Genomic DNA, 121,463 nt, shown 5'->3' on the forward strand with positions numbered 1-121,463 from the left:
TGAGGTTCATTTTATTCTCAGACACTTTTATAAGAAAGTGATTTACATGATGTATGGATTAAACTGAACAGTGATATACACAACAGTAAAATGATTATTATTATTATTATTAGTAGTAGTAGTAGTAGTAGTAGTAGTAATAGTAGCTTTAGTTGTATGCACATCTTATCATTTTTTGGTTATTGTTGCTGTTTATTGCTTGTAAGCCCATATGTTCTGGGCACCAGAAAAGGTGCAGAACACTCCAATCAATCAATCACTCAATCAGTAATCAATGTAATAGTAATACTAGGAATAAATGTACATTTATTCCTAGTATTGGTGGTAGTAGTGGTGGTAGTAGCAGTAAACAGTCAAATTGCATAATTTAAATCTTTGTATTACTCCTGTATTTAAGTATAATTTTGACACCTCAGGGCCTGTATTAATCAAGCAAACGGCTGCTCCCCCATTACTTCTGTTTTTGCTAAACTGATCTTTAGGGCATTAGATAGTCCATTTGCACCATCTAGTGGAGATAGTAGAACTACGTCATCTGATGTGTGATGATTTCTGTGACACTGACTGGTTAGACTGGTTTTCATGTCACACTGATGTTTTTTAGACTTGAACTGTGAGTGATGTGACGGTGTCCTTGGATCAAATGCACACAGACAACAGGACTGACGAGAGAGAATGAGCAGCTTCTTCTCTTTCAATGTGTCCTCTATGCATGAAGGTGGCAAGTGTCTGTAAGTTGACTTGAAGTGAGTTCAGCAGGTGAGAATCCTACCAGAGAAATCTGTAAATGTCTGATGAACGTGATCACTTTGATCACATTGTGTTGTATCACTGTTTAACTGTACATCTCGAATGTTTCTTGATGCTGATTGGCTGTTTCAAAAATATCTATTTAATATGTGCATTGACAGATATTCTTCAGTTTTCTGTCTAAGTTGAAGTACAATTATTTCAGAGTGATTTACATGTATCACTGTTAGTGATTAGTAGGTAAAACCAACATCAGTTTCATTTTAATCTCCCATCAGTAGTGAAAAATGCAGGGAGTGTCAGAACTGGTCAGACAACTTTGATCAACTTGACTGAGGCTCATTTTATTCTCAGACACTTTTATAAGAAAGTGATTTACATGATGTATGGATTAAACTGAACAGTGATATACACAACAGTAAAAGGTGCTATTATTATTATTATTATTACTACTACTAGTAGTAGTAGTAGTAGTAGGAGTAGTAGTAGTAGTAGTCCTGTACGACACCTCAGGGCCTGTATTAATCAAGTAAACAGCTGCTCCTCCATTACTTCTGTTTCTGCTGAACTGATCTTTAGATTATTAGATGGTCAGTTTGCACCACTTAGTGGAGATAGTAGACATCAGTTTGATTTTAATCTCCCATCAGTAGTGAAAAATGCAGGGAGTGTCAGAACTGGTCAGACAACTTTGATCAACTTGACTGAGGTTCATTTTATTCTCAGACACTTTTATAAGAAAGTGATTTACATGATGTATGGATTAAACTGAACAGTGATATACACAACAGTAAAATGATTATTATTATTATTATTATTAGTAGTAGTAGTAGTAGTAGTAGTAGTAGCTTTAGTTGTATGCACATCTTATCATTTTTTGGTTATTGTTGCTGTTTATTGCTTGTAAGCCCATATGTTCTGGGCACCAGAAAAGGTGCAGAACACTCCAATCAATCAATCACTCAATCAGTAATCAATGTAATAGTAATACTAGGAATAAATGTACATTTATTCCTAGTATTGGTGGTAGTAGTAGTGGTAGTAGCAGTAAACAGTCAAATTGCATAATTCAAATCTTTGTATTACTCCTGTATTTAAGTATAATTTTGACACCTCAGGGCCTGTATTAATCAAGCAAACGGCTGCTCCTCCATTACTTCTGTTTCTGCTGAACTGATCTTTAGGTTATTAGATAGTCCATTTGCACCATCTAGTGGAGATAGTAGAACTACGTCATCTGATGTGTGATGATTTCTGTGACACTGACTGGTTAGACTGGTTTTCATGTCACACTGATGTTTTTTAGACTTGAACTGTGAGTGATGTGACGGTGTCCTTGGATCAAATGCACACAGACAACAGGACTGACGAGAGAGAATGAGCAGCTTCTTCTCTTTCAATGTTTCCTCTATGCATGAAGGTGGCAAGTGTCTATAAGTTGACTTGAAGTGAGTTCAGCAGGTGAAAATCCTACCAGAGAAATCTGTAAATGTCTGATGAACATGATCACTTTGATCACATTGTGTTGTATCACTGTTTGACTGTACAGCTCAAATGTTTCTTGATGCTGATTGGCTGTTTCAAAAATATCTATTTAATATGTGCATTTACAGATATTCTTCAGTTTTCTGTTTAAGTTAAAGTACAATTATTTCAGAGTGATTTACATGTATCACTGTTAGTGATTAGTAGGTAAAACCAACATCAGTTTCATTTTAATCTCCCATCAGTAGTGAAAAATGCAGGGAGTGTCAGAACTGGTCACACAACTTTGACCAACTTGACTGAGGCTCATTTTATTCTCAGACACTTTTATAAGAAAGTGACTTACATAATGTATGGATTAAACTGAACAGTGATATACACAACAGTAAACGGTGCCATTATTATTATTATTATTATTATTATTATTAGTAGTAGTAGTAGTAGTAGTAGTAGTAGTAGTAGTACTAGTAGTAGTAGTGGTAGTAGTAGTAGTAGTAGTGGTAGCTTTAGATGTATGTACATCTTATCATTTTTTGGTTATTGTTGCTGTTTATTGCTTGTAAGCCCATATGTTCTGGGCACCAGAAAAGGTGCAGAACACTCCAATCAATCAATCACTCAATCAGTAATCAAAGTACAAGTAATATTAGTAATAAATGTGCAGTTACTACTAGTATTGGTGGTAGTAGTAGTGGTAGTAGCAGTAAACAGTCAAATTGCATAATTTAAATCTTTGTATTACTCCTGTAATCAAGCAAATGGCTGCTCCTCCATTACTTCTGCTGAACTGATCTTTAGGTTATTAGATAGTCAATTTGCACCATAGTGGAGATAGTAGAACTACACCATCTGATGTGTGATGATTTCTGTAACACTGGTTTCTGGTTTTCACGTCCCGTTGACGTTTTTTTAGACTTGGACTCTGAAGTTATGAAGGTATGACGGCGTCCTCAGATTAAATGCACACAGACACCAGACCTGACAGAGAATGAGCAGCTTCTTCTCTCCCAATGTTCCCTGTATGCATGAAGGTGGAAAGTGTCTGTAAGTTGACTTGAAGTGAGTTCAACAGGTGAGAATCCTACCAGAGAAATCTACAAAAGTCTGATGAACACGATCACTTTGATCACATTGTGTTGTATCACTGTTTGTGTGTACAGCTCAAATGTTTCTTCATGCTGATTGGGTGTTTCAGAAATATGTATTTAATTCTTGCAGGTATAAATATTGAGGTTTTTTTAATCTAAGTAAAACAACACTTATTTTAGAATAATTTACATGTATCACTGTTGTGGATGATTACCAGGTAAAATCAGCAGCAGTTGTATTTTAATCTCCCATCATCAGTGTGAAAATGCAGGAAGTATCAGAACTGGTCGGAAAGCTTTGATCAACTTGACTGATGCTCATTTTTGAACTGTTAATACTCCAATTGTTCAAACAGTTATCTTACAACACTGCAACTGACTCAGTTGAACTGAGACCCATTTTGCACAGTCCATGTCTCTAATGTCCCAAAGGCTGCAGAATTCTTTCTCGATGGACCAGAGCCAGCCCAGGCTGTATGGAACCTTAGAGACTGCTTAGGGCCCCTCAGCCATGAGGGGCATACTGCCAACATTTAAGTTAAAAAAAAACAGGAGGGTTGGTGAAGAAGTTAAAGATAATATTTTACTTGAGTTGACGACAATTGCAATCATTACAACAAGCATAAACATGTAGAAAAGTGATATTTTCAATTACTTTGCCTACAGTGTCCCATTGAACTATCTATGGGTGACAAAATAAATGTAAGGTTGCATTAACAAATGTTAGGATTATGAATAACATATTTTTCATCTAAAAATATTTAGTTTATGAATTTGGGTCAGGCTATGCCCAATTCTGACATAGAAAACGTATTTTCGGGTGTTACATCAAATTTAGGGATCGTAAGAAATACATTTTGAATGTTTAAATTCCAGCTCTGGGAAATATAACTGACATTTTTGGGCATACTCTGACAAGTTTTAATATCATAAATGAGGTAATTTTGTACTATGAGGCTCTGTAACAAACTCTCTTGTCATTACTGCCTCAACAAGGCTCAGACTGAATATTTGTGACAAGTTGAGTCAGTTTTGAGTTTTGAGAGGAATGAGAACTAATGTGTGGAGTGATGTGCAACTTATTGCACAATAAATGAGCATGTTGTGTTTGTGTGAAGGTGCTTCTCTGCTATGAATCAATGTGAGGACAGAGAGGAGGGAGCCCCTCCCTCTAAAACCTCTCTGTGTGGGGAACATGACAGCCAGACCAAAGCTCAGAGGTGAGATGAGGATCTCTAACTGTCTATAGCTGTTCTCTGTTCACATTACTCCACCATCATTATTCACACTCAAAGCTCTGTGTGTGCTATATTGAAGCCCAGAGCAGCAATCTGATGATCACAGGTAAGCTTTTTGAACTGAAAGTTATCTATATCATGAAAAGTATTTCATTGTCATGTTTAAAACATTCAACATATTTCTCAGCAGTATTTTATCTTGGAGGATTTTTACTGAACATGTGGATTTATGATGTTTTATGATGTGTTATGATGTTTTGTTTCCATCAGGATCCATCAGAAAAGTCGAAGTTACTCTGAACTCAGCAGTATGTCCATGAAGAGTGATCGGTCTATGGGTCGATTTATTGACTTCAAACATGGACAGCAGTCTGCTGATCAGAGGTAAGACTGTAAAATGTTTGTGTCTGTTACTATCCAACTCTCCTAAGAAGAAGTTTGATTGATTGTGGGGATTAATTCTGGACATTGGTGACATACAGTATATCTATGGCAAATATTTTATACACATGGACCACAAATTTAGCCAATCCCAGAACTTTCTATCGTAACCCATGGCCTTCCTCAGTGAATAGAACCTGCTCAGGTGTCATCATGTAAATAAAGTATAACACTTCAGTCACATGATAACAGCTGGTTGTATTTTGGGGACGATAGTTACCCATGTCTCTGTTCAAGGATGATCTCTGGAGTCAGATGTGAATATCCTCCTTGACCTTTCTCAAGCACTCCACTGACTCCTGGTCAATGACCTTTGACCCCTTCCCAGTGAATACTGTGTAACTAGTTTTGTTCTGTTGTTCAAAGACTAGTACCACTATTACTTGACAGAAGCCCTTCCCCTCAAGGATAATTCTGGCAGTTTTCTATATTTTTCTTCTCATCAACAAGTGAGCCACACTGATGCACTGGGTGACATGTTCCTTCATGATGAAGAGTTTGGTCATGTTAGTTTGTTTAGAAACGGCTCCAAAGACTAATAACAGCGATAAGAAAGTAACCCTCAAGAGAGAACTTCCAAGTACTGTTTACAGCTTCACTAGCTTGTTGTGGCTCTGCACATGAGATTTGTGGACTATGAGTAAAGAAAACTGCCAGCCAAATCCTTTAATTGATCAAACCTGAGCAATTCCTTTCTCTGATGAAGGCCATGGGATACAGTCAAGAGCTGCGGGAATAACTACAGATGTTGTATCTAGAATATTTCCCACAGAAGAGGTATGATGTCTTTGTTATGAATGTACTGAGCATGTCACATTCTTTGTCTGTCTCATGTCTGAACAAGTGCATTTATGAGTGTTCTGTTTCCATCAGGATCCATCAGAAAAGACAAAACTACTCTGAACTCAGCAGTATGTCCATGAAGAGTGACCGGTCTATGGGTCGATTTATTGACTTCAAACATGGACAGCAGTCTGCTGATCAGAGGTAAGACTGTAAAATGTTTGTGTCTGTTACAATCCAACTCTCCTAAGAAGTTTGATTGATTGTGGGGATTAATTCTGGACATTGGTGACACACAGTATATCTATGGCAAATATTTTATACACATGGACCACAAATTTAGCCAATCCCAGAACTTTCTATCGTAACCCATGGCCTTCCTCAGGGAATAGAACCTGCTCAGGTGTCATCATGTAAATAAAGTATAACACTTCAGTCACATGATAACAGCTGGTTGTATTTTGGGGACGATAGTTACCCATGTCTCTGTTCAAGGATGATCTCTGGAGTCAGATGTGAATGTCTTCCTTGACCTTTCTCAAGCACTCCACTGACTCCTGGTCAATGACCTTTGACCCCTTCCCAGTGAATACTGTGTAACTAGTTTTGTTCTGTTGTTCAAAGACTAGTACCACTATTACTTGACAGAAGCCCTTCCCCTCAAGGATAATTCTGGCAGTTTTCTATATTTTTCTTCTCATCAACAAGTGAGCCACACCGATGCACTGGGTGACATGTTCCTTCATGATGAAGAGTTTGGTCATGTTAGTTTGTTTAGAAACGGCTCCAAAGACTAATAACAGCGATAATAAAGTAACCCTCAAGAGAGAACTTCCAAGTACTGTTTACAGCTTCACTAGCTTGTTGTGGCTCTGCACATGAGATTTGTGGACTATGAGTAAAGAAAACCGCCAGCCAAATCCTTTAATTGATCAAACCTGAGCAATTCCTTTCTCTGATGAAGGCCATGGGATACAGTCAAGAGCTGCGGGAATAACTACAGATGTTGTATCTAGAATATTTCCCACAGAAGAGGTATGATGTCTTTGTTATGAATGTACTGAGCATGTCACATTCTTTGTCTGTCTCATGTCTGAACAAGTGCATTTATGAGTGTTCTGTTTCCATCAGGATCCATCAGAAAAGACAAAACTACTCTGAACTCAGCAGTATGTCCATGAAGAGTGACCGGTCTATGGGTCGATTTATTGACTTCAAACATGGACAGCAGTCTGCTGATCAGAGGTAAGACTGTAAAATGTTTGTGTCTGTTACAATCCAACTCTCCTAAGAAGTTTGATTGATTGTGGGGATTAATTCTGGACATTGGTGACATACAGTATATCTATGGCAAATATTTTATACACATGGACCACAAATTTAGCCAATCCCAGAACTTTCTATCGTAACCCATGGCCTTCCTCAGGGAATAGAACCTGCTCAGGTGTCATCATGTAAATAAAGTATAACACTTCAGTCACATGATAACAGCTGGTTGTATTTTGGGGACGATAGTTACCCATGTCTCTGTTCAAGGATGATCTCTGGAGTCAGATGTGAATATCCTCCTTGACCTTTCTCAAGCACTCCACTGACTCCTGGTCAATGACCTTTGACCCCTTCCCAGTGAATACTGTGTAACTAGTTTTGTTCTGTTGTTCAAAGACTAGTACCACTATTACTTGACAGAAGCCCTTCCCCTCAAGGATAATTCTGGCAGTTTTCTATATTTTTCTTCTCATCAACAAGTGAGCCACACCGATGCACTGGGTGACATGTTCCTTCATGATGAAGAGTTTGGTCATGTTAGTTTGTTTAGAAACGGCTCCAAAGACTAATAACAGCGATAAGAAAGTAACCCTCAAGAGAGAACTTCCAAGTACTGTTTACAGCTTCACTAGCTTGTTGTGGCTCTGCACATGAGATTTGTGGACTATGAGTAAAGAAAACCGCCAGCCGAATCCTTTAATTGATCAAACCTGAGCAATTCCTTTCTCTGATGAAGGCCATGGGATACAGTCAAGAGCTGCGGGAATAACTACAGATGTTGTATCTAGAATATTTCCCACAGAAGAGGTATGATGTCTTTGTTATGAATGTACTGAGCATGTCACATTCTTTGTCTGTCTCATGTCTGAACAAGTGCATTTATGAGTGTTCTGTTTCCATCAGGATCCATCAGAAAAGACAAAACTACTCTGAACTCAGCAGTATGTCCATGAAGAGTGACCGGTCTATGGGTCGATTTATTGACTTCAAACATGGACAGCAGTCTGCTGATCAGAGGTAAGACTGTAAAATGTTTGTGTCTGTTACAATCCAACTCTCCTAAGAAGTTTGATTGATTGTGGGGATTAATTCTGGACATTGGTGACATACAGTATATCTATGGCAAATATTTTATACACATGGACCACAAATTTAGCCAATCCCAGAACTTTCTATCGTAACCCATGGCCTTCCTCAGGGAATAGAACCTGCTCAGGTGTCATCATGTAAATAAAGTATAACACTTCAGTCACATGATAACAGCTGGTTGTATTTTGGGGACGATAGTTACCCATGTCTCTGTTCAAGGATGATCTCTGGAGTCAGATGTGAATATCCTCCTTGACCTTTCTCAAGCACTCCACTGACTCCTGGTCAATGACCTTTGACCCCTTCCCAGTGAATACTGTGTAACTAGTTTTGTTCTGTTGTTCAAAGACTAGTACCACTATTACTTGACAGAAGCCCTTCCCCTCAAGGATAATTCTGGCAGTTTTCTATATTTTTCTTCTCATCAACAAGTGAGCCACACCGATGCACTGGGTGACATGTTCCTTCATGATGAAGAGTTTGGTCATGTTAGTTTGTTTAGAAACGGCTCCAAAGACTAATAACAGCGATAAGAAAGTAACCCTCAAGAGAGAACTTCCAAGTACTGTTTACAGCTTCACTAGCTTGTTGTGGCTCTGCACATGAGATTTGTGGACTATGAGTAAAGAAAACCGCCAGCCGAATCCTTTAATTGATCAAACCTGAGCAATTCCTTTCTCTGATGAAGGCCATGGGATACAGTCAAGAGCTGCGGGAATAACTACAGATGTTGTATCTAGAATATTTCCCACAGAAGAGGTATGATGTCTTTGTTATGAATGTACTGAGCATGTCACATTCTTTGTCTGTCTCATGTCTGAACAAGTGCATTTATGAGTGTTCTGTTTCCATCAGGATCCATCAGAAAAGACAAAACTACTCTGAACTCAGCAGTATGTCCATGAAGAGTGATCGGTCTATGGGTCGATTTATTGACTTCAAACATGGACAGCAGTCTGCTGATCAGAGGTAAGACTGTAAAATGTTTGTGTCTGTTACAATCCAACTCTCCTAAGAAGTTTGATTGATTGTGGGGATTAATTCTGGACATTGGTGACATACAGTATATCTATGGCAAATATTTTATACACATGGACCACAAATTTAGCCAATCCCAGAACTTTCTATCGTAACCCATGGCCTTCCTCAGGGAATAGAACCTGCTCAGGTGTCATCATGTAAATAAAGTATAACACTTCAGTCACATGATAACAGCTGGTTGTATTTTGGGGACGATAGTTACCCATGTCTCTGTTCAAGGATGATCTCTGGAGTCAGATGTGAATATCCTCCTTGACCTTTCTCAAGCACTCCACTGACTCCTGGTCAATGACCTTTGACCCCTTCCCAGTGAATACTGTGTAACTAGTTTTGTTCTGTTGTTCAAAGACTAGTACCACTATTACTTGACAGAAGCCCTTCCCCTCAAGGATAATTCTGGCAGTTTTCTATATTTTTCTTCTCATCAACAAGTGAGCCACACCGATGCACTGGGTGACATGTTCCTTCATGATGAAGAGTTTGGTCATGTTAGTTTGTTTAGAAACGGCTCCAAAGACTAATAACAGCGATAATAAAGTAACCCTCAAGAGAGAACTTCCAAGTACTGTTTACAGCTTCACTAGCTTGTTGTGGCTCTGCACATGAGATTTGTGGACTATGAGTAAAGAAAACCGCCAGCCAAATCCTTTAATTGATCAAACCTGAGCAATTCCTTTCTCTGATGAAGGCCATGGGATACAGTCAAGAGCTGCGGGAATAACTACAGATGTTGTATCTAGAATATTTCCCACAGAAGAGGTATGATGTCTTTGTTATGAATGTACTGAGCATGTCACATTCTTTGTCTGTCTCATGTCTGAACAAGTGCATTTATGAGTGTTCTGTTTCCATCAGGATCCATCAGAAAAGACAAAACTACTCTGAACTCAGCAGTATGTCCATGAAGAGTGACCGGTCTATGGGTCGATTTATTGACTTCAAACATGGACAGCAGTCTGCTGATCAGAGGTAAGACTGTAAAATGTTTGTGTCTTTTAGAGAGTAAGTAAATAATAAGACAGAACAGCCAAGTGTTTTACCTGGATCCACTGTGATAAAACAGAACACCTTTAACACGGAGTGTTATTATTTATTCTAAGACTTAATCTTTTCTTCACAGAGTTCATCAGCAGAGCTCAGAGGTTCTCAGTTGTCAATCTGTCCAGCAGCATCAAACACACCTGGACTCCATATTTATGGTGTGTAAATGTAAAGCACAGCCCCTACTACTAACTACAACAGCCACATTCTAAATACTAAACCACAATTCTGGTTCTAACAGTCTCCATGCTGCACTCTGTAGACCAGTAGGTTTTCAGTCTGTCACAGATGAAATGAAAGTTGACTTCTGCCAGTTAAATTTTCATTTTATCCTGTTCCAGCTGCTGGAGGAGAATATCATTAGTTTTGTGAAGAGCGAGCTGAAGAAGATCCAGAGGGTTCTTAGTCCAGATTACCCAGAATGCTCAGAGAGTCAGAGTGAGGGTGAGGAGGTGTTGGACGGAAAGGAGGAAGAGCAGAGGAGAAGCAGCAGAGAGGCATTTCTGAACATCACATTGCATTTCTTGAGGAGAATGAAGCAGGAGGAGCTGGCTGACTGTCTGCAGAGCAGTAAGAGGACTTTAACTTTAAATATTTAACATGGAGAGGAAATGGAGGCTTCTATTTCAAACTCTGCTGTTAGTATGATGCACACATCTGCATCAGATCTATGAATTCTTCTAAGCTGAAAAAAGTAAGAAACTGTTTGTCCACAACTGATGAGCTGAATAGATTTCATAGTGGAGGAAAACATAGACATCTGCAGTTTAATGTTTACATTTTACCAATTTATTGTAGAATCATCTGATTGATTTCATTTGTTGTTTGATAATTTAGGAACTGGTGCTGCAGAGTGTCAATATAAACTCAAGTCTAACCTGAAGAAGAAGTTCGAGTGTGTGTTTGAGGGGATTGCTAAAGCAGGGAACCCAACCCTTCTGAATCAGATCTACACCGAGCTCTACATCACAGAGGGAGGGACTGCAGAGGTCAATGGTGAACATGAGGTCAGGCAGATTGAAACAGCATCCAGGAAACCAGACAAACCAGAAACAATCAGACGAGAAGACATCTTTAAAGCCCCAGCTGGAAGAGATGAACTAATGAGAACAGTGATGACAAAGGGAGTGGCTGGCATTGGGAAAACAGTCTTAACACAGAAGTTCACTCTGGACTGGGCTGAAGACAAAGCCAACCAGGACATACAGTTCACATTTCCATTCACTTTCAGAGAGCTGAATGTGCTGAAAGAGAAAAAGTACAGCTTGGTGGAACTTGTTCATCACTTCTTTACTGAAACCAAAAAAGCAGGTATCTGCAGATTTGAAGAGTTCCAGGTTGTGTTCATCTTTGATGGTCTGGATGAGTGCCGACTTCCTCTGGACTTTCACAACAATAAGATCCTAACTGATGTTACAGAGTCTACCTCTGTGGATGTGCTGCTGACAAACCTCATCAGGGGGAAACTGCTTCCCTCTGCTCGCCTCTGGATAACCACACGACCTGCAGCAGCCAATCAGATCCCTCCTTGGTGTATTGACATGGTGACAGAGGTCAGAGGGTTCACTGACCCACAGAAGGAGAAGTACTTCAGGAAGAGATTCACACATAAGGAACAGGCCAGCACAATCATCTCCCACATCAAGAGATCACGAAGCCTCTACATCATGTGTCACATCCCAGTCTTCTGCTGGATCACTGCTACAGTTCTGGAGAATGTGTTGAGAAGAAGAGAAAGAGGAGAGCTGCCGAAGACCCTGACTGAGATGTACATCCACTTCCTGGTGGTTCAGTCCAAAGTGAAGAATGTCAAGTATCATGAAGGAGCTGAGACAGATCCACACTGGAATCCAGAGAGCAAGAACATGATTGAGTTTCTGGGAAAACTGGCTTTTGAACAGCTGCAGAAAGGCAACCTGATCTTCTATGAATCAGACCTGATAGAGTGTGGCATCGATATCAGAGCAGCCTCAGTGTACTCAGGAGTGTTTACAGAGATCTTCAAAGAGGAGAGAGGGCTGTACCAGGACAAGGTGTTCTGCTTCATCCATCTGAGTGTTCAGGAGTTTCTGGCTGCTCTTCATGTCCATCTGAAGATCATCAACTCTGGAGTCAATCTGCTGGCAGAAGAACAAACTTCATCCTGGTTGTCTAAAATCTTTAAAGACACACGTAAACCAAAACATCTTTACCAGCATGCTGTGGACGAGGCCTTAAAGAGTCCAAATGGACACCTGGACTTGTTCCTCCGCTTTCTTCTGGGTCTTTCACTGCAGACCAATCAGGCTCTCCTACGAGGTCTGCTGACACAGACAGGAAGTAGCTCACAGACCAATCAGAAAACAGTAGAGTACATCAAGAAGAAAATCGGTGAGGATCTGTCTGCAGAGAGAAACATCAATCTGCTCCACTGTCTGAATGAACTGAACGATCGTTCTCTCGTGGTGGGGATCCAACAGCACCTGAGTTCAGGAAGTCTCTCTACAGATAAACTGTCTCCTGCTCAGTGGTCAGCTCTGGTCTTCATCTTACTGTCATCGGAAAAAGATCTGGATGTGTTTGACCTGAAGAAATACTCTGCTTCAGAGGAGGCTCTTCTGAGACTGCTGCCAGTGGTCAAAGCTTCAAAAAAAGCTCTGTAGGTGGATGAAATGCTGAATATATGAACAATTTCAAATATATTTAATTTTATACATGATAAATAAAACATTTTGTGTGTGTTCATCACTAATTCTTCAGGCTGAGCGGCTGTAACCTCTCAGAGAGAAGCTGTGCAGCTCTCTCCTCAGTTCTCAGCTCCCAGTCCTCTAGTCTAAGAGAGCTAGATCTGAGTAACAACAACCTGCAGGATTCAGGAGTGAAGCTGCTGTCTGCTGGACTGGAGAGTCCACACTGTACACTGGAAACTCTCAGGTCAGGATTCATATGTTTGTTAAACAGTTCATCCTGCTTTAGGTTTATGTTAGTGAAGATGGTTAACATCTGTAGAATCTTCTTGCTAATATGATTTTCTAAAAACACAGAGTTAACTTTATTTTCTGAATTTCAGCCTTTCAGGATGTCTGGTCACAGAGGAAGGCTGTGCTTCTTTGGTTTCAGCTCTTAGCTCCAACCCCTCCCATCTGAGAGAGCTGGATCTGAGCTACAATCATCCAGGAGCCTCAGGAGAGAAACTGCTGTCTGCTGGACTGAAGGATCCACACTGGAGACTGGGCACTCTCAGGTATGCAGAGATGAGTTGCAGCCTGTTTCTGTGTCACTGACAAACTGAGGAACACTGCTTCATATTGAACAGCAGTTAGGAATCATGTTGGATACAAAATCATTCAGACTGTTTCTTCCTCCAGGGTGGACCATGATGGAGAGCACAGGTTAAAACCTGATGTAAGGAAGTGTAAGTGTGGAATTAATTTGATTCATGGCAACTAAACAGCACAGTCAGTTTCTCTTTAAATACAAAGTTGGTCTTTGTGGCATTTATTCATTAAAACATTATGAAAAAAATGTATCATCAAACTTTATAGAAATTAACAGATCAGAATTTAAGAAAATAAATACATCAGGTGTGTCAGATGATAAACTGCTGCTGTGATGTTTCTTCTTCTCACCAGATTTCTGTGAACTCACACTGGACATAAACACAGCACACAAAAAACTCAAACTGTCTGACAACAACAGGAAGGTGGAACGTGTGGAGGAGTATCAGTCATATCGTTATCATCCAGACAGATTTGACTCCTGGGTTCAGCTGCTGTGTAGAAATGGTCTGACTGGCCGATGTTACTGGGAGGTCAAGTGGAGTGGAAGAGTTCATATATCAGTGACTTACACAGGAATCAGCAGGAAAATAGACAGTGATGACTGTAGGTTTGGAAGGAACAATCAGTCGTGGAGTCTGTTCTGCACTGATGGCGGTTACTCTGTCAGTCACAATAAGAGAGAAACATCCATCCCCTCCTCCGCTGTCTCTCACAGAGCAGCAGTGTATGTGGACTATCCTGCTAGCACTCTGTCCTTCTACAGAGTCTCCTCTGACACACTGATCCACCTCTACACCTTCAACACCACATTCACTCAGCCTCTGTATGCTGGGTTTGCAGTCGGGTATGGTTCCTCAGTCTCCCTTTGTCCTCTGTCTGAGGGAGAGTCTCCTCCTGTGTAGACAAACACTCACACTGCTGACTGAAGACAGCTGCTGAAATCACTGTTCACTCTGTTCACCAGTGAACAATAGAAACTGGAAGTGACAGCAGCTTCCTGTGTATAAATGTTGATGATGGACGAGGTTTCACTCTGGTTTCAAAGTTTTCTTGGAGCAGAATCTAGTGGCTGTTAGTTATTCCACTTTATCTGGATCTTAAAGTGAAGTTTTTCCTGAAAATGTCCAGACATCCCAGTCTTTTTGATGACAGCTCAAATTGTGTTAAATCGTTAACATCAATGTGTGTTAATATCTGATGTAATCTGCCTAACATGTATGTATATAATAACGTATATAATTGCTTTCCTTTAGTTTTCCTTGCCCCCGTAGGTGATGTAAATATTGTCTTGTAAGCCCATGTTTGCTAGGAAGCTTTGGGTATATAACATTTTCCCCCTCTTCACTGTGATTCAAGACGCTTTCGCTTCACGTCAGGGTCCTGTATCACCCTGTTGGGCTTCATTTCACCATAATGACCTGCTCGCTGTACATTATCCTTTACCTGTATTTTAATCTCAACGCCTTTTCAAGTACAAATCACCAAACACATTATTATGTTTTTTTATGGCAAAAAAGGTGTCAAAAATCTTTCTGGCTCATACATGGATACATTTATTTTAAAGAATTTTTGAGAGCTAAAGATTAGAAAAAACAAAAATTCTAAATTATATTTCCATTTGATTATCAGGGACATTCAGTGGTGCACCTGCAGGTATAGAAAAGTATGTGCAACCCACCAACCTGTTTATGCACATGTACATATTTATCTATTTCTATTGAGCAGTTTGTTACAGATGACAATGAGTCAGTTGTTGCTCAGTTTAACAATTATAATACCACAGGATGTGTTATACTGGTATCCACGTGATATTCAATCAGTACATTGTAAAAGAAAATGACTAAATAAAACATTTTAAAAAAGAAAAGAAAAATTGAACATTAATAACAACAAAATAAACTGAGGAAATAAATTGGGGAAAAAAAGCAACAAATAGACTGGGTGATCCCACCCCATCACCCTAACCCACCAAAGTTCCCTGTGCATTTTCACTCATTCACATTCTTTCATATTTGTGTGATACTGTGAAATGTTATAGATGAAAACTATGGTTCATCTTCAAATTTTAAGCTGCAAGATACTTAACGAGGGGTTCCCAAATTCTATCAAATTGAGAGAGTGTGTTCTAACCCTAAGTAAATCAAATCTTCTTAAGGTGTTAATTAAGTCATCCAGCAACATATTAACATTCGGGACTGATTAAGACACTAGTTTTATTTCATTGTGTAAGGATTTTTTTGGGCCGTAATGAGGGCATAAGAAAAAATGTCTGACAGTTACTTTCATTTCTGATCAAATGGTGAAAGACTTTTCACACACACAGACACACATATTACTACAGTTGTTAGGACAGTGTTTTCACTTTTTCCTATACAGGCTTAGCCTGACCTTGACTCAAACACAATTTCAACTTAAAATTATAGGTTCACAATTTTTCAAGTCTTAAAACAGCAGTCAGGTGAAGCTTCATTTTAGCTTCAGATACACTTTGACATACATTTTTGCACAGGAGGACGACTGTTGATTTTGTCCCCTATCACTTACATTGTAAGTGCGTTATGAAGGTGATCTTTTAATAGCCACTATGAGAAGGAGGAATTATTATGGCAAGAAAAACCTATTTCATTGTTTATTTGAATACCAGACTGATGTTTTAAGATAGACTTGAAGGAAAGTATTATATTTTTATTTAGAGACTCATTCTTAGTTAGACAACTGAACACATGATAGTGTGTTCCAATTCCTGCCTATATCAATCGACTTCACACAGCCATTTAAGAGGAGTGGACCAACATTTCGCAGGCCACAATCAACAACCTGATCAATTCTATGAGAAGGAGATGTATCTCACTGCATGAGGCAAATGGTGGTCACATCAGATACTTACTAGTTTTCTGCCCCCCACCCAAAAAATGCATATCTGTATCCCTAGTCAAGTGAAATCCTCAGTTCAGTGCCTAAAAAAATAAATCAACCAACACAAGGAATAAACAAGAACAATGGCCTGTTTCACCAAATTCTCAACATGAAAGCTACAACTTGAAACTTGAAAGATAATTTCCTCTTCATACTTGAACCTTTACATGAGCATGCAAGAGGACTCTAGGGCTCACAAATCCATCTGCACTTCACAAGCAACTGCAGCTTCAAGGACAGACTACACCTTGATTCCATATGGTCACTTTTCTGCTGTATCCTGTTGGAGATTATATCTTTTAACTTTAACCTTAAAGAGGACAGTCCAGACCTGCTCTATATGAAAAGTGCCCTGAGATGACATCTGTTGTGATTTGGTTCTATATGAATAAAACTGACTTGACTTCATGCCTTATTTAATGACTTCGGTAATTCCAATGAAAAATCATCCCCCTTTTGGCTATCTAAGCATGTCAGCCCTTTCTATGGGTGTAGTTTAGTTCCTGAGAAATTCAAGCTGTACTTCCTACAATTTCTAAAGGTCAGCAAAAGGTCTGATGGTTACTTTAATTTCTGGAGAGATGGTGAAGACTTTTCACACACACAGACACACATATTACTACACTTGTGAAGACAGTGTTTTCACTTTTTCCTATAAAGGCTTAACCTGACCTTAAATCAATCACACTTTCAACTTAAAAGGACAGGTTCACAATTTTTCAAGTGTGCCTTAAACAGTCAGGTGTCCATATGAACACTGAAAGAGGTTTTCCTCGCTGTAGTCATTCCTCCTGTTCATATTGACTATTAAACGATCCCCTTCAAATGAGCTTTCAATGTGAGGCTTCAGCAGTCTGAGTCATTTCAAGTGGATATCTGCCACATTTACAGACTACAGACTTTTTAGCATCAAATTCCCTCTTTGTGTTTCCTCGGACAGTGTTTCCCTGTTGAGCTGCAGTGGAAGTATAGTAACAAAAAGAGGTACTTTGGCACTAAAAAGACTGTAACGTTGAAAGATATCTACTTGAAGCTTCATATTAGCTTCAGATAAACTTTTAAATACATTTTTGCACAGAAGGAAAACTGTGGATTTTGTCCCCCATCACTTACATTGTAAGTGCGTTATGAAGGGATCTCCTAATGGTCAGTATGAACAGGAGGAATTATTACAGCAAGAAAAACCTGTTTCAATGTTCATTTTGGCATCTGACTGTTGTTTAAAGATGGATTTGAAACATTGTGCCAAGTCTTAACCTGGCTTGTTACAGTTTTTTTAGTATGAAATTCATTATTTGTGTTACAATCCCTCTACACAAGAACACTGTCTAAGGAAACACACATTGTTAGTAGTAAATAACCTGTAATTGCAATAATAGTAATATGCACAGTTTGGGTGGTATAGTTCTGTGTTTGTCACCTGCTGTGTCAGCCAGAACACCACTTAAGGCCAAATCTTCCACAGTATGAAATAAAGAGCTGAGAGATTATTGATATGCTGTTTACTTCTTCCCTTTTCAGTAACACATATACAGGTTTTTCAGTAGTCATGCAATCACAGCTGGCTGTTTAAGTCTGGTTGTGGTTTCTATAAAGAGAAAGAATAACAAAATACCATTGAATGATGGATAACATATTAATTTCACCCATATGCAGTAATATGCATAATATTCCCAAAACCTAATGTAAAGAATAATCAGGAGTGATATGAATACGACTACATGTCACTTAAACTGCAATAATTGTAAAATGAGGAAGTAATCAAATGGCTACAATTACATTTCTCTCCCTTTCGCAATGTCACAGCATTCCAGAAAACTCATTACATGGGATTCATAGCCATATTAACACTGTGTTGAGTTACAACTTATGTAGACATAATTTCTCATGTTGTTTCTGATTTATGTTAAATCCTTCCACTGGTGAACCGACAGGATGGTTTTATTGGGAAAACCTGTGTCCTGTCATTGAGTTAGCAAAGCCTCAATAGCAGCAAAGGTAACACACAGGTAACACTTGACAATAGCCACTTCATTTTTTTGGTTAACCATATTACACTCTTAACAATACCAATGACAAGTAATAAATGTATGAACATGTTTTGAACTCGAAACGAACTGACACGACATATCAGCATCACAAATGAATACATCCATGAACTTCTAAAAAATGACAGGAATGGCCAGGAGTTATATAGTATGTCTATGCCCCTGGGCTCACCGATAATATTTCAAACACTGTCTTTCTTTTTGTTATTTTTATATTTAGTTACGTTGTGGTTAGCAAAAACTTAGTGAAAAACAGGATGGAAGTGCCTAAAGGGAAGGGGTGGAACCGACAGACAACCAAGGTTAAAAAAGGGAGTGCCTGGTTTCCCTGGAAGAAGGAGCAGCTGCGTGGGGGCAGACATTCCTTCCACAGATGGTACACAGTGTGGCATCTCAAGGTTTAAAATGTTCACAAATCTTCCCTTAGCAACATTATACATTTTTCTCCATCATTAGGGGATGATCATAGTTACCGTGTTTAAAAAACTGTCCCAACTCGTGGCTGGAAATAGGAAACAAACAGCGGTCTCCTGTGTCAAAGGCCAACTGGGTTACACCATCCACAAAACTCACCAAATCCAAATGGGGAAAATTTTCAACTTATAGATCTCAACTGTGCCTCTGCTCTGGGTCATAATTACTATGGCCACTATATGGCCATAGTAATTATGACCTATTGTGCCACTATATGGCCATAGTAATTATGGGCACCTGACATTATGACCTATTGTGTTGTTTTTTGGGAGAAGACAGTGCTGAGCACTGAGGGTGAACCAGAACGGTAAAGTGAAACTCACTATAAAGCTCCGTAAAGCCATTACACACTGACAGTTCATACACTGTTATAAAAATATCAATTGCTTTAAGTTTAATTGTCTAAGTTTAATTGCGCTTTAAGTGGTTTGCAGTCAAACAGGAGGTGAATGTCAAAAGCCAAAAAGGTTGGAAAGTTGTTTCATCTTTAACAATGTGTTGTATTTTAAAAGCATGTTATATTATCCATTGTGTCAAATTGTCATCTGAAAAATAACTAAAGCTGTCAAATAAATGTAGTGGAGTAGAAAGTTCGCTCTGAAATGTAGTGGAGTGGATGTATAAACTAGCATCTAATGGAAATACTCAAGTAAAGTACAAGTACCTCAAAACTGTACTTAAGTACAATACTTCAGTAAATGTATTTAGTTACTTTCCACCACTGAGCATAATATAATGTCTGTAAATATTAACCCACCTTCTTTTTGTTGGTATGGAGAGATGCTGATACCAAATTCATTTGAATTTATTTGTAGTATTATTGTAGTATTATTAGTGTGGCTTCTTTTAAAAATGGAACAGATGTGGAGGAAAATTAGATATAGTTTGTTTATTTTCATGTATTCAGCTGTAATATTAATTTTCCATATTTATCATTACATGCAAACATCATATAAATTCATTACTTTTGACAACATTAGTGAATGTTTTGCACAGTTTACCAAATTACATAGTTTACACTACAAAGACAACACATCCTCTGGCTTTTGAAAACAAATCTCAGGCAACAAACAAGTGGTCAATTTTTTTTTTATCTTGTGACCTTCCTTGCTCTCTTAGACCTCTTTTATCAGAAGACCATAAGGACAGATCACCCTTTCAACCATCTGCTGCTTGTCTGTAGGTGATGTTCCCTCCAGGATGCAAACCAGCCAGTATTTGTCATTGTTGTGTTTCTCTCTGTATTCAGGGTTAATTCAATTCTGCAGAACCACTTGGTATGTCTTATCTGTCTTGTTGGAAGTGAATTTTTTGGTGTATTTGACCGCCTCAGACATGTACGGGGTCGAGTAAATCCCCCTGCCATACCTCTGACCCGGGCCTGGCTGTTAAATACAAGAATGAGAATTTATCAACTTTGAACAAACTAATATTATCTTTAACACTTCAATTATAGCACTAGTGTTTGCAGCAATACAGTAATTCTAATATATTACAAACATATTTCTATGCGGCAGAAAATAGTAACCACGTCATGATCTAGCAGCTTTAGACTTTTTTTGAGACTTTTTCAAATCATTTTTAGTTTCACTGCCTAAAGTTACTTGAATCAAAAACAGGGGGTCATTTTATGTTTCTATTTTACAGTATTAATTTGAAACCATCATCAGTTGGAGGTTTTAGGAAAACAGCAAGTATATTTTTTCATAAATATGGAAAAAGAGCAGTTCAGACACTGAAAACTGACCTGGAGCCAGTCAGGACAAGTGGGAGGAGTTTCCTGAAGTAAAATCTAAAAGTCTAAATTACATTGTTTCTAGGAAGAAATACTTCTGTTGAGTTTTTTAAATGTGAAATTTCAATGGTAAGAAATGGCCTCATACAATTTATGGCGTTACATAGACTGCACTGGTCTAAACAAAAGCTTAACAAAATATTGATCCCTCATGTGAGCGTTGTGGGCTTGTGCCATCGTCACTGACACACATGTTCTAGAGCTGTGCTAGTTTGTTGAATTATTGCGGTATTTTTCAAACTTTGTCTAAGGATATAATGTTGATTTAGACCCTTTAAGACCAGTGTTGTTATAGATCCTAATGTGGTGAAAACTAGTTCAGAGTGCAGTGTCAGTCTGCTGCAGAGATTAATATTACTCCACTGGAAGTAGGCAATAGGGGTGTGTCCAAATACAAATACATTATTCAGCAAAGCACAAATAGTTGGTTTTATACGAATATTTGTTTCATACAAATATTTAAAAAATTATTTGTTGGGGGTGTTCCCCAGAGATAAAGTTGAGCTACTAACACAAGCAAAGTGCTTTTAAAGACTCTCCATAACCTGTTGTTCCCCTTCTCCTTTCCACAAAGTTAGGTTGTAAAAAAATAGGCAATAAATGAAAAGTGCAAAGCAATAATTGCCTTTGAAGTTCCTCCCTACACGTTACACAGTGTGCTGTCTCTGTGTTATGGGTGTACAAATAGATAGGTCTGGCTACAATGAGGCGTTGAGTAAAGTTTTAGCTCAGTAATTTTCTAAAATTAAAAGTGTAATAAAAGCAAAAACAGGATTTTTAAGCCTCTTTCCACTTTTATTCGAATACAAATACAGATACAAATACTAGGATCTCTGCACATCCCTAGTAGGCAACAGCCCCTACCCATGCTAATTAGATGAGACAAGTGATGATGCATTTAAATTTAGAGAAATCACTGTAATCAGACTAGAAACTGAAATATTAATGAATATTATTACAACCATCTTTACTACTAATTACCGATTTACTCTTAATACTCTCAATTCGTCTTGATTACAAACAGAACAGAATACGATCAGACCCTCTATAATAATATTACATGTTTAAATGTATTATTTGACATATATTGTCTATTATGAATTCATTATTATGATTAATAGTTTTATATTTTGTATGGCCTATTGTGTAGGTAGTTGTGTTTTTTCCAAGTTCCAATTGTTAAAAACAGTGTTTAAAAAACAATTTAAAAAATAACAGAAACATGATTTTGATTTCAGAGTCAAAAAAACAGTTATATTAGAGGTATAACTGCCTTCTCCACCTGCCACCATGATAAATGTTTATTTCCCAACATGCTTCTGTAACCATGTAACAATGTGCAGGTTAGGGAGGGCTCCCCCTGGTGGTTACTGTCGGTATATTGTGGTAATGACAGTAATAAACAGTAATGAAACAACACAAAGAAGAAAAAAAAAAATCTAATTTCAGAGGTGGCTATCTGAAAACCCAGGCACATAAATCCAAAATAACATCTGAGTCAGTGTGTTACATTCTATCACATAAACACTGATAATGATGGATATGTAAACAAACTTTGTGTCCTAGTGTCCTTCGATGATCTTTGATGTCCCATGGTAGGACACAGGCCACTCCCCTGGTACTGACTGGGTAGTGCGGTATCGGGTTCCCAGCCAGGTATTTCCATCATACTTATTCAGCACATGTGAGAAGATATTTACACCATTCTTCAAAAAAATATTCCCTCATTTGGTGTTTTGATGATGGTGGTGGAGAACGCTGTCTAACACGTCAGTCCAAAATCTCCCATAGGTGTTGAATTGGGTTCAGATCTGCTGACTGTGAAGGCCATAGCATAAGATTCACATCATTTTCATACTCATCAAACTATTCAGTGACCCCTTGTGCCCTATGAATGGGGGCACTGTCATCCTGGAAGAGACCATTCCCATCAGGATAGAAATGTTTCATCATAGAATAAAGATGATCACTCAGAACAACTTTGTATTGATTTGCAGTGACCCTTCCCTCTAAGGGGACCCAAACCATGCCAGCAAAATGCCCCCCAAAGCATAACAGAGCCACCAGATCCCCTCACTGTGGGGGTCAAGCACTCAGACCTGAACCGTTTTTTCCTTTAATTTGTCACCCGTCTGTATATCAGGCTTTGGATACACACATGATACTTATTAGTAGATTTGATCAATGGATTTTATCAATTGGGACAGTGTGCAGTTTTTAAATGTTAAAGATGCACTGCACCGGAGTTAGCTCAGAGCTAATTTGCATCCACAGCCCGCCACAATCAAAACATACAACAGCACAACAACAAACAGTACAAAGCAAAAGACACACAGAACACACTATACAAAATACAAAGCTACACACAACGACACATCACATAAACCCACAATGTCAATTAGAAATTAAAAATGTAAACTTGTAAAATTAAAAACAAGAGTATCTGTGCTAATGAGAGGACAATAGATGGAGTTTAGACTAGTGGTCACACAGCTGATTGGTCTTTAGTTAATTTTTAATTTGGCCTTGAATGTATTGATTGAACTACAGTTCTTCATATCATCAGGTAGGGCATTCCACTAAGTTGTGGCTTTCACTGAGAAAGCTGACCGCCCAAATGCAGTGCGACAAAATGGTATGGTACAATCTTGTATAGAGCATATTCTGGAGGATCTAATAGAACTTACTGAGTGAATGTACACAAAGTCACATAGAGGAGGAAGGGCCAAACCATTTAAAATTTTATAAACTAAGCATAAATGTGAGAATAATCTAAAATTCTCAAAGCTCAGTAAATTGTATTTCTCCAGTACCCTACAGTGATGGAAATGCATTGGCTTTTTGTCCAGAGTTTTTGATTTTGTTTGTATAAGAACTCAAGAGGTTTTATGGCTGTTTCTCCCACCTGCCCGCAACATGTGATGCAATAAGACATATGGGAAAGAATCATAGCATGCATAAATATCTTGGCTGCGTCCAAAGAGAGACAGTTTCTAATATGTCTAAAGTTGCTAAGTTGTACTTTACGGTTTTAACTGTTTTTTAACATGTTTCTTAAAGTTCAAATTTCGATCCAGTGTCACACCAAGATATTTAAAATCAGTAACTATGTCAATTTTTTCACCTTTGATGAAAATATCAGCGTTAGGAGGTTGCACCATGGTTTTTAGAGAAAAACATACATACATACATTTTGTCTTGTTTACATTTAGACTTGGACATGATTGATCAAGCCAATGTGTGATCCTTTCCAATGCAATTGTTTGCATAGCAGCAGCTAACTCAGCTGTTTTTGCATGTGTGTACACAACGGTGTGATCTGCATACATTTGCAGTTCTACATCATGAAACTGTTGAGGAAGATCATTAATATACAGGCTAAATAATAGGGGACCTCACACTGACCCTTGTAGAACACCCATTGTGCACTTCACGTTACTGGACAGTGTGTCACCAACTTTAACACATTGTATCCTATTAGATAAATATGAAGACATCCATGCCAGTGCTCTAGATGAGAAGTAAAATTTAGAGAGTTTCGATATTAAAACATCATGATTGACTGTGTCGAATGCTTTACGCAGATCAAAAAATACAGCACTAACTACTCCTCCTTTATCAAGTCTTGATTTAATTTGCTCCATTAAGAGCAAGATAGCAGTTTCGGTGGAATGATTTGCTCTAAAGCCAAATTGCATACAATGTAGACCAAAATTGCTTGTATTAAGAAATGTTGTCAGTTGTTAAATGACAACTTTCTCAGCAACCTTTGAGAGTACTGGCAGCATACTTATTAGTCTGTAGTTACTGGCTTCAGTATAAGCACAAGTGTAAATAATAAAATTAGTGATGACTGAATTCCATTTAACTGCTTTAATTTCATTGTTCTGATATTTATTGCTCATGCTGGATGACTGTCACATGGCCATGGCTTACTAGAACACTTTAATAGAAACGGAGACATCATTAAGTGATTAGTCACACCTGTGCTTCTCTTGCTACAGTATGAAAAGTCAAAATGTTTGCTACTAAAAAGGTCAGTTGCCTTGAAGCTGGGGACAAACCTGAAGACCGGCTGAAACCAAAGACCAAACAGACCACATGAAGATTGTTTCCACCAACTGCCACCCATTAACCTTAACCCCCACCCTGTCACTCCCTATGCGAACAACCATGTGAATGGTTGAATTTGAATACTAATTTGTTAAAGTACCCCTCAAAAAATGTTTTCAGACATAAGGGCAAAAGTTCCCATTCCCTTGAATAAGAATGTGTGTCCAAACTTTTGACTGGTGCTGTATAAAAATAGCTGGCTTTATAGAATATTTTGTGTCTGATACGGTCCACAAAAAGTTAAATTACATTAAAAATCTACTACAAGATGTCTCCTACTTCACTGAAAAGTCCATTCCCAGAGTTTATGCACTGGAGGCTTCAAGTTTCCACATCACACTTGTGTAAGTTACATACTGGACCATGATTGGCACCAAACTAGATTTGATGTCACAAATAATGCCCAAAGGTACATGTGTTGAACTCAGATTTGAAGTGAGCACAGAGAAACTTTCCCTCTGCAGCAGAGGAATGTGAAAAAGCTCACAATTTAACCCATATCTGACTTAAAATGGCATTAATTTGTCTTTAGCCACTAGGGGGCAGACATACTCCAAAGCAAGCACAGACACACAGCCCAAAGCTGTTATGCTAATGTATTAGCTAATATAATATCTCCTTTCCAGGAGCTGCCATCTTGCTTGTGTGACATCATTTGGAGCCAGAGTCTTTGCAGTAGGGTCAGGCAGCAGGATGAATGTCTGCGGGACACACTCTCTCAGCTATACTGCTGCCTGACGAAGGTTTGAGAGCGGCTGTCACAGCTGTCACTCATGACATCACACCCCCTTTTTATATCGTCAAATAACTAATTTAAAAACTTATCAAAAATGAGCACTTGGACACACACCAGCGTGATAAGAATTACCTAAAATGATAGAAACCATCTTTGGGAAAATTTTACTTGGCGTGTACTTTGATTTTTTTAGTTTGTCCATCTGCTAACATAGAGGTGGCTGGACTTATGACCTATAATGCAGCCAGCCACCAGGGGGCGATCGAGATGTTTTGGCTTCACTCATGGGGAGCTGTCATGATGTCAATATTTATATACAGGCAATGGCACAGACTGGACCAAAGCTATGGTTTAAAAGAGGTTAAAACATTCTGTATAGCTGCAGAGTTAATAGTGATGAGATGTGGTTTAAAGTGACACCTTTCATATTACAAGTAGGCATTTGATTTAGTGTTAATATAAGGAAATAATGCAGCTTTGCATACACATCTTGGCTGCATAAACATTTGGTAATGTACAGATACTAGTGCACAAAGAACAAGACAAGAAAAACTTCAATTCACATGTACATAAATGTTAATTTGGTACCACTTTTTTATTCAATTGTATTAAAGAATGAAGAAACATTTTCAGAATTTCAAAAAAGATGGTATGATGTCTGCACTGGCACTGTGTTGTCAGGGCTGCTTTCATGACCAGGTGGAAAACAGAAACAGAAACATGTTAAATGCAACAAACACAGCTTTACATTTTCTCATGAGTCACTGCAAGTTAAATTTATACAGAGAACAATAACAACTACAGAAGTACAGCATCTGTCCAAAACTTGGGTGTGTACTCTTACTGTTTAACACTTGTACAGCCTGTTCAGTCTGAGGATGTCGTTCTTGCTCATCTGGGTGCCAGTGCCAAATTCAACATTTGCATTGGGGATGGGCTGCATAGTGGGCTTACTGTTTGCAGAGAAGGCATACCTGAAATTATTAAAACACAGAGGTTACTTTTTTTTTAGTTTATATTAAGAATTATTGTTATTCAAATATTGTTGAAAGGGTTCACCCAAAGAAAATCCATTTTCTCTCTCACCTCTAGCCATGCTAATACTGTAGCTTTATGTACTGAGATTTTGATACACCTGTCTCAGAGATTTCTCTTATCGCATGTTACTGTGGATAATCCACATACTCTGTGTTAACAGTTTACACTGAAACTACTTTCTGACCCAGGAAATAGTTAGTATTAAAAACTGTTGATACTGAGGTCTGTGGATTATTCAGATAGAGTAACAAGATGTTGCTGATGAATTCTTAAAATGTAATATAAACAAGAAAGTGAAAGTGAAAGTAGTTAAGTATTATAAAATCAGTAATTTGTTGCAATAAACAGATGTTAGATGAAGCAGATCGTAGCATCCCCAACCTGTGGTACTGCATGACAGAGTTGTAGTCGTAGGGAGTGTTCTGGTTCAGAGTGTTGATCTTGTCAAAGGCGTACGCCAAACCTGAGAAAATGAAAAGCACATGGTTAACTGTCTTTGTGTTTGTGTTTAGAGATTTGAACTTGACCAATCATCACTTTTAGGATTAGGATTTGGGTTTAAGATTAAGGCTAGATTTAGGCTGCTGTTTTGGTTGGTAAGTACAGTGAAGTAGATTTGGGAGTTAAGGCAGGATTCTCTCAAAGCTTTTGTGGCTAAATGACCACAGCTTTAAGTCCCTAGGTTCTCATGACTTCAGCAATTCAATGTTGTTATTTTTTTTTTGAATTCTTCCTTTATTTGACAGTTTAGTGGAGAGACAGTGAATACAGAAAGATATAGCCAGGGGTATGACATGCAGCAAAGGTCTCACAACTGGGAGTCAAACTGGGGACTCTGCTGCCACGTGGTATGTTCCCTAACCACTAGGCCACTAGGGGCACCCCAAATGTTGCCAATTTTAATATTCTATTTTCAGGTGCATGGGGAAACTCCAGTGTGGCAGAAATGATGATAGACAGTACTGTGCAAAAAAATTAGAAACTTTAGAAATTTAGATTCATATCCGACATGAAATATCACAGAAAGGCGTCTGATTAGTCCCAAATTTATTCTGCAGCATGCCAATGACCCCAAACATACAGTCAAAGTCATAAAGACCTTCAGTGACAAGAAAAATTAAAGCTGCAAGCAGTGTTGAACAGGCCCTCGCGCCTCCACGCACTTCGGGCTGCAGTGGAATCGAAGGGCTTCTGTCATTTTCAGACAGTGCAAGAAGGAGATAAACATCACTTCCTTTGTCCACTATTTTGCCTGCTGCTGGGGCTGCGTCACTGAAATTTCGTAGTCGGTGCTATTCAGCCAGTTTGCATCACTGATGGAACATTGTCATGTAGACGTGTTCAGGAGTCTGATCAAACATATAAAGTTTGGTGCAGACTGGAGCGTTCACAATAAAGTTATAGCAACTTCCTCTTCAAATATCAAATCTCAACGGTGTGAGGATGAGAATTTTCTGCAGGGTAAGACATGTCTGTCTTGCTCACACCTGTGTCATCAAAATCATGCAAGTTTTGGGCCCATTCACTTGAATTTCAATTAGTAAATTGAAAACTTTTGATGAGTTTGTGTGTAAAACAAATTAATTTCCTAATTTTCATCAAGTCTGTTTTTAGAAAAGTAAAGACTTTTAACCTACATGACCTGGTCAAAGTTTGATTGAAATGTGTACTGTCAGGTGTGTAGAGACAATAAGTAACTGTAGCTGGACACAGAAAAATACTTATACATTTGAATGGAGAGTGTGAGCGAACCACTAGGTGCTCGGGCCCTAATAAAGGAAAAACTGCAGTATAGAGCTACAAATTTTAGTTTTGATGGTATTTTTCTACAGAACTTTATCACTAAACTGTCACCCTCACTCCATTTTCCCCTTCCTCTCATAGGTCATCCCCACTACTGAATTATAAATATAAGACCTATAATTATTGTAAATTAAATCATAATGACACCAAACTTCATACAAAGTTTGTATATAATGTACTGTATGTATATAGGTCTTTCTGCTGTATCCTACAAAAATGAGCTGCATTCAACTCTCACACCAGTGGCGGCTGGTGACTCAAAAAATTGGGGAGGACGGGAGTAAAACCAACATGGAATCTTACAACAAACCGCATCAAACTATGTCATTGTCCCCCACCTGATGAAATCGGAGGGGTGCGGGCAATTTTATATGCCAATAAAACAATTTGCTTTTAAAAATCAAAACCCCTGAGTGGTGTAAAGGCTGCTTCTTTAAAGACATTTAGCATATACATATTGTTTCTAAACAAAGAAGAGCTCATTTTAGCCATGGAGTGGTTCAGATGTGTGATTTTATCAACAAAGTGAAATTCAAATTTATACTATTGTTATATTGTGACAACAGATTTATGTTCTCAGCAAAAACAGACAAGATATCACATGATTTACATGTGTTTCCTATGTATTTTCTTAGTATACAGAAATATATAAAGTACCACAAAGCTTATAATGTGATACAGGGACAGATCTGATCATTTTTAGGATCAGCAAAAAAAAGGGGGAGACAAATAAAACTTTACAGAACTTTGTGGCTGCTGCTTAACCAGACTGATCATTAGCAACAATGACAAACAAGCTAACTCTCCTGGTTGTTTCTCTGATTGCTTCTCTCTCCAGCCTCCCCGGCAGCGTCCTGCTGCTGCTGCGCTGCACGGTCCAGATAATTTCTCCCATTAGCTTAACAACAGTCCTTAACAGTCCTTCCATGGATGTATAAAGAGTCCTTCAGGCTGCTACAACAAGCCAGCTGTTGCATTGGCTAACACGAGGGGCTATCTACTGCTGCTACTCTGCCTTACAGTGGAGAGAATTGAAGATGAATTCTGGAAACTATCATTGGACCAACTCGATGTCAGTATTGCGTTCTGGTTGTCAATTGGTTAGGGAGGACGTCCACCCTTGGAGCATCATTTTACTTGTCTCTTCCAAAGAAGAGAGAAAAAATATGTTGTAAATAATACTGAGATTAGGAAATGGTTTATTTCAACCAAATATTCTTTTTTTATGTTTTGATCTCCCTCTTGCCTCTCAAGAAATAGAGCAGAATCAACCTCTTCTGCCTCTATGGACCAGCCTCCACTGCCCCCCCCCACCCCTCTCTTTCTTCCCTCTTATTATCTCTCTCTCCCTCTCAGGTTGTTGTCTTCTGGTTGTTGATTGGTTAGGGAGGATGTCCTCCCTTGGAGCATCATTTTACATGTCTCTTCCAAAGAAGAGAGAAGCTGCTTGGGGTTTTGGCACTAGAGAGCACATTTTGGCACTTTGGGGGTTAATTTTTACATTTTATCAATTTTTTCACCAGACCTGATGTGCATGCCAAATTTGGTGAGTTTTTGAGCATGTTTAGGGGGTCAAATATAGGTCTGAAGTGGCGGAATAATAAGAAAGAAACAAACAAACACAAAATACAATAGTGCCTTCGCACCTTCTGTGCTCAGGCCCTAACAAGGGGGACTGTTTTGAAGGCAATGTGTGCTCACACCAAATATTGATTTGATTTATGTTTCTTCTGTTTACTGAACTTTGTATGAAGTTATTAGGGACCAAGCCCAAAAGACTTCCTGTTGGAATTAGGTCAGGGGTGTCAGCATATGATTTGTAGGTCTTGATGACATGAATAATTGAGTTTTTGTTTGTCCCTATTGTTTTTTATGTGTTTGTTTGTTTCTTTCTTTATTATTACACCACTTAAACCCTTAATTTGACCCCCTAAACATGCTCAAAAACGCACTAAATTTGGCACGCACATCAGGTGTGGTGAAATATTTGATAAAATGTAAAAATTAACCCCCAAGTGCAAAAATGTGCTCTCTAGCGCCACCTATGTAACTAAATGGCTGCCACAGACCGTAGGAATGTCGTAGAGAGATCAAACCAAAACTCAATTATTCGTCTCATCAAGACCTACAAATCCTATGCTGACGCCTCTGACCTAAATCCAACAGGAAGTCCACAATCAGCCTTTCAAAATAAGACTTTGCTGCTGAGGGCATAAATGGTTCAAACTTTGATACATGACTTATGACACTGTGCTGAAAAAAAGTTGTTAAAAACTTTGTAATAACTCGAATGGTTTGGATTTTATAGGCCCTGAAAGTTGCAGTGCCACATCACACCTTACAATGTAAAACAATGGGGAGGCAATCAATGGGCATGAACTTTGTGTCAAACAGAGGCTTCTGAAGTCTAAACTATAAGTCTGACCACTTTCCAAACCTGTATCAATGGATTTGCCACGAAATTTCCTACAAAAAATTATTTTTAATGTAAGATTTGGCCAAAGTCATGGGATTTATGAAGAGATTTCACAAGAAATGTTCTCTAAAATCCTCCTCTCCAACTGCTCCTGGTGATGTCACTCCCTCAGTGCTGTGAAACATTCCTCAATACACACTCATTATAAAATCACAGGAAGAGCAAGAAAAGTCTTTAAAACTCACACTCTAATATCTCAAAAACAATAAAAGATAGAAAAAACATGTAAATTCAAGATTTGTAGGTCAAAGTCTTGTGACCCATTTAAAGTTCAAATGAAGTCTGTATCTTAAACTATGTGGAAGCAGTGAATGTTCAAAAAGGTGTGGGTTTGCTCACACTCTCCATTCAAATCAAACTTTGACCAGGTTATGTGGGTTGAAAGTCTTTACTTTTCTAAAATTAGACTTGATGAAAATTAGGAAAATAATATGTTTTACACACAAACTCATCAAGAGTTTTCAATTTACTAATTGAAATTCAAGTGAATGGGCCCAAAACTTGCATGATTTTGATGACACAGGTGTGAGCAAGACAGACATGTCTCACCCTGCAGAAAATTCTCATCCTGCCAATCAATCATTCAAAATAAAAGCACACCACACTTGTAATAAATATCCCTCATTTTTAAAAAGCAAAATGATCCGATCCCGATGGGCCAGAGTGCGAGGTCCTGACCAACGCTGCTTGCAGCTTTAAATTGATAAATATTTTTGAAAGCATCCTCACTTAACTTTTAGTGTCTCAAACCTTTACACAGTACTAAATATCAAACTTTTTTTTTCTTTTTAAATTGAATGAAATACATGAAGTCAAGTAAATTTTATTTATATAGCCCAATGTCACAAAAGTGCCTCAAGGGGCTTTACAATCTGTACAGAATAGATCCCCTTTAAATATGCTTTCAATTTAAGTGATGAGGGCAAAAATCCACAGTTTGTCATTTTATGCAAGAATGCATTTAAAAGTTGATGTGAAGCTTGTATGAGGCTTCAGCAGTATGATTTAGTCATATCAAGTGGATATCTGCCACATTTACAGTCTTTTTAGCATCAAATTCCCTCTTTGTGTTTCCTCAGACAATGTTTGCTGTTGAGCTGCAGTGGAAGTATAGTAACAAAAAGAGGGACTTTGGCACTAAAAAGACTGTAATGTTGAAAGATATCTACTTGATTTGACTCATTTGGATGCTGAAGCTTCATATTAGTTTCAGGTAAACTTTTAAATACATTTTTGCACAGAAGCAGGACTGTGGATTTTGTCCCCCATCACTTACATTGTAAGTGCATTATGAAGGGATCTTCTAATGGTCAGTATGAACATGAGGAATGATTACAGCAAGAAAAACCTGTTTCAATGTTCATTTTGGCATCTGACTGTTGTTTTAAGACAGACTCCTTTCACTCAGGATCAGGATTTAGATTTAAGGTTAGGGGTAAATTTAGGTTGCGTCTAAGATTAAGGTTTAGGTCTAATAGAAAAATCTGGATTACTGTTACATCATGGTATATCTCTATATGTGTGTGTTTTTATGTGAAGACTCAGGTACTGACCGGGCATGATGTTCTCCCACAGGACTCGGATGTGCTGGTCCCTGTCAGAGCGGCACTGTTCGTGGTTGAAGCCGAGGGCGTGGAGCAGCTCATGCTGGACAGTGTTGTGGTAGAGGCAGCCACTACGGTCCAGAGACACTGTCTGAGCGTAACCACGGCGGCCAACATAGGAGTAACAGCTGAATTTGTGTATGAAAATAGAAGGAAGTTAATGATCACAGCAGGCCAGAGGAGTTGCAGTTGAAAATGGTATTCATTGTTCAGTCTGTAAAAGCGTGATTTTTTAGCAACAGTAATATTTGTCCTCTTGGCTTGATTTGGTTGTTACTTGATTCATCTCACTGCAACAAAAGTCTCCACCAAAACATTTTGTTATATCATGCATTACATTAACATTACAATGAGATGAATTATAAAACCAGGGCTGCACCTAATGATTACTGTCATTATCAATTAATCTGTCAATATTTTCTTGATTAAAGCGATTTATGTTCTATAAAATGTCATAAAAATGGTCACCAGAAAATTTAAGAAATTTACATTTAAGAAGCTGAAACCTGAGAATCTTCTTAATGTCATGATAATTATCACATTATTACATTTTAACACAAATTGAAAAAATATATAAATTAGTTATGGACAGGCCCACCATTGGTTTTTTCATTGTGTTTCACTCAATTCAGGCAAATCAGATGCTTTTACCTAATATATAAAAAGAGTCCCTCCTCGAAATGGTACAACCTTCAAAGCCCTTGTCTGTTCGCTTCGGAGTTTGCGTTGGTTCGCTTGTAACCTACTACCTGCCTCTAGCCTGAAGTTTGCTATCCCTATATCATATCATACCTATCATGAACACGAAAGGTTTATTGCTCAAGCTATTAGCGTGTGTGGATGATGACAGCAAGTGTTTGAGAGAGCTAATATCGATCGATATTAATTTTATTGCATTTTATAATGCAATATAAACCTACCATACTTAGAAACACACACAATCACAGAAAACACACAGATGTTACCCGTTGTCGGACTGGATGCTCAGGTAGTCTCTCTGGGCGTCGCGTTCAACGAAGCGAATGCAAGAGACACTGGAGAAGGACTCCAGGCCACGCTCGATGATGGCGCGTTCACGAGGTGCTGAGAAGACACAAAGAAGTAAGACAGTATCTTCAATTTTGTCTTTTTTTAAATCCCTTTAGATAGAGTAAGATAAAATACTTTTTTAATCCCAAAATTGTACTGATAAAGAAAGAAAGAAAGAAAAGGTCAAAGGTTTTGATTCCTCTGAGAAAATCCTTAGATAAAAAATGAATTAAAACATTTTAGAAGCTGTCTTCTCAGTTGTTTTATCTGCAGGTATAAAACAAAACAAAACATTAGAGAATATGAGGTATAAAAAGGGTAGATTAATTAAAAAAAGAAAATGAAAAAGAATCCAAGCTGTGGCAAAACATTTTGTAAAAAGACAAGCTACGCTAGCCACTCTGTGACACTTTATTTAGCCAGAATGATGCTTAGAAGTAAATGCTAATATCAGCATGCTAACGTGCTAACAATGACAATGTTAACATGTTGGTGTTTAGCAGGTATAATGTTTACCATTTTCACCATCTTAGTTTAGCATGTTAGCATGCAAACTTTTGCTAATTAGGACTAAACAAAAAGAACAGCTGAGGCTGATGGGAATGTTATTAGTTTTAAAGGGAGAAATTTATGTTTTAATCTCATGGTGGAGCTAGAGGGAAAGTCAGATTATCAATGTCAGTAGGATTTATCCTCTGGAGATCATGACTGTGCAGATTTCATAGCAATCCATCCAATAGTTGTTGAGATGTTTCAGTTTGGACCAAAGTTGTGACTGACTGACAGAGACTGATGTGGGTAAAAACCATGTGGGTGAAGGAGTCATAACAAGAAATATAAATAATCCTCCTTAATTTTAGATGACATGTTTTTATAAATTGTTTATATCTCCTTTCTGAATGAGAAGTTTCAAATTTAAATTTCCATTAGCTAAATGGTTGGTAGAATATATTCACATCTGATATTGATGATCGATTTTAAGTGAAAAAGTAAGCATAAAGTTACCATTGCTCCACTGTTCCAAATAGTCAGTCACTTACAGTAATGTCCAGCGATCACATAGGGCACATAGATATTTCCGTCAGCAGATTTGCTCCACATGCAGCCCTCGGAGGTGCAGGGATCAGCATTTCTCTCATTTTCATTGTCATAAGCAATGTCATCCACGACAAAGGGCCCTTTCTCCGTACGCACTGTTGAAGGATGACATTAAAGGCTCAATCAGTAATTTAAATAATAAATAATAAGTACATCGATGTACTACTGGAAATTTTGACTCAGATTGTATCTGTTTCTCATCTGATCATAATTGTAAAGTTGAAATGCAGGCATTGTTGCAGACAACCAGGACTGAAAGTTTAAAGCTTATATAGCTATATATGTATATATATATCACCAGATGACCCTGCTGTTAATGGGGCAAAAAATACTGAAATTTGAGGATTTGAACATGCATGGTGACTTACCAACATCCTTGTTGGCCCTCCACAGCAGCTCAGACACAGATAGTTGCTAGATCACGGAGATGACATCAGTCATTAGTAAGGACTCACCTGAAAAGTTTATTCATGTAGCCTACCGTCTATTAGTACTCTGTTACTTTATTAAATAAAACAGTAATTGCACTATAATATATCCTGTTCTCTGCTCTGCGTGTGTGTAGCTCAGCCCCGCCCTCGGTCAAGCAGACACATAGACCTGAAGCTCTTTATGCATTCATGACACAGAGACAGAGAGTCGAGTAGAGAAGAGGAGAGAGATGGAGACAGCGATGTAACCTGGTCATTACTCTATGAGTCCCAACCTCACACCCTGTGCGCTGGGGGCTACACCCCCACAAATATCCCGAACACAGCAAGATAATAAGGAAGTACAGACAGAAGACAGAGTCCTTGCAGATAAATACACCGCCACACACTTCTAGTAGGTCATAAATGATAATTGAGGGGGATTACATTTGTATGAGTCTATACATTGTTTTTTAGGAAAATCCTGCATAGTGCACCTTTAATTCCAGCAGCTCTTAATTCAAAATGTCCTTATCGCAAAGTTTGTTTTTATTTTATAACACCATTTTTGCCAATGATCACTTTATTTCCTAATATTACCTTTAATCTTCCTGGAGTCCAATATTGTTATATATTCTACTATACTAACACTTTTAATTACGTATTTGTTTATTATTATCTAAATGTGCTTTGTGGATCATTTTACAGAATACACATGTTGTTTAGTATCCGTGGAAACCATGGGATCAGCAGCAGGATTTAACAACAGATTTAAAAATATCAGCCCATGGATAACACATCCAGCCTGTATTCTTATTTATTCTCTTAGTGATTTTTTCCTCTAAACTTCTCACATGGTTTCATTTCAGTAAATGTTCAAACAATCCAATATTTCACCAAAAATCAAAGATTAGTCCAAAAGCAAAAAGTATTGATAATCTAATGATGTCATGTATAATAATATATCAGTCAGAGGGACCAAACCACTACTTAAATACTTGAAGTACATTTTGCTGCTAATACTTATGTACCTTTACTTACGTAGGATTTTTCATGCATGCAGGACTTCTTCTTGTAATGCAGTATTTATACATTGCTGTATTGGTACTTTTACATAAGTAAAAGATCTGAGTAGTTGTTCCACCACTGACAACATGTTATTCATTTCATCTTTATGTTGAATCTTACTATTCATAAAAATCTTCACACAGAGATATTACACATAACCTCACCTTCTCTTCAGCCCAGGAGCAGTCGGAGACCACAAGGAGGATCAGGAAACTGAGCGTGTACTTCAAGAAAGCCATGTTACCAGCCTGCAGGTGTATGTGTTAAACTGTACCTGGACCCTGCTGCAGTCCCTGTTTATATGTAGTGTATATAGTGTGCCTGTTAACTCCTGAAGATAAACACCACTTTGCTCAGTGATAAGAGACACGTTACCTTGAGAACATGCTGCTGATTCCCACTATAACTCAACTACATAAAATCTAAAAACTTCACACTACCTTGTGAGAGTGTTGGCCTTGAGGACACCTGCCTGTTTATGGATCCTGGGCTGCCTGTTGCACAATGAATGAACCTCAATAGTCTATTTTAGCTTATTTTTTATAATCAACTCTTTTTAATTGCATTTAAATGTCTTTTTTATAACGTATGAACTGTTCATACTGGCTATTAAAAGATCTCCTTCAAATGTGCTTTCAATGTGAAACTTCAGCAGTCTGAGTTAGTCATATCAAGTGGATATCTGACACATTTACAGTCTTTTTAGAATCAAATTCCCTCTTTGTGTTTCCCTGTTGAGCTGTGGTGGAAGTATAGTAACAAAAAGAGGGACTTTGGTACTTAAAGGACTGTAACATTGAAAGATATCTACTTGATTTGAAGGTTCACTTCAGATAAACTTTTAAATACATTTTTTCACAGGAGAACGACTGTGGATTTTGTCCCCCGTCACTTGCAAATAAGTGCATTATGAAGGTGATCTTTTAATAGCCACTATGAGGAGGAGGAATGATTATGGCAAGAAAAACCTATTTCATTGTTTGTTTGCGTTTTAAGAGACTTGAAGGCAAGTATTATATTTTTATAAAGATACTCATTCTTAGTTAGACAACTGAACAATTAACCCAGGGACACAGGATTAAAACTGGGAAAATATATTTTTTATTTCACAGTATCTTTAAAACATAATACTAACATTTCATTGATAAAAATGTATTATTATTATTATTAGAGTTTCTCAAGACAGAAACAAGTTTACTGCAGAGACAATAAGATTCTGGTCTTTAGAAGGATCTGGATCAGAAGGACAGGTTGATGAGTGGAGCGTTGTTCTCCTTCTTGTCTTCTGGACTCCACTTGATGAGCGGAGAGCTCAGGTCGATCAGCTGCTGAAGAAAAATTAAACAAAACAGGGTGAAAACACCAAAAAACTGTTTCTTAAAAAAGATTTTATTTCAAAACTAATTCAGTCAAAACAGTGAGTAAATAAGTAAAGTTTATTAAAGACCAAGAAGAGTGAAATGATTAAAAATAAGACCGTAACAAGTGGTAAAGAAAGACAATAATATAAAATAAGCAACAGAAAGACATTAAAACACACAAAAATAGAGCCACAAGCGGCAATGATGGGGGTCAAGCAAACTGCAAGCTTTTGGATGCTTATTTGACTTAATATGAGATCAATAAACACTTGAAAACATAACACATACAAGAATTGCTACATTGGCCAACTGGGGATTTGAACTCTGAACCTTTGTTTTCTCAGATAAGGTGACTTACTGAGTGTGCCACTGGGGAGACATGGTGTTACACACCTTCTCACAACTTGAGGCGATGACATAACGTGTAAAATTTGGGTATTTCAATCTATTTAAACTTTAAAATTTCACAACAATTTAACTGTTGAATGTGTATAAGTTACTCTTTGGTAAACGCAATTGTAGCGGACAAACAATGCTGAAGCATGCATCTCGTGCACTATACTCTTTGGTAGAGGAGGTATGACGCCATTGACGGGCGACCAAATGAAACGGTCCGTTACCTTGATTAAAATTACAGATTTCTATGGGTTTGAAAATTGTTGGGAACATTTGGGATAATGTAAGTACACAACTCCACAAAATATATAACATAGGTTTAGTTGTTTTTAGACATATTAATGCAGAATAATTACATATTATAGCTTTAACACAATTTAGGTAAATTAGCTCATGTTAGTTCAAGTGTGCAGTGCTCGGTTTTTCCCAATTAACTAGCGTTAGCTTCAGCCTGAGGTAGTGGGGCAAGTTTCCAGAGCATGAAAAGCAACACCCCACACTCCTTATTTGGAAGGTCCTGGCTGCAAACGGAAAAGATGGCACCAACTGTAAGCTGCAGCTCTGGGCTTCAAACCAGCTCCACTGCAAACCAACTGGTGATGTCCCACCGCGCTATGTTTATCTTTATATAACGTCTGCGTTTGTGGATATAACCAGGTGAGGTGTCTGTTACCTGGGTTGTGGTGCAGGTCTTGTTGCTGGTTCGGATGAGGTTGGGGGTGCTGGTCAGGTCAATGAGCAGTTTCTCTTGAGGTTGCAGTGTCGGAGCTGGAAGATCGAACAGGAGAACCTGAAGAAGAAAACGGCGAGAACGTCAGACTGATGAAGATCTGTGAGATTGTCCTGAAGGAAGCAGCTGATCAGACTGAGCCGAGGATGAAGCTGCTGTGGACTCTGGACTCGGTACATGAACCTGTAATTTCAGCCTGTGGCGGCAGAATCAGTTCTGAGGTTGATGAAGAGCTTTGTTTCATCAAGTTTCTTTGCAATAAGACACTTTAATTATGAAGAGCCTCACCAGCAAAGATTTTACACATCAAACTGACCTGAACACATGAAGGTCCATCAAATTACTTCATTGTGACAAGACCACAGAGTGACAAGAACAAAACCTGCGACTAGACCGGAAACTGTAACAAGCCCAAACCCTCCCAGACCAAGAACCTACGAGAACAGCATGTTAGATACAGGACTCTGGTTGGAGGTTCATCCCCAAAATATTTTACACATCAAAATTGAACTGAACACTTGAAGCATTCATCAGTCAATCCGACAAAACCAAAACTCAAACGAAAAGAAAACCTACTGGTATAATAAATTTCTTGAAATTTAATTGAGAAACTGTTAATGTCTGAAATAAACCAGACAAGATTGATTTTAAATAATTAACTGGATTAGAAAGGTATCCTGCAGATTTTCTGACCTCTAGTAGACTATGGAGCTGTTATTTTTTTTTTTAAAAAGTGGGTTCCCATTTGAACAGCTGAGCAATGCACCAACAAAGGCAGGGAGGATTTTATATTCATAAACTAAAAATAAAATTTGAAATACTTAAAAATATTTTATGAGAAAGGAAATGCATTCAACACTTCTGTTAGAACAAGAACATACACTATGTGTTTTGTTGTGAAAACACAACTTTTGTTGGCACCTTTAAAGGATTGGACAATTTTTCAATTTTTCTACAAATATTACTACAAATCTCTTTGCAGACAAGAGCAGGTGATAAAAACTGATGTCTCAAAAACTCTCAAACTCAACACTGTTATGTGCGCTCGTGTGTGACCTCTGACCTCCTGTGTCTTGCTGTTGCTCTCGCTCTCCTCAGTAGTCTTCAATTCAATCAGATTTCTGCCTGGCTCTGATTCGCCCTGACTCAGTACTCCAGTATCCATGCTCTCTGAATGGTCGGGCTGTGGAGAAGTGGAGGGCGGGGCAGCCGGGGGCTCCTCCTCCTCCAGACAGAAGGGCTGGATGTCCAGGGCATCAACAGGCTCTGCCCCCTGTGTATCTGGTGGGGTGGGGCTACACAGAAACAACCACGTACTAACAAAAAGGCAAAAACAGCAAAACAAAAAACAAAGTGAGAACAGCTGTCATTGACAAGGAAACACTCTGCAGTAGGACCGCCCCCCCCCAAGAGGTCACAGCAGCTTTTCTATTGGTTGATAGTAGTTTAAAAACATCTCACCTGCAGCTGCTCGCTCTCCTGGCCGAAGTGGAGTCAGAGTGATCAGGGTCAGAGGTGGTTGGAAGCCTTGCGGGTTGGGTCTGGTTGTTGGGCGTGGTGGTGGGGATGGCAGACATCTTGCTTCTCAGCGGGGTGGGGAGGGCAGAGGGACGACAAGCTTTCACCTGCAGCGACCTGCAGCCGCCAGCAGAGGGTTTCTGAGGAACACTACAGAAGAGGAAGGTAAAATTTAACCCCCAAAAAATTAACTTCAGGCTCAAGACAGAGTTACAGAGTTGTGGCTAAAGTACATCAGGCACCGATGGGACATGTCACATAAACAGGGAGGAGCAGGGTTGGGTTTTTTTTTTTTTTTTTTTTTTTTTTAAACCTCCTACGCCAACTGCATCTTTGTTGCGTGCCAGCTGTGTTTTCTGAGGAGATTTCAAGTAGGATACTTTGGAAAATAAAGCATTTGCCACTTAAACTATTACAAAAATAAGACCTGTCTGCATGTGTACTGTAAATATAATTTCATATGTGCTTTCAGCTGTGTTTGATCCTTTCCTTATTGCCTATTAACATAATGTAAACAAGTTGAACGAGCATTGCCAAATTTGAAATGCAAAAGACAAAGTTATGATTATGAAGGGTATGGAAGCGTAGGCTATATTAACTGGTACTAGATTAATTAACTAGATCATTTTAATTACAGGATCATGGATCATAGACCGGCCGTGTAAAAATAGAGATGAGCGTGCGATGCTCATGCGGGTGGGCGCAGCTCCCGTGATGAGTGTGGCAGCTTCAGTTATAATGGACGTGTTCTGCTGTGGTAGACGTGTCGTGCCGCGTCCCTGCTTGATGGCAGTTAAGAGTGGAAGGGAACGACTGAAACAGCTTTTTACCTTAAGTATTGTAATATAGAGGCATTTGCGGGGACAACAATACAGCTGACTACTATGTCACTCACCTGTCCACGCTGCTCGCTGACATCAGCCTCTTTGGCATCAACATCTTTGAGACATCTGGGGATGAAATACCTTAACACACAAAGACAGGAAGTCAGACAGACAGACAGATGTACCAGAGACTCACACACACACACACTTTTAGTCATTTAGTGTGATCCACAAGATTTAAATTAAAACTGTATTGTTAAGTTCTGACAGATAAGACACACTGGGGCTTTTGAAGGCGCTGAACTCTCAAATTGTGTTTGAAAGTTTTGTAGCAGGGTTTAATAAGTTTTCCCCACAGATTGGTTTGTCACAGCGCCGCTGTGTAGAGCAGCTGATGATTGGCTGCTGTGGCTGAGTTTAGCCTTCAAATCATGATTGTGTCTTTGGAGTTTGGTCTGATGTTTTTAAGTCCAGGTGAAGTTTCAGGACTTGTTCCTGTCCTGTGATTGGTTGAAAGAATACAAACTGTGGTGTCTTGACCGAGTTTTCTGAATGAACAACAGGATGAAACAAACAGATGTAACTCTGATGTCATGACAGAATAAACAGACATTAAACAGCTGTGACATCATCATACCGTCTCCATGGCGGACTCCTCTGACTATTGCGCTGGTTGTCGGTGGGGCCAGGGTCTGAGGTTTGGGTTTGGCCTTCAGTCCACTCTGCAGACGGGCTGAGGCAGTGGCAGGGATGGAGGCGGTCCTCTCCAAAACTCTTTTGGAAGACGTGGGCTGGAGGGGTGTGGCCTCAGTTCTCTTCAGTGGTGTAGACAACTTCCTGGCCTGGGTGGACAGCGAGCGGCGGCCAGTGGTGGAAGACACAGCCTCTGCAGCAGCACAGACATTAGAGCGGTGCTGCCTGTTTTGATTGGCAGGTTTGCTGATGCTGCTGGGGGCGGGGACAGTGTAGCTGCTCAGACTAGTAGAGGAGTTTGGTTTACCTGCAAGGAGACATAACACCTGTAGTGCTGCATATTCTAATTGGACAACCCAAACAGGAAGTAGTTAGCATTTAGTTAGACGGTGACAGTTAGCTGGGCAGTTAACTATTAGCTGGTTAGTTTATTGTTTGCCAGTTAGCTGTTAGTATTTAAATTAGCAGTTAACTGGTGGATGTTTAGTTAAGTTATCAGGGATCTGTTGCTTGCTGTGTACTTAGTGATCATTTTCAGATGTTTTCACCAACATCTTTTATTTGTTCACAGTATACAAGATGATGAATTGTTGTGGTTGATGTCCCGCACACGGCCCACTGACTATTAGCAGTTAGCTGGTAGAAGAATATTTAGCTGTTAGCAGTTAGCTTACCTGTAGCGGGGGACAGAGACAGGCTGGAGTTGAAGCTCGACACTGAGGATGAGGACGAGGACGTGTTCTTCCTCTCTGTCACTCTCCTTCTCTGAAGGGGCGGAGCTTTCACACCTGATGGGTTCCTCACACTCTGACAGGAAAAAAAAAAAATCAGCAGTTATTTACACACCATGTCAGGATTTCTATAATAATAATAATAATAATCTACATCAGTGGTTCTCAACCTTTTTTTACTTGTGGATCCTTAAAATGAAACAGTGTGTACTTGTGATCCTTCACAACAAGAACTGAGCAGTTCAAATCAATATTATCATAATCAGTTTGTACACTTGTGTGATAGAGAACAGGTGTACTACCTTGGTGGGTGGAGCCAATGTGCGTTTTCCCAGCAGGCTGGAGTTCAGGGAGGAGTCGCTGATATCAGAGGCCACGCTTGTCGAATCGGACAGAAGATCCTCATATGACTCCGCTCTACTGGAGGAACAAGAGTTTGGACTCCTTCTCCAACCTGCCGCCACCTGCGACAGGAAACCGACAGATAACATCAATACCTGATTAATCTATTAACACAGTGGTTGCCAAACTGGGGGTCGGGAACCCTGCAGTGGGTCACCTAAAGGTCCACTTTGGTCCACTGTTTCCACCACATCTGAGGAACCAGGTAGATCATACAAATTAGATCCATGAGGAATTAAAAAAATGATGGCAGTGTTAAATGAGTTGGATGTGATGAAAAGGAGAAATGCGGTGCATGAAATAAAAATAAAAAAAAAAAGCGTTAATAAAATTTTTCTGTCACATAGATGTAACCTAAGAATTTACTATGAGATAGCCAAAGCTAGCTAGCCACGTGGAGTCACGAAAGTCTTGTAAACTGAGGCGGGTGTGCATATAGAGCATGTCAAAGCTTATTGGACATGCAAAAACAAAAATGTGAAACCCTGTCATTATTTTTGGTGTTTTATAGACTCAATGTTTCACCTGTGAATTGAAAAGGATTCAATATGAAACAAAAATCATACTTTGCTCGGTGGTTGCAGTCTGTTTTTCTCCACTCTGTTCTTGTTGGCTGAACAGGAAGTCGAAGGGGCAGCTGGTTTACTCGGCAGCACAACACCAACGCCCTGCGCGGTGTTTCCTTTCAACGCTGTCCTGGGCTTAGCCTTGACCATGACCACAGGGCTGGAGGTGCTGAGTCTAGTGGTGGAAGCAGGGCGGGTGGATGCAGCTGCGTTGGTAGCTGGGTGGGTGGATGCAGCTGCTTTGGTGGCAGGGTGGGTGGATGCAGCTGCTTTGGTGGCAGGGCGGGTGGACGCAGCTGCTTTGGTGGCAGGGCTGTTGGATGCAGCTGCGTTGGTGGCAGATGGAGTGGATGAAGCTGCGGTAGTGGCAGGGCAGATGGATGAAGCTGCATTGCTGATGGGACGGGTGGATGCAGCTGCGTTGGATGCAGCTGCTTTAGTGGCAGGGCGGGTGGATGCAGCTGCTTTGGTGGCAGGGCGGGTGGATGAAGCTGCGTTGGTGGCAGGGCTGTTGGATGCAGCTGCGTTGGTTACAGGGCGGTTGGATGCAGCTGCTTTGGTGGCAGATGGAGTGGATGAAGCTGCAGTGGTGGCAGGGCAGATGGATGAAGCTGCATTGCTGATGGAGCGGGTGGATGCAGCTGCGTTGGATGCAGCTGCTTTAGTAGTGGCAGGGCGGGTGGATGCAGCTGCTTTGGTGGCAGGGCGGGTGAATGAAGCTGCATTGGTAGCGGGGCGGTTGGATGCAGCTGTGTTGGTTACAGGGCGGTTGGATGCAGCTGCGTTGGTGGCAGGGCGGGTGGATGAAGCTGCGTTAGTTGCAGGGCGTGTGGATTCAGCTGTGTTGGTGGCAGGGGGGGTGCAGACTCCTCTCTGGTGCTGTTTGACGTGCCGCAGGTGCTTCATGGGACTCTCCTGCACACAGGAAGTCTGGCATTTGACGGGACTGAGTGAATTGGCTGGCTGACCAATCACACCCAGTTCAGCCTCAGTGTCCTGGACAAACTGCTCTCTGTCAGTTGTAGCATCGCTGGTCATGTTGGCTATCTCGTCATCAACGCCATGTGGCTGGCTTGGCTTGCTGCTCTGCAGGAGGTTGGCCAGTCTGTGAGCTTCCTCACACATGGCCTCCAGCTGATCTCCAGTCAGCGGGCTCCAGCTCACCCGCATGCCATCACCTCCGTCCTTCAGCCGAGATGCCATGTTAACAGCGACGCACCTCTCCATATGGCTGACCTGATCCACAAACACCTCATCTTCATCACCTTTGGAGCTACAGAGAGAGACGACATCACACTGACACCTTGATGGAGAGGAACACAAACAGCTTACAGCAGTGATTATTGAGAACGGACACTCCCACCTGCAAACATTTACAGATTTGCAAATGTATTTTGTGAATGAACACTTTCACATTTCAGTTTTTTAATAATATATGTGTTAAACCAAACTATAAGATGAGAGTAGTGGGTTCATTTCTCATCTTGTTTCATCGTGTGGTCTCACATTCAGTTCTTCCATTTGATGCAGTACCACAAGTTTACCAGGAGATGTCACCCTTTGACTGTTTGAATCAATGAATTGTTTTCCATCAAGCCCTATATATAAAATGGTGTAAGAAAAAGAATACATCTGGTATATGCAAAATCTCTATCTTTAATTCACTACATTTTACAATCCTTTTAATTTTCATTAATAGACATTTCCATATATGCTCAATGAGAATATTAACTGTAAATTTCTACCTCTCAGGCTGCATCAAGCTCAACCGGTAAACAGACACATACACACACGTACCAATTCAACCTTGCACACTATATCGTTTTATTTATTTTACACTGTAATCCTTCTTGCATTTATGCTACCTTATCACCAAAGCCCAGGAAAACACAATTTAATGTCATCACATGTAGCATTTGAAGAGAAAAGCATAAATGTAACTGTGGTGACATGACAATAAAGGTCCATGTATCCTAAAGTAATAACTGATGCCAACTCATCTGGATTTTGGCACCTGAACACCCTGTTTTACAGAGACTTAGAGATTCCCAGTGGAACTTTTACCCTCTGGCAGTGGTGGAAGAACTACTCAGTTCCTTTACTTGAGTAAAAGTACCAATACAGCAATGTAAAAATACTCAATTTCAAGTAAAAGTCCTATGTGCATGAAAATCCTACTTAAATAAAAGTATATAAGTATTAGCAGCAAAGAAGTACGAAGTAGAAGTAAGCTACTTCTGTGGTTTACACTGGTAAACAGAAACTGTGCAGGTGTCCTACCTGGCAGGTGACAGAGACACATTGAAATCAAACTTTTCATCGGGCAGAAACATCACATCTGTTCAGAGACACAAGCATGATACGTTTTCTCAGCATTAAACAGTTTAACAACACACATGGACATGGTGTCAACAGTGCATAAATGGGGTCAGTGAGCGTTAACTTGCCGCTGTTAGCTCGACAGTCCATCCCGCTGCTGTTGGTTCTCCTCTGGGTGGCAGATTGATCCGGATCACACCTGCAGCGGTACATTCAGCTCTGACATTAAACTATTACAACGATATTTCAGGTTGCCACTCTGACAAACAGCTGACAGATAGAATTTAAATACAAACTTCAACTTTCAGGCTCACTTTGACGTTAGCCTGCTTGTCCGTTAATTTAGCTAAATCCAGGCGACGCTGAAGTTAGCTTCTGATTCAACGTTAAAGGGAAAGTTCAAGGAAGACATGAATAATGTTATTTTGCGGCTGAAACTCCGATTTTTCACCACTTACACTTGTGAAAAAGTGTTAGACATCGTAACAAAGCCCTTAACACTGTCTAAACCCACTTTCAGGCTTGAGAAGCCTTTACTTTGCTTATGAGAACTGAAAAGGGGCGATTTCACCGCTTTCCCCCCCCATTCAGACCACTTTAGACCAGGTCTAGATCAAAAACAACTATACTTAGAATTGTCAAATCTTAATGATACTGATGATAATGATAATCTAGTCCAGATTTGAAAATCCTAAATTTAGTGGTTTTTCATCTGGACCTGGTCTACTCTAATGTGGTCTGGATGGAAAAATATCAGTGAAATCGCCCTATGTTATGTTCTCGTAAGAAAAATAAAGCTTTCACATGTCTGAAAGTGGGTTTAAACAGCGATAAGACTTTTGCAGAGATGGATAACACTTTTTTTTTACAAGTGCAACGTTAAGTGGTGAAAAAACGGAGATTCAACCGCTAAATATTATTGAATTTATTCAACTCAACTCTGAATCCGAAGCTAACTTCAGCGTCGTTAAATCCAGCTAATTAAATCAAACGGTGACTCATTCGAGCTTTTAATATGAAGTCTGCTTCATTCAGATACTCGTACAAAGTTCACAGTTTGACAAAAATTCAAAACTACAAACCTCAAGTTTCTCTGAAAACTCACAAACCTTTGCTGCTCCGCATTCAAAACGGCGACACGAAAACACACGAACAATTAAAACCTGCTGCGCTGCTGGTCACGTGAGACAGACGCGCTCAGCCATTAGTTTAAAGGTGTTCCTAATATTTTGTCCACTTCAGGTAAGTTAATGAGGTGGACAAAATATTAGGAACACTTTTCAATATCCAATACACCACCACCACCTACTACCACCTTAAAGTCGGATTATCACCTTTCTGACAATGTCAACAAAAACTGAAAATGTATGCATTAGATTGCAAAGGTGTTCCAATTAAGTGCTCATTGATTGTTAGTATGGTAATTTTAATTACTGTACACATTACATTTTTGGATTATTTCAGTTTAAAGTTCACCATACTACTTATGTTGCCATTAAGCTTAACAGTATTAGGTAGGTTATATTTTTTCCATAGGAATAATTCCACATTATTATTTTGGACTTTTGCAGAATGAAGTTAATTATTTTATAATACTGATTCATCATCATTTAAAGCACTTGAACTATTATTTTATTTCTCAAACATCAGTGTGTAAGCAGCATGTTACTGTTGTAGCTGCTGGAGGTGGAGCTAGTTTCAACTACTCTATGTACAGTTAGCTAGTTTAGTCCAGTGGTTCCCAACCTAGGGGTTGGGCCCCTCCAAAGGGTCAGCAGATAAATCTGAGGGATCGTGAGATGATTAATGGGAGAGGAAAGAAGAAAAAAAGTTCTGATGCACAAATCTGTTTCAGTTTTTCTCTAATCTTTAATTGTTGGTGAAATATTGGATCATTTGATCATTTATTGAAATGAAAACATGTGAGAAGTTTAGAGGGAAAAATAAACACATGGTGGAGCTGTTAACAACTCATAGACATCTGAAATGTGACCCTGACTACACACTGCTTTTTGTAAGACGTCAAAAGCCAAAAAGGTTGGTAGGTAGGTCTTTAACAATGAGTTGTATTTTAAAAGCTTGTTATATTATCCATTGTGTCAAATCTTCATCTGAAAAGTAACTAAAGTTGTCAAATAAACTTAGTTACTTTACACTATTTACATTTCTCAGCTAATGTTCATTCAGGTATCTAAAATAAAAGAACTGATTTGGTTGCTGAGTAAACACTTTGTATCTCCAGTTTTGGGATTTTCTATTTCTTTCAGAAAAAAATTAAAAGTAATTGCTTTTTGATTTTTATTACTTTCAGTAAAAAGTGAAGTAAAGATTTTCAATTAATTTTCAATTTAAATGCTGAATGTCTGCAATGTTTGTGATGTTCAATAAAAAATAAAAAGATTTCTGAGAATGGGGTAGCTGAATTTCAGAGAGGATAGACTACAGCAAACTAAAACAATAGTTCAGGAGTAAAATTATTCCCCAAAGAAGAGAATAAACAATTCATGCGACTCCTGTTTGAGCCAAGCCTCGCCCCGCCTTGCCAGGATGCCCCGGGACATAAATCAATTTCACCTCAAGAGCTCAAGAAATAGATTTATTTAGAACAATAACACTTTATTGAGCAATAAATTTCCCCGAAGGTGCTCTTAAAATCCCTCCATGATATTTAGCGTTCACTTAAAATATAAATTATTTAGCTTTAATTCCAAACAGAAACATCGTTTTATCGCCTTTATCCATTAACTAACCGCCTCGTCGAGAGGTCCAAAGATTAAAATCAAACGCGACGTTTCGTTGTCTACGGAAGCCCGAGCAGTCAAAACTAAACGAGCGAGCAAACAGAAAGCAAACAAGAACGTCTGATGTCATGTCTCCAGAACTGTTCAGCTACGAGTAATTCATTTTATGTAAACAGGTTAACCCCGTAGGGTCCGTTAGTTTTACTTTCCTCCGATAACCTGCTGGGCTAACTCCGCCCTGCTGCTCCTGTTTGCCTGCTGTCAGAATGTGATCCATCTTACCGCTCCTGCGGTGGTTAACGGTTATACAGCGTTTAACAAAGTGTAGCTACAGTATCAGTTTGGCTATGATCTTTGGAATGATTTCAGGACATTATAAGCTGCTGTGAGCCGTCAGAAGATGTCCGGCAGCGGCGGCTTCAGCTGGACCGTGGTTGTCCTCACCTGTCAGCATAAAGACAGCGTTTACTCCTTCCAGAGAGGTGAGGATCATCTGCTGCTTTACGATCTTTGAACTTTATCCTCTGCAGTTACACTGCGTGGCCTGTTGGTGGCGCTGATGGTGGTCAGACCCTCAGATCCTATGGGTCAGACACACATTTAATGTTTGTTAACGTTGTTTAGCAACTAAACCATTAAAGGATAATTTGACAAATTTTCTCATTTGTGTCTTAAAACAACAGTCAGGTGTCCATATGAACAGTGAAAGAGGTTTTCCTCGCTATAATCATTCCTGCTGTTATACTGGCTATTAAAAGATCCTTCAAATGTGCTTTCAATGTCAGTGATGGAGGCCAAAATCCACAGTGTGTCCACACAGTCATTTTATGCAAAAATGCATTTAAAAGTTGATGTGAAACTTATATGAGGCTTCAGCAGTCTGAGTTAGTCATATCAAGTGGATATCTGACACATTTACAGTCTTTTTAGCATCAAATTCCCTCTTTGTGTTTCCTCGGACAGTGTTTCCCTGTTGAGCTGCAGGTGGAAGGATAGTAACAAAAAGAGGAACTTTGGCACTAAAAAGACTAACGTTGAAAGATATCTACTTGATTTGACCCATTTGGACGCTGAAGCTTCTTATTAGCTTCAGATAAACTTTTAAATACATTTTCACACAGATGTGGATTTTGTCCCCTATCGCTTACATTGTAAGTGCATTATGAAGGGATCTTCTAATGGTCAGTACGAACAAGAGGAATGATTACAGCAAGAAAAACATGTTTCAGTGTTCATATGGGCACCTGACTGTTGTTTTAAGACAGACTTGACAAATTGTGAACCTTCCCCTCAAGGCTCAAACTGTCAAAACTGATGCAGATCTTTGTTGTAGGTACGATCTAAACCACTGTGATGCCTTACCCTGAACAACCCCAACATGTTTTTAAATGTGTTTGTGTGTGTGTGTGTGTGTGTGTGTGTGTGTGTGTGTGTGTGTGTGTGTGTGTGTGTGTGTGTGTGTGTGACAGAACTGGAGTTGCGGCAGCAGCGTGGCTCTCTGTCTCAGGATGCGTTGGTTTTAACGGTGCAGGACCGCCAGGAGCCGGTGGGCAGCGGCGGGGCAACGCTCAACGCTCTGCTGGTCGCTGCAGAACACCTGAGTAGCAGAGCTGGACACACTGTGAGTCATACTGGGAATATACTGCTCAGAATTACTGGTCCAATTGGTTACACTGAGATACTGGTTACACTACTTCAGACTGGTCCTACTGGTACGCAGATTAAGTATTAACATTGGAGCCTTCTATCAGTAATATCAGTATCAGCAGAGGTAGAAGAAGAACTCAGATCCTTTACTTTAAGTCCCCCTCCACTCAAAAAAATGTCTTTAATCTTGTTCCTACAGTTGGATGTTTGGGCTTCACTGTGCAGAATTATGTATGTGCAGAGTTTGACACTGGAAGGCTGTTTTCATGTTCATCTGATGAAAGTTAAAACTTTCTCTTTGCTCACTGAAAATCAGATTTTTAGGGGTCGATCTATGAGCATGATTTGTGACATCACAGCTAATTTGGAAGCCAATTCTGGTCCAATATTCAACTTTCACAGTTTTCAGCTTTTGGATTTTTCTCTAATCTTTGACTTTTGGTGAAATATTGGATCATGACACCCACAAATACATTGGTGAATTCCCTTGGTAAGTAATGTGGCCTCAAGGTGATCCACAGCAGTTCCAGTTCAAAGTTGCATATATTGTCTCTGATCGCAAATTTACAGCACCAGCTGTCTTTAATACAGAGACAGATCCCTCCACCCTTTTTACCAAAGTATTCATCTCTAACATGGGAGAACACATCAATTTGTATTTAAGTGTCAGGCACATCGTTGTGAAACCATGTTTCCGTAAGAACCAACAAGCAAGACTCACAAAACTTGAAGTTGGCTCCAACATGTGTACGCAGTTCACATAAATGAGATTCAAAAGTATTTATTGAGATTAGTTTTAGCAAAGACTCAGACTCCATGGCCAATACTGAAGCAGACCTTGCACTGCACTTCTTAGACCCAGGTATACCTGCTTGCATGTCTAGTTTCGATTTCAGATCTTAATTCTCAAGTAACTAGTGACTATAGCTGTCAAATAAATAGAGATGAGTAAAAAGTACAGCATTTGCCTCTGAAATGTGGTGGATTAGAATTATAAAGTAGTAGAAAATGGAAATACCTCAAAATTGTACTGAATCAGAGACCTGAATCCTCAACAAAATGAAAATAAAGTTAATTCACTAAGCAACCACTGATAGTTATTCACACTGATATTAACACAGACAATATTCCTAAATCTTGTCGTATAATGTCTTGTTAATTGATTATAGGGTCCCTGCATTTTGACTGAAGAAGTATTATTTCCTGTATTGTTTCCTTCAGGTGGTGACAGCTGACGTCCTAGATGATGCTCACATCCTCATCCTCCACACAGTGCGTACAGCTGCTGCTGTCACATTTTGTTTTGTAGATGTTTTTTGTTTTTCAGATCAGACAACAGTTTTTCTTCCTGCAGGGTCGTGATTTCCCCTGGAGCTCCTGCAGCAGAGCCTTCTGCTGGCTGCCTCAAGAGAAACACGACCAGAAAGTCCAGGCTCCGGTCTGCTGTCTGGACCTGCTGCTGGACTGCCTCAGTAACCAGGTTGAGATGCTTTTTATTTGTTGAACAAATCTTACACAGAATATTCGACACTTTACATTGTAGCTATGAAATCAAACCACATACATAATGAAATGATGAAAACATAGAAACAATCTACATTTTCGGTTGCACAGATGACTGCTTGCATCCTGCTGCTGCTTCTGGTTTGATTCCGGAGATTGAGCTTTGAAATTGTGTTGACATGAGTACCACAAAGTTGTATGTTAGAGCCACTGCTGTTTACTGTGAACCACTGAGCAAACTGTTGGTTCTCTCTCTTTGACTTATGCAGATTTGTCCTGGTTCTCCTCCTGGTGTTTGGGTCTGCAGCACCGACATGATCCTCAACATACCTCCTGACTTTGGTTAGTGTGCGGTCAGCTAATTCTAACTGTGCCATTGCATACAATTATACAGTTATAGTACTCTAACTGTACCACTGCATACAGTTATACAGTTATAGTACTCTAACTGTAACACTGCATACAGTTATACAGTTGTAGTATTCTAACTGTAATACTGCATACAATTATACAGTTATAGTATTCTAACTGTACCACTGCATACAATTATACAGTTATAGTACTCTAACTGAACCACTGCATACAATTATACAGTTATAGTATTCTAACTGTACCACTGCATACAATTATACAGTTATAGTACTCTAACTGAACCACTGCATACAATTATACAGTTATAGTATTCTAACTGTACCACTGCATACAATTATACAGTTATAGTATTCTAACTGTACCACTGCATACAATTATACAGTTATAGTATTCTAACTGTACCACTGCATACAATTATACAATTATAGTACTCTAACTGTACCACTGCATACAGTTATACAGTTGTAGTATTCTAACTGTAACACTGCATACAGTTATACAGTTATAGTATTCTAACTGTACCACTGCATACAATTATACAATTATAGTACTCTAACTGTACCACTGCATACAGTTATACAGTTGTAGTATTCTAACTGTAACACTGCATACAGTTATACAGTTATAGTACTCTAACTGTACCACTGCATACAATTATACAGTTATAGTACTCTAACTGTACCACTGCATACAATTATACAATTATAGTACTCTAACTGTACCACTGCATACAGTTATACAGTTATAGTATTCTAACTGTACCACTGCATACAGTTATACAGTTATAGTACTCTAACTGTACCACTGCATACAATTATATATTTATAGTATTGTAACTGTACCGCTGCATACAGTTATACAGTTATAGTATTCTAACTGTACCACTGCATACAATTATACAATTATAGTACTCTAACTGTACCACTGCATACAGTTATACAGTTGTAGTATTCTAACTGTAACACTGCATACAGTTATACAGTTATAGTATTCTAACTGTACCACTGCATACAGTTATACAATTATAGTACTCTAACTGTACCACTGCATACAGTTATACAGTTATAGTATTCTAACTGTACCACTGCATACAGTTATACAGTTATAGTATTCTAACTGTACCACTGCATACAGTTATACAATTATAGTACTCTAACTGTACCACTGCATACACTTATACAGTTATAGTACTCTAACTGTACCACTGCATACAATTATACAATTATAGTACTCTAACTGTACCACTGCATACAGTTATACAGTTATAGTATTCTAACTGTACCACTGCATACAGTTATACAGTTATAGTACTCTAACTGTACCATTGCATACAATTATACATTTATAGTATTGTAACTGTACCGCTGCATACAGTTATACAGTTATAGTACTCTAACTGTACCACTGCATACAATTATACAATTATAGTACTCTAACTGTACCACTGCATACAATTATACAATTATAGTACTCTAACTGTATCACTGCATACAATGAAAGAGAAAGGTGCATGCAGGTGCTCTAAAAACAACAGGAAGACAGTTACTGTAGTTTGGTGTCTCATGAACATGGTCAGCAGGTGGAGCTGCAGCAGTGGCTGTGAATCACAGCTCATGGAGGTCATGAAGGTACTTTAAGAACCTTAGTGCCCATTTGCCGCAATTTGCATCAAAATCCGTACTCCTCCTTTGAGCCATAACTTCAAAAATCTAAATACACAGACATGATAAACATATTTTTAGATTCAGTATCATTTATACTTTCTGAGGATATCATCATCTCTGACATCCATCACAAATAAACATCCTTAAATTCGCTTAGAAATCATGGACAAAAACACCCCCTATAACTTCAGAACTTGCCTGAGAATCATCACATTTTCAAGTTTTCTTCAGTGTCACAGTAATCCAGTGATATTTGTGTGTACATCCATGGGTACACTGCAAACAGGAACTGATAATAGATCATTCAGCATACTTTTAATGGAGCTAATATGCCTAAGATGTAAACAAATATCGGCTGAAAACGAGCCTCAAATTGTAGCCCACAGCTAACTGACTGATACGGAGGGTTGGGGGCTTATAGTCTAAGATGCTCTTCAATTGCCCAGAATTACAGATGAACACTGATGAAGACACTGTCAGAGCCAAGAGCTTATTTGAAAGTTATGCACTCCCTCCAGTCAATCAGAATCAAGTATCCTCTGTTGCTGTCCTGTAATATAAACCATTGATGAGTATTAGTAACTATTTTCTGAACTTCCTCTGTGTGCACGTGTGTGTGTGTGTGTGTGTGTGTGTGTGTGTGTGTGTGTGTGTGTGTTTTAGTTTTGTCCTGGGAGGGTTTCTCTGGTGTTCGTGTTTTGGCGTTACCAGGTGAAGTCTCCTACGCAGTGAATCATGGAGTCTACCTGTCAGACCAACAGGTGCACACTTTATTTACACTCATGTCATTTCTTTTTGTCCCTATCTTTATTGTATATATATATGTATATATATGTGTATATATATATATATATATATATATATATATATATATGTTTCTTCTTTTTTTACTTCAGTGTGTTGTTTTGAATTATTTGATGACCTCATGTGATTGTTAAAATGTTTTATTTGTGCTACACATTTATAGTTTATCATATTGTATTTGCTGTTTAATAGCTTTTGTAGCCTTAATGAATCCAGAGTGAGAGTGAAGGTGTGTTTGTTTTGTCTCCCAGGGTCAGGTCAGAGACATCATCTACAAGGGGACAAAGGAGCAGATCCAACAATCAGTGCTGCCTGATGGGAAAGTGCCACTGGTGCGTCCTCCTTCCTGCAATAAATAGTAAAATCAAACACACTTTCTCTAAGGAGGTGGGGTTTGACCAATGAAAGCAGCTACTTTAGCTAAGTGTTTTGGTTTAAGCTGCTCCTTGCTAAAGTTTAATGCTTGTATGAATTTTTCTTCAAGGGTCAGTTCACTCAAAATCACAGTCAGGATGGGGTGTTGGGAAAAGTGTCTGACGGAAAACTATCAAAATCTTACCAAATTAAATTATCCATATGGCTCCATACCACAAAGTAGGAAATAGGATTTTTTATTGACCCATTAAAATTCTCTCAGCAAAACAGCTCCAAAGACATACAAATATCTAATATTTTCCTTTTGTTGTGGTGGAAAAGCTTCTGAAAGTGAAATTTTATGTTTAAGTTGCAGCAAGTGTGTTTGTATAACATGTGTCAACTACAAGGCAATTCAGTGCTTTGCATAAAACATAAAAGGCTGGAAAAAAAGTCAATAAAAGTAAAATAAGAGTCCAGGTTAAATAAAAGTCCTCAATTAGTTATATTGTTAAGAATGAAAACTTTTTTTGTTCTGTACATACAGTCCAGACAGTAGCATTTGGACAGTTACACACGCTTTGTTCTTCAGGCTCTGTGTTTCAGCACACTGAATTTGAAATAAAATAATGGATACTACTTTGAAGTGTCAAGTCTCAGCTTTAATTAATTCTGTCTGTCTGTTTGTCTGTAGGTGTCAGGTCCAGTCTTCTTCAGCAGGTCTGTATCAGAGAAGTTATTGCAGACTCACGTCACTCCTCCTCTTGACGGCTGCACTTACCTGGGCCTGGACTCTGGAGCTCCGCCCCTCCAGGTACCTGTTTCTCTTTCTTTCTGTCTTGAATTTATTTTGATAACTTATCAGAATAAAAACCTAACATCTTAAAACATGTTCTGTAATGCATGCATGTTACCTGATATCTTGACTTATAGGACATTTAAATATGGAAAAATGTATATCACAAAATCAGAAGATTCTCTTCAAATATTAAATAAATAGTCTTAAATAATTACATCATTGTAGCTGTTTTAATTTGACTCAGTGCCTCTTGTTTCATCATTCTTCAGATCTCTCTCTTCCTGGACGTGTTGAAGTGTCTCTGCTCAGATCTGACTCAGGATCAGTTTGTGAGTGAAGAGAGAGCCGGCTGCAGTTCTGCTGGTGGACCACAGGGGGCAGCAGTGAGGAGCGGCAGGACAGAGCTGTGGAGGATCCTGAGAGGAGCTCCACTCAGACTCGGTGGGTGTCTCTTCTAGTTAAACTGGCTCTGTTATTATGAAGTTCTGACACCAAACAAACACAACGCCACCCTGTGGACGATGGCAGACGTGTGCAGATTGTAGATTTTGTGTGCAGGTCATCTTAACTCAAACAAGAGTTGTATTCTTGAGCCAAATTGGAGCAAACAGATGTTGTAAATACACAGCTGGAATCAGTGTGACTTAAACTCATCTCCACTCAAAAAAACAGTGTTTGACGTTGTTCGTTGCCTGTGATGTTGTTCTCTTCTCAGAGTGATGTATGTGCTGTGTATGTTTTCATATTCATCTGCTGAAGGAGGAAAGTTTCTCTGTTCTCACCTGAAAGATCCCCTCCAGACATGTTTTAAGACATATAAAAATACTTTGAATAATACTTTGTGTCTGATATGACTGATAAAAATCTTTAAATTATATGTATTTCTTTTTCCATTGTGAAAACTCTACTAGTATACTTATTATTATTATTATTATTATTATTATTATTATTATTATTATTATTATTATTATTATCATTATTATTCATGTTTCCATCACTCAAAGCATGATGGGAACCCTGATGGCAAAACTCATTCATCCCAAATGGAAATAATAAAAAGAAAAATCCAAGAATGTGGTCTCCAGACAGGCTGTGTGTTAAAGACCCAAACAATGTCAGACTGCTTAATAACCATGTATATGTGCCACTCACATGCAAACTGACTGGAACTTATTCTGAACATGAAGAGAGAGGAGGTTCAAAGGGTTAAACTTAAAGTCTGAACTGACACTAAATAGTTCCTCATGTGTCCTGTTCTCTCTTCCTGACAGTTTACGTTCCCGGCGGTCGTTATGACTACCTTACTCTGTCCGGTAAACAACATGTCGACCGACTGACCTGTGATAGGACAGATGGAAACACTCTCTCACACATCCAGGTATCACTTCCTGTTCCTCATCAGCGTCATTAAAAGTGTCCCCAGTCAGGTCCTCACTTCTCTCAGCGTGTCTCTTTAACGCCACCTGGTTTCCTGTTTTCCTCCAGAGTAAGAGCGGCATGAGCGAAGGAGGTCGGGTGATCAACAGCGTTCTGGAGGGAGATGTTGCTGTGGCGACCGGAGCAGTGGTGCAACACTGCCACCTACAGGTCAGTTAGTGCTGCAACTAATGATCATTTCCATTATTGATTAATCTGTAGATTATTTTCTTGAATAATTGTCTCAGAAAATGGTGACACATGTCCATCACATTTTCCCAGAGTTGTTGTTGACATCATCAAGTATTTTGTTTTGTCCAACCAACAGTCCAAAACTGAAAAATATTCACATTACAATGATAAGATATACAGTACTGTGCAGAAGTTTCAGGCACTTTAATGTTTAGATTTTTATCCATAATGCCAAGCCATCAGGGAGGTGTTCAAATTCATTCTGCAGCATTACAATGTGCCCAAACATCCAGCCAGAGTCATAAAGAACTATTTTCAGCTACAAGAAGAACAAGGAGTCCTGCAACAGATGGTTTGGCCCCCACATAGTCCTGATCTCAACATCATGGAGTCAGTCTGGGATTACATGAAGAGACAGAAGCAGCTGAGACGCCGAAATCCACAGAAGAAGAAGAACTGTGGCAAATTCTCCAAGATGCAGGAACAACCGACCTGCCAAGTACCTGAAACACTGAGGAGAACTGCTGCTGTTTTGATCTTGTGAGGTCATTATTGCTGATGTAAGAGCACGATGAGATCAAGTCGAACACAAATCCAACCAGTTGCTTTGTGCAACTCTGCACAGACCTGATCATCTCCAGCAAGCCTGTTGACCTTTTTTACAGCAGAGATTTTGACTTGTCTGAGCAGGAAAAGCACAGGCGCAATTAATAACTTTGATGATGACTGAATAAATTCTTCACCATCGTATAGTGCATGACGTTACTCTCCAGCTGTGCTTTTAGTGCTATAACAAATCAAAACGTTTTGACCTCTGACCTCTCCACAGGGTCCTCTGGAAGTCCCGTCAGGTTGTCTACTGTCGGGTCTCGAGTTGTCCACATCACCGTGTATCAGGCAGCTGGCACTGGCCAGTGACATCATCATACAGGGACATCGAATTCAGCTGGGAGAACTGAAGCTGAACGTCTATACAGTGATGGGAGCTCAGGACCACCTGGAGGTAGAAAACAGGACATATTGAACCCTTATTTGACTGGGATTGAATATGAGTTCATCTTTTTTTTAAATGAGATCTGGTCTTCTGTGCAAAAATGTATTTAAAAGTTTATCTGAAGCTAATGTGAAGCTTCAGCATCCAAATGAGTCAAATCAAGTAGATATCTTTCAACGTTACAGTCTTTTTAGTGCCAAAGTTCCTCTTTTTGTTACTATACTTCCACCTGCAGCTCAACAGGGAAACACTGTCCGAGGAAACACAAAGAGGGAATTTGATGCTAAAAGACTGTAAATGTGTCAGATATCCACTTGATATGACTAACTCAGACTGCTGAAGCCTCATATAAGCTTCACATCAACTTTTAAATGCATTTTTGCATAAAATGACTGTGTGGACACACTGTGGATTTTGTCCCCCATCACTTACATTGAAAGCACATCTGAGGGGGATCTTTTAATGATCAGTATGAACAGGAGGAATGATTACAGCGAGGAAAACCTCTTTCATTGTTTTTATGGACAACTGACTGTTGTTTTAAGACAGACTTAAAAAAACTTGTGAACCTGTCCTTTAAGATATAAAATATGAACAGTATCTATCAAGTCACTGAGCAGCATCACATTTCAAAGTCAGGAACCAGAGATATCTTGAAGATGTGAATTTTGTACGTAAGCTTCCCCCCTGACCCCCTCCTCCTCCTCCTCCTCCTCAGGTCTCCTCTGATGACAGCAACGCCTCCTTCCTCAACCAAAGATGGAGCCTCTTCTACAGCAGAACTGGAATACAGTAGGACTCTGACCTTTGACCTTTAAACATTATTTTAAGTCTGCCAAAGGAGAGAAATTCTTTTAGGTATTTTCTGTACTAATGAGCTACCCTGGAATTAACTGTATATTTTATATATTAACTGTATATTTTCAAATGAAACATAGAAAGAAAAGTCAAAGAAAATTTTAAAAACAAGAAAAAAATCACATAACAATAAAATACAGTTATTTGAGTTTATTCCCATCAGCTTCCACAAAGTGGTTGCTGGTCTTCCTGAGGTCCAAACAAAAACTACAACAATTTAAAATCACATTGATCAACAAAACAAGAAAAAGCAAAACAGGCTAAATATAAAAATCGGAAAATAACAAAATTGTCAAAATAAATAGCAACAAAAAGAAAATAAAAATGGCTCCAAAAGCACAAAAAACTGAAAATAATATCTATGTGGAATTCATCCATTTTTGTTTTAGTGACTCGTGAAAATTTATATTTTATTCATCACTTTTTTATTGTTTGTCAGATTAAGAACATTACGGTACAAGCTCAATTCAGTCAAATAAAGAAGAAAAGAACCAAAAAGTCTAAGAGATTAAAAAAAACTAAAAGCTACTTTATGTTGTCATAGTTACAAGTAATAACTGGAAGGATAAAGTGAGGACAAACATCAGAGGCAGTGGAAACAAAGTTTAAATCAGAATAAAGTTCAATGGTTATCTTTTTCTTCTCCTCTCAGGCCGGAGGAGTTGTGGGTCAGAGGAGAACAGCGCTCCCTGCTAGAGGCTCGTCTCTTCCCGGTCCTCCACCCTAGAGGAGGTGCTGTAGGTCTGGAGGGAGGTGTCGGCTGGCTGCTGGGGGGGGTTGGCTGGTTGCGGAGGTGGAGGGAGGCATGGAGACTGTCCTTGAAGGAGGTGCTGTCACTCACCCATCAGGAGGCGGAGCTGCAGTGGAGGGATGAGTTACTGTTCCTGGCGGGGAGGAGGAGAGTGACTGATGCCCTGACGAGTCGGACAGACGTCTGCCTGCTGCCTTGCTTCAGGGCGGCAGCACTGGGAGGCCAGCAGGGGGCGCTGCTGGAAACACTGGACAGCAGTGAGTCACAAAATTACTATATAAATGTTTTGAGTTCTCTTTATTCTTCTACTGTCTTTTCTTTATAAATTACAGAATTACAGATAGCATCACTGTGATAATCTTCTCCCTTTTTAATGTTAACGAATGTTTTAACTTTTGTTTTTTAGTCGTTTATTGTCTGTAACAATTTTAATTTTAATGGGTTTATAACAAGTGAAAGATGATGATGGGGGAATACGTACGTATTTCAAAAATTTACAAAACAGAGCTTTCTAACTTCACTTTTCACTTTAGAAAAAAAGAAAGTAAAATAAAGTATGCAAAAAAATATAGCTATCACACAAGTTATGAGTCTGATTGGCAAATTTATAGGAGGTTATGGAATTACGCAACAGCATTAAACAAAAAGGAAAAGGAATTGTTCTATAAAAATAAAAATTAAATTAAAAATGTTAAGAATGACAAGAAAAAATTGTGGAGTTTAGTAAATGGCATGATGGGACACAGGCCCAAATCCTGCCCAGCATATCTTGAAGTGGAAGGAAAATTCTTGACACAACCATTACAAATTGCTAATTATTTTAATTATTTTCATGATAAAGTAAACAATTTGAGGAGCAATATGCACCAAACAAGTAATAGTACCTCCACAATACTAATTAAGGATTAAATAATGAAGACTAAGAAAGACATTTTATTAAAGGAAAAAGTTCACCATATTGGGAAATTCTCTTCTTCTCCAGATGTTCAGATTGATTTCTCTCTCATGTCTGTACACTTAATATGAAGCGACAACCAGCAACCGGTTAGCTTAGCTTAGCATAAAGGCTGGAAACAGGGGGAAAGAGCTAGCCTGGCTCTGTCTAAATATAACAAAATCCACCTACCAGTACCTCTAAAGCTCATTGATTAACATGTTGGATCCCATTTGATTCTTTTTAAAATTGATTGATTTATTTTACAGGGACAATGCAGATTAATCAACATCACTGTAAATGTGCCAGTGTAGGCCCAACAAATCTCCTGTTTATGGGATGTTATGAGCCTCCTCTAGTTCTTGGCTGGGGTCAGTAATTTCCAGGCTGGTTGCCTGGCAACAGTTCAGAGCCAAAATGGTTGTGATTTACGGTTGGATAATATAACCATAAAATAGTGAATTGATGTTTTTAAGTCAAGTTAGTTTTATTTGTATAGCCCCTTCATACACAGGCTGTTCAAGGTGCTTAACATCAGCATAAAAGCAAATGATCAAAATTATAAAATCGTTTTAAAGCAAAGTTTAAAAATTAATATATACAACAATTAAAAATGAAATCCAAATCAAACACACTTTACTTCATATACAACTTTTTTTTAACTACTCAGATATAATGTTTACTCGTTGTTTTAAATGTGTGTATGTTAGGATATGAAAAATAAAATTATATCATTAGGTGGAATTAACCAAAGGAACTTCTTCTCTGAACATGTCCTTTCAGTCGCCGCAGGTAGTGGGGTGGGGCCAGAGCGGGAGGCGGAGCCTGGTGCAGAGCTGGGCGTGGCTGCCCGCTGTCTCTCCTGTATCGCTGATGTGTTGGTGTGCATGGCGGGGGGTAAGGGGGGGCTGAGGAGTGGGCCAGCTGCTAACGAGGCTTGGAGCTCCGCCTACTTCCTGTTAGAGGAGGGTAACCTGAGGGGCGGAGTCAAAGCCCTGGCTACGCAGAGAGGTCATTGGCTCAGCAGGTGAGCTTCACTCTTTTGGTTTTCTTTCAGTTTTTTTATTGGTGGATAATGACTGATATTGTTCTTCCTGTGACTGCCCCCTACAGGCCGGACCTGCTGGTTCGAGCGGCACGACATTACGAGGGCGCTGGCCAGGTACTGCTACGACAGGCTGTGATGTCTTCGCAGAGGTTCATCTCCATTGGCGAGGGTGAAGTCCCACCCCTTGAGGAGTGGCAGGAAGTGGAGTGTCCGGCCAGACTGGATTTAGCAGGTGAGTGAACAAACTCCGACAACCATTGTTGAATTTATCCCGCTACTTTTGTCTATAGCCATCGGTCGACAGGTGTAGTGTCCCAAAAAACATTTACGGTCTCAAAATACCTGCCAAGGTCGCGACAACATGCTCCACACAAAGCAATTTGCCAAGACATTGCGAATATTTTCACAACACTCTAGAAGATATGGCCAGCCTGGATGATATTCGTCCCACCAAGGTATCAATGGAAGGGAAGCTGTCCTCTCTTGTTGCATGAATTCCTGCAGTCGGATGACAAGAGTTCATTTGAGTGCAGCTCCTTCATGGTACATAAAACAAATACAATCAATGTTGTACACAAAATTATGTCGGAGCAAGTTGAAGTTGTAGACTGGCAGAAAAGTCAGTGTTTTACAGTTAAATCTCAAGGGACTGTTGAGCGTCCTACTGACTCCAAGTTTCCATTTAAGTTTCTATTCAAAGGTGGCACAAATTTTATCATTTTAATTCCAGATAATTATCAAAAGAAAATTTAGTAAATGCATGTTGCCATCCTCTACCATTATGTGAATATTAGGAGTTGGTTCATTAAGATAAACAGTGGGTGGTGCTAATTTAGTAATTTCGATGCTGTTAAACCATTGCAGAAGAAGAGAAGACACAACGAGACAACACCATTAAAAGAGCAGCAGTCAAAGCTAAAACCATGTGGACCTCAGACAACAGGAAACACTTTTTTACAGATATTTACTTGTCTGTATGTCTGGTGGTTCAACTCAGATTTTTTAAAGCACAAAATGAAAATGCACATAAAAACACATCAGTGGAAACACAGTCACTGTAAAGAGTACCATGTCTCTGTTTCAGGCGGCTGGAGTGACACGCCTCCCATCGCCTTTGAGCACGGCGGCTCCGTGACCAACCTTGCAGTGAAGGTTGATGGGAAGCGTCCTATCGGTGCCAGGGCTCGTCGCATCAAAGAGCCCCACCTCCTGCTGGTCAGCAACACTGGAGAGCGGGACAGTGGGGTTTCCACGGAGACGGTTTGTGACAGCCTGGATGACCTGAAGGACTACTGTCAGCCACATGCACCAGGTAGGGACGGATTGTGTTTCGACTGGTTAAATGAGATGAACAGGATTCAATTCAGCGCTGACTTTTGTGTGTGTTGATGTGTTTGTGTGTTGCAGGAGCCCTGCTGAAGGCGGTGTGTGTGTGCAGCGGTCTGGTGTCTCTCTCCTCCCAGCATTCTCTGGGGGAACAGCTGATGCAGCGGTGGGGAGGAGGGGTGGAGCTCCACAGCTGGTCAGTGCTGCCCACAGGATCAGGACTGGGTGAGAGACCAACCAACACATGAAATACTGCAGAAACAAACCAAAATGTTAACCACAAAAACTAAATCCATCACAAAACTATATCTACTACAAATGAACAAAATCTACAGCAAAACAGAAAAAATACAGAAAAAAATGATAATTATAAATAAAGACACAAAAACTACATGTATCATTATGGTGCATAACTACAGTGACCAAAAACATAAACCTACTTCTGCCAGAAAACATAAAACTACAAAAACATAAAAACTACATCTACCAACAAGAAGAAAAAAGTGATAATTATAAATAAAATTATAAAACTACATGTATCATGACAGTGCATCAATACAGAGACCAAAAACATAAAACTACTTCTGCCAGAAAACACAAAACTACAAAAACATAAAAACTACATCTACCAACAAGAAGAAAAAGATGATAATTATAAATAAAATTACAAAACTACATGTATCATTACAGTACATCAATACAGAGACCAAAAACATAAAACTACTTCTGCCAGAAAACACCAAACTACAAAAACATAAAAACTACATCTACCAACGAGAAGAAAAAGATTATGATTATAAATAAAATTACAAAACTACATGTATCATTATGGTGCATAACTACAGTGACCAAAAACAAAAAACTACTTCTGCCAGAAAACATAAAACTACAAAAACATAAAAACTACATCTACCAACAAGAAGAAAAAGATGACAATTATAAATAAAATTACAAAACTACATGTATCATTAAAGTGCATCAATACAGAGACTAAAAACATAAAACTTCCTCTCCCAGAAAACATAAAACCACAAAAACATAAAAACTACATCTACCAACAAGAAGAAAAAGATGTTAATTATAAATAAAATTACAAAACTACATGTATCATTACAGTACATCAATACAGAGACCAAAAACAAAAAACTACTTCTGCCAGAAAACATAAAACTACAAAAACATAAAAACTATATCTACCAACAAGAAGAAAAAGATGATAATTATAAATAAAATTACAAAATTACATGTATTATTATGGTGCATGACTACAATGATCAAAAACGTAAAACTACTTATGCCAGAAAACATAAAACTACAAAAACATAAAAACTACATCTACCAACAAGAAGAAAAGGATGATAATTATAAATAAAATTACAAAATTACATGTATCATTAAAGTGCATCAATACAGAGACTAAAAACATAAAACTTCTTCTGCCAGAAAACATAAAACTACAAAAACATAAAAACTACATCTACCAACAAGAAGACAAGGATGATAATTATAAATAAAATTACAAAATTACATGTATCATTAAAGTGCATCAATACAGAGACTAAAAACATAAAACTTCTTCTGCCAGAAAACATAAAACTACAAAAACATAAAAACTACATCTACCAACAAGAAGAAAAGGATGTTAATTATAAATAAAATTACAAAACTACATGTATCATTACAGTACATCAATACAGAGACCAAAAACATAAAACTACTTCTGCCAGAAAACACAAAACTACAAAAATATAAAAACTACATCTACCAACAAGAAGAAAAGTATGATAATTACAAATAAAATTACAAAATTACATGTATCATTAAAGTGCATCAATACAGAGACTAAAAACATAAAACTTCTTCTGCCAGAAAACATAAAACTACAAAAACATGAAAACTACATCTACCAACAAGAAGAAAAAGATCATAATTATAAATAAAATTACAAAACTACATGTATCATTACAATACATCAATACAGAGACCAAAAACATAAAACTACTTCTGCCAGAAAACACAAAACTACAAAAATATAAAAACTACATCTACCAACAAGAAGAAAAGGATGATAATTATAAATAAAATTACAAAATTACATGTATCATTAAAGTGCATCAATACAGAGACTAAAAACAAAACTTCCTCTCCTAGAAAACATAAAACTACAAAAACATAAAAACTACATCTACCAACAAGAAGAAAAAGATGATAATTATAAATAAAATTACAAAACTACATGTATCATTACAGTACATCAATACAGAGACCAAAAACATAAAACTTCTTCTGCCAGAAAACATAAAACTACAAAAACATAAAAACTACATCTACCAACAAGAAGAAAAGGATGATAATTATAAATAAAATTACAAAATTACATGTATCATTAAAGTGCATCAATACAGAGACTAAAAACATAAAACTTCTTCTGCCAGAAAACATAAAACTACAAAAACATAAAAACTACATCTACCAACAAGAAGACAAGGATGATAATTATAAATAAAATTACAAAATTACATGTATCATTACAGTACATCAATACAGAGACCAAAAACAAAAAACTACTTCTGCCAGAAAACATAAAACTACAAAAACATAAAAACTATATCTACCAACAAGAAGAAAAAGATGATAATTATAAATAAAATTACAAAATTACATGTATTATTATGGTGCATGACTACAATGATCAAAAACGTAAAACTACTTATGCCAGAAAACATAAAACTACAAAAACATAAAAACTACATCTACCAACAAGAAGAAAAAGATGATAATTATAAATAAAATTACAAAATTACATGTATCATTAAAGTGCATCAATACAGAGACTAAAAACATAAAACTTCTTCTGCCAGAAAACATAAAACTACAAAAACATAAAAACTACATCTACCAACAAGAAGACAAGGATGATAATTATAAATAAAATTACAAAATTACATGTATCATTAAAGTGCATCAATACAGAGACTAAAAACATAAAACTTCTTCTGCCAGAAAACATAAAACTACAAAAACATAAAAACTACATCTACCAACAAGAAGAAAAGGATGTTAATTATAAATAAAATTACAAAACTACATGTATCATTACAGTACATCAATACAGAGACCAAAAACATAAAACTACTTCTGCCAGAAAACACAAAACTACAAAAATATAAAAACTACATCTACCAACAAGAAGAAAAGTATGATAATTACAAATAAAATTACAAAATTACATGTATCATTAAAGTGCATCAATACAGAGACTAAAAACATAAAACTTCTTCTGCCAGAAAACATAAAACTACAAAAACATGAAAACTACATCTACCAACAAGAAGAAAAAGATCATAATTATAAATAAAATTACAAAACTACATGTATCATTACAATACATCAATACAGAGACCAAAAACATAAAACTACTTCTGCCAGAAAACACAAAACTACAAAAATATAAAAACTACATCTACCAACAAGAAGAAAAGGATGATAATTATAAATAAAATTACAAAATTACATGTATCATTAAAGTGCATCAATACAGAGACTAAAAACAAAACTTCCTCTCCTAGAAAACATAAAACTACAAAAACATAAAAACTACATCTACCAACAAGAAGAAAAAGATGATAATTATAAATAAAATTACAAAACTACATGTATCATTACAGTACATCAATACAGAGACCAAAAACATAAAACTTCTTCTGCCAGAAAACATAAAACTACAAAAACATAAAAACTACATCTACCAACAAGAAGAAAAAGATGATAATTATAAACAAACTTACAAAACTACATGTATCATTATGGTGCATAACTACAGTGACCAAAAACATAAAACTTCTTCTGCCAGAAAACATAAAACTACAAAAACATAAAAACTACATCTACCAACGAGAAGAAAAGGATGATAGTTATAAATAGAATTATAAAACTACATGTATCATGACAGTGCATCAATACAGAGACCAAAAACATAAAACTACTTCTGCCAGAAAACACAAAACTACAAAAACATAAAAACTACATCTACCAACATGAAGAAAAAGATGATAATTATAAATAAAATTACAAAACTACATGTATCATTACAGTACATCAATACAGAGACCAAAAACATAAAACTACTTCTGCCAGAAAACACCAAACTACAAAAACATAAAAACTACATCTACCAACGAGAAGAAAAAGATTATGAGTATAAATAAAATTACAAAACTACATGTATCATTATGGTGCATAACTACAGTGACCAAAAACAAAAAACTACTTCTGCCAGAAAACATAAAACTACAAAAACATAAAAACTACATCTACCAACAAGAAGAAAAAGATGACAATTATAAATAAAATTACAAAACTACATGTATCATTAAAGTGCATCAATACAGAGACTAAAAACATAAAACTTCCTCTCCCAGAAAACATAAAACCACAAAAACATAAAAACTACATCTACCAACGAGAAGAAAAAGATTATGATTATAAATAAAATTACAAAACTACATGTATCATTATGGTGCATAACTACAGTGACCAAAAACAAAAAACTACTTCTGCCAGAAAACATAAAACTACAAAAACATAAAAACTACATCTACCAACAAGAAGAAAAAGATGATAATTATAAATAAAATTACAAAATTACATGTATTATTATGGTGCATGACTACAATGATCAAAAACATAAAACTACTTATGCCAGAAAACATAAAACTACAAAAACATAAAAACTACATCTACCAACAAGAAGAAAAGGATGTTAATTATAAATAAAATTACAAAATTACATGTATCATTAAAGTGCATCAATACAGAGACTAAAAACATAAAACTTCTTCTGCCAGAAAACATAAAACTACAAAAACATAAAAACTACATCTACCAACAAGAAGACAAGGATGATAATTATAAATAAAATTACAAAATTACATGTATCATTAAAGTGCATCAATACAGAGACTAAAAACATAAAACTTCTTCTGCCAGAAAACATAAAACTACAAAAACATAAAAACTACATCTACCAACAAGAAGAAAAGGATGTTAATTATAAATAAAATTACAAAACTACATGTATCATTACAGTACATCAATACAGAGACCAAAAACATAAAACTACTTCTGCCAGAAAACACAAAATTTTATAAATAAAATTACAAAATTACATGTATCATTAAAGTGCATCAATACAGAGACTAAAAACATAAAACTTCTTCTGCCAGAAAACATAAAACTACAAAAATATAAAAACTACATCTACCAATAAGAAGAAAAGGATGATAATTATAAATAAAATTACAAAATTACATGTATCATTAAAGTGCATCAATACAGAGACTAAAAACATAAAACTTCTTCTGCCAGAAAACATAAAACTAAAAAAACATAACTACATCTACCAACAAGAAGAAAAAGATGTTAATTATAAATAAAATTACAAAACTACATGTAGCATTACAGTACATCAATACAGAGACTAAAAACATAAACTTCTGCCAGAAAACATAAAACTACAAAAACTTAAAAACTACATCTACCAACAAGAAGAAAAAGATGATAATTATAAATAAAATTACAAAACGACATGTATCATTACAGTACATCAATACAGAGACCATAAACATAAAACTACTTCTGCCAGAAAACACAAAACTACATCTACCACAAAACATAAAAACTACATCTACCAGGAATCATAAAATTACATCCACCATACAAAACAATATTCACAGCAGCTACAACAGAAAACAAAAACTGAATAGAAATAAATAATCCACAGCACTTGTCATCAGAAATACAAAACTACACTTGTTAGAAAGGGAAACCTTCATAACCCAAACTAAAACAAACTGCCACATTTAGCATCAAGAAAAGACAACGTGCTGTTTAGGCCACCGTTTTTTTGTTTCTGGCTTGAAAAAACAACATATATTTAGGTATTATCAGATGTGAAACTACTAATATTTTGTACAATGAAGTCAAGCTGCAGATTTTATTCGGAAACGAAATCAAGATCCTCAAAACCAAATCAATTCAATCTAACAAAATCCGTGTTTCCTCTGTGCATCATTTAAGTTCATGTGTCGGTGGGTGAGGGGAGAGCATGAAGGCTGAATGGGTTATAATCTCAGTTTGATTACCCGTTGTCCGGCAGGTACCAGCAGTATTCTGGCGGGGGCGCTGCTGGCTGCAGTCTACAAATGCACAGGTCGAACTTACGACACAGACTCGCTCATCCACGCCGTCCTGTACCTGGAACAAATACTGACTACAGGTCTGTAGCTCTCTGATTGTGTAGAATTATTCTTCCAGGAAGCTAACATGGGAGTGTTCTCCATCTCAAGCATCCATCACATATGACATGAGTGCAGCAAAACAACCTTTCCAATTAAATTCACTTATGTCTACTGCTTCTCTGGACTGAACTCCCTCTTCTGCTCCTCCTCCTCCAGGTGGAGGCTGGCAAGATCAGGTCGGAGGTCTGGTGGGCGGAGTCAAGGTGGGTCGATCCAAAGCGTCTCTGCCCCTGCAGGTTGAAGTGGAACGTCTGAGTCCTCCAGAGGACTTCCTGGTGTCTCTGGAGCAGCACCTCCTGCTGGTGTACACTGGCAAGACTCGCCTGGCTCGTAACCTGCTGCAGGTTGAACCTCTTTCTGTTTATAGTCTCATTCTCTGTGTTTACATGGAGTCTTTTATTTCACATCAGTCTTTAATCCGAATAAAACACTTCATGTAAACAAATCGATCAGATAACTTATTCTTAATAAAACACACTTTGTTTATGTTTAAAGTTGTGTTAATTGATTTGGGGGAAGAGAAAACACAAAATCTGATATAATCAACTTTAACTTCTCCCCCTAGAAGAAAACATTTAAAACACAGAGCAGAACATAAAACATCATAAATACATAAAACATGTTACAAAATATGTAAAAACAAATGCTAAAACTATAAAATTACCCACAATGCACCAACAGTTCGATTGGAGATTCACATGCTAACAATAGCTAATGTAGCCTGGACGTGCTAGCCTCCAGCAGAGATGAGGTGCAGGCTAAAGAGGTCTGGTAACCTCACTTCTCATTTTGTAGTCTTCAGCCCCACTGATGCTGACTCAAATTATATCATCAGTGACATCATCAAGTCCCTCTGGAGCTACAAAAGGCTTTATTCTACCTGTTACACAAAGAGCACCTGGAAACACACGCTGAGGTGGAAAATACCTGCAGTTCACCGTTAAGTTGAAGATTTTCCTCTGGGAAGATGCACCACTCGTTTCCATGTTCATAGGTTTTTTTCAGTAGAGTCATCTTTCGCTCAATAACTCCTGCATATTATATTGTAATAAATCTGTTACTGAACCAGTAACTGTGCCAGCTGTTGGACACAGGTCCATCTGTCGGCGGTGGAGAGCCATTCTTTATTATTATTATTACTATTGTAACTTTTATTTAATCAGGTAGTCTCACTTAGATCGAGATCTCTTTTGCAGTAATGATGATGATGATGATGGTTTGTCTGTAGGATGTGGTGCGTAGCTGGTACAGTCGCCTGCCCTCGATGGTTCAGAACGCCCAGCAGCTGGTGGCTAACTCAGAGGACTGTGCCAGAGCATGTACAGATGGTAAAACTGTTCAACACACACTTAAATTACTACTGTAGAAGAAGAAAAATGAAGAAACCAGCTTAACACACTAGAATAATACAAATAGAATCAATTTTATACACAAAGTAAAGACACTACAAATTGTTATTAACACTTTAACACCCATAAGGTAGACTATTTTTGATTGTTAGACCTTGTGATGAATTTAGATATATAATTTCAAGGATTTAGTACATTGTTAGACTGTTAGACTGCTTTTATAGTTATGTTTTACAACAAGGCATTCTTTATGAAAATGTCCAAAAGATTAGAATCTATTGATACATAACTGTAACTTTTGTAAGTTTGTGTAGTTTAAACAAACAAGATATAACATGTTTCAAGCTGCTGGTAGGTGGAACACTCAAGGCCAGAAGAAGCTGTGTAAAAGTGTAGTAAAATTTGTCATTTTATGAAATTTGTGATATGTATCTGCTGTACAGATCAGATGTCTGTACGTATAACTAACTTTTTGTATTATACAAACAAGATATAATGTATTTCGAAGGTGCTGGTAAGTGGATTTTGTTACCTTTAGACAGAGCCAAGCTAGCTGTTTCCTCCTGTTTCCAGTCTTTATGCTAAGCTAAGCTAACTGGCAGCTAGCTGTAGCTTCATATTTACATGACAGTGGTTTTAATCTTCTCATCTAACTCTCCACCAGAAAGAGAATGACACGTATTTCCCCAAAATGTTGGAACTATTCTTTTAAATAGAACCAGGTTATTCATTCCTCTCTATCTATATCAGTTCATCCTATCCTACATTTCCCACAATGCCTTTTGACGAGCCCCAGTCAGTGAAGAATCAAAGCTGGTTAAAAGATGAGCTCTTTTCCACCCTCTGCAGGTTCTCTGTCCGGACTTGGTCTGTGTCTGGACCGCTCGTGGCAGCAGAAGAAGCTCATGGCTCCCGGTTGTGAGCCGGCCTCAGTGAGGGCCATGATGGAGGCTCTGACGCCGCTGGTCCTGGGTCAGAGCCTGGCCGGGGCCGGCGGGGGCGGCTTCCTCTACCTGCTGACCCGGGAGCCTCGACAGCAGCAGGCGGTGCTTCAGGTCCTCAACAACACACCAGTAAGAGCACATCTACCTTAATGATGTCATGTCTGTTATCAAACCACAGATAGATTAATACTTTATTAAAACTTTCATTTACTAGCAAACCAATAATTTCTGTCACTTCTGTTACCAAACTACAGCCAGCTCAATGATTTAGTCTTTGATTTTGCAGAATAGTTATGATTTGGAAAAACAACAATACAGCTGTATTAAAGGCACAAATTTGTGATTTTATGAAATTTGTAAATTTGTGATATTTAGCCACTGCACAAATCAGATGTGTGTACTCTCATTTATCTCATTTATTTATTTTGTTATTATTATTTTGTCTCATTTAGTTTTTTAATAACTTCTTACTAATAAATACAAAACAAAATGAAACAGTACCACTTATCACAGTAAATAAATGAAAACAAATAACAGAACAAACAAAACAAAATAAATCTGGGCAAACAGAATTAGCTACAAGTACGGTAAGAAAAAACAGTAAACTGTAGAGACAAATGAAAATAAATAAATAAATAAATAAATAAGGGGGCAGCATGTATCAACAAATGAAGTAGCACATTTTCCTTAAAAAAATCAAATTATAGGAATATTTACTTCCTGTTAGGTTTCTTCCTTTATCTACATCAGAAGATTAGACCAAAATAAATAAAACTTCCCTTTGTAATAAGTCATCCTTGTGATTAGAGATTCGATATCCATCATCAATTTTAACCATTCAGCAAAATCTGGTTTTGACAGACTGTGTACTCTCATTTAAATGACATGAAAGCTCTGTAAGTCACTTATCCTGTGTTTTCCTTTGAGGAAAAACCAGAAACCAAAAGGGAGAAATTTAAATTTTAAATAGTTTTTGGTTTCATGATAGAACCCTCTAGTTTTATATTCATTAGACAGAATGCCATCAGTTATCCATCTATGTAGATGAAGAACTTGTTTCCATACAGCCAATCTAATCTTTGCATAGAGCAGTAATGTCAGGATATATCTGAGATTTTCCCAAAGACCCTTTTTTCTTACCTTTAATAATAAAAAACTATTAATAATACATTTAAAGAAACACATCAATATTATTATTTTTTACTGCAAAAAGATTTGAGTTGCACTTAAATACTCTAGAAAGCATCTGAATTGTAGTTACAAATGTTTCCTCGTAAAAAAAAAAGTTTGTTCACATCATGAATGGTTGTAAACTTTGCACTAAAACAAGTCAGTGTTTTAAATTAAGGAAAAAACAAAAAATAAAGGTTAAGCAGAGATCCAATATAGACATACAGTAGATCAAATTGTAGTTTTATATATCTCAAATTTATATGGTAAAACATGTTAATACAGAAAAAAACAACAGCCAGACAATAAAAAAGCTGAAAAATACAGGAGACAGAACTCATGCAATATCGCTAAAGCTGTCAAAGAAGAACATGATTGCAGTGTTGTATTCAGCAAACTCCTAATTGTCTGTTTGGTTACCGTGGTGATATTTAACTGATTAGTTACTGTGGTGATATTTGGTTTGTTTTCAGGGTCTGGGAGATTTCAGTGTTCACTCGGTGGAGCTGGATATGGATGGGATCACAGTCCTACCACCATCCTGAGGACACACACACACACACACACACACACACACACACACACACACATATAAATGTCTCTCACTGTAAACTGAGAGCTGATGTACTAATATGAATGTGAATGAGACAGTTTTGTATTTTATGAATGTAATTTTGATAATCAAGCTGTGAGATTGTGTCCAGTATTTGATCATGAAGATTGAACTGTATTCATTTATATTATTATTCACAAATAAATTGATAGAATAAATATTTAGGACAAGAACCTCATTGTTTTCAGTGTGTGTGTGTGTGTGTGTGTGTGTGTGTGATCGCAGGATGCGTTGCAGTAATGATGGAGACGGTACAACACACATTTTCCCTGTAAATGCAAGATGTGACAATCATTCGGCAGAAGAGTTTGTTTAAGCAGGAAACACCTGATGGATAAATTATCAATAGACTGAGGTTGGTTGAAGTCAAGCGTCTCTTTAATTCAAACAGAACATATGTTGCAGACACGGAGAGTCCACAGAGTCTCCGTGGAGAATTCTGACAAGACAAAGGAAAGTCACTAGTATATATTGACGGCCTTGATGCCCTGGGGAGGCACCTTTAGTTGTTTACAGATTCCTTCTAACAGACCTAGACAAAGCTTTACAGAGCTCTCCCTTCCACATGATGACCATGATGTCCATATGACTATCATAGTGTTCCCCTCAAGGCCCTGCCGCCAAATATATACATACATATGACCATACCTACTTAACTAATACATGGATTTTTCTATCAACACCCAAACACACAAAGGTTCATCATCCATACAACAGAAAACAGAAGTCTTGTTGTTTTATTGTGTCCTTTAAAGGTTTTTTTTCCCCAAGTACTTTTCATTGTACTTTTCAAGTACTTTGAGCCTTTAAAGGTAATTTTTTTAAAAATAATGAGGAAAACATGAAAAATATAAGAAAGTACCATCCAAAGATCATCGATATGAATATATTTTTTTTATTCTGATTTGAATGAAACTCAGAGCCTTTTAAGTTTAATCCCACAGTTTAAATACCACTGAAATAGAAGTACTGGTACACACTTTTAATATTACTTTGATAAAAGTAAAATTACTTGAAAAATATTGTAATCCTAATCCTTAAAGGGTATGTTCACTGTTTGCACTGCAGACTTTATTAAAATGTTGTTTATTTTTCATAAAACATTCTGACTAAAATTCAGCTCCAGTTTTGAGAAACGTATTATTCCACAGCAGCTGAATGCAAAAGAAGAGCAGGTTACTCCTGCTGTTCCCCAAATACAATAACCACACTGTGCTCCATGTGTGTTCATCAAAAGAAAAGAGGAATACAAGAAACAAAGACAACAGCACAAAAAGCTTTATTCTATATTTTCTTATTATCAACAAATGTCTCGTGCAGATCCAAACCAACAATACGTTTGAGTCCATCACTCAAAACTTCCTGACTTCTCCATGATGAGAGGAGCGAGAAGATAAAGAGAAGTGGAGAAGAGAAGAGAGGAGGAAATGAAGGAGTTGGAACACTGAAACATAGAAGATGTGGAGAAGAGTCAGACATAAAAAAAACAGGAGTCTAAAAAAGACGAGAGCAAGAGTAACATGATGAGATGAGGTTTAAAAGATGACAGGAAGAAGAGTAAACAAAGTGGATGAAGTCACTGATAATCAAAATATTTCGACTTTACTGTTGTTTTTGAAATGACCAGTTTATGATATTTCCAATTCTGCTTGTTTTCATCACGTCTGCATTTGTCAGGTAATTCTGGTTTCTTTCAACATTTTAATGATGTTTTGCAAGTTTTTGTTTAAATTATACATCAATAATTAAAACATTTGGTAATAAATGACAGAAAATATTTTTATAACATTTATCAAATTGTCTCTTCTTCAGTTAAATTATGTTTTGATTCATAAGATCCTACAGGCAGAGACTAAAAAACTGGAGGCTGTGGAGGTTCCCACTAAATGGAAGAGCCGCAGAGCGTCTGTAAGGAGCGTTCAGCTGAGGAAATCTGAAAATCTAAGAAAACTAAACAGGACCAACTCCATCATGAAATCCTGGAGCTGCAGCAAATGCTCCAGGTAGAAAAGGAGTTGAGGAACCATACGTCCATCTGAAGATTCAAACTGATGAACCCGGAGCTGCTGTGACAGACAGGAACAAGAGAAGAAGAAAATATCCCAGCTGCTTTTAGCATGTATCATGTAGCATCCTAGGCCCAGTTTGTGCCTCTCATGTATTAGCATACATTCAGGTCACAGATGTAATTATCGGTTACTCCAAAAAAATAATTAATCTGCAATGTTTGAAAACCCAAAAGCTTGTTTCAGAATCCTCAAAGACTCTTTTAACGTTTCCTAGATGAAAAAATATTTCGCCTGCTGAATCATAAGAAAAATTTTCAACCTGTTTCTCCAGCTGCTACTCTCCTTCTGTATCAAAACAAAGATGGCAGCTTGTCAGCTATATGGATAGGAAACAGAGTCACAAGTTAAAAATCTTCTTTATCGTGCAGTGGACTTTTTTTTTTTTTTTTTAATCCAGATGGTTAGAAGAGTTCTTGGGGATTCTGGAAATACTGTCAGAACAGCAATAGGTCTGCTGACCTTCTGGGTTTTTCAAACATTGCCAGCTAATTATCTTTTAGAGAAACTAATGGTTTACCTCTGTAACTGGATGTAGAGTTCAGAGAAATCATTTTATTAAACCTTGAGCATAATGTGCCATAACTGTCAGATTTTTAGAACAGATGTATAGTTGCTGTATATTGTATTCTATGTTTATACTTGTGTAAAGCAGATAATTAATTTTTATATGGTTTTAAAATTACTTGGTTGTATGGTTGTAACATAAAGGATTTTGATGTTTTAATCATCAGGTCACTGCATGTTTGATCAGTTTTTACAGTCAGAACAGTCGTACAGTCAAACTCTGTAGTTCATCCCTTGTTCAGACTGTGGTTCAGGTTTATGGTACATATAAAGAAATGGAAAATGTTAACTTAAACAGTGTTAACAATGTCTCTGATATAAAGTAGTTGGAGGAGTGTGAGACAGATTAAAAACAGAATGGTCCAAATATGTGCAGCAGAGGTGGAGACATCCTGATCGTTATTTCCCACAATGCACCTGGATAGGGCCTTTCATCAGAGCCTCCTGCCTGGTAAACAACGACATCTTTATTGTTTCCAATAAACTTTATTGAAACAGACATAACTTGTGTCCATGAACATATCAGAGGGAGCAGGATGATAAAAGAAAAGGAAATAATAAAAAAAAAAATAAACCATGTAATGCTTTCGGTTGTCATATATGTTGCAACGTAGACCAAACCATCTCCATTACAACTAGTAACTCCATCCACTGAGGAAGACCACAAGATGTGGATGTGAAAGCCCTGGAATCACAAAGTAAATGGAGCTTGTTTTGAGCGCCAGGCTGCTGTTTCTGAGGTCAAGAATGAACCTTGAAGTTCAAATATTTACTTTTTGTCTGTAGTGCTCTGATCTTTCGCAGTACCAGTGTCCTTTTTTCAATAATAATAATAACAATAATAATAATTTTTAATAATACATTTTGTCGTAATAAAGAGCTGCAGGCAGAGTGTTTATGGATCTTGAGGTGGAGCTCAAACACTGTTTGATGACATCTGCTTGCTGACCATCAGTTTTTTCTGACGTCTGTTTGTTCAAGTTTAACCTGGGCGTCTGTTTGTCTGACTGTCTGACTGTCTGTCCTGATGGTCCATTTATCCACTCTGCACTCTGACTCTCTGTCATTGTAATGTGATCATACGCTGCTGTATCTTCCAGGACACAGAGAGGCGGATAAAGACATTTTGAGGTTTGTGCCACTTCATGAAATTCAATATTTACAGTCAGCTGAGATGAAGGCATGTTTCCTGGAACAATCCAGATTTTTGGAAGCTCGCTCTGTCGTCCTGCCAGTCAATTGTTTCTAAAGTTTCTCTGAATGTGAGTTTTAACAGTAACAATGCTGCTTTAGAAGCCTGGCTATATATGGCGTATTATATCATTCATAAACATGTGCTTCAGAACGAAGTCTTGTTCCGGTAATTTAAGTTTTGTAAGATTGTACATTGAAGTAGGCATCTGTAAACTCTCTAGTGAAAGCTTGTATGTTCAGGGACTGTGTTTTCAGGCAGTTTCTCATTGGAGGATCCACTACTTATCCTTTACTGAATGCTTGTTTGTACCCTCTGATTAACAGCACAGGACTGAACTCAGACTGGACATGGATCTCCTGCTGCTGCTGCTGTTGATGTTGCTCTGTAGCTCAGGTCAGACTCAGCTAGAACTCAGATTGGACTCAGGTAGGACTCATCTAAGACTCAATAAAGACTCAGGTAAAACAGTTTGGATTCAGGTAAGAGTAACTAAAAACTCTGGTAAAACTCGGGAAAGACTACTCAGATAAGACTCAGGTTGGATTCTTCTACAACTTGGGTGAGACTTGGATAAAACTCAGTAAAGACTCAGGTAAGACTCAGACTCAGACTGGGGTCAGATTCGAGTCAGACTTGGGTAAGACTCAGATAAGACTCAGGTAGGACTCATCTACAACTCAGGTCAGACTTGGGTAAGACTCCTCTAACCATCCCCTTGAGTGTTTTAGCTTTTAAAAATGAAAACTACGTACTGTTTATTCCCTTATGCCAATAAAGCACATCGAAATCGCGAATTGTGAGAGAAAGACCTGTTGTAACCAATCTGCTCAGTTAACTTCACATTAATCAGTCTGTGTATTAACCAGTGTGTTTCCATTAAGATGTTGTTCTAATCTGTCCAAAGCTTTGGTCAAATCATAAAACTGCCTCACTGTCTATTCTAATTTTCTGACACAGGTTTCCAAGCAGAGGAAACCCACACTTACACAGGTATGGAAAGTCTATAAATAAAAAAATCTATAAATGAAGAAATGAAAAAGAAAGCTGCAGCACTTTACATTCCAGTTTGGTAATAACAAAATAATAAGGGGGTAATATCTTGTAATAAAGGGTTATTACCATGGTAATTACAGAGGTAATAGCCTGGTATTATCTTGATATTAAATATTAGACTAGTGGTTATTTTGGAGTTTAATGGCTGTCTGCTCACAATAGTAAGATTGTATTAGGAAGATAGTGTCATATATATCATATATATTTATTCATAATATCAGATAAATTACCGTCAAAATTCTACCTTTAATTCTATAGTTGCTTACCTGGAAACACAGATGATAGATGTTGTATCATAACCATGAATAAGGGTTGAAAAGGGGAACCTGTTTTCTCTTAATTTAATGGTAACAACCCTTTAAACTAAACACTAATGGTCTGAGTCAGTACCTTGAAACAGGTGGTCGTTTCTGTGTTATATCCATGAATTGTGTCAAAGGGCTTAACTGCCTGTTTCTGTTTAATTCTATGATTACAGTATTTTAAAATATCCGCCAAAGGCCACAGTCACTGGCTGGAAACATGGTCATTTCCATGTAATAACCAATAATCAGGTCTGTAAAATGCTAAACCACCATTTTCTACTTAACTTTATGGCTATGTTAGCTTAAACAAAACACTAAGCGGTGTTTTGTTTAAGCTAACATAGCATAGTTAATACGACAGTTTTAATGTAATAACCATGAATCAGGGCTATAAAATTAGATTTTTCTCAATTTTATGGTAATAAGAAGAAACAAGTGGTACAAAGAAACCATCATCTGTGTTTCCAAATAATGTTTTGGTGTTTAGTGTTTAGTTTGAAGGAATATAACTATACAAATAAAACAGGTGAATTTTCCAACCCTGATTTATGGTCATTAAACCGAAACTACCATATATGTTTCCAGAACAATGAATGGCACACAGTGTTTAGTTTAAAGTATTAATAAGGGGCAGAGACATTCAGTGGAAACACAGACAGTGGTTTTAACATAACAACCATAAACTGAGTCTGGAAATGTAAAACCCTTGTTTCCTTTTATGGCAATAATACTTTAAACAGTGTAAGTGTTTAGTGTAGCAGGTAGAAGAGCAGCTGTAGCTTCATGTCTCTTCTAATGAAACTCACTTAATTATTTTACTGATGGATGACTCTGTTTTTCACTTTACTGATCTTGTGTTTTTTCAGAGTCTGATGAGGTCAGATTGGTGGGAGGATCTGGTCGCTGTGCAGGAACACTGGAGATGAAGAACGAGGAGGAGTGGATCCCGGTGTACGTCCTGTCTAGCTGGTCTCTGTATGACACAGCTGCTATTTGTAGACGTCTGGACTGTGGCTATGCTATTTCAGCACGCAAAATATCCACCTCAAGCAGAAAGGCAATGAGCCTTTACCTCTCCGACTGTGTTCGGTCTGGATCTCCTCTGGGGAAGTGTGCAACAGCAGTGATCTCTTCCTCTGTTGTGGAAATCACCTGCTCAGGTAAGACCATCGGGGACATCTGTCTCTCTCTCTAAGGGAAAGCCATTATGGAAAATATCATTGATCATCATGAGATTTATACAACTTTATTATATGCCAATACACATGACAATATGGTGCTATTTTCTGCATTTCAAATTTTACTGCCGTCTAATACTCCAAACTGCAACCAGGAGAACGACAAGACGTCATCATAATTTCTTCTTCGTATCAGACAAAGTGTTAAAACAGTGACATCTGACTCTGTCCAGAAGTCGTCCTTCTGCTGCTGAAAGTCAATGTTGAAGCTTCATTAAGAGCTCACAGTCTCAATGTGAGATAAAACTGGGTTTAGTTTTGGTTTAACTCACAGCGTGATTCCTCAGTGATTCTGAGATGCACACTAAATTTGAGACCAGGGCCCGTATTTCACAGCAGTTGATTCAAAGCCAAGGGACTGGATGCCCACCTCTTTGGTGTTTGTGTTAAGGAGAAGAGAAAACCCAGTGACTGAACAGCTCACCAGACTGTCACCTTACTTTACTTACCTATGTGGAGTCAGTAAAATGACTTGTCCTTGAAAAGGTAGTGTGTTTCTCCTCTTCTTACCTCTGCCAATCACCTTGCATCCCTGCCTCTGCAGTGACTTCCTCCTCTTTATAATCCCTGTTGTCTTAACACACTGCAGTTTAATCCTCACAACCTATCACTTCCCCCATTGGCCTGTTAGCTTGTGGGAACCACTGAAGGAACCACCTCAGCTCACAGGTCCAAAGAGAAGATAGGGAGTAAGCCCAATACTACTGTGAACTGTACTGTTGTTTGATGGACAAGTAGATTTCTCTTCAGCACTGAAGTAAGTCAACAGAGAAAGGTGAGCTGGTTAAAGTATTCACAGGCTCCATTTCCTTATTAATGGTAGTTAGTTGTCACTTCTTGGTGCACCGATCAATGGGCAGGTTTGTCTCAGCTGTTCAGGTTTGAAAGCGCCTTCCCTGTAAGTGAGGATCCTCTCTGGGCAGACAAAGGTTGGATAAGGGTCTCCTAAAATGCTTTTGCAGTTTTGGTAACATTTAGATTATTTTTTAAAACTTTATTTATTTATTAAACTTTTATTATTAAACTCTATTTTATTTTTATGTTTTTTTCCAGTCTGCATGTACAAATTCTTTGTTTATACATACATAAACACGTGTAAAAAGAGACAGAGACTTAAATAGCTCAAAACAGCAAAATAACCCAACTTAAAGTTTTGTTTTTTTTCTGCAGTCTGAAAAAAAGGTGAAGGCTGAAGCTGCAGCTTATAATGCCAACCATTTTAACACATTCTCTTGATCACAGGGGTCAATGTTGTCCTACAAATACCCACTGGCCAGGTCCAGTGTTTAGTGCCACAGAGACTCCTTCAGGTCAGTCAGGCACTCCTCTATTCTGGTCAAAGGAAGGCATCTTTGTGCAGGACTGCATTTAGTTTGCAGTAATCTACACACAGTGTGTAACAGTCATCCTTCCATCCTCAACACAGTATGCATGGATGTTTGTGATCCATGGAATAGCTTTTCCCCCTAATCTAATGGATAGTTTTTAATAAAATATTACTCTCTGTGTCTCTCCAGACTCTGTCAGGCTGGTGAATGGAACCAGTCTGTGTTCAGGCAGACTGGAGGTGAAGTCTAACCAGCTTGACCAGTCTAACCGGACGTGGTCCTCAGTGTGTGAAGCTGACTTTGACCAGCGGGATGCAGAGGTGGTCTGTAGGGAGCTTGGCTGTGGGGCTCCTTCAGTCCTCCAGGGGTCGCTCTATGGAGAAGTGGATGCTCCAATGTGGACCAAAGACTTCCAGTGTGGAGGCCATGAGTCTGCTCTCCAGGACTGTGGAAAATCAGACTCAACTAGAAACACCTGCTCATCTGGCAAAGCTGTTGGACTCACGTGCTCGGGTAGAAGAGGAGGAATATTAATTTCTATTCTAATTAAACTCACTTTATTCTTTTACTGACGACTCACTTGTTTTAGATGCAGGGTAAGGGTCTCTGGCACAACTTCACCTACTTACAAGGTGCACGGAGAAGGGAAAGAAGTCTAGAGAGATGAGAACTCCAGCAACACTTGTAGTATGAAGAACAGCTTTATTAGTTGACTGACGCGTTTCGGCTTGTGGCCTTCATCAGGGTCATCATTTTACTGACGATTCTCTTGTTTTACTGATGGCTCTCTTGTTTTACTGATGATTCTCATTTTACTGATGACTCTCTCATTTTACTGACGACTCTCTCATTTTACTGATGGCTCTCACTGTTTCTGTTCAGAGCCTGTCAGGCTGGTGGGGGGAGGCAGTCGCTGTGCAGGTATGCTGGAGGTGAAACACCAGGGAGACTGGAAACCAGTGAGTTACATGGACTCACGCTGGACCCTGAAGTCAGCAGTTGAAGTCTGTAGGCAGTTGGACTGTGGCTCTGCTCTTTTAATGGGAATAGGAGAGGATTCATCAAACAGAACTTTATGGCACATGGATACTATGTGTATTAGGCATGGAGCTGATCTGAGGGACTGTGTAGTAAAAAATTCATCTTTCTCTGACGTCATGGAGATCACCTGCTCAGGTAAGCCTAACAATAACATCATCTATGACAGTAATCTCTCTTTTCCATCCTCTGTCACAGTGACTGTCAGTGGATGCCATTGGACTGAACTGTACAGTTATCAGGACAATGAAACCCTAAAGAGTAGAGATGTGGACTTGTTCCTGGAGGCTTCAAACCATCAGCAGATGTTGTTTGTGTTCATGACTCCAGGAAAGAAGTGAATCTCATGGAACAACAGTGCAGTTTTCATCAATCTGGAGGCAGTGATTGTTATCAAGGTTTTAAAGTACCAACATATTAATGCAGGCAACCTGTGTTCGCTTTGGGTAGTATGGTAAATGGCCAAATATTGGTAATGAGATGTTTGCAAAGAACAGTGCTACTTGCAGACCTTTGCTAAGAAATGTGGAGATACTGGCAATGTACCGCATGTCTCTGAAATAATGAGTAAATTTAACTGATAAATTTATCAGATTAAGGTTTGATCTTAATTGATGTATTTAATGTTACAGAGGTGTTTTTATTCTTATTTTTCTAAATGTCCAGTGAATCCATGGAATAGCTTTTCTTCCTAATCTAATGAATTGTTTTTAATAAAATATTGTTCTCTGTGTCTCTCCAGACTCTGTCAGGCTGGTGAATGGAACCAGTCTGTGTTCAGGCAGACTGGAGGTGAAGTCTAACCAGCTTGACTGGTCTAACCAGACGTGGTCCTCAGTGTGTGAAGCTGACTTTGACCAGCAGGATGCAGAGGTGGTCTGTAGGGAGCTTGGCTGTGGGGCTCCTTCAGTCCTCCAGGGTGCGCTCTATGGAGGAGTGGATGCTCCAATGTGGACCGAAGAGTTCCAGTGTGGAGGCCATGAGTCTGCTCTCCAGGACTGTGGAAGATCAGACTCAACTAGAAACACCTGCTCATCTGGCAAAGCTGTTGGACTCACGTGCTCAGGTAGAAGAGGAGGATTTGTTTTGTTCATCTCACTTTATTCTTTTACTGACGACTCTCTTGTCTTACTGATTACTCCTGTTTTACTGATTACTGATGACTCTCTTGTTTTACTGACGACTCTTTTGTCTCTGTTCAGAGCCTGTCAGGTTGGTTGGAGGAGCAAGTCACTGTGCAGGTACACTGGAGGTGAAATACCAGGGACACTGGAAACCAGTGGATGACTTTTCCATGGAGGCTGCAGCTGCAGTGTGTACGGAGCTGAACTGTGGAGCAGCTCTTTCAACAGGAAAGGTGGAAAGTGAACGTAAACGTGTTCTGTCGATCCATATTCCCTGTGTGGAAGATGGATTTGCTGTGAGGGAATGTGTAGACCGACATTTCTCCCCCTCTCACCTGGAGATCACCTGCTCAGATGATCTCCATCTCAAGTTTTTGTCCACCACTGCAGAGACTACGAGAAACATGACCTTAATTCCGATTTGATTTATTACCCCATTAAACACTTTCCTAATGAGTATATAGTCTCAATCATTAGTTTCAAGTCTTCTTCAATACAGCATGATGTTCATTTTGTAAATTATGGTCCCATTTAATTTAAATTTGAAAATAAAGCAGGTTATGCTTTAGGACGTGACTACCTTGTGACTAACAAGTTGCTACCATGGCGACAATGTTGATAAAATAACTTAACCATGGTGTAACCCCAGATTCTTAGAGTATAGATGTCGATGCTGGTATTTCACAGTGTGTTTTCAGTTCATGAAAGTTAATTGTAATATTTTGGTCACCTAAATAAGTCTTGTTCAGTGTTATTGTACTAAAAGACCCTCTAAGGCAGTGATTCTCAACTAGTGGGTCACGACCCAAAAAATAAATAAATAATATTTAATGCGCATCTGATGTTGGACTTGTCTTTTATTTTGAAAGAAAAATATTTTGACAGGCATGTGTCAGAGACATGCAGCAGTCTTGCACCGTAGCCATGGTAACCATCATTTGATTGACATTCACTTTAAGTTTTTGTTGATGTTCGGAGGGAAGATGGCGAAGCGCAAAAATGACCCAGAGTATTCAAAATGTGGATTTTTGTACATTGAGAACAAAAAAGGAAAGAAACCCCAGTGTGTGATATGTAGTGAAGTGCTTGCAACTGAGAGTATGAACCATGCAAGTGCAAAAAAAAAAAAGGCATAAATTATTGAAGATGGTATAAAACAATTTAAAAGGTAGATTTCTTTTTTTTTTTTTTGCATGTACAGGTTTAAGGTGCTTGGCTGTTCATGAGTCTTATGGCTTGTAGAAAGAAGCGATTGCACATTCTGGCTGTTTTAGCTGAAAAACAAATTTGCTTTGTTTGAATTCTATAAACCATGGGACCCATGGACCATGGGAAAATGTGGGTCCCAGTGGGAGACCAGTTGAGAACCCCTGCTCTAAGGAGTCAGATGTTCAGTTTTTCCAGTAAGTACATCTAGTTTGAATGGTTTTAGGCCTGTTTTTCGCTAGTGAAAATTACCATTAGCATTATCACAGTATCCATCAACTGTAAATGTCCCATGCTTACCAAACTAGGAGCTAATGTTAGAGTCAGCACCACCCTCTTGTCCAAATATCTGGCTCCAAAAATCCAAGATGGCGACAGTAAAATCCAAGATGGCGAAAGTCACTAAACTCGTGGCTTCAAAACGGCAGACCACAAACCAATGGGTCATGTCATAGTGACTACATCCATATTTTTTTACAGTCTATGCCAAGGAAGCTCAAACATCCTTCTCCTCAGCCATGTCTTCTAGCTCTTATTTGAGGATCCCCAGGATATATAATCCCTCCCATGTATTCTGGGTCTGCCCCAGGTTCTCCTCCCTGTTGTATGTGCCCTGAACAACTTCACAAGGACGTCTCCAAATCAGACCCTTTTCATTATGATGGAGCAGCGTCTATACTCTGAGGTCTTTCCTGATGACTGAGCCACTCATCCTATCTCTATGTCCCTTTCCCCTCTCTTGACGGTTGGCTTTTCACTGCGCCTTCAAATGAAGATGTTCAAAACAACTATAAAAACATTTCATATGAATAACAGCTGCTGACTGTTTGACTCTCAGGACGGAGTGACGGTGGTGACCTGCAGGTGTAGTGACATCACTTGCGTACCTTCTGATGTCATGTGGTTTAGCCTTCTGATTTGTGTTGGTTTTGGAGCTTTTTGGTCCTGAGCGCTCAGCCATGATTTTGTAGTATGTTTAAAGGTGGAGAAGATCAACAAGTCTACTCTACTTCATACTATGCCTCATGCTGTTCTACTGTATGCTGCTCTGCGGAGGAATCATCTAATGGCAACAAAGATACAGTATGTGTATCACCGATTGTAACTGTGACTAAATTGTATATTATATTAACAGTGAATATAGAAAAACACTAAAAAAAAGTTGTTCTTGGTAAAAACATCTTCCCTTATTATTATTCCACACACAGCAAACACACATTTTTATTCATTCATGCCATTGTGAACATATTTTGGACATAAGTCCATCATTGCATTCACAAATTCTAAACTAACTGAATAAAAACGTGTCCTTTTCAGATGTAACACACATTCTGTGTTCTTGTCATTTTAAATTTGTCTTGTTTATTCTAATCAGCATTCTCTCATTTAAGTTGCTCTCACTCAATAAATTTAATCATAACTTGTGATATATGTTTTTATGATGTGATTTATTAATAATAATAATAACTGTAGATTGTAGTCTTTAATGTTTATATTTGTCCTCAATTCTCAGCTAAAACCGCAAAGCTCCGTAAGCACAGCAGCTTCTTATCCAACAGAACAGACAGTAAACTTTGTTAGCACAAAACGCACTTTATTGATATTTCAATGTTTTCATGGTGACTCTAATAATTAGAGTCCATGATACGCTTCATGCTCATGAACCTCATGCTGCCCATGCCCAGGTTCATGAAGCTCCTGTACTCTCCAGGCTTCATGTACACCATCTTGCCTCTGAACTGGGTCTGCTCGTACATCAGCCAGTGTCCCTCCATCACATTGCAGGACATGCAGTTGGACATGCGGAAACGCTCCATGATGTCATCGCAGTCGTCCATCAGCTCGGACATCTGGCCTCCGAAGTTCTCCTTCTCATAGATCCTCATCCTGTAAGATCCACGGTGCTGCAACACATGGACTCAATCAATAATGGGATAATAATAATAGGATGTGTGTAATCTGCAGTCTGATTGGTCAGATGGGGTCTGAACTGATTCAGACTGATGAAGATGTCAGGACTGTAATGTGATTGGTTGTGTGGTTACCATGGGGATCATGCGGCAGGACCTGATGCAGTCGCTCATTCCCATCATGCTCATGTAGTCGGAGTACTCGCCCCTCCTCAGGAAGTACTGGTTACCCATGAAGTTGGTGCGGTCATAGACCATGAAACAGCCTCTCTCCACCCTGCAGGACTGACACCTGCTCAGGTAGGAGGACATGTCGGCACAGTCGCTGCTGCACTCATAGGAACGACCCTGGAAGTTCCTCTCCTCGTAGAAGACGATCTGAGACAGAGACAGATCAATAACCTGCTAGATTCATCATAATACATCTTTCTGTCTGTGTGAAAAAACTCACTCATTCTGACTGGAAAAAGAGACTAATTATTTTACAACTGAAGTGCTTTTTGTTTATTTATTTTCCACTGCTCAATAAATCACCATTACAAAGGGTTAATAAGCTATAACAAATAGCTTTATTAATGGTAATTCATAATGTACTGATGCTTCATAAACAAGCATTTGCTGATTAATGATTTGACTATTTATAACTCAGCAATAAGACACAACCAAACAGTTGTTCTTTGTAAACCTTACAGCCCATTTTACGCAATTTGGATGTTAAAAATCGCCCATTACACAACATATTTCTACAATCAGCGTGATGCAGACTTTCTGAGGATATCTCTGATTAGAGATCAATATCTCTGATGTCCATCACTGATAAACATCCATAAATCCAGAAAAAAAGACTATAAAACCTTCTGATAATTTTTAAGTTTGTACGTTTTCTTGAGTATCAACAGTTTGAGCAAAGAGGAAGAACTGATATAAAGAAATACAAGCTACAGACTCACTGACTGTCACTCAGAAACATTTTACACTATAGATATTTAACATTAATAAGAATCAGAATGTCTCAGCAACACTGAAACTGCTCTTTTCATTAATATAAAGTTATTAAATGTGTGATCAAAGCACAAATCAAACTGTTTCAAACTGTGTGAAATTATTTTTAAATACAATCTGCCCTGGAACATGTTCAGTAACTCTGACACAGTAATTTATGTTATTTTTGTATTCTGAAAATGACATCTCTGCGGTAATTAGAGAGAGTGAAAAGCCTGTAATTGTATAAAACATCAATAAAAAAATAAAAAAACTGAACCAACTGAAGTTAAAAAGTTAAAGTCTGTCTGAGTTAGATTAGATTAGACAGAGTTTGTGTGCGTTCTCACCCTGCTCATCATGTTGCTGCTGGAAGTCATGTTGCTGCTCAGCTGATTGCTGTTGCTGCTGCTATTTAGTGTTTTTTGTGTGTTACCTGTGAGCAGCTGCTGCTCTTTATAGCACCTGAACAGCTGTAGCCTTTTGTCCAAACAGCCTGAGCCAGCAACGTGCCATAAAAGAGCCGCTCAGTGTTCAGCTTCACAATCGGCGTTTCAGACAAAGAGCGACGGCCTGCAGCTCTGTGTCTCCTTCAGTTCTCTCTCTCATTCATTCTGGAACAACAAACCTGAAGACAATGAAGCTGTCAGTCACATTCACACTCTGAACTGTTGTCTTAAAACATACAAACTTTTACCAACACTCAGCTGACTCTTTCTCTCTCTCTCTCTCTCTCTCTCTCTGTCCACAAACAACAACTACATTTGATTTTCTGGAAATCTTTAAACATTTCTGTTGGAATTTGTAGCAGATTGAAACAAGTCAAATCAATCTGACTTGAGGACTCAATAATTGATTATATATTTGTGAAGAGAGAGACTAAAAAAAGTGTTCTTTAGAAACATTTTGTGTGTTTTATGAAAGATGCAAACAGAAAACAGATAAAACAGTTAATTTCACATTTCTGTTGAACAAGAAATATGAAAAACATAAACTTTAAAATGTAAAAACAAAACAAGACATCTTCAAAAAGACACCGAAGAAAAATAGACTTAGCTACATTTTAAGAAGGTAAGACTTTATTTATCATTATTGTAAATGGTGTATAACACACAGTGTAAGCCACAGTGTAGTGTAGTGATATAAGTGTTTGTTGATGTATTTGTCCTCCTGTGGACACCCATAAGTGGAGGCCGCACTTATGGGCCTAAACAGTATAAACAGATAAAGAATGACAATTTTGTAAAACACAGCTTCAATCACATAAAATATGTCTTCATAGCAAAAGTTATAATTGTTAAAAAATAATATATATGAATAAACATTTAAACATGGCTTTATATCTGCAACTACATTATAGTGTGTTATAAACCATTTTTAACTGTTTATATACTGATTATTAATGATAAAAAGGGGACATAAAGTGTTGCTGCTGAGCAGAAATATGAAAAATGTCAACGTTAAAATTTAGAAAGAAAAAGAAAGATACTTTTTTCAGAAATAAACTTGTCACATGTTAAACTAAAGAAGATAAAGATTGATTTTACAAATCAAGTTAAGTCAGAAAATTACAACCTGAAAATATCCAAACGTTTTTTTTTTTTTAAATGAGAGAAAACCATCATGACTTTATTTATAGTTTATAACACAATATAATGTATTCATAATGCATTTAGTCAGATTTTAGGTTCAACTGAACCATGGGCCAGTTTTTTTTTGAGTGATGTTTATTGGCACGGAGAGAACAGCCTGGTATGTTTTTAATATGTTATGTTTAGTTTGTGTATTTAGTTTAATTCATATTCATAAGAATAAAATTGATTTTAGGGTTGTGCCTGAGGGCAGATGTCATAACTCCCATTACTAAATGAGGGCTAACAGAGTTACAGCAGCTTATGTTAACACAGCATCAACAGGAAATATATGAGACTAGAATTGTAATTGATAGCTTATCCTCACACAATAAGTAGCGGCCTGCTTCATTTATAGTTGGTATGTTATGTTTTAAGATGTTACAAGGTTATAATTAGTGGGATTTACATGAGCCTTGCGTTTACATTGTTTTCTACTGTGGATTTATGGAGAGTTTTGTTAATAGTTATAAATAAATCCTCTGTAACTGGTGCTGATAATTAAATACTAACATATTTCATATTCATGTAAATTATATTATTATACAGCATATATACAATCACTTTTATCTGCTAATTACATAATAATGTTTATTAACTGTTTCTTATAGATGCTGAGTGGTGGGCAGGGTTTGAATTACTGAAGAAGGAAAAAGTGAAGCACAGTTTGTAAATTTAAAAAATAATCTCATGAACCCAAAGTATCAATAAAAGATCAGATCAAACAGAGCAGAAGAAAATAAAAATATTCACAGACAACAATTCAATCAAAGTCAGAAATCTTTATGACCATCAACATGTTTGTAGACACCAACAGTTTACTGATAATCAACAGATAGTTATATTTATATTAGTGTGTTTGCACATTTAATATAATCAAGCATAATGTGAAAACATATATAAATATAATATGAACATATAATATCAGAATCAGAATCATTTTATTTGCCAAATATACAATGTAAACAGGAACTTGACTTGGTGATACAGCACGGAGACAAGAAAAAAAGCAGAATAAGACACAGAAGAGCACACTAAGATTAAGTAAAATATAAGAGTAGAACATAATAGAATAAAATAATCATGAATAAGAATATATATTTCAAGTTAAGAACAAGAATGTGTATGCTTATTTGAGCTCGCATTATATTAAAATGTTTAAATGGATAAAAGTTATTTAAAAATGTCCAACTGAGCAGATATCAAATAGATTAAGTAATAATAATAATGATAATAATGTATGCTATATAAAGGATAAAGGATGTTGCTGGTGATTTTCTATGTTTTTCTTATTGTCAACAAATCTCATGTTTAGAGACGAACCAACAATGAACTGATCTACTTACAAGTATTGTGTGTGTATCCAAAGCCTGATATATCTTATTCCTCTGTGCCGTAGACCTCCGTTGTTATGTCCAAAACTATCAAAAACACGTCAGTGAGCCACATCGCCACACTGGGTGACATGTTCCTGCATTGTGAAGAGTTTGGTTACTTTAGTTTGTATAGAAACGTCTCCAAAGACTAATACCGGCGATTATGTTTTCAGTCTCTGGAAAGTATTTCCATGTCATAACGAGGCCACTGTGCATGAACGAGGATGTGGTTTGTTCTTGGTTTGGCTCCAAACATGAGATTTGTTGACAATAAGAAAAATTAGAAAGCCTTATCCTTTAAGTCGTGCTGAATAATGAGTCATTAGCTTTAACAGGTAACTTGATGAGGAATACTGTAAGTGATTTTTTTAAAATACATTGATTAATGTATTAAAAAAAAACTAAAAAAATACATTTATACATTAACCCAGTATTGCGTTAATGTATAAATGACCCATTGACCCAATGTTGAGTGATTTTTAGTGATTGATTTGAATATAAATCTGTTGTCTAAATGTCATCCATCATTAGAAAAAAAAGAACATCTTCTGTGGTTTGTATATGTGATAATACTTTAAATGTAAAAAAAATGAACTTTGTACAAGGTAACTTATAGGAGTTTTTTGTTCTTAGCCGTAGAGACCTTTGAGCAAATGGGCTCTCTAAGCTTGAGCCCATTTGCAAATGCCTGAATAAATACCAGAAAGACAGTTGTTGTGTTTGATCTCTTTATTAAATACAGAAATTTCTACCACAAATCATACAACAGAATAAGAAGATGTAGAAACACTAGAAATGATTTCCACATATTAAGAGTAGGCTAAGGCTTAATACATGTTGGAATTATTATATATGACTTAATTAGTATTTTTTACTATTTAGTTGGATGACGAAGAAACCATTCTGAATATGTCACATAAAAAAACTTAAAAGTAATATCAGACTGTCTCTGTTACTGAAACAAAGAGTGGAAAAGTAGTTAATGACTGATGAGTAGTATCTGACCCAAATGTTGCATTTATAATCATGGGAGTCAATTCACAGTGAGTGGATTATTTGTCCAATAAAAGACAATCTTTGGTTTTTATTTCCAGTTATCATCACACAGGTGTCTCATGTTATTCTGAGCTGCAGTGATGGAATCAAAGTGTAAAATCATCCACACTGTCAGCTGTCACTCCGGGGATAACATCAACTTTGTACAATTAAAATGCAGTTAAAATCATTGTTATGTGTTTAGTGTTATAAAGGATCTCTCCATTTGTTAGAAGCTCTGTTTTAAAACCAGAGTAGAAATAGAAAGCCTGGAAGAATAAAATGTTTCCACTGATCTATAAAGATATATATTGCTCTTTTTTACTTGTCACTTTATTGTAACCTCAGGACTTTTGTCCATATCAGGATCCTGTAGGAATGATGACTCTTTATTTCCAGTGATCTGATTGGTCAATGGTCAGGGTGTTGATAGGTTGTGATCTGATCCTCTGAAGTTAACCTGCTCCAGAGCAGGTTAGCTGTTCATCATATTTTACCATGGTGATGTACCCTGGTAAGAAATGAATTACTATTGTAACCCTGAAAACCCAGAGTTAAACCTGAAGTTACCTCGCTAATCCCAAATCCTGCTTCGTAGTACAGGCCTGACTCCATCAGGGGTGCCAGTGGACGTTTTGCCTAGAACACCAAACAGCCCTTTGTTAACAGTTGTATGTCTTGTGTAAATCATCTGGTATATAAATACTAACGTATTTCATATTCTTGTTCTGTAAATTATATTATACAACATATATACATATATACAAACACTTTATTTCCCTGCTTATTACATTATAGTGTTTATGAACTGTTTCTATGCTGCTTATTGATGTTGAATGATGCACAGAATCACATGAATTTCACTCAAGCGAGATGGCAGCTACTGAACATCTGCTAAGATAGTTAGCATTAGCATGAGTTTAGCATGACTGGACTTAAAGGGGACCTATTATGCTTTTTCCTGATTTTCAGTTATATATATAATGTTACAACATTGGATGTTCATATTAAATGTGGTCAACATGTCAAATAATGAGGTAAACGTATGTAGAACTAATCCCTGTGAGCAAAAAGCACCAACTTCAGACTGCTCTGAACACTTGGTTTCCAACAGTGTTTGGACTTTCAGCCCAAGCAGACACCAACTCATTACGTAATTATTTAAATGGTCATGTGCTCCACTCACAGAGAGTGAGTTAACTGCTCTGCTCCGCTAATATTATGGCATTTTTCCATTGTTTTGGAGGTAGTCACGACAAGCCATGACTCCATTACACATCAGGGCAAAATAAAATGAGTAGTTTACCTGTTGGAGGTGTGCTGGGCATCTGCAGCGCTTCATCAAACATCATCATCACTATGGCTGTTTCTGCTTGTACTATTCTTCCCTGCATTATTTCGAACTGATCTGCTGAACAAAGAGCTTCAAATATCTCCATATGCTAACGCTAACGAAGCTCCACTAATTTAGTGAGGAACACATTTAATTTCCTGTAAATTCTTCATAAGAAAAGTCTCCTATTATTTAGTCATGTTTAATATGAAGCAGTAAAGCAGGAAATATTGGGTTTGCATCAGCGGTAACTTAACATGCCTCTGATACATAAAGCTGGCCAATCAGAACAGAGTGGGCTCATTGGAAAGGGGGTCTCAAAGAGAAAGGAGCTAAGACCGCCTGTTAGAGACAGAGGCTGAACTGAGGGGCTGCATAAAGGGCCAGTATAAGATAAATAATGAATTAATTAAACTGTGAATCATGCAAAGCTACTCTAGTTGATTCCTGGAATAAAGGTTTAGAGCAGGAAATGAACATAATAGGTCCCCTTTAAAGCTGCTGCTTCATTCAGGGATGTGGAATAGTATTTTTACATCAAAGATAATGTAGAAAAATCAATAAGTACATTAAATTTTAGTTCAGATGTTACTTTTAGTTATTGGAAACATTTGATTTCATTTTCTTTTTGTTTTTTATTTTGATACTTTTGTTTTTGTTTTTATTGCTAGTTTCTATTGACTTCATTATTATACGTCAAATTATTTTCACTTCTTTTCTGATCTATGTTTGTTTTGTCCTTTCTTGTTTTAATGAGATTGTCGGTGTTGTTTTGTGGAGCTCAGCAAGCCCAGCGAACACATTGTGGAAGCTAATGGGGATCCAAATAAAAAACAGACGAATAGCTTTAGCTTTCTTTGGTTAGTATTTACATAGCATCTTTAATTTGATAATTTCTGTTTCTTTGTGTTGTGTCTCATGAAACAGACAGTAAACCTTATTTAAACAAACAGCACTTTATTATTTCTCAGTGTTAACAGTGTCTAGTAGCAGGAGTCCAGGATGCGCCTCATGCTCATGAACCTCATGCTGCCCATGCCCAGGTTCATGAAGGTCCTGTGCTCTCCAGGCCTCATGTACACCATCCTGCCTCTGAACTGGGGCTGCTCGAACATCAGCCAGTGTCCCTCCATCACGTTACAGGACATGCAGTTGGACATGCGGAAACGCTCCATGATGTCCTCGCAGTCGTCCATCAGCTCGGACATCTGGCCTCCGAAGTTCTCCCTCTCGTAGATCTTCATCCTGAAAGATCCACGGTGCTGCAACACATGGAGCCACTCATCAGTAATCAATAATCAGTCAGTGTCAGTAGAATGTATGAAGAGTTCTTGGGAGTTAATTTAGATCAGTCCTTATTTTTACCAAAATACATTACATGGCCAGAAGTATGTGGACACCTGATCAAAGTACATTCTATGGGGTTGAGGTTAAAGTATAGGTTCAAAATTTTTCAAGTCTGTCTTAACACAACAGTTAGGAAACCAAATGAACATCAAAACAGGTTTTTCTTGCTGTAATCATTCCTCCTCTTCATGCTGACCATTAGAAGATCCTTTCATAATGCAATTACAACATAAGTGATGGGGGACAAAATCCACAGTCCTCCTTCTGTATTTAAAAGTTTTCCTGAAGCTAATGTGAAGCTTCAGTTGTCCACATATGTCAAATCAAGTAGATATCTTTCAACGTTACAGTCTTTTTTAGTGCCAAAGTCCCTGTTTTTCTTACTATACTTCCAACAGGGAAACACTATCTGAAGTCTTTATGTTTAATGTTGAAATGGGAAACGAGACAAAACTGTCAGCACAAAAGTAGAACACTTTGTGTCAAATGTAATTTTTTGCTGAAGCGTTAAGATTTCACTTTTTTCACGATATACTTTTGTACAGATAGTATACAGTATTTATCCTAAGGAGCAGACTGTGTGAACTGTTTTTTTTTTTTATCTTAGCAAAAGCATAAGCAAAACTTTAAAAAAAAATCTAACCTTTTAACTTAGAAAACAGATCAGTGGGATAAGTTTTATATCAATTAGATAAACAAATATATAAATTTAACATAGTGTTGTAGGAAAGAGTCACACATGAAAGGGAAGACATATTTCCTGAGAAGCTTTTGGTCTCAATGACAGAATAATTATTTTTCTTACTCGACAATATTCAGAACTCACGATCACATTAACAAAACATGTTTATTCTATGAATGCTGAAGAATAAACTTTACTGTTACACCTAGTTGGATTTACCCTGCCAGCGTTTTTAAAATCCTCTCTTTCTACATCATCTGCTTGTGGTAACTACAGTCTGGTTCATGTTGGAGAAAGATGGTGGTTGTGGAGAATAAACTATGATCAAAACACTTAATTAAAGGATGATTGGAGAATACAATAAGTACACTTGTTGGCTTTCTTATTTGTTTGTGGTTTCAGGCGCAGAACTATAAATTTTTACATTTTAGTTTTTGCACAGATTAAAAAATTAAGATATATCATGTTAATCAGTGAGCTTTACAGGTGCTGGATTTTGTAACCTTTGGACAGAGCCAGGCTAGCTGTTCCCCCGTTTCCAGTCTTTATGCTAAGCTAAGCTAACCACACCCTGACTTCAGCTCCATATTGAGCTGACCCTGATGTCCATCCGAACATCTGACTCTCAGAAAAGAAGACAGTGTTTCCCAAAATGTTGGGCTCTTCCTGAAGGTCACAATTTAACTATTTTGATTATCGATTAATCGTTTGGAATATTTTTTTAAGAAAAAAAATCAAATTTTCTGATTCCAGCTTCTCAAATATGAATATTTTCTGGTTTCTTTGTTATTCTTTGACAGTAAACTGAATATCTTTCAGTTGTGGATTGTTCATCAGGACAATGCAAGGTATTTGAGGACGCCACCTTGGGCTTTGAAAACAGTGATCGACACTTTTCACCATTATCTGACATTTTATAGACCAAACAACTAATTGATTAATCAAGAAAATAATTGACAGATTAATTGATAATGAGAATAGTTGTTAGTTGCAGCTCTAAACTCTTGTCACTGTGTATGAAAGTCAGACATGCTACTTGTCCTTCCACCACTCCGACCTCCACATCCTTACATTGTGAAAGTCTTACTGTCAATCAGTCTGTAATGTGATTGTGTTGTGTGGTTACCATGGGGATCATGCGGCAGGACCTGATGCAGTCGCTCATTCCCATCATGCTCATGTAGTCGGAGTACTCGCCCCTCCTCAGGAAGTACTGGTTGCCCATGAAGTTGGTGCGGTCATAGACCATGAAGCAGCCTTTCTCCACCCTGCAGGACTGACACCTGCTCAGGAAGGTGGACAGGTCGGGGCAGTCACTGTTGCACTCATAGGAACGACCCTGGAAGTTCCTCTCCTCGTAGAAGACGATCTGAGACAGAGACAGAAGAGTTGTTGTCTATACTGTATATATGAAAATAATCATTGGTCACAGCTTTACTCCATTACAAGTAAAAGTCCTGCATGAAAAATCCTACGTAAGTAAAATTACATAAGTATTATCAGCTTGATGTAGTTAAAATATTGCAGTAAAAGTACATAAGTATTATCAGCTTGATGTAGTTAAAGTATTGCAGTAAAAGTACATAAGTATTATGAGCTTGATGTAGTTAAAGTATTGCAGTAAAAGTAGTGGTTTGGTCCCTCTGACTGATATATTATTATATATGACATCATTAGATTATTAATAGTGAAGCATCAGTGTTAGAGCAGCATGTTACTGTTGTAGCTGCTGGAGGTGGAGCTAGTTTACACTACTTTATATACAGTTAGCTAGTTTAGTCCAGTGGTTCCAAACCTAGGGGTCGGGCCCCTCCAAAGGGTCAGCAGATAAATGTGAGGGGTCGTGAGATGATTAATGGGAGAGGAAAGAAGAAAAAACTAAGTTCTGATACACAAATCTGTTTTCAGTTTTTGGACTTTTTCTCTAATCTTTGATTTTTGCTGAAATATTGGATCATTTGAACATTTATTGAAATGAAAGCATGTGAGAAGTTTAGAGGGAAAAATCACTATTTGGTGGAGCTGTTAACAACTCATAGACATGTGAAATGTGACCCCGACTACACACTGCTTTTTGTAAGACGCCAAAAGCCAAAAAAGGTTGGAAACCACTGGTTTCATCTTTAACAATGTGTTGTATTTTAAAAGCTTGTTATATTATCCATTGTGTCAAATCTTCATCTGAAAAGTAACTAAAGCTGTCAAATAAATGTAGTGGAGTAGAAAGTACAATATTTCCCTCTGAAATGTAGTGGAGTGGAAGTATAAAGTAGCATCAAATGGAAATACTCAAGTACTTCATAATTGTACTTTAATACGGTACTTGATTACTGTATAATAATCAATACATTATCAGCCTGATTGGGTGAGTATCAATACTGATCAGTCTCTCCTGTTATCTAGCTTCAGAGGTTGGAAAGTCATGTGACTCTCAGACTCAGAGATGTGTGTTTTCCAGCTGATCTCACTCCTGTGTGTGTGTTTGTTTTTCAAAATAAAATGTAGAGAAACAATGCATTCTGGGACTTACCTTGCTCCTCATGTTCATGTCGGTGGTGGACATGTTCGTGTACTGCCTGCCTGCTGTTGGTGTGCTTCATACCTGTCTGAGCTCACAGCTTTTATACACCTGAACATCAAGCTGCTTTGTGTTTCAGAGCACTGAGTCAGCAGAGACACACAAAGCACCATAGTACCAGTACAACACTGGGTTGACTTTGACCAGTAAAACGACGTGCATATTACATTCAGAAGATACACAAGTCATTCATCAGTGGTGGAATGTAAATAAGCACATTTACTCAAGTACTGTATTTATGTACAATATATAGGTACTTGTACTTTACTTGACTATCTTCATTTATGTTAATTTATACTTCCACTCCACTACATTTCAGAGGGAAATATTGTACTTTCTACTCAATTACTTTAATATGACAGCTTTAGTTACTTTTCAGATGAAGATTTTACGTTAAATAATATATGATAAGCTTATAACATTAAAAAAATGTTGAAAAATTAAACCATTTGTTTTTGTTTTGCCTTTGGTAAACCTTTTTGGCTCATAACCCCTGTGTGTACTATTGACTCATTGTCATGTTACAGATGTTTGAGTTGTTAGCAGTTCTACCAAATGAATAATTGTCTGAAGCCCAAAGAGGTAAAACTTTCCAATGTTTGACAAAAACCAAAATTTGGAGAAAAGTGAAAAATGAATCAAACTTTGTGTGGCAGAACTGTGTTTTTTCTTCTGTCCTCTACCCAGCTGATTTAACAGTTATCAGTCACAGCCACTGATTTCCTACAAAATGAGCACTTTTACTTTTAATACTTTAAGTGAATTTAGCTGATAATAATTCTATACTTTTACTTAAGTAAAGGATCTGAGTACTCCTTCCACCACTGTTAACAATCAATAACAAACTGTGACATTTCAGTTTGAAAAGAATATAGTTGATTTAGTTTATTCAACAGTAAAATATAACTAAAACAACCTCTTGTCTTGAATGGATTTCTGGATAACATTAACCCAGTATTTTGTTGCTGCTATATTGACCTGATGTTGAGTGAGTGATTTGAACATACATTTGTTGTCTAAATGTCATCAAGTGTTAGAAAAAAAAACAAGCAAACATCCTCTGTGGTTTGTATGTGTGATAACACTTTCAATGTAAAAATATCAATTTTGTAAAGCAGAACCAGCATGGGTTCATGTCACTCTTTGTGGCTTTTAGAGGAGGATTTCATGCTAATCATTGGACTGAATATCCAGTCATTCTCCTGCAAACAATAGCCTGTAACCTCATGTGGAAAAATACAAGTTTACTTTTATTTTGCTTCTTTGTTGCAGAAAATAAATAGTGGATTGACCCTTTGTGACCTTAGTGGCTACGCGCTGCATTCCAGTGATGGAACATGCACATAGGTTAAGTTCCTCTCAGACTAACCACAGACCTGGTTTGTTTGGTTTGTTTGGTTTGTTCTAGACACAGTTGTGCAAACACGTACACCTTTACATACTCACTCACTTCTATAAATATAAGGTAACTTAGAGGAGTTTTTTTCTCTTAGCCATAGTGACGTTTGATCTCTGTAAGCTTGAGCCCATTTGCAAATGCTTGAATAAATACCAGAAAGACAGTTGCTGTGTTAGTTCTCTTTATTAAATCTACCGCAAATCATACAACAGTATAAGAAGATGTAGAAACAGTAGGAATAATATCCACACATTAAAAATAGGTAGGCTTAAAATACATATAGGAATTATTATATCTGACTTAACTCTAGATTGAGTGCTTTTTGCTATTTAGTTGATGATGAAGAAACCATTCTGAATATGTCACATAAAAAAACTTAAAAGTAATACCAGACTGTCTCTGTTACTGAAACAAAGAGTGGAAAAGTAGTTAATGACTGATGAGTAGTATCTGACCCAAATGTTGCATTTATAATCATGGGAGTCAATTAACAGTGAGTGGATTATTTGTCCAATAAAAGACAATCTTTGGTTTTTATTTCCAGTTATCATCACACAGGTGTCTCATGTTATTCTGAGCTGCAGTGATGGAATCAAAGTGTAAAATCATCCACACTGTCAGCTGTCACTCCGGGGATAAAATCAACTTTGTACAATTAAAATGCAGTTAAAATCATCGTTATGTGTTTAGTGTCGTAAATGATCTCTCAGTTTGTTAGAAGCTCTGTTTTAAAACCAGAGTGGAAATAGAAAGCCTGGAAGAATAAAATGTTTCCACTGATCTATAAAGATATTGTTGCTCTTTTTTACTTGTCACTTTATTGTAAACTCAGGACTTTTGTCCATATCGGGATCCTGTAGGAATGATGACTCTTTATTCCCAGTGATCTGATTGGTGATGTACCCTGGTAAGAGCTGAATCATTGTTGTAACCCTGAAAACCCAGAGTTAAACTTGAAGTTACCTCGCTAACCCCAAATCCTACTTCATAGTACAGGCCTCAGGACTCAAAGGAAAAACAATGCCAAGCTCAAGAACTACACAAAGAAACACAAATGGCAAATGCAATTATCACAAACAATTTGTAACCCAGAGCACATTTAAAACACACACAGAGCAATATCAAAAAATCCCAAAACACAGAAAGTCCAGAAACAGAGTCCATGACAATCATAGGAAACATTATTTTCTAAATGCAGAGGTATTTTGCTGTAAAACATATGAAGAGGTGTTTTAACACAATGTGTGCTGGAAGCCGTATAATGAAGGAAAATTGGAATCAAAATAAATATTAGATCATAAAACGGTGTAAGGACAGTAATGAATTTAGGCACAAATACTCAGACTTCCAGGCTGCTCAACAGCTTCTTCCCTCAGGCTGTCAGGATCATCAACACTGTGAATACCCCCCACAATCACACCCACCCCCCTTACTCTCCCTTGATCGACCCCTCAGGGGTGCCAGTGGACGTTTTGCCTGTGAGCAAAAAGCACCAACTTCAGACTGCTCTGAACACTCAGTTTCCAGCAGTTTTTTTCTACTTTCAGACCAAGACGACATCGACTCGTGATGGAGTTTTATATTGTCATCTGCTCCACTCACAGTGTGTGAGTTCACTGCTCCGCTCTGCCAACTTTATGGCATTTTTCCATTGTTTTGGGGGTTGTCACGCTGAGCTATGACTCCATTACACATCTCCCTGTTGAAGGTGTGCTGGTCAACTGCAGCTCTTCATCAAACATCATCATTACATTGGCTGTTTCTGCTTGTACTATTCCTCCCTGCATTATTTCAAACTGATCTGCTGAACAAAGAGCTTCAAATATCTCCATATGTTGCATCAGGTTTTTAGTGCTGCTAACAGAGCTCTGCTAATTCAGTGAGGAACACGTTTCATTTCCTGTAAATTCTTCACAATAAAAGTCGCCCGTTATTTAGTCATGTGTAATATGAGGCAGTAAAGCATGAAATGTTGGGTTTGCATCAGCGGTAACTTAACATGCCTCTGACACATAAAGCTGGCCAATCAGAACAGAGTTGGCTCATCGGGAGGGGGGCCTTAAAGAGACAGGAGCTAAGACTGCCTGTTAGAGACAGAGGCTGAACTAAGAGGCTGCATAAAGGGCCAGTATAAGATAAATAATGAGTTTATTGAACTGTGAATCATGCAAAGCTACTCTAGTGGAGTCCTGGAATAAAGCTGCTGCTTCATTCAAAGATGTGGAATAATACTTTTACATGAAAGATAACGTAGAAAAATCAATAACTAGATTCAGTTTTAGTTCAGATGTTACTTTTAGTTCTTGGAAACATTTTGATTTCATTTTCTTTTTGTTGTCTTTTATTTTGACACTTTTGGTTTTGTTTTTACTGCTAGTTTCTATTGTCTTCATTATTATATGTCAAATTATTTTCACTTCTTTTGTGATCTATGTTTGTTTTGTCCTTTCTTGTTTTATTGAGATTGTTGTTGTTGTCGTGGGCTCAGGAAGCCCAGCAAACACTTTGTGGAAGCTAATGGGGATCCAAATACAAAAGAAAGAATAGGTTTAGCTTTCTTTGGTTATTATTTACTTAGCGTTTTTAATTGGATCATTTCTGTTCTTTACTCTTTGTGTTGCAGTTCATGAAACAGACAGTAAACCTTATTTAAACAAACAGCACTTTATTATTTGTCAGTGTTAACAGTGTCTAGTAGCAGGAGTCCAGGATGCGCCTCATGCTCATGAACCTCATGCTGCCCATGCCCAGGTTCATGAAGGTTCTGTGCTCTCCAGGCCTCATGTACACCATCCTGCCTCTGAACTGGGTCTGCTCGAACATCAGCCAGTGTCCCTCCATCACGTTACAGGACATGCAGTTGGACATGCGGAAACGCTCCATGATGTCCTCGCAGTCGTCCATCAGCTCAGACATCTGGCCTCCGAAGTTCTCCCTCTCGTAGATCTTCATCCTGAAAGATCCACGGTGCTGCAACACATGGAGCCACTCATCAGTAATCAATAATCAGTCAGTGTCAGTAGAACGCATGAAGAGTTCTTGGCAGTTAATTTAGATCAGTCCTTATTTGTACCTAAATACATTACATAGCCAGAAGTATGTGGACGCCTGATCAATGTACACACTATGGGGTTGATGTTAAAGGAAAGGTTCAAAATCTGGTTTCTTCATTATTCTATGACAGTAAACTGAATATCTTTTGGTTGTGGACTGTTCATTGGGACAATACAAGATATTTGAGGATGCCATCTTGGGTTTTGGAAACAGACATTTTATAGACCAAACAACTAATCGATTAATCGAGAAAATAATCGACAGATTAATTTATAATGAGAATAGAGTTGCAGCTCTAAACTCTGGTCACTGTGTATGAAAGTCAGACGTGCTACTCGTCCTTCCACCACTCCGACGTCCACGTCCTTACAGTGTGAAAGTCTTACTTTAAAAGACATAAATCATGAGCTGCAGAATCGTCCAATGTGGCTGTAATTCCTCTGACACTGATTCAGTCACAGAAGAGTGAGAAACAAGACTGTCAGTCATCAAACAGTGACGTTATAAAAACTACAAGATGAAGGACTGCAGTCTGATTCGTCAGCTGGGTTCTGAACTGATTCAGACTGATGGAGATGTCAAGGCTGTAATGTGATTGGTTGTGTGGTTACCATGGGGATCATGCGGCAGGACCTGATGCAGTCGCTCATTCCCATCATGCTCATGTAGTCGGAGTACTCGCCCCTATTCAGGAAGAACTGGTTGCCCATGAAGTTGGTGCGGTCATAGACCATGAAGCAGCCTCTCTCCACCCTGCAGGACTGACACCTGCTCAGGAAGGAGGACATGTCGGGGCAGTCACTGTTGCACTCATAGGAACGACCCTGGAAGTTCCTCTCCTCGTAGAAGACGATCTGAGACAGAGACAGAAGAGTTGTTGTCTATACTGTATATATGAAAATAATAACTGGTCACAGCTTTACTCCGTTACAAGTACATTACAAGCTAGTTTGAAATAAATATTGGAAATATTGGATCATTTGAACATTTATTGAAATGAAAGCATGTGAGAAGTTTAGAGGGAAAAATCACTATTTGGTGGAGCTGTTAACAACTCATAGACATGTGAAATGTGACCCCGACTACACACTGCTTTTTGTAAGACGTCAAAAGCCAAAAAGGTTGGAAACCACTGGTTTCATCTTTAACAATGTGTTGTATTTTAAAATCTTGTTATGTTATCCATTGTGTCAAATCTTCATTTGAAAAGTAGCTAAAGCTGTCAAATTAATGTAGTGGAGTAGAAAGTAAAATATTTCCCTCTGAAATGTAGTGGAGTTGAAGTATAAAGTAACATCAAATGGAAATACTCAAGTATTTCATAGTTTTACTTAAGTACAGTTCTTGAGTAAATGTACTTAACTACTATGTAATAATCAATACATTGTCAGCCTGATCAGGTGATCAGTCTCTACTGTTATCTAGCTTCAAAGGTTGGAAAGTCATGTGACTTTCAGACTTACAAGATATGTGTTTTCCAGCTGATCTCACTCCTATGTGTGTGTTTGTTTTTCAAAATAAAATGTAGAGAAGCAATGCATTCTGGGTCTTACCTTGCTCCTCATGTTCATGTCGGTGGTGGACATGTTCGTGTGTTGTCTAAGTGCTGTTGGTGTGCTTCATACCTGTCTGAGCTCACAGCTTTTATACACCTGAACATCGAGCTGCTTTGTGTTTCAGAGCGCTGAGTCCGCAGAGACACACAAAGCACCATAGTACCAGTACAACACTGGGTTGACTTTGACCAGTAAAACGATGTGCATATTACATTCAGAAGATACACAAGTCATTCATCAGTGGTGGAATGTAACTAAGTACATTTACTCAATTAATGTACAATTTTTAGGTGCTTGTACTTTACTTGAATATCTCAGTGCTTTACATAAAACACAAAAGGCATTAAGACAGAATACAAAAGCAACACAAGGCAATGTAAAAAGACATTTAAATACAATTAAAAAGTCTTAAATTGGAAATAAAAATAAGCTAAAATAAAATAAGACAGATAAAACAGTAGAATAAAAGTTACAGTGCAGTGTCAGATATTAACCTTCAAATTTGGTTTAATAATTGGCAGTGGCAAACAGAAGTGAATGGAATAACTGAATTTAGCTGATAATACTTTTGTACTTTTACTTAAGTAAAGGATCTGACTAATTCTTCCACCACTGTTAACAATCAACAACAAACTGTGACATGTCAATTTGAAAAGAATAGGATTGATTTAGTTTGGGTAAATAACCCGACAGTAAAATAAAACTAAAATTGGGTCAAAACAACCTCTTAAGTGGATTTCTGGATAACATTAACCCAGTTTTGTGTTGCTGCTATAGTGACCTGATATTGAGTAATTTTTAGTGATTGATTTGAACGAGAATCTGTTGTCTAAATGTCATCCAGCATTAGAAAAAAAAGAATATCCTCTGTGGTTTGTATGTGTGATAATATTTTAAATGTAAAAATGTGAACTTTGTAAAGCAGAACCAGCATGGGTTCATGTCACACTTTGTGGCTTTTACAGGAGGATTTCATGCTAATCATTGGACTGAATATCCAGTCATTCTCCTGCGTTCCTTTACCCTCCGTCACCACCTCAATCTGCATATACACTCACACCTTTCCATCTGTTTGGAACACATTATGACACCTCCTACGTTTTTCTGTCTGGATTAAATGAACCTGATTTGCACAGTTGCCTATGTTAAACATATGTTTAAAGACATGTTCTACTGTCAGAAATTATGTTATAATCACAACCCCATGAGACTGTTGTTGGGCCTCACAATCTATGTGTATGAGACAAAGGCAGGCCTTCATGCAGTCACAAAGCCTGATAACAAGGATAACAATCAAACAAAGGGAGTCCAAAACAGACTCCATTTCCCAACACGCTTCGCTCAGTTCGCACCTTGGTGTGAAATCGTTTTTCATTGGCAGAGACGCACCTACACCACCGGGAGTCATGGCAATGCAGCCATGATTTCACCGCCCCTTTACGTACTGGCTGAATGAATTCAACATCACCTATCCATTGTAACTGTAACCTAGAAATAACGTTAACTTTCACTGGAGGCTCAAGCTGTTCCACTAACGCAGCTTAGCCGTATCTAGTCAACGCTAACTCTAGCCAGGCTTGAATAAGCTTGCAGTGTGCGTGTGCACGGAGGACACAAGCAGCTCAGAACGATCAATTGTCAAAAAGAAGATACTATGTTGGAAAAAGAAAGGAAAACTAGAGCGGTGTTTACCTCAGCAGCGGAACAAACCCTGCTGATGAAAGTATATGAAGAATATAAAGGAGTCATCACCAAAAAGGGCAATACTGCTGCAATTAACAAGGTGAGGGAGATGGCCTGGCACAAAATTTCGGGCAGATTAAAATCCTAAATTATACAGTCCTATGTAGGTTGCTAGTGATGGCTTAAAGGTTAGAGGAGTGAGTTTATAATTAGAAGGTTGACGGTATGATCCCCCGGACGGGCAGGATCAATCTAGTCAGAAAAGTGAAGAGCAGCACTTGTCCATATTTATGGTTTTATCTTTATTTGTTAATGAATGAACATTCAGATCACAGACTATGGCTATAGTAGTTATTATAGTAGGCTGGATAATATCAGATGCATGTTTAAAAACATGGTATAGACAACTTAAGAGAACCAACTTACCAACTGCATAATCAGCTACTCTTTGACACATTTTCTCTTTCACAGGATTTTCAATTCAATTCAGTTCAATTTACAACCATCATTGAAAGTTAAAAATTAGGAAGTTGCATTTGGAGATGAAGAAACTGGAGAAGGATATAAGTACAGTGGAAACCACTTATAGTGATCACGTCTGTCCAGGTCAAATATCACTACAAGTGGATGATTACTATAACCAGTTTTTTCATGCAGAATACCATCTAATTGACATTTGTATGTTTATTAGCCTACATGAATATAAAGTAATGAAATGGACAGTTTCACTATTTACTGAATTTTATCGACTGTTTCAAAATACAGTACAGCTGTTTCAAACGCAGCGTGCGCACATTTCTGAAGCAGTGGGGTTCTGACTTTCTGCCAATGACAAGTTCCTTCTTTTCTTTGGCGGAAGAACAGGTGAAGAAAGCAGTGATCCTTTCCTTAGATTTCTTTTCCCCCTTTTTATTGTCATAAACTTGGAGGAGACTCTGTTTTTCCTTTCACTAACCACCTGATTTGCTGCCAAGTCCATTTAACTCTGCTGGTACTGCAGCTATTAGAACACTGATTAGAAAACTGATTAGTCTTTTATCATGCTTACCATTGTTTTGATATGTCATTGTAAATTTACCACCGTGCAATGGGCTAGGGATTTTGTTAAATTATATCAAACTGTAAATGAAAAAGAAAATTGATTACTCTATTGGTATTTATCACAGATAATATTCAATCTATAAAATTAATTTCACTTTAATTTGGCCAAAAGCTAAAGTTATGTCCACTTATCCTTCATTATGGGACACAGTCTAATTTTTAAGAGTATAATGTTTAAATCTGCTGCATCAAATTTAAAGTTTAAGAGCTCTGAATGTGGGCAGCAAAGAAAGTTGATAACCTCTGTCATGATACCACTTATCTCTCAGTGCGAGGTTAGGGTTTATTGAGCCAGCTCACACAAAGAAAGCCTGGATATGTTGAACTTCCTTCGTAGTACACCCCTCTGGACTCAAAGGAAAAACAATACCAAGCTCAAGCACTACACAAAGAAACACAAATGGCAAATGCAATTATCACAAACAATTTGTAACCCAGAGCACATTCAAAACACACACAGCAACACCAAAAAACCCCAAAACACAAAAAGTCCAGAAACAGATTCCATAACATTCATAGGAAACAATATTTTCTAAATGCAGGGGTATTCTGCTGTAAAACATGTGAAGAGGTTTTTTCATTTTAACACAATGTGCCCTGCAAGTTGTATAATGAAGGAAAGTTAGAGTCAAAATAAATATTAGATCATAAAACGGAGTCAGGACAGGAATGAATTTAGGCACAAATACCAAGACTTCTAGACTGCTCAACAGCTTCTTCCCCCAGGCTGATCATCATCAACACTATGGATCCCCCCATGATCACACCCACCCCCCTTACTCTCCCTTTATTGATTCCCCCAGGGCTGCCAGTGGACGTTTCGCCTAGGGCACCAAACAGCCCTTTGTTAACAATTATATGTCTTGTATACATAATCGGTTATATAACAACTAACATATTTCATATTCTTGTATTGTAAATTATGTTATACAGCATATATACATATCTAAAAACACTTTCTCTCCTGCTAAGCTGCTAAGATAGTTAGCATTAGCATGAGTTTAGCATGACTGGACTTAAAGAGGACCTGTTATGTGTTTTCTTATTTTCAGTCATATATATAATGTTACATTGCCAGATGTTCATATTAAATGTGGCCAAAGTGTCAAATAATGTGGTAAACATATGTAGCAGTAATCCCTGTGGGCAAAAAGCACCAACTTCAGACTGCTCTGAACACTGGGTTTCCAACAGTTTTTTTCTACTTTCAGCCCAAGCCAATGTCGGCTGGTGACAGATTTCTTTATATGGTCATCTGCTCCACACCAAGCACACCAGTTCGCTGCTCTGCTCCGCTAACATTATGGCATTTTTCCATTGTTTTGGGGGTAGTCACGCCAAGCCATGACTCCATTACACATCAGGGCAAAGTAAAATAAGTAGTTTAGTTGTTGGAGGTGGGCTGGTTATCTGTGGCTCTTCATCAAACATCATCATCACTGTGGATGTTTCTGCTTGTACTATTCCTCCCTGCATTATTTCAAACTGATCCGCTCAACAAAGAGCTTCAAATATCTCCATATATTGTGTCAAATGGTTTTTAGTGCCATTAATTGCTAATTCAGTGAGGGACACGTTTCATTTCCTGTAAATTCTTCACAATAAAAGTCGCCCGTTATTTAGTCATGTGTAATATGAAGCAGTAAAGCAGGAAATGTTGGGTTTGCATCAGCGGTGACTTAACATGCCTCTGATACATAAAGCTGGCCAATCAGAACAGAGTGGGCTCATTGGGAGGGGGGCCTTAAAGAGACAGGAGCTAAGACTTCCTGTTAGAGACAGAGGCTAAATAAGGAGTTTTTTGAACTGTGAATCATGCAAAGTTACTCTAGTGGAGTCCCAGAATAAAAATTTAGAGCTGCTGGTTCATTCAAAGATGTGGAATAATACTTTTACATTAAAGATAACGCAGAAAAATCAATGAGTAGATTCAGTTTTAGTTCAGATGTTACTTTTAGTTATTGGAAACGTTTTGATTTTATTCTCTTTTTCTTGGCTTTAATATTGACACTTTTGTTTTTGTTTATGTTGCTAGTTTCTATTGACTTCATTATTATACATCAAGTTATTTTCACTTCTTTTGTGATCTATGTTTGTTTTGTCCTTTCTTGTTTTATTGAGATTGTCATTGTTGTTGTCGTGGGCTCAGGAAGCCCAGCAAACACTTTGTGGAAGCTAAAGGGGATCCAAATACAAACGAAAGAATAGGTTTAGCTTTCTTTGGTTAGTATTTACATAGCGTCTTTAATTGGATCATTTCTGTTCTTTACTTTTTGTGTTGCGGCTCATGAAACAGACAATAAACCTTATTTACACAAACAGCACTTTATTATTTGTCAGTGTTAACAGTGTCTAGTAGCAGGAGTCCAGGATGCGCCTCATGCTCATGAACCTCATGCTGCCCATGCCCAGGTTCATGAAGGTCCTGTGCTCTCCAGGCCTCATGTACACCATCCTGCCTCTGAACTGGGGCTGCTCGAACATCAGCCAGTGTCCCTCCATCACATTACAGGACATGCAGTTGGACATGCGGAAACGCTCCATGATGTCCTCGCAGTCGTCCATCAGCTCGGACATCTGGCCTGCGAAGTTCTCCCTCTCGTAGATCTTCATCCTGAAAGATCCACGGTGCTGCAACACATGGAGCCACTCATCAGTAATCAATAATCAGTCAGTGTCAGTCGAATGCATTAGGAGTTCTTGGCAGTTAATTTGGATCAGTCCTTATTTGTACCTAAATACATTACATGGCCAGAAGTATGTGGACGCCTGATCAATGCACACACTATGGGGTTGACGTTAAAGGAAAGGTCCAATATCTGGTTTCTTCATTATTCTATGACAGTAAACTGAATGTCTTTCAGTTGTGGACTGTTCATTGGGACAATACAAGATATTTGAGGATGCCATCTTGGGTTTTGGAAACAGAAATTTTATAGATCAAACAACTAATCGATTAATCGAGAAAATAATCAACAGATTAATTGATAATGAGAATTGTTGTTAGTTGCAGCTCTAAACTCTGGTCACTGTGTATGAAAGTCAGACGTGCTACTTGTCCTTCCACCACTTCGACCTCCACATCCTTACATTGTGAAAGTCTTACTTTAAAAGACATAAATCATGAGCTGCAGAATCGTCCAATGTGGCTGTAATTCCTCTGACACTGATTCAGTCACAGAAGAGTGAGAAACAAGACTGTCAGTCATCAAACAGTGACGTTATAAAAACTACAAGATCAATGGCTGCAGTCTGATTGGTCAGGTGGGGTCTGAACTGATTCAGACTGATGAAGATGTCAGGGCTGTAATGTGATTGGTGGTGTGGTTACCATGGGGATCATGCGGCAGGACCTGATGCAGTCGCTCATTCCCATCATGCTCATGTAGTCGGAGTACTCGCCCCTCCTCAGGAAGTACTGGTTGCCCATGAAGTTGGTGCGGTCATAGACCATGAAGCAGCCTCTCTCCACCCTGCAGGACTGACACCTGCTCAGGAAGGTGGACAGGTCGGGGCAGTCACTGTTGCACTCATAGGAACGACCCTGGAAGTTCCTCTCCTCGTAGAAGACGATCTGAGACAGAGACAGAAGAGTCGTTGTCTATACTGTATATATGAAAATAATCACTGGTCACAGCTTTACTCCATTACAAGTAAAAGTCCTGCATGAAAAATCCTATTTCAGTAAAAGTACAAAAGTATTATCAGCTTCGTGTAGTTAAAGTATTGCAGTAAAAGTATTGGTTTGGTCCCTCTGACTGATATATTATTATATATGACATCATTAGATTATTAATAGTGAAGCATCAGTGTTAGAGCAGCATGTTACTGTTGTAGCTGCTGGAGGTGGAGCTAGTTTACACTACTTTATATACAGTTAGCTAGTTTAGTCCAGTGGTTCACAACCTAGGGGTCGGGCCCCTCCAAAGGGTCAGCAGATAAATCTGAGGGGTGGTGAGATGATTAATGGGAGAGGAAAGAAGAAAAAACAAAGTTCTGATACAAAGATCTGTTTTCAGTTTTTGGATTTTTTCTCTAATCTTTGATTTTTGCTGAAATATTGGATCATTTGAACATTTATTGAAATGAAAGCATGTGAGAAGTTTAGAGGGAAAAATCACTATTTGGTGGAGCTTTTAACAACTCATAGACATGTGAAATGTGACCCCGACTACACACTGCTTTTTGTAAAATGTCAAAAGCCAAAAAGGTTGGAAATCACTGGTTTCATCTTTAACAATGTGTTGTATTTTAAAAGCTTGTTATATTATCCATTGTGTCAAATCTTCATCTGAAAAGTAACTACAGCTGTCAAATAAATGTAGTGGAGTAGAAAGTACAATATTTCCCTCTGAAATGTAGTGGAGTGGAAGTATAAAGTAGCATCAAATGGAAATACTCAAGTACTTCATAATTGTACTTAAGCACAGTACTTGAGTAAATGTACTTAATTACTTTCCTCCACTGTGTAATAATTAATATGTTATCAGCCTGATTGGGTGAGTATCAATACTGATCCGTCTCTCCTGTTATCTAGCTTCAGAGGTTGGAAAGTCATGTGACTCTCAGACTCAGATATGTGTTTTCCAGCTGATCTCACTCCTGTGTGTGTGTTTGTTTTTCAAAATAAAATGTAGAGAAGCAATGCATTCTGGGACTTACCTTGCTCCTCATGTTCATGTCGGTGGTGGACATGTTCGTGTACTGCCTGCCTGCTGTTGGTGTGCTTCATACCTGTCTGAGCTCACAGCTTTTATACACCTGAACATCGAGCTGCTTTGTGTTTCAGAGCACTGAGTCAGCAGAGACACACAAAGCACCATAGTACCAGTACAACACTGGGTTGACTTTGACCAGTAAAACGATGTGCATATGACATTCAGAAGATACACAAGTCATTCATCAGTGGTGGAATGTAAATAGGCACATTTACTCAAGTACTGTATTTATGTACAATATGTAGGTACTTGTACTTTGCCAGTCCACTACACTTCCACTCCACTACATTTCAGAGGGAAATATTGTACTTTCTACTCAATTACTTTAATATGACAGCTTTAGTTACTTTTCAGATCAAGATTTTACATTAAATAATATATGATAAGCTTATAACATTAAAAAAGATGTTAAAAAATTAAACCATTTGTTTTTGTTTTGCCTTTGGTAAACCTTTTGGCTCATAACCCCTGTGTGTACTATTGACTCATTGTCATGTTACAGATGTTTGAGTTGTTAGCAGTTCTACCAAATGAATAATTGTCTGAAGCCCAAAGAGGTTGAATGGATTTCTGGATAACATTAACCCAGTATTTTGTTGCTGCTATATTGACCTGATGTTGAGTGAGTGATTTGAACATAAATTTGTTGTCTAAATGTCATCAAGTGTTAGAAAAAAAAAACAATCAAACATCCTCTGTGGTTTGTATGTGTGATAACACTTTCAATGTAAAAACATCAATTTTTTAAAGCAGAACCAGCATGGGTTCATGTCACTCTTTGTGGCTTTTAGAGGAGGATTTCATGCTAATCATTGGACTGACTATCCAGTCATTCTCCTGCAAACAATAGCCTGTAATCTCATGTGGAAAAATACAAGTTTACTTTTATTTTGCTTCTTTGTTGCAGAAAATAAATAGTGGATTGACCCTTTGTGACCTTAGTGGCTACGCGCTGCATTCCAGTGATGGAACATTCACATAGGTTAAGATCCTCTCAGACTAACCACAGACCTGGTTTGTTTGGTTTGTTTGGTTTGTTCTAGACACAGTTGTGCAAACACCTATACCTTTACATACTCACTCACTTCTATAAATATAAGGTAACTTAGAGGAGTTTTTTTCTCTTAGCCATAGTGACCTTTGAGCTCTGTAAGCTTCTCTTCCACTACTTTAATTTGACAACTTTAGTTACTTTTCAGATGAAGATTTTACATTAAATAATATATAATAAGCTTATAACATTAAAAAAGATGTTAAAAAAGTAAACCATTTGTTTTTGTTTTGCCTTTGGTAAACCTTTTTGGCTCATAACCCCTGTGTGTACTATTGACTTATTGTCATGTTACAGATGTTTGACTTGTTAGCAGTTCTACCAAATGAGTAATTGTCTGAGGCCCAAAGAGGTAAAACTTTCCAATGTTTGACAAAAACCAAAATTTAGAGAAAAGTCTGAAAAATTAATTAAACTTTTTGTGGCAGAACTTTGTTCTTTCTTCTTTCCTTTACCCAGCTGATTTAACATATCAGTCATAGTGGCCAATTTTCTGCAAATGAGCACTTTTACTTTTAATACTTTAAGGCAAGGCAAATTTATTTGTATAGCACATTTGAACAACAAGGCAATTCAAAGTGCTTTACATAAAACAAAAAAGGCATCAAGACAGAATACAAAAGCAACACAAGGCAATATAAAGAGACATTTAAATACGATTAAAATGTTTTAAATTGGGAAAAAATAAACTAAAATTGAATAAGACAGATAAAACAGTAGAATAAAAGTTACAGTGCAATGTAAGATATTAACCCTCAAATTCGATTTAATAAAAGGCAGTGGCAAATAGAAGTGAATGGAATAAGTGAATTTAGCTGATAATATTTCTATACTTTTACTTAAGTAAAGGATCTGAGTAATTCTTCCACCACTGTTAACAATCAACAACAAACTGTGACATGTCAATTTGAAAAGAATAGGGTTGATTTAGTTTGGGTAAATAACCCGACAGTAAAATAAAACTAAAGTTGGGTCAAAACAACCTCTTAAGTGGATTTCTGGGTAACCCAGTTTTGTGTTGCTGCTATATTGACCTGATATTGAGTAATTTTTAGTGATTGATTTTAACATGAATCTGTTGTCTAAATGTCGTCCAGTGTTAGAAAAAAATCAAACATACTATGTGGTTTGTATGTGTGATAATATTTTATATGTGAAAACATGAACTTTCTAAAGCAGAACCAGCATGAGCTTGTGTCATTCTTTGTGGTTTATAGAGGAGGATTTCATGCTAATCATGGGACTGAATATCCAGTCATTCTCCTGCGTTCCTTTACCCTCCGTCACCACCTCAATCTGCATATACACTCACACCTTGCCATCTGTTTGGAACGCATTATTACACCTCCTACATTTGTCTGAATTAAATGAACCTGATTTGCACAGTTGCTTGTGTTAAACTTATATTTAAAGGCCTGTTTTACTGTCAGAAATGATGTTATCATGACAACCACATGAGACTGTGTAGTATCTTTGTGCTGTATGTGTCGGGCTGCTCTGGATTAAACTCCAGAGCTGCTTTTGTGTCTCAGTCTGTTACTGACTACAGGTGAGTCTCACCTTAGGGGTATTCCATCAACGCAGCAAAAGAAAGCTCTGCTTACTTGAAAAAGCCTGGCTAGAATTAACATCAACCTTCACTTGAGGCTCAAGCTGTTCTTCTAACGCAGCTTAGCTGTGTCTAGTCAACGCTAACTCTAGCCAGACTTGAATAAGCTTGCAGTGTGCGTGTGCATGGAAGACACATCGGCCCAGAACAATCGATTGTCGAAAAGAAGATACTATGTTGGAAAAAGAAGGGAAAACCAGAGTGGTGTTCTTCTCAGCAGCGGAACAAACCCTACTGATGGAAATATATGAAGAATATAGAGGAGTCATCACCAAAAAGGGCAATAGGGGCGGCTGTGGCTCAGGAGTTAGAGCGGGTCAGGAGGTAGAGCGGGTTGTCTACTAATCAGAAGATCAGCAGTTCGATTCCCGGCTCCCCCAGTCCGCATGTCGATGTGTCCTTGGGCAAGATACTGAACCCCAAAATTGCTTCTGATGGCTGTGCCATTAGTGTGTGAATGTGTGTGAATGGTTAGTTCCCTCTGATGGGCAGGTTGGGACCTTGCATGGTAGCCCCTGTACCCATTCAGCATATGAATGTGTGTGAATGAGTGAATGTGACTCGTAGTATAAAAGTGCTTTGAGTGGTGAGAAGACTAGAAAGGCGCTATACAAGTACAGTCCATTTGCCATTTACTGCCACAATTAACAAGGCAAGGGAGATGGCCTGGCATAAAATTTTGGACAGGTTAAAATCCTAAATTATACAGTCTTATGTGTGTGGTGACACTATGGATCCCCTCATGATTGCGATCACCCCTCTTAATCTCCCTTAATTGGTTCCCTCAGGGCCACCGACAGACGTTTCACCTAGGGCACCAAACAGCACTTTGCTAACAGTTATATGTCTTGTGTAAAACATCTGTTACATAAATACATATTTAATATTCTTGTGCTGTAAAATATTTTCTACAGCATATATACAAACACTTTCTCTCCCTGCTTATTACATTATAGTGTTTATGAACTGTTTCTATGCTGCTTATTGATCTTGAATGATACACAGAATCACATGAATTTCAATCAAATGAGACAGCAGCTACTGAACATTTGCTAAGATAGTTAGCATTAGCATGAGTTTAGCACGACTGGACTTAAAGAGGACCTATGATGCGTTACCTTATTTTCATTCATATATATAATGTTACATTGTCAGATGTTCATATTAAACGTGGCCAAGGTGTCAAATAATGAGGTAAACATATGTAGCTGTAATCCCTGTGAGTAAAAAACACCAACTTCAGACTGCTCTGAACACTCAGTTCCAACAGGTTTTTACTACTTCCAGCCAAAACTGACACCAACTGATGATGGATTTCTTTATATGGTCATCTGCTCTACGCACAGCATGCCAGTTTGCTGCTCCACTCCCCTGACATTATGGCATTTTTCCATTGTTTTGGGGGTAGTCATGTCAAGCCATGACTCCATTACACAGCAGGGCAAAGAAAAATTAGTAGTTTACTTGTTGGAGGTGTGCTGGGCGTCTGCAGCTCTTCATCAAAGATCATCATCACTGTTGCTGTTTCTGCCTGTACTATTCCTCCCTGCATTATTTCTAACTGATCCACTCAACAAAGAGCTCCAAATATCTCCATATTTTGTAATTCAGTGAGGAACACATTTCATTCCCTGTAAATTCTTCACAATAAAATTCTCACATGATTTAGTCATTTCAAAGCTTTCAATATGAAGGAGTAAAGCAGGAAATGTTTGGTTTGCATCGGCGGTAACTTAACACAACTTTGATACAGAAAACTGGCCATTCAGAACAGAGTGGGCTCATTGGGAGGGGGGCCTTAAAGAAACAGGAGCTAAGACTGCCTGTTAGAGACAGAGGCTGAACTGAGGGGCTGCATAAAGGGCCAGTATAAGATAAATAAGGAGTGTTTTTGAACTGTGAATCATGAAAATCTACTCTAATGGAGCCCTGGAATAAAGATTTAGAGCTGGAAATGAGAAGTTATTGTCACTTTTTTCCTGATCTTTGTTACGTCCTTTCTTGTTTTATTGAGATTGTTGTTGTTGTGTTGAACTCAGTAAGCCCAGCAAACACTTTGTGGAAGTTGATGGGGATCCAAATAAAAAAGAAAGTATAGGTTTAGCTTTCTTTGGTTACATTGACATTTACATGGCGTCTGTCATCTTTGCTCTTTGTGTTGTGTCTCATGAAACAGACAGTAAACCTTATTTAAACAAACAGCACTTTATTATTTGTCAGTGTTAACAGTGTCTAGTAGCAGGAGTCCAGGATGCGCCTCATGCTCATGAACCTCATGCTGCCCATGCCCAGGTTCATGAAGGTCCTGTGCTCTCCAGGCCTCATGTACACCATCCTGCCTCTGAACTGGGGCTGCTCGAACATCAGCCAGTGTCCCTCCATCACGTTACAGGACATGCAGTTGGACATGCGGAAACGCTCCATGATGTCCTCGCAGTCGTCCATCAGCTCAGACATCTGGCCTCCGAAGTTCTCCCTCTCGTAGATCTTCATCCTGAAAGATCCACGGTGCTGCAACACATGGAGCCACTCATCAGTAATCAATAATCAGTCAGTGTCAGTAGAATGCATGAAGAGTTCTTGGGAGTTAATTTGGATCAGTCCTTATTTGTACCTAAATACATTACATGGCCAGAAGTATGTGGACACCTGATCAAAGTACACAATATGGGGTTGACGTTAAAGGAAAGGTTCAAAATCTGGTTTCTTCATTATTCTATGACAGTAAACTGAATGTCTTTCAGTTGTGGGCTGTTCATTGGGACAATACAAGATATTTGAGGATGCCATCTTGGGTTTTGGAAACAGAAATTTTATAGATCAAACAACTAATCGATTAATCGAGAAAATAATCAACAGATTAATTGATAATGAGAATAGTTGTTAGTCGCAGCTCCAAACTCCAAACTGGTCACTGTGTATGAAAGTCAGACGTGCTACTTGTCCTTCCACCACTCCGACCTCCACATCCTTACATTGTGAAAGTCTTACTTTAAAAGACATAAATCATGAGCTGCAGAATCGTCCAATGTGGCTGTAATTCCTCTGACACTGATTCAGTCACAGAGGAGTGAGAAACAAGACTGTCATTCGTCAGTGACGTTATAAAAACTACAAGATCAAGGACTGCAGTCTGATTGGTCAGATGGGGTCTGAACTGATTCAGATTCATGAAGATGTCATGGCTGTAATGTGATTGGTTGTGTGGTTACCATGGGGATCATGCGGCAGGACCTGATGCAGTCACTCATTCCCATCATGCTCATGTAGTCGGAGTACTCGCCCCTCCTCAGGAAGTACTGGTTGCCCATGAAGTTGGTGCGGTCATAGACCATGAAGCAGCCTCTCTCCACCCTGCAGGACTGACACCTGCTCAGGAAGGTGGACAGGTCGGGGCAGTCACTGTTGCACTCATAGGAACGACCCTGGAAGTTCCTCTCCTCGTAGAAGACGATCTGAGACAGAGACAGAAGAGTTGTTGTCTATACTGTATATATGAAAATAATCACTGGTCACAGCTTTACTCCATTACAAGTAAAAGTCCTGCATGAAAAATCCTATTTCAGTAAAAGTACAAAAGTATTATCAGCCTCATGTAGTTAAAGTATTGCAGTAAAAGTAGTGGTTTGGTCCCTCTGACTGATATATTATTATATATGACATCATTAGACTATTAGTACTGAAGCATCAGTGTTAGAGCAGCATGTTACTGTTGTAGCTGCTGGAGGTCGAGCTAGTTTCAACTACTTTATATACAGTTAGCTAGTTTAGTCCAGTGGTTCCCAACCTAGGGGTCGGGGCCCCTCCAAAGGGTCAGCAGATAAATCTGAGGGGTCGTGAGATGATTAATGGGATAGGAAAGAAGAAAAAACAAAGTTCTGATACACAAATCTGTTTTCAGTTTTTGGACTTTTTCTCTAATCTTTGATTTTTGCTGAAATATTGGATCATTTGAACATTTATTGAAATGAAAGCATGTGAGAAGTTTAGAGGGAAAAATCACTATTTGGTGGAGCTGTTAACAACTCATAGACATGTGAAATGTGACCCCGACTACACACTGCTTTTTGTAAGACGTCAAAAGACAAAAAGGTTGGAAACCACTGGTTTCATCTTTAACAATGTGTTGTATTTTAAAAGCTTGTTATATTATCCATTGTGTCAAATCTTCATCTGAAAAGTAACTAAAGCTGTCAAATAAATGTAGTGGAGTAGAAAGTACAGTATTTCCCTCTGAAATGTAGAAAGTAGCATCAAATGGAAATACTCAAGTACTTCATAATTGTACTTAAGTACACTACTTGAGTAAATGTACTTAATTACTTTCCTCCACTGGATAATAATCAATACATTATCAGCCTGATTGGGTGAGTATCAATACTGATCAGTCTCTACTGTTATCTAGCTTCAGAGGTTGGAAAGTCATGTGACTTTCAGACTCAGAGATATGTGTTTTCCAGCTGATCTCACTCCTGTGTGTGTGTTTGTTTTTCAAAATAAAATGTAGAGAAGCAATGCATTCTGGGACTTACCTTGCTCCTCATGTTCATGTCGGTGGTGGACATGTTCGTGTACTGCCTGCCTGCTGTTGGTGTGCTTCATACCTGTCTGAGCTCACAGCTTTTATACACCTGAACATCGAGCTGCTTTGTGTTTCAGAGCACTGAGTCAGCAGAGACACACAAAGCACCATAGTACCAGTACAACACTGGGTTGACTTTGACCAGTAAAACGATGTGCATATTACATTCAGAAGATACACAAGTCATTCATCAGTGGTGGAATGTAAATAAGCACATTTACTCAAGTACTGTATTTATGTACAATACGTAGGTACTTGTACTTTATTTGAGTATCTTCATTTATGTTCATTTTTACTTCCACTCCACTACATTTCAGACGGAAATATTGTATTTTCTCTTCCACTACTTTAATTTGACAGCTTTAGTTACTTTTCAGATGAAGATTTGACATTAAATAATATATGATAAGCTTATAAAATTTAAAAAAAATGTTGAAGATTAAACCATTCATTTTTGGTTTGGCTTTGGTAAACCTTTTGGCTCATAACCCCTGTGTGTACTATTGACTCATTGTCATGTTACAGATGTTTGACTTGTTAGCAGTTCTACCAAATAAACAATTGTTTGAGGCCCAAAGGTCCAATGTTTGACAAAAACCAACGTTTAGAGAAAAGTCTGAAAAATGAATTAAACTTGTGTGGCAGAACTTTGTTTTTTCTTCTTTCCTTTACCCAGCTGATTTAACATATCAGTCATAGTGGCCAATTTTCTGCAAAACAAACACTTTTACTCTTAATACTTTAAGGCAAGGCAAATTTATTTGTATAGCACATTTGAACAACAAGGCAATTCAAAGTGCTTTACATAAAACACAAAAGGCACCAATCAAGAATATAAAAGCAACACAAGGCAATGTAAAAAAGATGTTTAAAAACAATTGAAAAGTGTTAAATTCGGGGGGGGGGGGGGGGGGGTTATATCAAATAAAACAGATAAAACAGTAGAATTTGGTTTAAGAAAAGGCAGTGGCAAATACAAGTGGATGGAATAAATGAATTTAGCTGATAATATTTTTGTACTTTTACTTAAGTAAAGGATCTGACTAATTCTTCCACCACTGTAATTTTTAGTGATTGATTTGAACATGAATCTGTTGTCTAAATGTCGTCCAGTGTTAGAAAAAAAATCAAACATACTGTGTGGTTTGTATGTGTGATAATACTTTAAATGTAAAAACATGAACTTTGTAAAGCAGAACCAGCATGAGCTTGTGTCACTCTTTGTGGTTTATAGAGGAGGATTTCATGCTAATCATTGGACTGAATATCTAGTCATTCTCCTGCGTTCCTTTACCCTCCATCAACACCTCGATCTGCATATACACTCACACCTTGCCATCTGTTTGGAACGCATTATTACACCTCCTATATTTTTCTGTCTGAATTAAATGAACCTGATTTACACAGTTGCTTGTGTTAAACTTATATTTAAAGGCCTGTTCAACTGTCAGAAATGATGTTATTATGACAACCACATGAGACTGTGTAGTATCTGTGTGCTGTATGTGTCGGGCTGCTCTTGATTAAACTCCAGAGCTGTTTTTGTTTCCCAGTCTGTTACTGATTACAGGTGAGTCTCACCTGAAGGGTATTCCATCAATGCAGCTAGAAAAAGCTGCGCTTACTTGAAAAAGCCTGGCTAGAATTAACATCAACCTTCACTTGAGGCTCAAGCTGTTCCACCAACGCAGCTTAGCTGTGTCTAGTCAACGCTAACTCTAGCCAGGCTTGAATAAGCTTGCGGTGTGCGTATGCATGGAGGACATAAGCAGCCCAGAACAATCAATTGTCAAAAAGAAGATACTATGTTGGAAAAAGAAGGGAAAACTAAAGCGGTGTTCTTCTCAGCAGCGGAACAAACCCTGCTGATGGAACTAAATGAAGATATAAAGGAGTCATCATCAAAAAGGGCAATACTGCCGCAATTAAGAAGGCAAGGGAGATGGTCTGGCGCTAAATTTTGGACGGATTAAAATCCTAAATTATACAGTCCTATGTAAGATTGTGGGTTCCCCCAAAAATCATACCCACACCCCTTACTCTCCCTTGATTGATTCCTTCAGGGGCGCAGTGGATGTTTCGACTAGGGCACCAAACAGCCCTTTGTTAACAGTTATATGTCTTGTGTAAATCATCTTTTACATAAATGCTAATATATTTCATATTCTTGTACTGTAAATTATTTTATACAGCATATATACAAACACTTTCTCTCCCTGCTTATTACATTATAGTGTTTATAAACTGTTTCTATGCTGCTTATTGATCTTGAATGATAAACAGAATCACATGAATCTCACTAAAATGAGACGGCAGCTACTGAACATCTGCTAAGATAGTTAGCATTAGCATAAGTTTAGCATGACTGGACTTAAAGAGGACCTATTATGCTTTTTTCTTATTTTCAGTCATATATATAATGCTACATTGTCAGATGTTCATATTAAACGTGGCCAAGGTGTCAAATAATGAGGTAAACGTATGTAGCAGTAATCCCTGTGAGCAAAAAACACCAACTTCAGACTGCTCTGAAAACTTGGTTCCAACAGGTTTTTTCTACTTTCAGCCCAAGCGGAAGCCAACTGGTGACGGATTTCTTTACATGGTCATCTGCTCCACGCACAGCATGCCAATTTGCATGCTGATCTGCTAACATTATGGCATTTTTCCATTGTTTTGGGGGTAGTCACGCCCATTCATGACTCCATTACACAGCAGGGCAAAGCAAAATTATTAGTTTACTTGTTGGAGGTGTGCTGGGCATCTGCAGCTTTTCATCAAAGATCATTATCACTGTTGCTGTTTCTGCCTGTACTATTCCTCCCTGCATTATTTCTAACTGATCCGCTGAACATAGAGCTCCAAATATTTCCATATGTTAACGCTAATGAAGCTCCACTAATTCAGTGAGGAATACATTTCTTTTCCTGTAAATTCTTCATAATAAATTTCTCAGATTATTTAGTCATTTCAAAGCTTTTAATATGAAGGAGTAAAGCAGGAAATGTTTGGTTTGCATCGGCGGTAGCTTAACACAACTCTGATGGGGAAAGCTGGCCAATCAGAACAGAGTGGGCCCACCGGGGGGGGGGGCCTTAAAGAAACAGGAGCTAAGACTGCCTGTTAGAGACAGAGGCTGAACTGAGGGGCTGCACAAAGGGCCAGTATAAGATAAATAAGGAATTTTTTGAACTGTGAATCATGAAAATCTACTCTAGTGGAGCCCTGGAATAAGAATTTAGAGCTGGAAATGAGAAGTTATTTTCACTTTTTTCCTGATCTTTGTTTGTTATGTCCTTTCTTGTT

At 38.0% G+C, this 121,463-nt stretch overlaps 11 protein-coding genes across 17 annotated transcripts; 4 read left to right on the forward strand and 7 right to left on the reverse strand.

The window, feature by feature from the left end:
* Positions 1-3,774: 3,774 nt before the first annotated feature.
* Positions 3,775-14,387, forward strand: LOC121897261 (NACHT, LRR and PYD domains-containing protein 4-like). Its single transcript, XM_042411654.1, has 14 exons — positions 3,775-3,797; positions 4,832-4,945; positions 5,876-5,989; positions 6,917-7,030; positions 7,958-8,071; positions 8,999-9,112; positions 10,040-10,153; positions 10,488-10,491; positions 10,579-10,795; positions 11,063-12,863; positions 12,965-13,138; positions 13,275-13,448; positions 13,573-13,619; positions 13,837-14,387. The coding sequence occupies exons 1-14, from the start codon at positions 3,775-3,777 to the stop codon at positions 14,385-14,387; spliced, it is 3,675 nt and encodes a 1,224-aa protein (XP_042267588.1).
* Positions 14,388-26,163: 11,776 nt separating this feature from the next.
* On the reverse strand, positions 26,164-36,638 carry LOC121896851 (hatching enzyme 1.2-like). 2 transcript variants are annotated; one of them, XM_042410890.1, is made up of 8 exons: positions 36,258-36,638; positions 34,984-35,029; positions 34,558-34,710; positions 33,454-33,571; positions 32,438-32,616; positions 26,987-27,068; positions 26,412-26,541; positions 26,164-26,250 (listed from the first exon to the last, which is right to left on the reverse strand). In XM_042410890.1, the coding sequence occupies exons 1-7, from the start codon at positions 36,330-36,332 to the stop codon at positions 26,415-26,417; spliced, it is 780 nt and encodes a 259-aa protein (XP_042266824.1). In that variant the 5' UTR covers positions 36,333-36,638; the 3' UTR covers positions 26,164-26,250; positions 26,412-26,414. The 2 variants fall into 2 exon arrangements, with proteins under 2 accessions (XP_042266824.1, XP_042266825.1); XM_042410891.1 differs by having other exon boundaries at positions 26,164-26,253.
* Positions 36,639-37,171: 533 nt separating this feature from the next.
* Positions 37,172-46,841, reverse strand: LOC121896849 (mucin-5AC-like). Of its 5 annotated transcripts, none has more exons than XM_042410887.1 (12): positions 46,743-46,841; positions 45,762-45,832; positions 45,595-45,652; positions 43,315-44,587; positions 42,649-42,810; positions 42,290-42,422; positions 41,560-41,922; positions 40,994-41,063; positions 40,042-40,248; positions 39,644-39,896; positions 38,524-38,640; positions 37,172-37,421 (listed from the first exon to the last, which is right to left on the reverse strand). In XM_042410887.1, exons 2-12 carry the CDS (start codon positions 45,781-45,783, stop codon positions 37,332-37,334), a joined length of 2,748 nt encoding a protein of 915 aa, XP_042266821.1. In that variant the 5' UTR covers positions 45,784-45,832; positions 46,743-46,841; the 3' UTR covers positions 37,172-37,331. The 5 variants fall into 5 exon arrangements, with proteins under 5 accessions (XP_042266821.1, XP_042266820.1, XP_042266822.1 ...); XM_042410886.1 differs by having other exon boundaries at positions 46,716-46,821; XM_042410888.1 differs by lacking the exon at positions 46,743-46,841 and adding an exon at positions 46,092-46,129 and having other exon boundaries at positions 41,560-41,808.
* Positions 46,842-47,875: 1,034 nt separating this feature from the next.
* LOC121896848 (L-fucose kinase) lies at positions 47,876-73,572 on the forward strand. 2 transcript variants are annotated; one of them, XM_042410881.1, is made up of 23 exons: positions 47,876-48,856; positions 49,844-49,995; positions 51,243-51,293; positions 51,376-51,501; positions 51,794-51,866; positions 54,224-54,321; positions 54,616-54,696; positions 55,413-55,532; positions 55,787-55,958; positions 56,789-56,895; positions 57,003-57,104; positions 57,955-58,128; positions 58,838-58,911; positions 59,630-59,985; positions 61,446-61,689; positions 61,776-61,942; positions 62,795-63,022; positions 63,118-63,261; positions 69,194-69,313; positions 69,492-69,679; positions 70,564-70,663; positions 71,534-71,757; positions 73,272-73,572. In XM_042410881.1, the coding sequence occupies exons 1-23, from the start codon at positions 48,775-48,777 to the stop codon at positions 73,341-73,343; spliced, it is 3,255 nt and encodes a 1,084-aa protein (XP_042266815.1). In that variant the 5' UTR covers positions 47,876-48,774; the 3' UTR covers positions 73,344-73,572. The 2 variants fall into 2 exon arrangements, with proteins under 2 accessions (XP_042266815.1, XP_042266817.1); XM_042410883.1 differs by lacking the exon at positions 47,876-48,856 and adding an exon at positions 49,625-49,707.
* Positions 73,573-77,807: 4,235 nt separating this feature from the next.
* Positions 77,808-82,542, forward strand: LOC121897262 (scavenger receptor cysteine-rich type 1 protein M130-like). The gene is made up of 5 exons (XM_042411655.1): positions 77,808-78,229; positions 79,464-79,757; positions 81,353-81,676; positions 82,046-82,339; positions 82,400-82,542. The coding sequence occupies exons 2-5, from the start codon at positions 79,520-79,522 to the stop codon at positions 82,540-82,542; spliced, it is 999 nt and encodes a 332-aa protein (XP_042267589.1). The 5' UTR covers positions 77,808-78,229; positions 79,464-79,519.
* Positions 82,543-83,059: 517 nt separating this feature from the next.
* Positions 83,060-84,141, forward strand: LOC121897958 (scavenger receptor cysteine-rich type 1 protein M130-like). Its single transcript, XM_042412778.1, has 2 exons — positions 83,060-83,267; positions 83,404-84,141. Exons 1-2 carry the CDS (start codon positions 83,150-83,152, stop codon positions 83,748-83,750), a joined length of 465 nt encoding a protein of 154 aa, XP_042268712.1. The 5' UTR covers positions 83,060-83,149; the 3' UTR covers positions 83,751-84,141.
* Positions 84,142-86,156: 2,015 nt separating this feature from the next.
* Positions 86,157-87,968, reverse strand: LOC121897567 (gamma-crystallin M2-like). Its single transcript, XM_042412131.1, has 3 exons — positions 87,773-87,968; positions 86,577-86,819; positions 86,157-86,435 (listed from the first exon to the last, which is right to left on the reverse strand). Exons 1-3 carry the CDS (start codon positions 87,800-87,802, stop codon positions 86,157-86,159), a joined length of 552 nt encoding a protein of 183 aa, XP_042268065.1. The 5' UTR covers positions 87,803-87,968.
* Positions 87,969-93,758: 5,790 nt separating this feature from the next.
* Positions 93,759-97,476, reverse strand: LOC121897508 (gamma-crystallin M2-like). The gene is made up of 3 exons (XM_042412053.1): positions 97,357-97,476; positions 95,953-96,195; positions 93,759-94,059 (listed from the first exon to the last, which is right to left on the reverse strand). Exons 1-3 carry the CDS (start codon positions 97,387-97,389, stop codon positions 93,781-93,783), a joined length of 555 nt encoding a protein of 184 aa, XP_042267987.1. The 5' UTR covers positions 97,390-97,476; the 3' UTR covers positions 93,759-93,780.
* Positions 97,477-101,494: 4,018 nt separating this feature from the next.
* LOC121897563 (gamma-crystallin M2-like) lies at positions 101,495-103,456 on the reverse strand. The gene is made up of 3 exons (XM_042412128.1): positions 103,411-103,456; positions 102,469-102,711; positions 101,495-101,773 (listed from the first exon to the last, which is right to left on the reverse strand). Exons 1-3 carry the CDS (start codon positions 103,441-103,443, stop codon positions 101,495-101,497), a joined length of 555 nt encoding a protein of 184 aa, XP_042268062.1. The 5' UTR covers positions 103,444-103,456.
* Positions 103,457-108,549: 5,093 nt separating this feature from the next.
* On the reverse strand, positions 108,550-110,957 carry LOC121897513 (gamma-crystallin M2-like). The gene is made up of 3 exons (XM_042412061.1): positions 110,860-110,957; positions 109,529-109,771; positions 108,550-108,828 (listed from the first exon to the last, which is right to left on the reverse strand). Exons 1-3 carry the CDS (start codon positions 110,890-110,892, stop codon positions 108,550-108,552), a joined length of 555 nt encoding a protein of 184 aa, XP_042267995.1. The 5' UTR covers positions 110,893-110,957.
* A 4,850-nt stretch (positions 110,958-115,807) lies between these two features.
* On the reverse strand, positions 115,808-118,205 carry LOC121897518 (gamma-crystallin M2-like). The gene is made up of 3 exons (XM_042412067.1): positions 118,108-118,205; positions 116,788-117,030; positions 115,808-116,086 (listed from the first exon to the last, which is right to left on the reverse strand). The coding sequence occupies exons 1-3, from the start codon at positions 118,138-118,140 to the stop codon at positions 115,808-115,810; spliced, it is 555 nt and encodes a 184-aa protein (XP_042268001.1). The 5' UTR covers positions 118,141-118,205.
* Between the last annotated feature and the right edge of the window lie 3,258 nt (positions 118,206-121,463).

Source organism: Thunnus maccoyii, chromosome 5 (assembly GCF_910596095.1).
Source record: "Thunnus maccoyii chromosome 5, fThuMac1.1, whole genome shotgun sequence".
NCBI lineage: Eukaryota > Metazoa > Chordata > Actinopteri > Scombriformes > Scombridae > Thunnus > Thunnus maccoyii.

Excerpts from the sequence above, each read along its gene's own strand:
- LOC121897261 (XM_042411654.1), top strand. The coding sequence starts at position 3,775 with ATGGACCAGAGCCAGCCCAGGCT. Across the intron at positions 10,796-11,062 it reads GGCTGACTGTCTGCAGAGCA|GAACTGGTGCTGCAGAGTGT; the intron begins GTAAGAGGACTT and ends TTGATAATTTAG. Across the intron at positions 13,449-13,572 it reads TGGAGACTGGGCACTCTCAG|GGTGGACCATGATGGAGAGC; the intron begins GTATGCAGAGAT and ends TTCTTCCTCCAG.
- LOC121896851 (XM_042410890.1), bottom strand. The coding sequence starts at position 36,332 with ATGGCTTTCTTGAAGTACACGCTCAGTTTCCTGATCCTCCTTGTGGTC. Across the intron at positions 35,030-36,257 it reads GCTCCTGGGCTGAAGAGAAG|CAACTATCTGTGTCTGAGCT; the intron begins GTGAGGTTATGT and ends TCCGTGATCTAG. Across the intron at positions 26,542-26,986 it reads TCTGTCATGCAGTACCACAG|GTATGCCTTCTCTGCAAACA; the intron begins GTTGGGGATGCT and ends TAATAATTTCAG.
- LOC121896849 (XM_042410884.1), bottom strand. The coding sequence starts at position 46,114 with ATGTCTAACACTTTTTCACAAGT. Across the intron at positions 44,588-45,594 it reads GTGTCTCTGTCACCTGCCAG|CTCCAAAGGTGATGAAGATG; the intron begins GTAGGACACCTG and ends CTCTCTCTGTAG. Across the intron at positions 41,923-42,289 it reads GTCTCTGTCCCCCGCTACAG|GTAAACCAAACTCCTCTACT; the intron begins GTAAGCTAACTG and ends GTCTCCTTGCAG.
- LOC121896848 (XM_042410881.1), top strand. The coding sequence starts at position 48,775 with ATGTCCGGCAGCGGCGGCTTCAGCTGGACCGTGGTTGTCCTCACCTGT. Across the intron at positions 55,959-56,788 it reads AGGAGCTCCACTCAGACTCG|TTTACGTTCCCGGCGGTCGT; the intron begins GTGGGTGTCTCT and ends TCTTCCTGACAG. Across the intron at positions 58,912-59,629 it reads TACAGCAGAACTGGAATACA|GCCGGAGGAGTTGTGGGTCA; the intron begins GTAGGACTCTGA and ends TTCTCCTCTCAG.
- LOC121897262 (XM_042411655.1), top strand. The coding sequence starts at position 79,520 with ATGAAGAACGAGGAGGAGTGGATCCCGGTGTACGTCCTGTCTAGCTGG. Across the intron at positions 79,758-81,352 it reads TGTGGAAATCACCTGCTCAG|ACTCTGTCAGGCTGGTGAAT; the intron begins GTAAGACCATCG and ends GTGTCTCTCCAG. Across the intron at positions 82,340-82,399 it reads CATGGAGATCACCTGCTCAG|TGACTGTCAGTGGATGCCAT; the intron begins GTAAGCCTAACA and ends CCTCTGTCACAG.
- LOC121897958 (XM_042412778.1), top strand. The coding sequence starts at position 83,150 with ATGTGGACCGAAGAGTTCCAGTGTGGAGGCCATGAGTCTGCTCTCCAG. Across the intron at positions 83,268-83,403 it reads TGTTGGACTCACGTGCTCAG|AGCCTGTCAGGTTGGTTGGA; the intron begins GTAGAAGAGGAG and ends GTCTCTGTTCAG.
- LOC121897567 (XM_042412131.1), bottom strand. The coding sequence starts at position 87,802 with ATGACTTCCAGCAGCAACATGATGAGCAGG. Across the intron at positions 86,820-87,772 it reads GCAGCAACATGATGAGCAGG|ATCGTCTTCTACGAGGAGAG; the intron begins GTGAGAACGCAC and ends TCTCTGTCTCAG. Across the intron at positions 86,436-86,576 it reads CCTGCCGCATGATCCCCATG|CACCGTGGATCTTACAGGAT; the intron begins GTAACCACACAA and ends CATGTGTTGCAG.
- LOC121897508 (XM_042412053.1), bottom strand. The coding sequence starts at position 97,389 with ATGTCCACCACCGACATGAACATGAGGAGCAAG. Across the intron at positions 96,196-97,356 it reads ACATGAACATGAGGAGCAAG|ATCGTCTTCTACGAGGAGAG; the intron begins GTAAGTCCCAGA and ends TCTCTGTCTCAG. Across the intron at positions 94,060-95,952 it reads CCTGCCGCATGATCCCCATG|CACCGTGGATCTTTCAGGAT; the intron begins GTAACCACACAA and ends CATGTGTTGCAG.
- LOC121897563 (XM_042412128.1), bottom strand. The coding sequence starts at position 103,443 with ATGTCCACCACCGACATGAACATGAGGAGCAAG. Across the intron at positions 102,712-103,410 it reads ACATGAACATGAGGAGCAAG|ATCGTCTTCTACGAGGAGAG; the intron begins GTAAGACCCAGA and ends TCTCTGTCTCAG. Across the intron at positions 101,774-102,468 it reads CCTGCCGCATGATCCCCATG|CACCGTGGATCTTTCAGGAT; the intron begins GTAACCACACAA and ends CATGTGTTGCAG.
- LOC121897513 (XM_042412061.1), bottom strand. The coding sequence starts at position 110,892 with ATGTCCACCACCGACATGAACATGAGGAGCAAG. Across the intron at positions 109,772-110,859 it reads ACATGAACATGAGGAGCAAG|ATCGTCTTCTACGAGGAGAG; the intron begins GTAAGTCCCAGA and ends TCTCTGTCTCAG. Across the intron at positions 108,829-109,528 it reads CCTGCCGCATGATCCCCATG|CACCGTGGATCTTTCAGGAT; the intron begins GTAACCACACCA and ends CATGTGTTGCAG.
- LOC121897518 (XM_042412067.1), bottom strand. The coding sequence starts at position 118,140 with ATGTCCACCACCGACATGAACATGAGGAGCAAG. Across the intron at positions 117,031-118,107 it reads ACATGAACATGAGGAGCAAG|ATCGTCTTCTACGAGGAGAG; the intron begins GTAAGTCCCAGA and ends TCTCTGTCTCAG. Across the intron at positions 116,087-116,787 it reads CCTGCCGCATGATCCCCATG|CACCGTGGATCTTTCAGGAT; the intron begins GTAACCACACAA and ends CATGTGTTGCAG.